At 42.3% G+C, this 111579-nt stretch overlaps 2 protein-coding genes across 2 annotated transcripts; one reads left to right on the forward strand and one right to left on the reverse strand.

The window, feature by feature from the left end:
- Positions 1-34762: 34762 nt before the first annotated feature.
- Positions 34763-61614, reverse strand: slc9a8 (solute carrier family 9 member 8). The gene is made up of 16 exons (XM_049580032.1): positions 61277-61614; positions 60262-60443; positions 58434-58514; positions 57260-57318; positions 50850-50933; positions 50118-50219; positions 49836-49870; positions 47699-47842; positions 44333-44474; positions 44127-44232; positions 43929-44045; positions 43761-43843; positions 43535-43646; positions 39310-39530; positions 38486-38632; positions 34763-36156 (listed from the first exon to the last, which is right to left on the reverse strand). Exons 1-16 carry the CDS (start codon positions 61513-61515, stop codon positions 36043-36045), a joined length of 1968 nt encoding a protein of 655 aa, XP_049435989.1. The 5' UTR covers positions 61516-61614; the 3' UTR covers positions 34763-36042.
- Positions 61615-64195: 2581 nt separating this feature from the next.
- b4galt5 (UDP-Gal:betaGlcNAc beta 1,4- galactosyltransferase, polypeptide 5) lies at positions 64196-102349 on the forward strand. Its single transcript, XM_049580033.1, has 9 exons — positions 64196-64813; positions 90350-90469; positions 92329-92442; positions 94010-94137; positions 95375-95491; positions 95940-96127; positions 96217-96339; positions 96730-96831; positions 97855-102349. The coding sequence occupies exons 1-9, from the start codon at positions 64708-64710 to the stop codon at positions 98000-98002; spliced, it is 1146 nt and encodes a 381-aa protein (XP_049435990.1). The 5' UTR covers positions 64196-64707; the 3' UTR covers positions 98003-102349.
- Positions 102350-111579: the final 9230 nt, after the last annotated feature.

The following is a 111579-nucleotide window of genomic DNA, read 5'->3' on the forward strand; positions in this document are numbered from 1 at the left end:
TGACAACACATTTATGCTCACATCAAAACTAAACAGAGCATAAACACATAGGTTACATGCTTCTTGTGCACTACCAAGCTAACCATTGCTTGAAAACAAAACAAAAATGAAGACATTTGCACAAACACCTGGCAGACCTTCAGCACAGGCTCATTCTCAAATCACAGCAACAGGTGACTGAACAAGCAGTACATGACAGGGATGCACTGGATTTTCTATTATTTGCCTATATCCGAAATGCCAACAAGGGTGGCACAGTGGTGTGGTGGTTAGCACTCTCGCCTCACAGTAAGAGGGTTGCCGGTTCGATCCCGGGCGTGGGAGCCCTTCTGTGCGGAGTTTGCATGTTCTCTCCAGGCACTCCGGCTTCCTCCCACAGTCCAAAGACATGCAGATTGGGGACTAGGTTAATTTAGGTTCTAGGTTTTAACTTACTGATAACTCTAAATTGTCCGTAGGTGTGAATGTGAGTGTGAATGGTTGTTTGTCTCTATGTGTCAGCCCTGCGATAGTCTGGCGACCTGTCCAGGGTGTATCCTGCCTCTCGCCCGATGTCAGCTGGGATAGGCTCCAGCCCCCCCGCGACCCTCAAGAGGATGAAGCGGTTAGAAGATGAATGAATGAAATGCCAACAATTATTTTCACTCTTTTCTCCACATAATTATTATCAGGTCTCCTCTGTAGTGGAATTAACATCATACTATGCATGGAGACTCTTAACATGATGGCCTACCAGTAGATGGAGACATGAAATACAAAGCTTTTCAATATATGTAATATTCATTAATTGTGCAAAATAAGAAAAAGCATGTTGGCTGATTCTGATACGTGAGCAAATGTCTGCCGATATCTTGGAGCCCGTGGCCTCGTGCCTACGACCGAATCACAGCCGTGACAATATACAGTTCAACATCATTCCCTCTCATGTGATATTGCTTAAATAATTCTGTAGGCCTATAGAATTTCAAATTTCAAATTTCAGTTTTTCCCTAACTTTTTCTCCCAATTTTTAAAAAAATGATTTTCTAAATCTATTATTTTTTGCAATTCGTGGGGACATTTCTTATCCAGTTGCTCATTGCTTTTTTCCCCATGTTTTTGAAAGAAACTGCACCAATTTTTTTTCACAATTCAAAGGTTTAAATACTTGCAAAAGGCGTCTGAAAGCAGCACAAGAAAAGCGATGTTGCTCCAGGTCTCAAAGGGTTAAAGCAAATATCTGCCAATACCGATAATGTGCCGATATTATCGTGCATCCCTAGTAAATGCATAATGTGGGGAATTCCACCTTAGTCAAAGCCAGGCAGGGTGTGTCCCTGCAACTATGCAGACAGCACACTATGACAGAACAGCACAGCAAGGAGTTAGGCACAAACAGCCACAGCAGGACCTTTAACCATCAGGAAAGCAAACCAGACAGATCTGTCTCAGTTTATATTAACCAGGGAAGTCTTAACCACACTCTGACACACCACGGCGGGCGAAACAAGCATCATTAAGCCACATACATTAGATGGCTGCAGCCATAGACACACACTGTCTATGTGAACACTGTGAATAAGTGTATAGTACTCACCTATCTTGAACCTAGTGTATAGTACTCACCTATCTTGAACCTAGTGTATAGTACTCACCTATCTTGAACCTAGTGTATAGTACTCACCTATCTTGAAGTCATGCTGCTAAGTCCTTCACAATCTCCTCCAAGATCATCTTGTCAGCTCGGTCATTCTCAAAGCATAAAATCCCAGTCCACTCTGCCTCTGCGTACCAATATAACCAGTCCACTCAGCTTCTGTGTCCCACTGCGCTCCTAAAAGTTTTCCAAAAAGTTTTAGGTAGGTTAAAGTCCCTCTGTGAGCAATCCCAGCGTTAGCATGTTAGCTAAACACGGCGCCACCTGTTGGTCAATCACCGTCTAAGGTGCGTTTGATTTGTGTCACCTAGCTTTCTGCCGGGCGGTGAATTAAAGGGCTTCTCTGCCGATTTAAAACCAGATTTGTAACAAACAACTTTGGGTATTACCTGTAAATAAATTATGGTAAACTCTACCAGTGCCCAGATCTCCCTGCTCATCTCTCAGTTTAAATCTGGCGGATTTTCGGATGGCTCCGGCCGTTAGTCCAACTACAGATTATACTTCCGCATTTTCATGCGCCACCCGCCTCAACGGTTACAAAGAGTAAAGAAGCGGATCAAGAGAGAGACCCGCCCCCCTCTTGCGCCTTCTCACTCAAACGCACCCAAACTCAGACCAAATGGTAAAACCAGACAGTGCTAATCAAATATAAACCAAGAAAATGTAACTGTGTTGCTCATATCTCACCTAAATATGTTCAGAAACATGTTTTAGCGAACTGTTTGACTGTAATACAAGAATTTGTGAACAGGAAGTGGGCGCCATACTGTTTCCTGTAGTCCACTACATAGTGAGTTCGCCATTTTGTAGTGCTGTCCAACTGTATGGCTGAATCCAAATGTCCACCCTCTGGACTTGCAAATTGAGCCCTGTATTTCAGTTGTACATAGTGTGTATTTACCATCATCACATAAAGTCTGCGAGGGCAGAGACTGCAACCGACTGATAGACAGCCCACGAGACTGTTAACCCGTTGCTGTGGAAACATTCAACTATCACTGCTGTCATGTGTCATGTAAGTTGATGAACAGTGCCTACTCATCTGTCCCTGCAGATAACAAGATATAAATCCCATGTGTAACCTTTTTTTGTGACTAAACAAAATACACCTCTATATAACATACGGCTACACCCATTCAAAAACAGAAATGTTCGTAAATCAGGACAGGACTTTAACTCAATAAACTGGATATTACTTACATTAGAAGACTTTTTTTGTTGTTTTTTTTTACCAAATTTTTAGCCTATTTCACTGCACAACCTGATAGGCTGCAATAATAAAATGCATTTTCAGTCCCTCTACAGCCTATACTTATATATCTCTGTGAAGTCTGCACCGAAGTGGACTCTCTGGAAGTCTGCAGTGGACTGGATGACTTGTAGCTTTGGACAGCCCAAAGCACTCCTAGACATCCCGGGAATGCGCCCGCAAAGCCCGCAATTGACAGAAGAGAAACGCTAATGTAAGGCTAAACAAGCTACCTAACATCACCACCATAACAAGACTGTAAAGCCTTGCTCGGCTCGGCGCGGCATGATGATGTCCTGTAGTCTCATTTAGCTATTTGTAACCACCTTTTTTTTAAGACACATGGAAGCTTCAAAGAGTGGGTTATTTACTGAAGTACTTTATGTCGTAGCCCAAAACAGGGTGGCAGTAGCTCAGTCCATAGGGACTTGGGTTGGGAATCGGAGGGTCGCCTGTTCAAGTCCCTGTCCGGACCAAATATGGAGTGTGGACTGGTGGCTGGAGAGGTCCTAGTTCACCTCCTGGGCACTGCCGAGGTGCCCCTGAGCAAGGCTCCCTGCCCCCTCACTCTGACATCTCTCCACTTTGTGCATGTATAGGTCCTGTTTGTGCGTGTGTGTGTCTTTCGGACCTGTGTGTAATTGACAAGCAAGAGTGAAAATGCTGAATTTCCCCTCAGGAGATTAATAAAGTAAATAAACTTAAACTTAAAACATGAATGTCTCTTAAGCTTGTGTGAATCACAGACCTTATTTCAGCTGTCTAACCAAAAAACAATTAAAAAAGCCCCTTGACTTTGAGACTGAGGGAACCGTGAGTGGTGAAATGCTAACTCATTTCTGGGCGTTAGGACTCATTCCTCAGGCACTCTATTCACCTTATTTTCAAACACGGAAGTAATTTTCAAACCAACTTCCGTGGTTTTGTGCGTGACTTGCAGTCAGCTGCTTTCCCTTACCGGAGCTAACGGTGCAAGCTAATTTTTTTCAGTTTTCAATTGTTTATGTTAGTCAATCAGTTAGTTAGTTAGTCTGTGCATTTTATATAGATAACTGTGCCCACATTTCTGTTATCCAGTAATTGCCGGTAAAAATAATTCCCTCTGAATGTGAATAAATCGCATGTCAATCAAAAACTATGAACCAAAAAAGCACAATCTATCCTGAGTGAGACAAACTGCTTGATCCCCGTCTCCAGTGTACCAGCAGAGAACCTGCAGAACCGAATCAGCGAAAAAACACACCGGGCTAAGCCTCTCTACCTGAGCAGCTGAAGCTGCGGCTCGCACCCTCGACACACAGACGGTGCTTCTGCATGCCGGCCAAACGTGTGTGCAATTGTGAGAAATAAAATATGTGAGGTGTACGCTGCTTTTCTATCTTTTTTTTTTTCTTTCTGTCAGCGACACACACTCATAACACAGGACGAGTTGTTTTTATTGACTAAGTTGATTATTAAGCCATAGTGATGCGCGGATCGGCTCTGATAGCACCTGAATCAGCATGTACGCATCAACCATCCAGCCGTTACAACATGATTGAGCTAGCAAAGCAGTTTTGTGTTGCTATGTGTGGTCTTTATTCAGTTTTGGGAAATCACAATGTCTAGAAAGCATCAGTGACTGCAGCTGACAGGGACAGCTAACACTAGCAGCAAAGCTAACATCAGGATCGTCACCCGTTAAAAGCCTCCCGTTGTCGGATACGACATGAAACTACTCCAGTTAGCTCAATCATGTTGTAACTAAGACATTCGCTGGAAAACAATATTTTTTATTGAGTTATTACAGACACCGCTAACGGCTAATGGCTAACTGCTAACGGTTAGCCCAGCTAATCTACGATCACCATGTTATTAATGTTAATTACAAAACGTGCACACAGAAAGAGTAATGTTTGTTCAATCATTGTGTTTATAGACTTTACAAACATGAGATTAGTCTAAACGGTGATATAGTGACGTGAAAAATGTGAGATATATGTACATATATATATATATATATATGTGTGTGTGTGTGTGTGTGCGTGTACAACTAAACTCTGCTGGTTTTCTACCCGGAAGTATTTGTAAACAACAAGGCGATTCCCTCTTCCATTTACACAGTGGTCAAGAGTGCTGGACCGGAAGTGACGCACAAATAAATGGAAGCTGGCTGCGTTCTGTTTTGCCTCTGTGTTTCCGTGAAAAATAAGGTGAATTGGTCTTCTGTGTCGCAATGCATTCTGGTAGTTGTAGGTTTTCTACTTCCTAAGCAAAAGTGAATGCCACAGCCCTTTTCCCTCCATTTTCTCTGGTCATGTAGCAACAACTTCAGTAATTCAAGTATTTCTTCCGTCTACCACATAGACAACCTAGTTTTATGGAAGGACCATCTTCAGTGATTAATAAAGGCAACTTAACCATGCCAAGTTAGGCCTGCTTACCTTAACCATACACCGTAATGGCGTACTTAATATTTCTACTCTATTAAATTTCATAAAGAAATTGCTCTTTCTACTCTACTGTATTTATTTGACAGGTGTAAAGGAAAAATTATATGGGGAATATATAAAATACCGTGCATTGTTAAAGACAACCTGGGGTTACTAACCCAAAAAGCTATGATTTTTCTTTTGTATGTTTGTTTTTTTCCATGTAAAGTCATTTTTTCTCCTGCAGGGGTGTTTTCATGTGTCCTTGTAGCATGGCGTCACACAGTTGCAGTATAAAAGTCAAAGACCTCAATTCAGTCGAATATGGTTGTTTTTTGTGGCAGGATGATGAGGTTACTAATGATGTGCACTTCAGTGTGCGCCACATAACGGTAAGAAGAATACAACAGCTGCAGAAGTGGGTCCCTGATTTATTGATCTGAAAAAGAATAGCTTCATCTTCATCTCAGCTGTGAATATGACCATGAGGGCATGTGACACTGTGGCCTTCAGAGGAGGAACAAATCTCTCTCACACTCCGTTCCACTCTTTCAGTCGCATTTTATTTTTCTTTATTCCTCATCCTGTCACTCTTCATATTCCTCTCCTCACCACCTCTGCCTCCTACTGACTCAAATAGCTCTGCTGCAACCATAGCACTTTGTCATCGCGTTAGGTAAGGGCAATCTGTCGATGATGCAATTTCCAAGGTTACTTTACCTCGCCGGATTCACGTCTGAGGACGTTTAAAATACTCAGCTGGTACAATGATTTTGGAAAAAGCAAGGAATGCACATCTCTCTTAATTTATTTACATTCCAGCAATGCCACATACTGTATTTACTCACACATCCTGCTTTATGCTCTGAAAAGAAAGGTCGACATGCAATCCCCAGCACTGTGAAACACTACGTCAGGGGTAATTAAAGTTTAACATGTATTGCAAATGTGTTTGTATGCGTGATTACAAGTCCGTGCTTTGCCACACTCAGGGAGTTGCTGAAATTGTGATGCTTTATTTATCTGCAACCGTGTAAGCTTTGCAGCTTATAGCCATAGATAGGGGCTCCTGACCTTAGGAATGGCTATGCATGGCAATCATGGATAAAACTGCTGCTTAATCGATGTTTTACATGTCATGCTCTGTGCTCACACAAGGACACAGCAAGGGGTCACGACTGCAGGGTGGAGATTACGTGACAGCTGATTTGAAAATAGCGAACTGCTCATTGATCTCCGTCTGCCTTTATTGTTGATATGTTTACTGTGGATGGACATGAGCTCCCTACTTACAAACTGTTGATCAGCCTGTCATGGTTTGTTGTAAATGTTCCAGTCCAAAATCAGCAGATTCCATGCTACAGTTTCTGAACGTAAGAGTCAGAAACCCATGAAGGAGTCACCTAATGTGGCAACAGGGATTTCAAATAGAGATGTATTTCTATTTGTTAGATACATTAGAAATTAAACACATTAGAAACATCTGATCCATTCTATAGGCCTATACTCCACCTCGAGTTCACAGTGATGCCAAATTCAAAAGTACTGCATAATGAAATAAATATCACATGTTAGAACACAACAGCTTTTTGCAGATGATGTGGTTCTTTTGGCTTCATCACACTGTGCCCTCCAGCATGCACTGGGGCAGTTTGCAGCTGAGTGTGAAGCGGTTGATGATGAGAGTCAGCACCTCCAAATCTGAGGCCATGGTTCTCGGGGAATCAGTGGATTGCCCCATCTGGGTTGGGGGACAATTACTGCCTCAAGCGAGGGAGTTCAATCATCTCGGGTCTTGTTCAGGAGTGAGGGTAGAGTGGAGCATGAGATGGATTGGCGGTTTGGTGAGGCTCCTGCAGTGATGTGGGCGCTGTGCCGGACCATTGTGGTGAAGAAAGAGGTGAGCTGGAAGGCTTTCTATGTCCCAACCCTCACCTATGGTTATGAGCTCTGGGTAGTGACCGAAAGAATGAGGTTGTGCCAAAATGAGTTTCTTCCATGGGTTGGCTGGGCTCAGCCTTAGAGATCAAGAGGGAGCTCGGTGTAGAGCCGCTGCTCCTTCACGTCGAAAGGGGTCAGTTGAGGTGGTGCAGTCATCTGATCAGGATGCCTCCTTGGTGCCTCCCGTTCGAGGTGTTCTGGTACGTCCCACTGGTAGGAGGCCCCATGGCAGACCCAGAACACTCTGGAGGGATTACATATCTCATCTGGCCTGGGAACACCTTGGGGTCCCCCAGGAGGAGCTGGAGAGCGTTGCTGGGGAGAGAGACGTCTGGGGTGCTTTGCTTAGCCTGCTGCCCTCGGAGCTGGCAAACATTTTAGGGTCCAGATCCATAAAACATTTAGCTGTGACATTTTCCTAATTTTTCTGATTGCTGTTTTTCAGTTGTAGCTTGTAGCCATGTGAGTATGTTGTGTAATCATCACCTCTCTATACAGTACAGGCCAAAAGTTTGGACACATCTTCTCATTCAATGCGTTTTCTTTATTTTCATGACTATTTACATTGTAGATTCTCACTGAAGGCATCAAAACTATGAATGAACACATGTGGAGTTATGTACTTAACAAAAAAAGGTGAAATAACTGAAAACATGTTTTATATTCTAGTTTCTTCAAAATAGCCACCCTTTGCTCTGATTACTGCTTTGCACACTCTTGGCATTCTCTCCATGAGCTTCAAGAGGTAGTCACCTGAAATGGTTTTCCAACAGTCTTGAAGGAGTTCCCAGAGGTGTTTAGCACTTGTTGGCCCCTTTGCCTTCACTCTGCGGTCCAGCTCACCCAAACCATCTCGATTGGGTTCAGGTCCGGTGACTGTGGAGGCCAGGTCATCTGCCGCAGCACTCCATCACTCTCCTTCTTGGTCAAATAGCCCTTACACAGCCTGGAGGTGTGTTTGGGGTCATTGTCCTGTTGAAAAATAAATGATCGTCGATCTAAACGCAAACCGGATGGGATGGCATGTCGCTGCAGGATGCTGTGGTAGCCATGCTGGTTCAGTGTGCCTTCAATTTTGAATAAATCCCCAACAGTGTCACCAGCAAAACACCCCCACACCATCACACCTCCTCCTCCATGCTTCACAGTGGGAACCAGGCATGTGGAATCCATCCGTTCACCTTTTCTGCGTCTCACAAAGACACGGCGGTTGGAACCAAAGATCTCAAATTTGGACTCATCAGACCAAAGCACAGATTTCCACTGGTCTAATGTCCATTCCTTGTGTTTCTTGGCCCAAACAAATCTCTTCTGCTTGTTGCCTCTCCTTAGCAGTGGTTTCCTAGCAGCTATTTGACCATGAAGGCCTGATTCACGCAGTCTCCTCTTAACAGTTGTTCTAGAGATGGGTCTGCTGCTAGAACTCTGTGTGGCATTCATCTGGTCTCTGATCTGAGCTGCTGTTAACTTGCGATTTCTGAGGCTGGTGACTCGGATGAACTTATCCTCAGAAGCAGAGGTGACTCTTTGTCTTCCTTTCCTGGGTCGGTCCTCATGTGTGCCAGTTTCGTTGTAGCGCTTGATGGTTTTTGCGACTCACTTGGGGACACATTTAAAGTTTTTGCAATTTTCCGGACTGACTGACCTTCATTTCTTAAAGTAATGATGGCCACTCGTTTTTCTTTAGTTAGCTGATTGGTTCTTGCCATAATATGAATTTTAACAGTTGTCCAATAGGGCTGTCTGCTGTGTATTAACCTGACTTCTGCACAACACAACTGATGGTCCCAACCCCATTGATAAAGCAAGAAATTCCACTAATTAACCCTGATAAGGCACACCTGTGAAGTGGAAACCATTTCAGGTGACTACCTCTTGAAGCTCATGGAGAGAATGCCAAGAGTGTGCAAAGCAGTAATCAGAGCAAAGGGTGGCTATTTTGAAGAAACTAGAATATAAAACATGTTTTCAGTTATTTCACCTTTTTTTGTTAAGTACATAACTCCACATGTGTTCATTCATAGTTTTGATGCCTTCAGTGAGAATCTACAATGTAAATAGTCATGAAAATAAAGAAAACGCATTGAATGAAAAGGTGTGTCCAAACTTTTGGCCTGTACTGTAAATTCCTGTAAATACAAAATACTGTCATCATACATAATATATGACTGAGTATCAATGTGCTACAGTATATAGTCTGTCAATATATAGTGACACTGACAGACAAGGGTTAGCTGGCTAGCAGTGTGGTAGATGTTTTGAGAGACTTGAGATGTCTGGCATGAAATGTGTTTCTGTTTTCCTACATTATATTATCCTTACTGCACATTGATGTTTTTTAACAAACATGTGGGATTGTTTTTCTTTAGTATGTAATGAATAGAGCTCCCACAAGCATGCTGCCAAGACCTGACAGAAGCTGCAGTTGGACTGCAGTAAGCACTTCAGCTCGCTACACTGACACATGAATAGGGAATTGTGTGGTGTGTTCAATGTCAGTTGGTTATTGTCTTTGTATAAATACCCGCAAACAATATGCAGAGATACAATATACAGAGATGTAGCTGGGAGAGAAGCCACGAAGAGCCTTAAAAGTAATCAGTAAAATCCTAAAATTTATTCTAAAACATACTAGGAGTCAGTGTGAAGAGGCTAAAACAGGAGTGATGTGTTAATGTCTCTTGGCTCTGGTTAAAAGCCTGGCAGCTGTACATTCTGGAGTGATCAGTAGGTTTGTGGTTCAGGCAAACAAAGAGGCTGTTGCAGTAATCCAGGTGTGATGAGATGATTTTATCCGTGATTAGCATGCGTAGGTGTTTCTGTGTGCCTGTGACCCCTCTTGCAAATATTAAAGATAAAGACTGTAATTCATTCTTTTTCTCAGGCTGTGTTGTTTATGACCAGTGTGATGCTGTGAGTGGAGAATGTGTCCTAACTCATATCTAAGTGGGCCTGCACCTAATAAAAACACTACATTCTCATTTATATTTATCCTTTCTATTTGAATTGATATTTGACTAAAGTGGGTATTCCATCACACGCCCCGCTCTCTTCATCCGTTTTTCACTCCGTGTCTCACCAGTAGACCTGTAACTACATGCATGCAAGTAACGTACATGAGGAGAACATAGCAGAAAGTGGTTCCTTAGTTACTACAAGAGTTGGCATAGCAACCACTAAAGCACAGAAAACCATGCCAGTAATCATTTAGATTACCCTAGAATATATTAGTGTGAGAGTTTGAAATCAGACCACTAGGACAGAAATACTCGCAGTAGTAAAATAGCTGTTACATGGCGTGATTCGTGTAGTCGAATCAGTGAATCCCATCAGTTTAATGGGAGGTGTGTTCATTACAGTCTAAAGCAGAGATACTTAACTAGTTTTGTCCAGGGGCCAATTCTGCAAAATTACAGGAGGCCAGAGGCCAGTTAATAAATGAGCACTGATAATATTCATCAGTAGATATAATAAGGTCGGGTGCACACAGGGGTGTCTGAAGGACATTCGGGGCATAGGAGGATTCCTGGACCTCCTGACAAAGGTTTGTGGTTCCTGAAATCGACAGGTAGAGGGTACCTGCTGTAGCTCTGGTTGAGAGTGACAGTCTAGCCCTTTTTAGATAGGAATTGTGCAAATTTGCAGGAAAGCCCAATCAGTCTTTTTTCAGCATTGGCAGTATAAAAACAAAATCGGGAAGTGCAGCGAAATGCCTCCTGCCTACTTTTGTTTATACAGAATGTGCCTTTTTCAGGGCAATGGGGGGCGTGAGCAAGTAACAAAACGTGTAGCTCAGTGTGTGGCGTGAACAGTGACGTGGGAGGGAAGCTGCGGCTGGTCGGTCCTTTGGCGATTCTCTTGTAAGTTGGCCCGTTCTTCACCGTCCCTGTCATCTGACGGTTAATGGCCTCTTCGTCTGTGAGGGCAAGGAGAGCGCGCAATTCCTTGTCTCTTCAGCTGCTCATCTTCACAGTGTCTGTCAAGTTTGCGTTTCCCTCTTGCTTCTAGCTGCTCGCTAATTCCTGCTATCAGCTGTTTCCTGTTTATCCACCGCCAGTGGGGTCGCACGTGCAGTGTCATCAACAGGTCCTCCCACAAGTCTTCAACAGCCCCTCCCGTTGCAGAAGGCCGCTTCGGTCTGTTTAAAAGGGTTCCGCCAATATAACTACCCTACGAGGCGGAAAATTGGGCACCTCAGATCAGCTTGCCAATCCAGCTCTGTGTGTCTAAACGCTCGCAGCTTGCCGGCAAAACGGCCCAACATTTGCGGAAAATCTGGCAGTGTAAAAGAGGGTTCTGTCAGCAAATAGTTTGTTGGTCACAGGGAAACAGAGATCTGTGTGGGCACATGAGACCCTAAAAAGACAGTGGATCATGGGGAGTACCACCAGTTGGTCCAGGAGTTTCGCCTCTATGATGGCTGTTTTCCAGACATATCTTAGGATGACTCAGAGACAGTTTGACAACCTGCTGTCTATTGTTGGGCTGTATAGCTCTGGGTATCAGCAACCACTATCACCAGTTCAGAGTGCTGTGGCAAAAACGCCAGGTGCCTAGAGCGCAGAAATGGGAGGCTCGTCGCAATGCTAAAACAGCGAGCAAAACGCTTCCTTCTCATTAAGAACAATTACAAAAAGGTGCCTTTCTGTGCGATCAGGGCCTCACACTGGTCGAGAGTCTGCAGTGCCTTTGTAGAAGTGAAAATCAGGGCCTGGAAGTGGGCCAGGTGGCTCCCAACCTCGTCTTCTACTTCTCCTGCAAATCGTCCTCTGAGTTGAATTAGTACCTTAGGTTCAGCTGACTGACACTTAGAGAAACACTGGAGTCCAGTAGAATCAGGTGCAATCGAGTTTAATGTGTTCACAAGCTTTAACACATACAACTCTTTGAGTCAGGCTCCGGAGCATGACTGAAGTGTCGCTCTCTGCGTTCTCCCTTTTATGCTGGTGAAGATTCGAGAGAATCTCCACCCTTTTTCCTTTAATCCTTCCCACCTGAACCCAAATCTACTGGTGGCAGACCTTGTCCAAACATGACCTCTGGGCCTGGAAGTCCCCAAATTCTCCCACCATTAGATTCGAGCCTGGTTTCACTTTATTTTTTAAAAATATATGAAACCTGGGGACTTTCTCTATACAGTCCCCTGTGCTTTCATGTAATGTGAGCTTTCTGAGCGTGTGTCATGCAATACAAACAATAAAGAGTGTCTGTGTGCTATTATTAAACAGTGCATAGTGTGGTATATGTGTGCTCTTCAATGTGAATACATAACTTTGTGTTGTGAATACATAAACTTGTATAACACTGTTTTATCACACATAGATGCATAACAAACAGTTTTATAGGACCTTATACATAAAACATGGTTATATGACTTTTACTCTTAATCAACTGCAGTACATCATCTTCACCTGCTTAGAGATTAAATCTTACACTACACCTTTATGTTTCTGTTCTTGTTTGCTCTCTGTCCAAACTATATAGCCTCAAGGTATTCCAAGTCAAGTTCCATAAAAGGGTCAGTAATAGGTGAAATATGGACAAGTTGGAATTACACATCTGAAAAAAATCTCTGATCAAAAATGAAAAAAAAGTAGATTTGACAACAAATTTTATAAATTTCAAACACGACTACCTGAAAATTTTAATCATTACAACTGACAGTATGTCATATTACTTACAACAGATTACTTATGGACAAACCACAACAAAAACTTTTTGATATGACACAATAAAATATGTAACAACACCACTTACTCAAAAATAACTTCATATCACTCTATCTAGCACTATCTTTAAAAACTCAAGAAATACTTTTTTGTATGGTCACTGGATTGCAGGATCAGAGTGTACAGATGTAACTCCAACCTAAAGCTTTCCTTAATACCATTGTGTCATGTTGAATTACTGTGGCTAACCATCCTCTAGGTCTTTTAGTGTGCTGTGCAACATTGCTACTAGTTGTCCATTCTGCCTGTGTGAGCCCACTGCATTTGTGATGGATGTGAGAAAGAGCTGTTTGTTAAGCCACAAGATTCAGCAAGTTAAACCAGTCTTTGTTCTTCAATTTTTTTTTCTTCTACAAGCAAAGCAAAACGAAATAGCTTCAGGTGCTCTGTGGTTCAACCGACCGCATCAGACAAAGATGTCTTCTGTTTATTTCTGCTGCTTTATTTATTATGCAGACCAAGACTCCAGGGTATCTGAGAGCCACACTGGAGTCTGTTCTGTTCTTATATCATTCTGCCATTAAAAGTGAACATTATATTATACGTTAATGCTGCCATTTCTCCGTCGCTGCTGTGGAATGAATAAGCAGCAACCTGACAACAGACACCTCCTTAACTTGTTATGGAGAGCTAATGTGGCTTAAATGTCCAGTGTGTAGGAATTAGTAAGATTAGAGAGTAACATTAAGATTAAAGCCCCGTTTCCACCGAGCAGCACAGTACGGTACAGTTCAGTTTGGTACACTTATTTTTCTGTTTCCACTGTGAAAAGTTGTGGATGGTACCATGGAGATGGATCCCTCCCCAGACGACTTCACACCCATTCACCCCTGATTCCCACCCGACCCCAACGACTCACATGGTGGCCAGGTGGGTCAACGACTCACATTGTGACCTTAATGACTCTGAAACAAAGAGCTCACATGACCCCTACGACTCTGCAAGGGTTCCCACCCACACAGGGTTTATAGCCTGCAACTTTGTACCAGTCATTTACAACTAAAGAAGCTTCTTGGATGGGAGGCGAAACGTCTTCGAGAAACACAAGCTAGTCCAGTTGCCTACGATATAGCACTTACGATTACCATGACCTAGATGACTGAGAATCTTCCCAACATTTAAGAGTACTGTTTGCGGTGGAAACGCCAAGGTCTAGGTACCATGTCTGAAGGGTTACTTTTGGTTCCAAAGGTACCATACCTTAAGTGTTTGGTGGAAACAGGTGTTGAAATCAAGCCCACACTCTTGCTAGCGCTAATTAGCATATGTAAGCATGCTAACAGGCTAAGGTGATTGACACAGTAACACTATGCCTGCTTAGCATCAGCATGTTAGCATTGTCATTCTGAGCATGTTAGCATGCTAATGGTAGCATCTAACTTAAAGAACAGCCGTGCCTCAGTACAGCGTCACAGAAGCAGTAGCGTAGCTGCAGACTCTTATTGGCCTTGTTGCATCATCAAGAAAATACGCCTCATAATAACATCCAATGATCAGACCTCAAAAAGCAATGCTTCATCTCAGGAAAATGGAGGTTATGGATACTGTTAGTGATCTGGGGTGAGACAGCAAAGACGTATGTGTTTCAGTCCAGTACACAATACACCAGCTCCAGCTATTGGTGTTCCATATGGATGGATGTCCAATGACATGGCAGTGTGGTTAGCCACCATAAGCCTCTTAATCCTAACATCTAATTACCACCAAAACGTTCATCATCAGTCTGTACTGTTTATTATTGATCACTCTCATTGCCACTATTGACTTTATGGTTCTTTCTGCTGAGTGGTCAGTTCAACCCACTCACATTCACTCCATGTTCTCCCTCTCCAGTGTGCGTTAGTTTATCTAGTGGGCACACATGCACACACACATGAACACATGTGCAAACACGCCCACAGTAACACACATTACAGCCTGTGGGACGTATTGGAAAAGTGACAACACACATTCACACGACACACAAGTGTCACCTTCAAGCGCAGGGCAATTACAGTCTCACCCAGCAGTCTCCTCACAGCTTGTGTGAGATCGCCATCTTACAGTAATGCAGTCGGCCTACATGTGTGTAACAGGACATGTATTTGTCCCCAGTTACAACTGAACATTTGGTTTGATGCAGAACTTGTTTCCATTAAACCTGCCATGTCAATCCATAAATTCACATGTACAAGTTTCAGCTTTGGCAGTGTATTGATGGTTGTCTGTTAGCTATATGATGTTAGTCAGGTTGGCACAGCATGTTTAGCCACATAGCATCATCAACAGGACTTGAATAAGAAGCAGGAGCTGGAGAATCCTCCTACTGACACAGTTGGTGTGACCATTAGCCAAAACCTGCTTCATTTTGGGGACAGATAATGGTCTCTGTGTTTTGTTTTTTTTATCATACAGCACTTTGGTCAGTTGTTTGAAATGTGCTTTATACATAAATTTGGAAAGGAAGACATACCACCAGTCCTTTCAGCACATTTTGATTTTAAAATAATAACCACATGTCTACAGGATAATATCCTCCCGAGACCCTGGGTCCTCATATGAGGACATCACATTTCGGGTTTACTTGACCTTATACTTCATCCATGTAGAACAAGATGGCAGCCATCTCTGTAAAGTCAGCCTGCAGCCGATCAGATTTTATGGTTGAAACTTGTTTATTTCTGATTAAAAATGTTTGTAGTTTGTTGACCAATTTTAGCGACAGTAACAGGCTAACACACTATAAATTAGGAAGTACTCATTTGAGGACATTGGGACTTTATTGTCGATGACAGTGTTTCATTTTTTTTTACTTACTGGGTCTTTCTAATCCCAAATTGCTAGGAGAAATTAAAAACGCATACCAAACAAAAGTTCTGGTCTTAGGAGGATAGGGAGGATAATAAAATTATACTAACATTAAAGGGATAATTCAGATTTTTTGAAGCAGAGTTGATGTTATCACATGTCTCTGGTACTAAATTACCTTGTTACTTTGTTTTGAAAGGTAATGTATAAATACATCCCAGCTGACGTTGGGCGAGAGGCGGGGTACACCCTGGACAGGTCGCCAGACTGTCGCAGGGCTGACACATAGAGTCAGACAACCATTCACACTCACATTCACACCTACGGACAATTTAGAGTCACCAATTAACCTGCATGTCTTTGGACTGTGGGAGGAAGCTGGAGTACCCGGAGAAAACCCACGCTGACACGGGGAGAACATGCAGACTCTGCACGGAGGGGCTCCCACACCCAGGATCAAACCGGGAACCCTCTTGCTGTGAGGTGACAGTGCTAACCACCATCCCACCGTGCCGCCCGCCACTGGAAATCGTTGACAAAAACAATAATTTTACCTCACAGAACACAGGAGCTGTTGGTCTACCGCTGCCTTCATTGGTTAGTGTTGTTTAATACAGACAGAACTGGATGCAAAAGCGTGACTCAGACAGCTATTCAGTTTGAATTGGATTATTTTCAATAAGGCAGGAAGGGGTGTCTTGGGTTGATCCAGGGCACTCGGGGGAAACCAGTTGACAGGCTAGAGTGGAAGACAAACTGGTGACCGATGAGCATGGATCTGAGGCACAGAGACACAAAGGCAAAAAAAATCCAAGAGATAAAAAAGCAATAAGCAACAAATAGGCCGTAGTTAACACCACATGGTAGACTGGATGATTTGGTGGAGACTGGACTGCAGAGCCGGGGTATTTGTACTGCTAGGGTTGATTAGTGGATGGCTTCCAAGTGAGCTGGCTGATTGGCAGCAGCACTGGTGAGAGCTACACCCAGACTCACAGACACAGAGAGACACAAGCAAGGAACCTTAAGAAACAAAGGGGAGGGGGAGGCACAGACTATGACAGTTAGTTTGCTTGCATTATAGCTAGAGATAGATTTGAACTCTTTTAAAAAATGACAATCATATAATAACACAAACAAAATAACCAATCGAGGCAGTGGTAGACCAGCTCCAGCTCTTGTGTTCTGTGACGTAAAATTACTGTTTTTGTCAATGAAGTCTGGTGGCAATGACAAGATATAGCCCCCGTCACACTTCATAAGAGGTCAGACTGAGCATTTAAAATGCAGGTATTACAGCTAAACTTGCCTTTCCACCAGTCTGTGTGTTCTGATCATTAAAGTTCAATGACTTCGTTCGCTGTGGTCTGGTCTATAACTTGCATTTATTACATCACATCATAGAATCATTCCTGAGAACGTTCTGTTCAGACGCGGTATCTTAATCTTTTCTGAACTGTTAAATAAGAGATTAATGGAAGATCTAATCAGGTGAAGAAACTATGTGGGTTTAACAAGCATGCATCTCTCTACAGATTAAAGGCAGTAAGAGAGAACCACTGTGATTAATTTGTCAGACATCTGGATCATATGTCCTGAACATTGGATATATAGACCTAGTTTCTCAAAACTTTACATGCATACATAATAAAATGTAAATTTATGTGTGAAGAAATTGTACATTATTTGATGTTTTCAGTTCGATTCTATGAGCAATGACGGTCAGTATCCCCAGAGCAGTAAATGCAGCTACAGCATCAACCTGCTGTCAGTCAGTATATTACTCATTTTCAACTTAGTGTTTTGAAATGTGGCGCTTTTGTACCGTTCAGTCTGTACCCTGGGGCTACTGTAAGACTGTGTTTGTGTTTTAATCCAAATCTCTTGCTCCAAATCTCCAGGGCTCCATTGCCATTCGAGCAACACAGGGGTTCTGCTTTGGTCATCCCAGCTCCCTCGCTGTGCAGCAAGGCCCCCTGCAGATCCTCTCAGGGCTTTCACTCAGCACTCCTCTACTACAAAACCTCAGCCTCCACAGCTGTGATTATACGGGGTACTTGCACTTGTAACCAATGCATGACTTTGGGAATAAACTGTGTGTCTCAAAGCTGGCATTAAACACCACTAAATCCCTGCTGCCCAGCACCCACCCAAGAAATATATGTAATATTGTACTCTCCCTTGAGTCAGAAGTCCCTTTTACACTGCTATTGTTGCCTAAACCCAACCATGTGTGTTTGCTGTTGAAGGAAAAAAAAAAAAAAAAAATTGCAGCGTTGTACTAAAAACAGAGGTATATCTTGAAAGAAGACAATGCATGTAACAGGCAGAACTTGACATAGTGTCCCAGAACATTAACAACCAACACACCCAGGGTACCTTGCACGTTGTATGTGGACATGAAAACTCCATGATCAAACGTAAATATGTGACGAGGTCTGAGTGAGAATGTATTGATTTTTTTTTTTACATTTTTACCTGTGGTTTTATTGCTTTTTACTTGTTGCAAATTTTATGTAAGTTTCTCTTTGGGTTTTTTCTGTGCCCTATTTAAACTGCTCTGGCCTGCCTACTGTTGCTGCTTCCTCTGCAAGCCACTTTGCAACCCGCCTCCACCCCAGGTCCTCCTTTTCATGCTGTGTCTGACTTATCAATGTCATTTCTGTTTGTCACTGATGCTGCTCTGCTCTGTTCTGGGGGGTCTTTGCTGCTGCTCTCCCTACCTTAGGCTGTCCATGTAGGCGCATGGAAGGGCAGGAAGGTGTGCTCTCTCTGCCTCATGCTTTCCACGTAGGTACATGGAAGGGCAGACAGGTGTGCTCTCTCTCTACCTTAAGGCTTTCCATGTAGGTGCATGGAAGGGCAGACAGGTGTGTTCTCTCTCTACATTAAGGCTTTCCATGTAGGCACATGGAAGGGCAGACAGGTGTGCTCTCTCTGCCTTATGCTTTCCATGTAGGCATGTGAAGGAGGCTTTCTGTTCAGGCCCAAGGAAAGGCAGAGAGGCCCCAGAACAGAGCCATACCTCCAAATATAATACTGCAAATTGAACTAAAGTTTTCTTTGACTAAAGTGTTCCTGACTGAATATTGTTTTCCTCCACTTCATTGTAAATGAGGTCTCTCCCTCAATGTATTTCCGAATTAAAATGAAGGTTGAATGAATGAGATGCTCACACACCAATCAGGAGCACTTTGGGGTTGAGTATCTTGCCCAAGGATACCTGGACATGCGGACTGGAGGAGCCGAGGATTGAACCACTGATCTTCCAATTAGTGGATGACCCACTCAGTCTATTGAGCCATAGCCGCCCATTTCGTGTCATCCGGGCATTGTGTTATGTGATAAAACTGCACATTTTAGAGTGGCCTTTTATTGTGATCAGCCCAGACACATCTGTGTAACAATCAGATCAGCATCTTGACTTGCCACAACGGTCAGGTGGATGGATTATGGACTATGTTGGTAATGTGCTCATTAACATGGAATCAAACAAATCTGTCAACAAAATGAAAGAGAACTAAAACATGTATTTCAATTCATGAAAAATAGGCGCAAAAGCAAAAGGGTTTATACTTTTATTCATAATATTTGATATCGTTGGAAACTTTGGTATCTCCATGATGATTTGCAGCAGAGCTCTGAGGGTTCAAGCAAAGTTTGGCTGCACAAAATGAGTTTGTGGTGACTGACCAACCGACAGTGGGGTTTTCAGAGGGTATAAAGTATAACAAGTTTAGTAAGTAGAGGGGATTAAATACATAAATTTGAAATAATCTAGGCAGATACAGGCTTTAGGCTAATTGAAATCCCACCATTGTGCCATTGATTTAAACACAAAGGACACCAGGCGGATAGCTCCTCTATCAGGATGAGCTTCATCTTCTTTTATGAATTTCACTGACAGCAACTCTCACTTCAGGGTACCATCAGCAAAACATTTTCAAACAACTCTCCAAACAAGACACTGCGCTGAAATCCTCCCGAGCCTCAAGAGGAGGTGGCTGTCCACAATATCCCACTCAAAGAATGTATCACTGACCTGAAGTCAGTTCCCATGACAACCTATTGGACTTAAATCAGAGAAAGTGAAGTCTTTCACATCTCCAGTGTCCGCTGCCTGCTAGATATATAACACCCCGCATCTGTCTGCGGACATGGGGAGTTCAGCTCGGGGCTCGCATGCATATGCTTAAGTGCTGCCGAGTACATAGATATGTCCCAACTTCATTCAGTTATGGTTTGATGTTCAGGCCTCTGAATCTCCGCACAAATGTTTGATTTGTTCAGTGATTCATGGAGAATGAATTAAGTGACAATTCAATCTGATATCAATATGTGACTACTCTTACGGTTGATGATTACAAGTTCTGGTCTTTTTATGTCGTTTGAGCTGTCGCCTTATAGTCTAGTGCTTAATGTACTGGCCACACACACACACACACACTCTCACAATGGACACAAATTATTGTAAGTGTAAAGGGTTGGAAAAAAAAAAAAAAAAAAAAAAGCCATTGTAACAATTGACAGAAAAACTGACCCCCCTCTATTATTTTTTTTTCATGTATTTGGACATATAAATGATTTCTTTATTAATTAGTTAATCAGAGACATGAGTCAGTCCCTCTTAATATTTAGGATAAATGTTGCTGTTTTCTTGCGACAGTAGGTGTCGCTATAAGACCAGGCACAGTAGGGGACAGACAACTCGAGCCCGTGTGGTCATGTGATGGGCAGAATAAACATGGCGCTCGAGTTGATCGCAGATGAATAATTTGTCTCTGTTCCTTACTGCTTCACAGCTTCACAGACCTCCCAGGACTGTGTGGCGAAAATAGCTACTGGCCCAGGTACCCCCTAGGCCTGAGGCCGGTAACATTTGGGGGCTCGTCCGGGATCACACCAGCTGCTGACTTCACCGGAACTGCAACTGTGACATCCTGTCTCCAGAGCTTCAGGGAAGGCTGCCCACCACAGCGCCATCCAGAGAGCCATGGCTTCAGGGGAACCAGGCAGAATGGCGACTTCAGAGCGTCGGCTGTTGATCTGGAAGTTACAGAAGAAATTACCAGGTATGGACTTTGATCAACTACAGACTGTGGCAAGTGAAATCAGCAAGGTCCAAGAAGAAAAGGCGGTAGATACATCCACCCTCACCGAACCAGAACTGTTTGATGCCATTGTTGACTTTCTGAAGAGTGATGATCTCAAGGACATGGAAGATGAAGGCATGTCTTGCCTGTTGTTTCTTCTGGATCTGGTTGAGGACATGTTAGCTGCTCCAGACATTGCTCCCGCAGTGTTGGAAGATAAAGACCGTGACACCAAGGGTGATGCCTCATCACCCTCACCTACTACGACACTAACCAACGGCAAAGATGTTGACGAGGCCCAGTCAGCTCCAGAGGCGGTCGTCCCAGCCCAGGCTATGGCTCCAGTCAGGGACCCTGTGAAGGGCGGTAGAGTCAGTACAGCTTCATATGTTTCTGATCAGGTGGTTAGACTTACTGATGTGGCAAACCTGTTACCACGTAGGGAGTTTAAAATTCACGGTGGTCAATTATCTGATTCAGGATCTGAAATCTCCTACAACAGCATCTGTAAACAAATAGATCAAGGTCTAATGGAAGGTTTCAGTGAGGCTGAGATTATTAGAACCGTGATTAAGGTAACTAAGCCAGGTAACTTCAGAGAAATGCTAGCCAACAAAGATGACCTCACGGTACACGAATTAAAACGGTTCCTCAGGTCTCACATAAGAGAGAAAAGCAGCACAGAACTCTTTCATGAGTTGAGTAATGCTAAGCAGCAGGAGAAAGAGACCCCGCAGCAGTTCATGTATAGGATTATGGGTCTCAAGCAGCGTGTTCTGTCAGCCTCTCAACAATGTGATACTGAGTTCAGTTATGACAAAAGGCTGGTACAGGGTACATTCCTCCATACATTATACCAAGGTTTGAGTGAGAAAAATAGCTTCATACGGAGTGATCTTAAACCTTCCCTCAGAGACTTGCAGGTGACTGATGACTTTTTGTTGGAGCAAATCACCAAGTCAGCTAATGAGGAGGCAGACAGACTCAAACGCATTGGTGCTACAACCAGACCCAAATCAGTGACTGTTAGCTCAGTTCAGCAGGATGACAGTCAACCAGTTGACCAAGTAAAACTGACTGAAGTTAACCGTGACATACAGGCTAATCAGACTGCTATCATGGAATTGACTGCGCAGTTGTCCACTTTGACAAAACACTTGAATAAACTTACCACTAAAACAGAGAATGAGAATCCCAAAGCTCCATGGCAGCCCCAGGCATGTGTCCAGACTGGGAGGACTGATACCAAAGGCCGTTGTCCTCAATGTGTACAACAAGGAAATAATTCATGCTCACACTGCTTCCGCTGTGGCCAGGCTGGACACCGGGCTGTTGGCTGTCTGAACAGGCAGCGGTCGGGAAACGGAGTGCAGTCACTGGAGAGGGGCAGCCAGTGACTGAGGTAACTGCGTCGTCCCCAGTGAAGATCAAGTTAGATCAAACAGAGAAACCCGTGGCCGCTAATGTGCAGTCTAAAACAAAGAAAAAACTTGTAGCACAACTAATTGGGAAAAGATGTATGGTTTCTTGTGCCATCAATGGGGTACCACTGCAGATGCTTTTCGACTCAGGAGCCCAGGTAACTACAGTTGCAAGAGATTGGGTAGAGAAAGAGTTACCTAATGTCAAGATCCAACCCCTTGAACTGTTACTTGATGATGGTCCACTGGAGGTAGCTGCGGCCAATGGTACTGATGTGCCATTTGATGGCTGGATAAATGTAACACTAGAAATAGTGAGTGTAAACTATGGAACTGTAGCAGTGCAGGTTCCCATGCTAGTGGGCCAAAGTTGTGTCACTTCTCCACTGTTAGGCTCAAATGTTATTGCAGAGATAATCAAGGGGAATGAGCAGACAGACGGCACAGATATTCAGCTACTGTTAAAGGAAGCTTTGAATGTCAGTGAGAATACGGTCAAGACCATAGTGTCTATTCTCAGTGCAGCCATATCAGAGGAAGATTTTCCTCAATGTGATGTCAGGGTGGGGAAGAAGGGGCTCACCATCTCTGCAGGTGAATTAGGAGAGGTACGGTGCAGAGTTCGAGACTGGCCAGAGGGGGGGGCAATGTTATTCGAGCCAGCTTTAGACAGTAACTGTCCTGAAGGTCTAGAGCTCTTCCCTGCTCTAGTTAATGTACCCAGTGGATCATCCAAAATCGTTAGGATCCCCATCCAGAATGTGACCAAACATGATATTTTTCTCTCAGGGAGGACAGTACTTGGCTCTCTTCAGGAAGTTAAGGAAGTGAAGCCAGTCACCTGCCCCGTGCAAGATGATAAACCAGTCAAAGGCTCCGTGAAGGCTGCAGCCTGCTCTGCTCAACTGAGCTGTGAGAAACAAAGTCAAGAGGTGAATGACCAACCAAATTTGTCAGTATATGATAAGTGGCACCCACCTGTAGATTTGTCACATTTGGAGGAAACTGAGCAGGAAGCAGCCAGAAAGATGCTGTATGAGGAGTCAGATGTTTTTGCTAAAAATGATGATGATATTGGCTGCATCAAAGATCTAAAACTCAAAATCAGTCTGAAGGATGAAATACCTGTTCAAAAGTCCTACAATGCCATCCCAAAGCCCTTGTACACTGAAGTAAAACAATATGTGCGAAATCTCCTGAATCAGGGATGGATAAAGAAATCCAACTCACCATACGCATCACCTGTTGTCTGTGCGCGAAAAAAAGATGGCAGCTTGCGATTGTGCGTTGACTACAGAGAGCTGAATCGTAAAACAGTCCCTGACCGACACCCCTTGCCACGTATCCAACATCTACTGGACAACCTGGCAGGCTACACCTGGTTTTCAATACTTGACCAAGGGAGCGCCTACCACCAGGGCTTTGTGGAGGAAAGTTCACAGAATGTCACTGCATTCAACACTCCGTGGGGTTTGTATGAATGGGTGCGGCTACCATTTGGCCTCACAAATGCTCCTGCCGCATTTCAAAGGTGCATGGAGGAAGTCTTAGAAGGACTAAGAGATGAGTGTTGTTCTCCCTACTTAGACGACGTGCTGTGCTATTCAACCACTTTTGACAGCCACCTTCAAGTATTGAGACAGGTGTTTGGCAGAATGAGAGAGCATGGCATTAAACTACGGCCAAAGAAATGTGAACTTTTTAAACGGCAGGTGAGATACATCGGTCGTTTAGTGTCAAACGAAGGAGTTCAAATAGACCCCAAGGACTTAGAAGCGGTACTACAGCTGAAAGAGAGAGAGCCCAAAACAGTTGGAGAAGTTAGAGCTTTGTTAGGGTTCTTAAGCTATTACCGCTCCTTTATCCAGGACTTTGCGAGACTAGCCCGACCCCTTTTTGAGCTCGTGCAGGGTCAGAATGAGTCTAATCCCACTGTTCCATCCAAGACTTCCAAGGGGAGCACCAAAAGAAAGAACAATGGCCAGCTATCCTCTAAGACACCTGTTAGGTGGACTCGTGAGCATAGTGCCATTGTCTCTGGCTTTGTAGACAGGTTAACTAGCTCGCCTATCCTTGGCTATCCCGACTGTGATTTGCCTTTCATCCTGCATACAGATGCTTCAAACGAAGGGTTAGGAGCTGTTCTCTATCAACAGCAGGGAGGTAAACTGCATGTCATAGGATATGGCTCTCGAGCGCTCACTTCAGCAGAGAAAAACTACCATTTACACTCAGGCAAACTGGAGTTTCTCGCTCTGAAGTGGGCGATTTGTGACAAATTCAGAGACTATCTTTACTATGCTCCTACCTTTACTGTATATACTGACAACAATCCACTGACTTACATTTTGAGTACAGCCAAACTCAATGCTGTGGGCCATCGCTGGGTGGGTGAGTTGGCAGATTTTCATTTTGACATTAAGTACAGGCCAGGAAGGATGAATGCAGACGCTGACACACTCTCGCGTTATCCCATTCAGCTCCAGGAGCACACAAGTGAGTACACCGAATCTGTGCCTACAGATGTAGTTGCAGCTTGCTGGCAAGGTGACAAGGTGGTGCAAAAAGAGGAGGTGCCATGGGCTGCTGCATTGGTCCTCACCTCAACACCTGATGACTCACAACCCGGTATCGGACCCGTTTTCACTTCGGAGGACATCCAAATTGCACAACAAAATGACCCCTCAATAAATGAGGTGATAACACTGAAAAAGAGAGGATGGATCCCAAACAACAAGGATAAAAAACAAATGTCACGTGAGACAATGAGACTTGTCCGTGAGTGGAATAAACTGAAATTAGATGAAGGAATCCTCTATAGGTATGCTAGTCAGAGGAAACAGTTGGTCCTTCCCTCTGAGCTGAAACAAACAGTGTTTGAGAATCTGCATGATAACATGGGGCATGTGGGTGCTGACAAAGTCATCCACCTGGCAAGAGAGAGGTTCTTTTGGCCTTTTATGCAGAAAGAAATAGAGGATTACGTAATCAGAAGGTGTGCTTGTATTAAACAAAAGAGACCATGCTTTCCAGACAAAGCGCCCATGGGTTCCATTATATCCAGTGCCCCATTTGAGTTGGTCTCAGTCGATTATCTCCACCTTGAGCCTAGCAAGGGAGGCTATGAGTATATACTTGTTCTAGTGGACCATTTCACCCGCTTTGCCCAAGCGTATCCCACTAAAAATAAGTCGGGGAAGACGGCAGCAGAAAAAATATTTCAGGATTTCATCCCAAGGTTTGGCTACCCTGAAAAATTGCATCACGATCAGGGGCGGGAGTTTGAGAACACACTGTTCCAGAGGCTTCAACAGTTATCAGGCATATCTCACTCTCGCACTACCCCCTACCACCCACAGGGGAATCCTGTGGAAAGACTCAATAGAACACTGCTCCAGATGCTTCGGACCCTGCGAGAGGAGAAAAAGTCCCATTGGAAGGACCATCTGCAGCACATTGTTCATGCATAGAACTGCACTACTCATGAAGCTACGGGATACTCACCATTCTTTCTTTTGTATGGAAGAGCCCCACGCTTACCAATTGACTTGCTCTTTGACCTGAAACCCGAACAAGGTACCCCAGACAGACAACTGTTTGCGCAGAAATGGGCTACCAGGATGCGAGAAGCCTATAAGATTGCTTCAGAAAATAGTCAGAAATCCTCAGCAAAAGGAAAAAGGCAGTATGACAAAGGCATTAAGGGTGCCACACTCCAACCAGGTGACAGAGTGCTTGTGCGGAACCTCTCAGAGAGAGGTGGCCCTGGCAAACTACGTGCCTACTGGGAGGAGAGAGTACACCGTGTCATTGAGAGAGTGGGTGAAGGGCCTGTGTATAAAATACAAGCTGAGTCTGGAAACAAAGTTATTCGGGTACTTCATCGAAATCTCTTGCTGCCAGTGAATGCCTTACCTTTGGAAGAGACTGAGATGGAACAAGTAAAAAGGGACAAAAAAGCACTAAAGAAAATCAACAGTGCAATGTCAGAGCAGGACTCTGTTGGTACAAATGAGGAAGAGGACTCATATGGCCCTGGGTCCATACCAGTTTTCAGGATGACTCCTGTCCGGTCTCGTGCTCCTCTCTCACAGCACCTACTGAACCCCTCTGCTCATGAGTTCCACTCAGTGGGAAATATATCGACCGGTAAAGAGTCAGTTGCCAGTAATGAAACACCTCACCTGCCAGACCAACAAATGCCCCCAGAGTTGCAAAGTGTGGAAGATATGGACACAAATCAGTATGGAAATGATGATGTTGACACGGAGCACTGTGTAGTAGAGGAGGGACCTGAACTGGAGCCACTAGGTGAGCAAAGTGTAAGGAGATCTTCACGTGTACCACGTCCTAAGGAAATATTCACCTACAGCCGTTTAGGGCAACCCTCATATCAGCCTGTGATGCCTGGGGTCAACTCTCTGTTCCAGTGTGTACCTTACCTCATGCCACAGGCTGGGATGCCCAGTATTGTCGTCCCAAACACTAACTATGTCCCTAGGCCAGTAGTCTGGACCTACTAGCCTGTGATCACAAACCTTACTGATGATGGCCTGCACATTTAACAGACTTGACATTGATGATTTCTTTTGAATTTGACTCTTGACTGTGAGGTGATTTCTTATTGCGGGTGTCATGGATGTCGGGAGACATCTTAAATAGTGGGGGAGAATGTAAAGGGTTGGAAAAAAAAAAAAAAAGCCATTGTAACAATTGACAGAAAAACTGACCCCCCTCTATTATTTTTTTCATGTATTTGGACATATAAATGATTTCTTTATTAATTAGTTAATCAGAGACATGAGTCAGTCCCTCTTAATATTTAGGATAAATGTTGCTGTTTTCTTGCGACAGTAGGTGTCGCTATAAGACCAGGCACAGTAGGGGACAGACAACTCGAGCCCGTGTGGTCATGTGATGGGCAGAATAAACATGGCGCTCGAGTTGATCGCAGATGAATAATTTGTCTCTGTTCCTTACTGCTTCACAGCTTCACAGACCTCCCAGGACTGTGTGGCGAAAATAGCTACTGGCCCAGGTACCCCCTAGGCCTGAGGCCGGTAACATAAGCACTAATTGTAAATGCTAATGGTGTCTTCCTCGGCTGAGCTGTAATGTTGGTTAGCTCAGCGGTGCTAAGTGAGTTAGCAGTAGATGCTCGCTTCCATCTGAATGTGATATGATTGGTGGGTGTAGTTCGATAAAAAGTTCCTACATGAAACTGCTCACAACAAAGTGTTTGGATTATTTTGAGTAATCAAGTCATGATTTCTGGAAAAAGACAATTCTGTAGAGTTTTTCAATTTTTTTTCCAATAAGGTTATTTCTTTTTGGTGCTTTGAGCTCCACAAGTCGAGTGCCTTCTAGTCCCATTATATTCAATAGAAAGCAGACATCTCTATGGCCAACATCCTGCAACTCATACGAAACAATTTACATACATAGTGCTACAATTGAGAGGATAATTGTGTATTTTGTTTTTAAGTATGTGGATATCATTCTAGTCAGATAATCCTCCATCTGTCAGATACAAACTTTGAACTAACTAAATGTGTTTATTGCAGCACTTCCTTTAAAGGAAACAGTTCATCTGACATTTTTGGAAATATTATCGTATTTCAAGAGGAATTGGTTTACCCAGCTAAGCACAAATATGAAACAAAACAAGAAATAGTTTGATACACAACACCAGTAAAATGGCAAATTGTCATTTTTACACTTCGGTTTTTGGTGCAGATTGAACAAAGAAGATAAAGCGTGTTGACCGGTGGTTAAAAAAGTTGTCTCAGTGCTTGGCAGGAGACTGGACCCACTAAGAACTGTGGTGGACGCAGTGAGAAGGCACACTGAACAAACTGAAAGCTAATATGGACAATAGCAGACACCTTCTCCACAGCCTCCTGGAGCGACAGAGGAGCAGCAGCTGCAGCAGTCGGCCGCAGAATGGAGCATTTCAGGAGATCCTTGGTCCCCATGGCAATAAGACTGTTTAACACCTCCTGAATCCAGTAACACACACACACACACACACTCACACACATCACCTCAGACACAACTGGACTGGACTGTGGAATGGACAATATTAAATTTCTATTTATGCACTTAGTGTGGTTGTTGATTTTTTATGAGTTTCTGGACTGAATTTCACTTTGGAGATGAATAAAGGTCTGTCTATCTATCTATCTATCTATCTATCTATCTATCTATCTAGTGAGCTTTAAAGGGTCTGGTTGAGGATTTTGTTACCTTTGGAGAGAGCTAGGCTAGCCATTTTCTCTCTGTTTCTGGTCTTTGTGCTAAGCTAAGCTAAGTTAACCAGCTGCTCGTGGTAGCTTCGTATTTACCTCAAAAACATGAAAGTGGTATTAATATTTTGATCCGTAAATGTGTCCAAAATGTCAAACTCTTCGTTTTAGGGGGTGATCACACAGAAATGAGACGCTAGAGATGCGGACACCTCAAAGACGCTTGAAAAGCTGGAAGCGCTTATTAAATGCGCGCTAGCTACTGCCGTCTGACGCTCAAAAAGTTGAAAATATTTTAACTTTTCAGCGTCTACGCGCCTTTTAAAAAGAAGCGTCTACAAAAATGCGTGTCTAAAAAGACGCTTGAATGCCAGTCAGACGTGTTGTATCATATGAAAAAAAATGGTTTTACTGGCATCGTGTTTCTAGCGTTTCATCTCGGTGTGATCGTTCACACACAAACGCAGAAAAACACTTTACTTTTTGATTGAATATTTGCAGGTCATCTGCCACACTGTGAATCTGTAGGTGTGCTTTTGTAGCTGTAAAGTACATTCATGAGTTGTGGTTGTCCGCTGACCCTCACAGCTGTCCTGCTGGACACCTACAGTGAACAGAGTGTGTTTTCTTTCTTGAGATTTCACAGGGTTGAGGTGCAGAACTACTACGGTAACTTCATGTATGACAACAAAAACGAAGCTAAATCAGTTCTTGCCTGTAGGGATGAAGACCAGTGTGCGGAGAGTCTACAGGTGTTCCTTTCAAGAGATCAATAGCTTCTGATTTCACAGAGGACTCACTTCTCTCAGATACAAGACATGTTAATCAGTGAAGCCCCCCCGCTGGAGCACATGCCTGATGTTAACTGTGAAATCCATCACACATGCACGTTTGCATGCATACACAAGTAGATGTATATCATCAGAAGCTCTCAGCGGGAGATATTAATTCATCACCTGTGCAAACAAGAATGGTAATTACATTGTCTCATTTATTCAAGCAACACATTTTCATTTGCTATTTGGCAGAGGATCGGGCTGGATTCACTCACTGTGTGCGTCTTAATCTTCCATCTAATCTCTAAAAAGGATGTCGTAAATTGCAAAACAAGCAATGGTATCTTGAGCTGTGATGCTCCTCTCATCCATATTTAGAAAATTTGGCTCAGGTGAAGGATGGTAGATAGATCATAGTTTAGAAATTGAGGACTGGAAGAATTACAAAAACAGCATGTATCCTGGAAACATGATAACAAATCTATACCGCTGAAGGCTCTTGGCACTGATGTGTCTCACGTGTGAGTCCTCGCTGCAGGGCGTATATTTTACACACATTTTTCTTCCATTTACAGAGTGAACACATTTTTTTATGACTCTTAAGAGAGGAAGATGGTAAATGAGCATTCCCAGTTGATGTTAGCAGGGATGAAGCACAGTTTAGCAGTGAAGAGGATAAGTTGCTAGAAACCCAGCAACATAACAAATAGTGGCAACATACAGGATGCTAGGAAACACACACCAGGGCACTGAAAACAAGCATTTAAACGTGAAGCAAATAATCAAACAATGAAATATAACTCACTATCTTGTTTTGAGGAGGGTCATGATGGTTTGGTTTGATAAAGTGTTGATGTAAAGTTTGCTGAAATATGCTTACACTCTTTTACACATTCATTCCTGAAGGCCAGCAATACAAATATGGCCCCTGATAGGGTGCTGGGTGGTCCCCCAAAACCATGTGCTAATTCAGTCTGAGTGCACTGGCTAAACTGGGAACGAAAGCTTTAATGTGCCTGGCACCGCTCACTCAGAACAGCCATTAAAAAGACTTGAAACTAAGAGAACTGTTCTCTCTGCCTGATTGTACAGCATTTATACAGTGGCCACTTGCTAGTACCAGGTTGGATCCCTTTTGCATTCAGAACTGCCTTAATTCTTTGTGTCATAGATTCAACAAGGTGCTGGAAACATTCCTCAGAGATTTTGGTCCATATTAACTTGATAGCATCGCACAGTTGCCCATGACACGATTCTCCCATTCCACCACATCCCAAAGGTGCTCTACTGGATTGAGATCTGGTGACTGTGGAGGCCATTGGAGTGCAGTGAACTCATTGTCATGTTCAAGAAACCAGTTTGAGATGATGTGAGCTTTGTGACGTGGTGCGTTATCCTGCTGGAAGTAGCCATCAGAAGATGGGCACACTGTGGTCATAAAGGGATGGACACGCTCAGCAACAATACTCAGGTAGGCTGTGGTGTTTAAACCATGCTCAGTTGGTACTAAGGAGCCCAAAGTGTGCCAAGAAAATATCCCCCACACCATTACACCACCACCAGCAGCCTGAACCGTTGATACAAGGCAGGATGGATCCATGCATCATGTTGTTTACACCAAATTCTGACCCTGCCATCTGAATGTGGCAGCAGAAATCAAGACTCATCAGACCAGGCAACATTTTTCCAATCTTCTATTGTCCAGTTTTGGTGAGCCTGTGTGAACTGTAGCCTCAGTTTCCTGTTGTTAGCTGACAGGAGTGGCACCTGGTGTGGTCTTCTGCTGCTGTAGCCCATCTGCTTCAAGGTTGGACGTGTTGTTGGTTCAGAGATGGTCTTCTGCAGACCTTGGTTGTAATGAGTGATTATTTGAGTTACTGTTGCCTTTCCATCATCTTGAACCAGTCCGCCCATTCTCCTCTGACCTCTGGCATCAACAAGGCATTTTCTCACTGGATATTTTCTCTTTTTGGGACCATCCTCTGTAAACCCTAGAGATGGTTGTGTGTGAAAATCCCAGTAGATCAGCAGTTTCTGAAATACTCAGACCAGCCCCTCTGGCACCAACAACCATGCCACGTTCAAAGTCACTTAAATCATCTTTCTTCCTCATTCTGATGCTCAATTTGAACTTCAGCAGGTCGTCTTGACCATGTCTAATTGCTGCCATGTGATTAGCTAATTAGTTATTTGTGCTGACAAGCAGTTAAATAGGTGTACCTAATAAAGTGGCCAGTGAGTGTAAGCATTATGGGGAATGAACTGGTTGGTGCTTGTCACTGTGTGTAGGTATTTTACATTTTTTTGACACATGGTGTGTATCTTTGTTGTTTATTTTTGTGGTTATTGGTGTTTATACTTTTTATGTTGCTGCCTTGTTCATGTCTTCCTTGTTTATGTGTGTGACTTGCCTGGTTGAATATGGGTTGAATAAATAACTAAAAAAAATCCTCTTGTGTACTATTATGTGCATTTAAACCAGTGGAATTATACATAACGTGCAGTGGAAGAGTTTTATTTCGGATAAATGGGTAATAAAAAGTAAATAATGTGGCACTGTCATCTGCTGCTGTGTGGGATTCATGTTTCATGGAGCAATGCTGTGGATTTAGGCGCCCTCTACTGGCTGTACAGTCTAATTGCAGAAAACATCAGACAAATGCATATAGTCTAATCAAATCATTACAAATATCTAACACTTGGCACAAAGTGTGTCACAAAAACAAAATAATAATTGAAGTACTGGCCTCTGCATGCACTCAGTCAGCTGTAACCATAATTACTCTACCAACTCTGACGCTGAGATATGATTTCTTCCTCAAGTTCAGCCCTGTCTTCCTCCTCATCTATGTGCCTAATGAGATCCCATGAGACGCTTCAAGGGTACGTCAGTCTAGTGGTCCTCAGGGTTGGACATGAGAGCTTTGCCTGTAGGTTACAGGATACTGTCCCCAGCATGACCACACATTAACCTTTTTACGTATTCTAATTGCTCTAAGGAGTGGTCTGGCTTCCTGCCTTAGACATTATAATCTGCCACTTTGCAATGTATGGACTAATTAGCACATGCTGCTTATGAAATGAGCAGGAACTCCAGTGGCATCGTGACATTATCACTGAAACTCACACTGAAATACTGAAGTGATCGAAACATCTTCTAAAGTCATGAATATGAAACACACACGAGGTGTTATGATGGTGAAGTTTGTTTTTTCATAACTCATATATCTTATTATGTTTTAATATATCTTATATTTCACATTTTTCTCCTTATACTTTAAGTGCTTTTATGGACAACATCCAATTTTAGTTTGGCAGACTTTGACATATTTACTTTTACATGATGAGTTGACTTGTTCAGGTGATTTACGGTTCCTGTTTTTTATTCAATATTCCAGTACTCTTCTAAATTAGCTAAGCTTTGTTTATCAAAAAATGTCTTACAGTAATGTCTGTATTGATTTAAAGTCCATCTTGAGTTCTTAAAAATCCAGTGTGTAAGATTTAGGGGGATATACTGGCAGAAATTGATTTTTTTTTTTTTGATTATTGGTGAATTATTGTGACAATATTGTGGCACATATACATACAAGGGGAATGCGGCAAATGCAACTGAAAGACAGACAGACAATAACATAAAGCAATTGTGATGATGTACACTCACCGGCCGGTTTATTAGGTACACCTTTTCAACTGCTCATTAACACAAAAAGCTAATCAGCCAATCACGTGGCAGCAACTCAATGCATTTAGACTTGTAGACATGGTGAAGACAACCTGCTGAAGTTCAAATTGAGCATCAGAATGAGGAAGAAAGGTGTTTTAAGTGACTTTGAACGTGGCATGGTTTTTGGTGCCAGATGGGCTGGCCTGTCAGAAACTGCTGATCTACTGGGATTTTCACACACAACCATCTCTAGGGTTCACCAAGGATGGTCCCAAAAAGAGAAAATATCCAGTGAGCAGCAGATCTCTGAGTGAAAAGGATGCCAGAGGTCAAAGGAGAATGGCCAGACTGGTTCAAGATGATAGAAAGGCAACAGTAACTCAAATTGTTACAACCAACCTTGAAGCAGGTGGGCTACAGCAGCAGAAGACCACACCAGGTGCCACTCCTGTCAGCTAACAACAGGAAACTGAGGCTACAGTTCACACAGGCTCACCAAAACTGGACAATAGAAGATTGGAAAAATGTTGCCTGGTCTGATGAGTCTGGATTTCTGCTGCCACATTCAGATGGTAGGATCAGAATTTGGCATAAACAACATGAAAGCATGGATCCATCCTGCCTTGTATCAACGGTTCAGGCTGCTGGTGGTGGTGTAATGGTGTGGGGGATATTTTCTTGGCACACTTTGGGCCCCTTAGTACCAACTGAGCATGGTTTAAACACCACAGCCTACCTGAGTGTTGTTGCTGACCGTGTCCATCCCTGTATGATCACAGTGTACCCATCTTCTGATGGCTACTTCCAGCAGGATAACGCACCACGTCACAAAGCTCACATCATCTCAAACTGGTTTCTTGAACATGACAATGAGTTCACTGTACTCCAATGGCCTCCACAGTCACCAGATCTCAATCCAATAGAGCACCTTTGGGATGTGGTGGAACAGGAGATTCACATCATGGGCAACTGTGCGATGCTATCATGTTAATATGGACCAAAATCTCTGAGGAATGTTTCCAGCACCTTGTTGAACCTATGCCACCGAGAATTAAGAAAGTTTTAAAGACAAAAGTCAGAATGTGTAGGTGTGGGGGTCACTCCCTAACCGCCCCTCTGGCGATGTGTGGGCTAGTGCAGCTGAGCAGCTTGGGAGAAACAGTAACGTGAAACTGCTTTAGTCAGTGTTTTTATTGTTTTTAATCACTTGGGTCTCATTTATAAACATTGTGCCACTTCCCACACAAAAGCTGTGATCTTTAAAAACAGACTTGATGGGAGAAACTTTGACTCATGCTTAAAAACATTTTGGAGACAGGATATGGCAATGCAGGTGGTGAGGTGAAAGCCTGATTGTAGAAACTTGAATATTTTTTGGTACACGCCACTTTTGCACGCCATACGTCCATTTTCAGTATGGATCCTACACATTGTTTTATAAATGAGACCCCTGGTTTGTTCGGACAATTCAGCTCCCTGTAAAAACCTCCTGAAGAATAAACACAGAAGGAATCCTCACCAGGAGTTGATGCTTGGCACATGGGAGAAGTTTCAGCTGGTTGCAATCTTCAATCCTCACCACTAGATGTCACTAAATCCTACATACTGCTCTCTTAATAAGCACTTTTATGTTGAAACTGCATTATAAAGCCTGCAGGACACAGATCATAAACACAGTCAATACCTCTGTCTCCTTCAGGTATCTTGAAAGTGCTAAACTTTCAAAAGAAAAAGACAAACTTCAAGGACATGTAGTGCTTCTTCTATGAAATTAACATTCGATACAGCACACAGGATGTCAATGTTTTATTACAGATTTTTTTTTATAATTCTGCAGCGCTCATAGAGCTTGTATAAAAGCCTTTATCCCAAAACACATAAACATTTGATAAATAAATAGAAAAAAATAGATCAACATTCACAAGACATTCCCAGTTACCCGCACATTCATCGGTGCCTGTCTGCATTATGAATCCATAGTGGAAAAATCACAAAAGCAACATTTCAAGTTGTTCTTTATACACGACGTAGTGGCATGAGCCTCCCCACAGATTTATCATAAACACAGGAAAGTTGATTTAGGCAGAAGTAATTTCCAATTTTCTGGAGCATAATTATTCTCCTGTGAGCTAGGTGTTTACCGTTTAGAAAGTTATTAGTTTAATCATTAGTTTTAACTCTCTCCTGCGTTTCTCCTTGTTTGCTTCATCGCCAAAGGGTGTGAGCAAAAGCTCGTGCGTCACCTCTGGTATTTTATCTTCATTACTTATGTATGAATATATGTGTTAACTCAGGAGTCATTAATGCATACAAATGTGGAGACCCGGAGAGAATTTAAATCTAGTTCAACAGGAAGCCATTTAAAGCACCAACTTGTGGCGTGTTGCGAATCCCACTTTAGAAATTGAGCCTGTAGCGACAACATGTTGCATCCTTCCGCTGACACAAAGTAAAACTTCCAGCAGACCTTAAATAAGCTCGTGCCACATGGAGAAGAACGATTCAAAAGTGAGGAGGAAAAAGTGAAAAGGTGCTCTAGTATTGCTTTACATAGAAAATGTCCCTCTCGGCTTCCCTGCCGTGTTTCCTTCAGACCTTTATGAAACAATCACCTGGAAAAAGATTCTCAGGATCAACAGAACGTCCCATGTGCTGTTCTGCTGATCAGCGAACTGTAGCACACACACACAATCAGATATCCTGTAGGTTTCTTTAGCAAGTAACAGTATGGCGTTCATACGAGGATATCATTTTCACAGATTTTTTTTTTTTTTGCTTCATTCAGTGTTACAGTTTTCAGATCCAGTTTTACTGGAGCAACACTGTGATATGACACATTCCAGCCCACTCTGCTCCATGCATCAAAAACGCACCGTGGGCACTGACAAGACCTCTCTGTCACATATAGTTGGCGGCAGGTGAACAAACAAGAAGTGCATGTGACCGACACTGAAAAGAGGGCTTGTCCACACACACACACACACACACACACACACACACACACACACAAATGCACACTCCTTCAGCCCAGGACACACAATGTCCATTCATTGTTTTCTCATGAACTGAAAGTGTTTGTTCAGCTCACAGGAGTTCAGCTTCGTCCTCGTCATCCTCAGAGCCTGAGGGTCCCTGACGAACTTCTTCATACCACTTGTTGGTCAGCGTCTTCATCTGGATCCGGCCATGTAACAAGTCCTGTCAGACACACGTTACACACACAAATTAGCACATGCATGAATACTAGGGGTGTGCCATGTCATCTTGTTCACGATAATAACGGTATCATTTTTAGTATGATCTGAAAAATTCATATCGTGATACTCGCGATATTTCAACTTGTTGACATTGACGTCATACTGCCACCCATGGCAACAACAAGCATGGCTGAAAGCAGAATTATTACGGACTCGGCAGTGGTTCCAAAAAGAGGAGCAGCTTCAGTAGCGTGGTAAAAACTGTGGCGTCCTGAATGTTTTATGAACAGCCCCGGACTTCTCAGACTCTTTTAGCGAGTTACCGCTCAGAGGGAACTCATTCAGTGGCTCATCCGGCAGCAGCACAGCGTCTCTCCCTCTCCTCTCTCGCCATGCGCACACGTGAGACAGTGTCGTCAAGGGATTTTGTCATAAAACTTTGGTAATGTAAACCTACGTGATGCACGTGGCTCAACAAAATACTACATATATGTGAATGTGCGATAATTGTGGTATCATAACAGCCTGTCACAGGTTACAGCGTGATGATTAGAGGAGAAATGGCAGAGCATAAAGGTCCAGGTGGAAACAAAACAACTCAGTCATTTAGGATTTTACTAAATGAAGGAAATCACCTGTTGATTTATATGTATATAGATCCCAGGGGACTTTTTTTTGTATTTGGGAGCTGTTTAAATGTGTAATTTGTGGTAGATTTTATGTTGTTGAACGATTAATATTGTATACAGAATCTGTATCTCACTCTGAGTTACTGTTGTTGTTCACAAACTAAAGAAATTAGATCATTTTAGTTTTTACTGCATATTTGAAGGCAAACTGTAAAACTGTATCACTTATTTTGTTGCAATTCTATGTTCTTCATAATAAAAAATATATTTTACTTATTTGTCATAATGTCAAGAATATTGTTATCGCAAAAATACCCTGAAATATCAAAATATTATTTTAGGGCCATATCGTCCACCCCAAATGTATACATAGACAAAAAGAGTCACATAAACAGACCGAGGTGCACACAAAATAACACATCTTAGAATAAAGTAGCCCTGCAGCAAAATCCAGTCTGGGGAAGCTCTTAATGTTCTGTTTTGTTAATACTGTGAGAGGTTTTGGATTTACATTAATTATTAGGGGGTTTTTCTGGGGGGGGGGTTTAAACATTTTTCCTCTTGCCAAAGGGCCTAATTTTGTAATTTAGGTAATTACAAAGCTGCTACACAAGTATGTAATGTCAAACTAATTACCACTGGTATGCACTATGCAGAGATTTGACAATTGCTATTTGTACAGGAGAATTTTTGAAGGCAAAAATAGGACATGAACAGATGTGCCTACTAGATATTGCTAAATATGCAAAACAACACAAAATGTGGAATATTTCCTTAGCACAATGCTTTAATTGTAAAGAAGTCATAAGAAATACAGTGTGCTTGTCATTAGCAGGGCAACTCTTCGATAGAAACAGGTCTAATCAAACCAGATATGGACGTACCTGGTTTTTTTTTTTTTTTTAAAGATATTTTTTGGGCATTTTTACCCTTTATTTGACAGGACAGACAAGCGTGAAGGGGGGAGAGAGAGAGAGGGAGTGACATGCAGCAAAGGGCCACAGGCTGGATTCAAACCCAGGCCGCTGCAGCAACAGCCTTGTACATGGGGCGCCTGCTCCACCACTAAGCCACCGACACCCCAAGATGTACCTGTTTTTAATTTTCCAGGGAGGAATAGTACAAACAGAATCAGTGAGCTGAAAAAAGGCTGCAGGAAACAGGCTCTTACTGTGATTTGTCACCAGCGCACTTCCAGCATGTCATCACAGTAAACAACTTTACTCTGCCTTGTGGTGCAGCACGGCTCGTCTGTTTGTACCCGCTCGCAGCGCGGCTTGACGCGACTGAGATTTGACGTAGACTTTACAGCTGCTTTTCCCAGACAATACATCTCAGGTGCAGTGTCCTCTGCCTTGGTGGTCAGCCAGCAGAGCTAAATTTGGTGCAGCTATTTTAGATATTGACATTGCGTCCTCACATATTCTGTGCTTTGAAAATGGAAGTAACAGCAAAGTCTGTGACCTGTGCAAAACCTCGACGCAATCGTTTAGTCCTTGTGCGCCTAAAAAGGGGCCACAAATGCAAAAAAGTATGAGCTTCATCAAATTGGTATTTACTGTGAAGCATTTCTATTTATGGGGCGTTAAACACAACGGCTGAAAGCAAACCAGCGTGACTAAAAACAATAAAATATGTTTAGGTGCACAACATTGTTCAGCCTCCCAGGTGACTTTCAGGATTCCTGTCTCGCCCACTTACCTCTTGGGTGAGCCTGCGAGTGAAGAAGGGGTTAAGGTACTTAGCATCAAGCCACATAAAGCCCTTCAGATCTTGTCTCTGGTAGATATGAGCCTCGTACTCCTCCTCCGTCAGCTCTGATAGGTGCTCCGACTCTATGGTATTACCCTGGTGAGAGGGGAGGAGCAGAGAGAAGTCAGGAGCGGAGTGGACAGAAAGAAATGAGAAGAGTTCAACAAATGAGGCAGCTGTGACAGAGATGGAGGAGAGGACGGTGAGTGCAGGGGAAAGTCAAAATGACAGGAGAGTGGTGAGGGTGATGGAGTCTAGATCACACAGAGGAGGACCATAGATGAGGAAGTGAAGAAAGGGAATTACATCAAAGAGGTCAACAGAGCAGTAAGGAAAATTGGAGGGCTGATAGGTGTAGTTGGAAGACATCAAATACTGCACACAAAAGTCATGCAAACACACCACCAACAACCAAAGTGGTGGGGATGTACTTCAAAAGAATGATCCATTATCTAGAGTTAGAGCTAACAGAGTCAACTGAAATATTAAACACAATGGCTTGTATTCTGGTGTGTCTGGGAAATTGTATTAATAATGATTTATTTGTGCTCGTCAGAGTTTTGCTTTTTCTAAGTGAGTGTCTCTGTGATGAATGAGGGTTGCTCCCCGCTGATTCAGTCTCCTTGACACAAAGCACAATCAAGCCTTTGATGTTTCTCTCTCTGAAGAGAACAGTAATGGTCTGATGGCAGATGAGAGGGTGGCACAGCCAGTATCAATCAGTCAACAATCTGAGTGTGTCCGTGCACAGATTGAAGTGCTTCATCCATTACCATTTTCTCTGTCTTGCTGAGATTGACATCTTTCTTGTTCTTACGCCGTGACTGGCTCTCCTCAATGTCCATGATGCGAATAAGCGGCATGGTCCCGCCCCCCAGGAGGAGGATGGTAAAGAGAACGATGATGATGGTGGTGGTGCCAATCAGTTGCCGTTTCTCTATGGGCTCCAGGCCCAGGTGAAGGCTCAGTGCGTAGGGGATAGCACCTCGCAAACCTATCAAGGAAAGAAAAAGACAAAGGAACGAGACAGTGACTGTGTTTACAAGGTCTTTAGTATCCCGGTTTTGATCATATCCGGGATATGATGTTTACATGGAACACAGAGAAACCCGGTTATTCATATCCCTGTATACATGATAAATACCAGTAACCCGTTTTCTGATCACTGCATCCTATCTGCGCAGGCGTGTGTTACATCTTTTACGTCTTTTGTTTACAACAGATTGAGCGGGAAATGTGATATATTTATTATATTTAGAAGTAAGACAAAAATGACACCTCTGTGGCTTCTGGCGGGCTTAGCATTAGTAAACACTCACGTTGCATTACAGCTATGGCTCATCCACTTCATCTTCAGCAATGGGAGGAGAGAGCGACAACAAATATTGAATACGTCACCAACTTTGATAGGTATTTGGTAGAGCTTAGATCGGGCCCAAAAAATCCAGCCCGTTATGCACGTTGTGCACGTTATGTCCGGGACCGGACCGGCCCGTCCAATTAACTGTAATTATGGACCCGAGCCCGATTTAAACCCGACATTTTTCAATAAGTTGGCTGTTATAATTAAGAATATTAAACCACAAGTCTTGTTATTTAAATGACAGAAACATAGGATCTTAATGAATGGCGCAACACGGAAGCATGATTATGTAATAAAACAGGTTTTTATTTTAGGATCCAGGTGGTGAAGGGCTGTGAATAAATATTGTAAAAAAAATTGGACATTTCTATGCAAATGAGCCTCATTGATAAACAAGGTCTAATTCACTAACACCAGCGCTATAGCCACACGCAGTTTAAGTGAAGTAAATGACGTCACAGAAAGCTGGTGCAAACTGGGCGCTCCTCTGTGGAAGCCTCTCGCCCAGACTTTCCAGTGATCGTGGCAGCAGTGATCGTCTGTTAAATCAGTCTGTAAATAATATTTTGACATTATTAGGCCGGGCTCGGGCTCGCGCAGAGAATCTCAAGCTCTAGTATTCGGCTGTCACTGCCACCACGCAGTGCAAGGCAACAGTGGATGAAAATACGTAGTTGTGACTGGTGGGATAGGATCGTTCTCATGGAGTTTACAGTTTCAGAGTAGAGAGAAAACTTTAGAATGAGTAGGGCATCCTTCAGCTGGCTGTGTGACGTAGTTGAACCATTCATGAAACCGGGATAAGGCGTGTACATGCTCCAGTATCCCGGCTTCTATCGGAGTACTCCAGGTGGCAAAACCGGGTTTCTTGAAACCGGGAAAAGGGCATAACCCCGTTTCTGAATTCGGGATATGGTGTTTACATGCACAAACACAAAAATGGGATACTTAAAAAACCCAATCAAAACCGGGATACTAAAGACCTTGTAAACACAGTCAGTGAAACATGAGAACACATCTTCAGAAACATTGTCAATATTGTTATTATAATATATACAGTGGAAACCACTTATAGTCGTCGTCGCATGTCAAATTGTTAACTAAAAGCGGATGATTATTATAACTGTTTCTTTTTTTAAAAAATAACAGTCTCTTTATTAGTCATGGAAATTACTTGTAAATTGCCATCTGTATATCTATTACATGAATATTAAATACTGAAATGGACAGATTTGCCATTTACTGATGTTTTAAAATACAGTGCAGCTGTTTCATAACGTGGGCATTATGTGATCAGGCATTATCAATTCCCATGACGAGGGCGGCTCCAAACACAAGTGCTTTCCTCGTAAGCATCCTTTTTTTTCTCTTCCCATCACTAGCAGCCATAAGCTTCAAGGAGACTACACTTTTCATCAAGAGAAAATGACTTCTCTTTCCCATCATAATTTTAATGTGCGTGCAGCACCAGCCTCAGGTAGCCAGCTGGGGGTACACAGGTCAAGCAGCCAAGTAAGCCGAGAAATTAAAGCAATGTGGAAGTGCCAAAAACTGCAGTTCATCAAATGGCCACTTGAGGCTGCCTCCCAAACAGAGTAAATCCCCACAGACACCTATGTTGAAATGCCCAAATTTACAGCATGAATGACCGCTATAAAAACAGTTTTGGTCTCTATAGCTAACAACATTATTGACAACTGTGCAGGGGGTGATTGTTTTTTTCATAACTCACCTGTTTACATATAGTTAAGGCCCAAAGTTACGCATATTGAAAGGTTGATTTACAGGCTGTGAGGCGCTGCTACCGGTTGCTGCAGACTGTGAGCCAGATCCACCCCTCGCTCCTCCAGAGCACCAACCTCTCATCCAAATATGGTCACTTCTGGCTCCAAATAAACCCCAAGATAGTGACAGCCGAAATGCTAAACTCAAGGCTTCAAAACTGCAGTCCATAAACCAATAGTCGACGACACGGTAGCTAGGTACATCGATTATTTATACAGTCTATGAGACAGGCTACTATGAGACAAAGTATCATGAGAATAAAGTAATAAAATAAAATAAAATTACCATAGATTGAAGTTTTTTTCCATGTTTCATGTGTAAAAAGACCCAAAATGAACACTGTAAGTAGATTTTGTGATTACTAGATGCAGATTATTTAAACAGCATTTGTAGAGGAAAGATTCTTCCCCGAGCTTTCTGCTCCATACAAGCAGTTGATCACTGCAGCTGTGTTCACCATAAGTGATTAACTGTATAACTGTACACATAATAACTAAAATCTGGAAATGAGTATACCTGATATATTACAATTGTTTCATTTGTTTGTTTGTTTTATTAGGGAAATTAGGCAAATTAAGGATGGGCAACACAAGCAAAAACACTTCGAAAATCATGGCAACTATTCAACGATTTTTCGAATAACGCCCCCCCCCCCCCAAAACGGTTGTTTACCGTTTGCCGAGCCGAAAGGCTGCATGTAGGCTGCATGAAATGTTAAAGCATTTATCACCTAAGTTATTACATATATTTGAGTTATCTACAAGTTTACTGTACTGTTTGTCATCTACTCACTTTCAAATGTCCGCCACGGACATTTACACAATGTCACGTATAAACATGGGTAAATGCATAAAAAAAAGTCACAACATATCACCTCTGATAATGGTTTATTCATTTAAAAACACACCGTGCACGTTTAGCACACTATTTCATGTAGTTTTTATCTGCTGGAGGGTCGTGTAGGGGAGCGTAGCGCAACAAAAATAGAAGAGCAGCTTAAAATAGAGAGTTGTCGCGCGACAGACGGGGGTTGTCACGCTGCTCCCGTTGCCGTTGGAGCCGCTGTAACTGATTAACAGGGGGGCGAGCTGCTACGGGACTCGCGCTGCAGACGTGTCGCGCCGCTGAGCCCGGCCGTACGTTCCCTCGCCGCCTCCTGCGCGCCTCGCTCTCAAATGACTGCATACTTGATGTGGACTTGTGATACGCAAGCTTTGCCTCACAGAGTTTGCACTGCACCTCATTTTCGTTTATTTTGTCGAAGTTGTTCCACACAGAACTTTTTGATGACAGTAGTAGTCACTGCATGTTTCTCCTGTTTGTAGAAGAGCATCAAACTAGCTGGTAGCCCATCTCACACCGCTGTAGCAATCCTATACTGCCCTCGTGCGGTTAGGAGCTGAATTGCATGTCAAATAAAGGGGGGGAAATAAGACGGCGAATAGTAATAGTCGCATTAAAAAAAAAACGATTTTTCAAAATAAAACGACTATTCGAAAATTTGAAAATCGTGACCCATCCCTACTACAAATAGCGACTATTTTCATTAGTGTTTTCTATTAATCTGCTGATTGTCTTGTCTATTGATTGATGAATCATTAGTTCATAAGATGTTAGAAAATAATAAAGACTGTCCATTTTCCAGCGTACATCGGTTTACTATCATATGACACCAAAAGCAGCAAGTTTTCACATTTGAGAAGCTGGAATCTGAGAATGTTTGCTTGCAAAATGACAAAAAATAAATAGTTGCAGATTAATTTCCCACAGATCGACTTATCAATTAATCAACCGCTTGTTTCAGTTCTAGTTGCTTGCTGCTACTACTTTCATTCACTGTATCAACTCACCACTGAACCACATGATGAACATCATTTTGGGTGTGATCTTGTGGTCTCTGAAAAAGTTCAGCAGGAATGACAGTGGGAAGATGTTCACTGCTCGCCCAAGAAGAACCAGGACCTTCAGGGGGGGAACAACAGCTGTCACACGATGATCACAGGAATGAACAGAAAAACCAGGACTTAAATCGACATCAACACTCAGATAACACTTAAAAAAATGCAGAGCACTTACTATGCACCAGATAACGAATGATATTTCAAAGTTATGAGGAAAGCTGAAGATGGAGAGGCCAAGGAAGGCAAACACACATGTCTCTGGAGAGAAAAATAACAGTATTGAGAACTTATTGTAGAATGAAAATAAAGGAGGGATTTTGGGGTAAAGACAGAATTCACTGACCACACATGAAGGCCACTGTGCGCAGTGTCTGCTGCATGAGGATCTGGGTGACAGGAGACAGGTTGTGATGGGTGTAGTGAGACATCACGATTCCAGCAAATAGGATGGACATTATTCCTATAGATGGAGAGAAAGCGAAGCATTAAAAAAGCTACAAAGTCAATCTTCTTTGGCATGTATGCATGTGTGTGTACCCACCAGACAGTTTGATGCCTTCTGCCAGGCCATAGGGAAGGTACGCAAAGATTATCATCATACCAAACTCCAGTGAAGGAGTCTTCCTCAGATCAAAGTGTTTCAGAAACTAATCAGTGAGTTAAGGAATTTAAATCAGATGAAAACACACACACAGAAGTTCAAAGTTCTCTCACACACATGCTCACACACTAAATGAGTCTGGATACAAGAGCTGAGATGAGTCCAGTGAGCGTTCCCAGGGCTGCAGAGCCAAAAAACATTTTCAGGAAATAACCCAACGCTTGCAAAAAAGTCTCCCAGCCTGTGACCATGGAGTTGTCTGAACGGGAAAAGAACCCCTCCGCTGTGCTGAAAGACAAAACAGACGAATGACACCACAACACTACAGAGGGGTATTCCAGGTAGGAGGTTCAACAAACTCTGAGTCTATCCCTGAACTCTGAGTTGACTTACTCTGAGATGGGAAACTCTGAGTATCTGGTTCCAGAACAGCTGATTTGAGTTAGTTCAGTCAACTCTGAGTATGTTCACTCTGAGTTAAACCGACAATAAAAAGCCATCATCAATGGAGCTCCGACTCCACGATTCACCATGGCAACAGGTAAATAAACGACAGCGCCTCCATTTTAATCCAGTGGACGTAGAGATACTAATGCATGTGTAGCAGACGGTGCACGCTTATCTTTAAAAGAAGAGCCTGAGTCAGAGTGAGGAAAGTGTAAATAAGTTAACCATAAAGTTAATAAAAAAGTTTTATTCAGTGTTGTCCGTTTATTCATCATTTATCAGACTTACATTTCCTTAATGAAGATAAAGGGATGGAATCTGACTGTGTATCAGGCTGTAGATACATTACATTATATTAATAATATATAATAATATATTTGTTTAGATTTAATCTGATGGGGAAAAACACAGGAGGCAGCAACTGAAAAATAGGGAGATTTAAAACATATAGTCTAGGCTATAGATCAAAGACATAAAGACATGACTGTAAACTCACAGTCTGACCCAGTAATAATATGTTTGGTGATTTGCACTTGAAAAGACGTTGAGGTTAAAATACAGTAGATTTTAAAATGTTGCACATCTATTTGTATCTTGACTCAACAGCATTCAGTGACCTTATTTCAGCTACAAATGTAGTAAATTTAAAGACACTGAAATGCTGCACCATTGCTCACTCAGAAATATTAACATATAATCCCCAATATTAGGCTATAGGAATTATGTTCCATCAGTGCGACCAATGACATCAGTGATAGAGATCATTAGTCATTGATACTACGTGTCTATACCGTTTTTTAAAATTTAAATAATTAGATATGTACATTATGTGCAATAAACATTTGGGAGCTGCTCTAACAGACTGACAGTCTGATCCTTGTGCACAGTGTTATAAAAAATAATAGGCCTACATATAAAAAGGACAGAGGTTTGATTCTGAGCTGAGGGTGAATTCTCGCTGTGTAATATTTGAATGTAAAAACAAAAACCGATGTCCAAAGAAATGATTGATGTGCATAAATTCAGTAACTTAAGACAGTCCTGAGAAACAAACTAATATCCAGCAGGATTTAGACTGTGACAGACGGTAAATCTCTGCTAATTAATGCGCTTCGATACAAGCTTTGACACGGACTGAATGAATGAGGAAATGAGGGAGGAGACAGAGAAAAACTCAGGGTTTATTGAAGAAAACCTGTCAGCGAGCAGGTTATGTTCACAGAGTCTGTTACCATGGTGACTGACTCAGAGTTTCAGTTACCTCTCTTTCTGGAACGGATAACTCAGAGTTTCCCTCATCTCAGGGTTAACTTACTCTGAGTTTTCACATAACCCGCTTTCTGGAATACCCTTTAGCTGCACATCCTGTGTTGTAGTAATACCTTTATCTGACCCTAGAGGGCAGAAAAACTCCACCATTAAAACCTACTAACTCACAGCATGTGAGAGATATGGTGTGTGAGATTAGAGTGTGTGCAGAGTTTATAATCCTGCCTTCATCACAATCCTGTTTGTGAAACAGAGGTCAGATACACTTTATCACCCCGGTGACTTCACAGGAATAGTAACATAAAGGAATTTACTGCATATATTTGGATACTATTTCAGCAAATTGTTTTTTAATGTCAAATGTACATTTCATTAGGTCTCATCGAATCGAAACACACTAATGCTAATTAAAAAAAGTATTCCTGATGTCTTATAGTTATTGATGTAGCGGGAATGCAGATAATCCATTTAACTGTACAACTTAAATCTTTTTTATAATAACAGTTATTCAGACAAACAGCCAGGCAACACAACATAATTAATAATCTCATGTTAATGCTTATTAACAAGCTCCAGGGCAAAAGCCGTAGCTGCATGGCTGTTAAAAAACGACTGGGCCAAACAGTAAAGTAGCTCTCTAAGAAAGCCAGTCCGTGAGGTGCTAACAACAAGCAAACTGCCAGGGCTGTTCAGCCTATCCATTATTCATGCATTCATTTACTCTACGGGGGCACACGGACACTTGAGATCACTTTGCACATTTAGCTGGTTGTTAGTAGGAGAGATAAGGCGGCAATAAAGTGAGTACAGAGACAGCAGATAGGAGGACGATGGGGATGCAGACAGACAAGGGAATCCTGCCAACTGGCCGTTTCCGTCAAACTAGTCTGTCAAGATTTCGTCTGTGTGTTGGTGTGTGTGAGGCCACGGTTTGTTTATACAGGACAAACAATTCTTAAAGAGTGCTACTTTAAATAGACTGTCCCCTATGACTACAGAGAGTTTCGTTGTACTTGTACTGGAGAGTACGGTCAGCAAAGGGACTTTTTTTCCCCCTCATCACTGGAAGTTTGTGGTGCAACAGGAAAACATTCCAACGACAATCCTTATCCGTGAATATCACAAGTGTTATTGTCATTTGTCAGTTCACCATTTTAAGCCCAAGCTTTTGGAAGTTACAGTTAGCAGATTCTGCTAAGCATACACCCACATCCTCTGCATGTGAAACCAGAGCTTTACCAAAAAGTGCACGCCTAGAGCAATAAATAGGTCACTGGTTCCCTTTTACGTCTCACTTCCTGTCATAGAGAAATCATCAGAGAGCAGGTGGAGATCAAAGGTTGGAAGATGCCTGAATACACTCCAGCTGACATTTACAGTTGAGGGTGTGTGTGAGATTTATTGTACTGGAGCAGATAACAAGATAATGAGGTAATGTTAAGTCCTCACAGCAGCAAGTGACAAAATACAGATAAAAAAATATTCTAAAAATACTGAAAACCATGACACTGAATTTTAAGAACTACAAAGTCTAATTCTCCAAAAGTACAATAGTGTTTGACAGATGGTTATATGTCTAAATGACATATAACCGTGATATCACAGTCAGAGTGTGTGTGTAGCAGTGATACTGTACGCCCAGGCCTTTCACAACATCTGCAGCTACATCGTCCTTTAGGCTTGCTGGTGGTGAAAGGCTGTGTAAACATCATGCATGGCCAAATCAACAGTAAACATGACCGTATTTTCCCCCTGAAAAATAGACAACCCCTGAGGGAGTGGACAGAAACTCTTACTTCGTGAGGACAATGGAGACAGCGTCGTTCAGGATGCTCTCTCCAAACACCAGCATGTTGAGGACCGGGTCCACATTGAGGGCGTTAAAAATGGCGATGGTAGCTACGGGGTCCACGGCTGAGATCAGTGAGCCAAAGGCAAAGCTACGACAAGGGAGTGAAAACGATGTTTACAGTCATCATAAGACACTTTAACAGGCATTAATATACAGTACTTAAAAAAGAACTAAGAAACAAACACACGTGGGCAGCAAGGTCAGACGGAGGCAGACAGGAAATGCATCACAAACAAGGAAGTACATGTGTTTGTGAAGACGGCACAATCCTGCACATTGTTATTTTAATAATTGACATGATATTAAGAGAATATATAAATTATGTCTCAGAATATTCGGGCTTTGTAGGCTGCACATCTCACCTAAACATGATTAAAATTACACAGTACATTCAATAGTTACAGCAGTCTGTGTCAAATTGGCCACAACTACAAGTGTTTGGTAAACAAATGACCTATGGCTAAGCCCCGCCCTCAAACACAATGAGCCAATCACAGTGCATATAGCCATTCCCATACACTTGGACATTCTCTGCCTGGACGTCCATTGAAATGCATTACAGAAAGTCAGTTTTGTTCGGTTTTATGAGCTTTTCGGTTTTATGAGCTTTTTCTGAGATTTGAAGTTTAAAAATGGTCAAACGGTGTGCATGGGGTACATGCAACTCCGACACAAGGTATCCTGAGAGGCTGGGTGACGAGGTGTATTTTTTACCCTTTGCTAAACCACATCTCAACCGAGAAAAGCGTCTCCTTTGGGTAAAGTTGGGTGGTAATGTTAGACACAACATCAACTCAACGTGAATAAGATTAACAAGGATGTCTACATCTGTTTTAAGGTAAGTCAACATCGCGTTTGAGGCAACAAATTGTCACTTTGCTGGAAAGAAATATAAAGTTATCTTTAACATCTCTAGCTAACGTTAGCTAAAGTTAGCCTAATGTTAGCTCCTAGCTGCGTTGTTCATCATGTCACCTTGTTTGCTGGGAGTTCATTAGCCTATATCTGTAATCGCAGAGACAACAAAGGTTGGCAAATGTTATGCTGAATGATTCAATGTAAATACTGCAGCACCAAACTAACAGAGAGATGGTAAAAAGGCCGTTATCCTTTTCTCATATTCTGAGCCAAACACCTTAACTTCAGTGGCACTTTGATGCACTGAAATTTCCAGTTTCCAAAGGCTTGTTCACAAATAATTCACAGGCTGATATATACATTTTATTTCTGAATACATGGTTAAAATTGATTTCTCTATTACTGTTGTGTGTAGACTATTTTCTGACTTAAAGAGTGATAAAAGAGATAAACAAAGTTGAACCAGGCTTTATTAATATGTCTATGTCATCAATTGTCTCCTGCGAAATGCCGTGTACTGTGACACCTGCCATAGCGCCGGTCACTGAATGTTGAGATTTTGTCCGAGTGAGTGGAGGGGCGTGGCTTAGGCATAGGTGGATTCTAGGAAAGCGCTATGAAAGGTCATTGAAAAAACTCTTGTAATAAACTTTAATTTTATAAATATATATATATATATATATATATTTTTTTTTCCTTGAGATGTCTTTATATGGATAAAGTAGGTGGACAAAGATCACATAGCTGCATCTATTCTGGGACTTTCCTGTCTAAAATCTAATCACTTCTTTCTTGGCTCGTGTCCTGAATTCCCCCCAAATGTCATTAAGATCTGCTGAGCACTTTCCGAGATATCCTGCTAACAAACACAAACACAAAGACTAATGGGACTTGAAGCATATCCTCCTCCATGAAGGAAATGAACAGGCAAAAGCCCCCCTTCAACTCAAGACACATTCACACTCTGTTTGCACCAATATGGATACACACATGTGCACTGAGACAACCCCGACCTTCTCTTAAACACACATGGGTGTGGAGACGTATGCTCCACACACATGTGCTGCGTTCTTAAGGTAGAATGAAGGTGTCAGTGGGTGACGCTGTTATATCATATATATGGTGTGGTAAGCACAAAAGTTAAATCCCCAGAGGTTTCTCTTGTTATCCTGAAACAGGAATGCAAGACATATAATGCTACTAAGAGTGAAACACGAACTTACCTATCAGTCATGGACATCTTATAGATCACATCAGCCTGAGAAAAAAAACACAGACACGCCCATTGTTAAAAGCTGTGACAAGAAGATCTGGTTTTGCAAACATGACAAGAGCAAGATATATATTGTGAACAACGACGAGATAATAATGGCTACTTGCATCTACACTATTATTATAAGCTTTCACAGGAAAGTCAAGAGTGACAGTGGAGATATAACATGAAGACATGTAAACAACTTCACACTCTTTCTCTGGCACCGGCAGACTTGCTGACAGATCCTCACCTGCCCAAGGAAATAGATCCCACCTCCAACTATGAAGGCAGAGAATGCGGTGCCGATCACAGCGAAGAGAGTAATGGAGCCAATGTTCTGGAAGAAGTTTCCCTGCACATACATGGACACACGGCTTAAGTATTCATGGGGTTCAGTTGCATGACATTTTGAAGGTACATGGTGTTACATAACGTATAGCAAGTGTTAAAATGAAAAGTAGGGCATGGTACAGGTACTGAGGAAACAGGCATCGTTTCACTGTGAGCAATGGAGCAGGATGTGTCTATAAATAATCTAATCTGATAAATAATAAAACGTTATGAGCCACCTTTTGGCATTTGCCAGTCCTTTTTAAACCTCTGTTGTAATAATATATGACAATTGTGACAATACAGGAGCAACATAATGACAGAGAGCAGAGCTGCTTATGCTGTTATGCTTTCATGTCATAGCCAGCCTGAGGGGAAAGCAAAGAGCTTGCTGAGGCCCCTGTTCATTTCTGTCTTCATTTACTCTCAATTATATTGTGCTGTATTTTCAAAGTACAATAAAATAACCAAAAGGCATATTTGTATTTTTGTTGTTTTTACTGTGGCTATGACTCTTTCTCTGCATATGTGGGTATATATATGTAAATGTTGCGTTTACATGCATAAGCTGGTTTGCACTTTTAAGCACTTCACATTTGTAATGTGTCAAGTTTTATTTTACATCTTGAGCTGTGCACACACTGCGCCGTACCTTATGTAAAGAGTATCCAGACTCAAAAATGATGGGCGGCAGGAGCAAAAGGAAGAACATGTTGGGTCGGAACATTTCCTCCTCCTGTTACAGAAGGACAGAGACACAGAGAGTTACATACACACAGCCCACGGTACACAGACTTTGTATAGCGCCTTTATATTCTTCCGACCACTCAAAACGCTTTCACACTACAGAGCCACACATTCACACAGTGGTGACTGAAGCTAACATACAAGGTGCCACCTGCTCACCTGCCACCTAACATTCACACGTACTCAGTAGCAATTTGGGATTAAGTATCCTGTCCAATGATACCTCGCCGTGCGGACTGGAGGAGCCAGGGATCGAAATTGCTGATTTGTGCATTAGATAGTAAAAAAGTTGCAGTTACAGACGAGTCATTCTAAGCTTGGCATAAAGTTGCACGCTGAATAGTAGTAACAAATTATAGTGGTAAAGGGAAAATGCCAAATAGCTAAAACATTCAGAAATTGTTAACAGGAAGCATTTTAATTGTACAAACTAATTCTTTCCAAAAGGTTTGTCATTACAATGCTAATGTTAATCAGTACCGTTATATATGAGCTAATTATGTATGTATGACTGAGTGATAAAACACGTGCTTGTGGTCATTACGCAGTCCTCAGCAAAAATTCCAACTGCTCATCTGACTGATGAAGGCCGGTTCAGTGACCATCTGCTGACTTGATACTTAGTCATGGAAGAGGGGAAAGGGTGATGAGGGAGGCCATGCCTGAGCTGTTAGTAACAGTCCTTCATCTGACCAAACAAATTTAGATGTTGACTTCAGGATGACAAACACACACGCACACACTCATCAGGTGCTCATTCGGGGGAATGCCCGCCTGCCAGCCAATTCATGCATTCAAACACTCATACTGACATGCCTGTTTTTGCACACATGCTGCAAAAGGACACGTGAGTACCTATGTGGCTTTTATTAAATCTCTGAGTTTTTCTTACACACATACACTCAGTATCACAGTACAGAGTATCCCAGTAACCATAGCTCTCTGATTATTTCAGCGATATAATGGAATCATTGTTGCTTCTCAGCTAAATGGGCCAGCCTCCAAGATCAGGCGTAGGCATCATGTGCCCATGCATTACGCTCTGGCTGCCAATGTGTCTGTGCATGATGCGCCATGTGTTCTTGTATAAGCCAGTGAATGTGTGTGTGTGTGTGTGTGTGTGTGTGTGTGTGTTCTGTGCATAATCCATGTTGGTAATATAAAAGTCAATATATGGTATGCATTAGTGAATGTTCATAGGGTAGATCTATTTCTGGGCCGTGATTGAAACTGCAGTTGTGTCTGTCAGAAAGATGGAAGAGGGCAAGCGCAAACCCATATTTACTCTATCCAGTCAACAATCTCTCATTGTATTATGGGAGCCAGTTTTGACAGCTGGTAGAGTCTGACTCTCAACCCCAATAACCCCACAAGCAGACGACAAGTACTTCCTTAAAAGTATCTACTTCTGTAAAAACTGCAGAGACGTGATTTGCTAATAGTTCAGCAATGACAAACCGCTGAGAAGTGAGCCAGATAAAAGCATGATTTACTGTCTCTGACGTTTTACTCTACAATTACATGTTATTTGACATACAGTGCCAAAATCTGAACACAAAGCATGACTGGTGAAATTAACTGTTCAAAAAGGGCAGCAGTGGCAATTTATCAAACACATGATGACATGATTAGTTTCACAGTCCTCTGCATTTGTAATCTATTTCTCTCTATCTAGGCAATTATTCAGGGTTATGATCAGCAAATGAGATGGGGCAATACCACAGCACATTGTTAAATTAAAGACTGTGCACCAATTTTTGGCTGTCAAGTTGGTAACTTTGGCTCTGGCGATACATTTGACAACACCAATCATCATTATTGTGGCTACAAGCCCCTTAAAATAGGTCAGGCATGGAGGATAGCCTGTACAGGATGTATGATAGAATAAAAGGCTATGCTCCTGCTTACTTTGTCTTATTATGCATTCAAATTTCAGGAAAAGTAGGCTGACAAGGACTGCTCCCAGATTACCACTTTTTCTTGACATTTATGTCTACCCTTCAGGGTAGGTGAAAGGTCAGGAATGAATATTAACACCTGAGACACAAGAAAACATATCATGCATGCACTACAATTTGACAGCCACAGCTGTGCCCCTGCGTGTGTGCATGTTTCACTGCCACATAAAAGGATGTCTAAAGGAGCGGCTGAATGGGCACACACATACTTTGCATGTGCACACCTACACAGATTTAAATAAGAAGCTTGTACTTTTCAAATTGGTTGTTGTGTCAGGCAAACAGTTCACACCCTCAATATATTTAATTTACAATTTTAGAAAACAAACAAAAGCAGCAAATAATCGCATTTGAGAAGTTAAAATGAGCATTTGTTTGGAATTTTCACTTGATAAAATGACTCATGTGTTTGGTGGGGTCAGAATTCACTCCACTGACCTCATCCTGAAACCATGAGGACAGATGTGGCCTGAGAAGCCCTAATGAGATTTCAGAAACACTGATATTGATAGACAGCGGAAAGAGATATGCTGTAAGAGCAGGAGAGATGAAATGGATAAAACCAGAGAGCAGTGGATGGGCATACTCTAGGGAAGTGCTGAGACAGAGCTTGAACTAAATGAGAAAAGATGAATGCCAAAGATGAAGGGAGCGCAGTTAAAGGAGGGTCGAGAGATAACAAAGAAATACGAGCGGGAACGATGGAGAGACATTCGCTCAGAATACAGGCTCCCTGGAGGCTCGGCTTTGACACACAGTGACATCACCACATGGGAAAAAGGCCCCTGAAACCACAATTAAAACTGTTCTCCCTGTGTCACTCTCTCCACGGCGTGGGAGAGATCTATTAAAAGTATGTGCTGCCCTTTGGGGCTTAAAACACACCACTGCAGCCACTGAGGAAAAATGAGGCAACGTCATACAGTACAGACGCAAAACTGAATTATTATCTGGAGAACACCGTAGATGCAAATATATTCACCTATGTATCTCTCTATGTGATGTGCCAAGGAGACGAATTGCTGCTAGCGTGTTACTTCTTACAAGCATGCTATTTCTTCTTCAATCTGTGTCAGAGCACAGGGGAGAGATGGGCAGATGAGAGAAAGGGAAAGCAGTGAACAGTACCAGAAAAGCACATGAGGGAAAAGCCTCTCCTCACACGCTGGATCGTGGGGAGAAGACTGGAAATAGTAGGGGCTGGTAGCGGAAAGCAAAGAAAGCAGACTGAGGGTGAAAGGCGAGGTTAAAGCCAGTGATGACAGGATGCTGATGCCTGAGGGGTTAGTACACGCTCGGTGGTTTGTGAGGCAGTCCCGGAGACTTGCTAGATCCGCCAAGTGGGCTAGCTTTAGAAACATGTTAGTTAGAGAAGATGGTGCCAGCATTTAAGGTAGCTACAACTGTGAGGATGCTTCCAGTTCAAATCTGAAAAGGGAGCTGGGGATTGAAAACGGACAAATGCATTCCGCTGGCAGTGGTAGTAAAACACGGACCTGTTCGTAAGTGCACTGTACGCACAGTTTCAAAGGAGTTGCAGTTGGGAAAAAAAAGATGCTGACAGAACCACAGTTTGGCCACTGGCTGTATTACTCACTGAACAGGTTACATGGTGCATCCTGCTCTTAGGGGCTCTCTCAAAAACAAATAGGTCAGACATAATGGATTTGCATCATGGCCCGGGTCTTTTGAAGTCTCCAAAGGCCTACAAACCACTTAGCGTATCCATGCTCCTGCAAAGAAGCTGCTGCGCATCTCAGTGTAATTTTATTATGCTCTACTCAGACGGTTTTTATCAAGCTGTTTAGTGATAGCAGGTCATGAAGACACTGTCTACTATGCATGGACAGGTGAGCAGGCGAGCTGTAAGTTAAACACAAACACAGAGATAGCGGTCTAGAGATTCACAGGACAGGGGCAAAGGGGGGAAAAGGGGCTCCACGGGCTCTGGTTACTAGTGCCGATGACTCAGCAACACCCTGGGGCCCCCAGGCTAAAAAACAATGGGCCCCAGTGTGCAAGAAACATTGACACAACCTGTCCTCTTTTCTGCCCCTCCCCCCTCACTCTGCATCTCTCCCTCTCCATCTCTTGTTCGTTCGTTCTCTCACTCACTGGCAGAGAACAAGGAATGTTAATTAAAGGCTGTGAGAACCAAAAGAAAAAAAGGAGGGCTCATAGGGACACAGAGGGAGAGATAGCAAGTGGAGAATGGTGTGTGCAACTGTGGGTAGGTAACAGAGTGGAGATGGAGAGATGAGATTTGTGTCAAAAAACAGTGGCCAGGAAATGAATGACTGAGCAAAAAGAGCAGCACAGAGAGAGAGATGGAAATCTACAGCACAAGGACGACAGATGTTTATTGGGTTGGGGGTGGATAGGGAGTTCCCGGTGAATTTGCTGCAGGGTAAATTGCATCACATAGGAACTAGGAAAAGCAGTGATATACTCTAGGCTTGATGCATTATGTTTTCAATAAGCCAACACTTCGGCAATGCAGATGTTTGTCCCCCACCCTTCAAAATTGCACTTAATATCAAGAATGTAGAGGGTGTAACGCTTCAGTTTATGGGTCATTTGCAGCAGCCTTTTCATGCACTGCATATGTGTTTGTGTACTTTGTTTGTGGGTGAGTGGTGAGTAGAGGAATGCGGCTGTTTTGCCTATTCTGAATGATAAAATGCATAACCGTTGCTAAATTTACGCCCAACATCCACACTATTCCAGCGTTTTGGCAGCTCTAAAACAAAGACCTTTTGAAAATGCTGCTGCTGCCCTGTTTTAGTTTGAAAACCCTGGAGCTGTGTTTAAGTCTGGACAGGCGGGAACAGAGACTTTTGAAAATGATGACGCAGACAGCTATGTTGGCTTCCCGATAGGGTCTCATCATCCACGACGTGTCAAGACAAAACATTATAGTCAGGCCTATAGGGCTGCCCCCTAATAGTTAGTGGACAAGAGAGGTCATTAGTCAGCAAGATTTCATCAGTCACTTAGTCGCAGAAAAAAATTAAAAAACAAGCAAATGAGAAACTCTATTAGGAGCTGCACCATGTCAAAATAAATCAAATCTATATGACTGGACCATGGGAATTTAACTTGAAAGGACAGACACAGGAAGTGCCCACGCTCAGCAGTCAGGAGTCCATTAGGCCTACACATTTATAAACAGCGCCTGGAAGAACATCAGCATAAGCTATACAGTGCTTGTTAAGGTTCGTTAGCAACCTCAGATGCAACCTGCCGCTGCGCTCTTGACATCTGGCACAAAACAAAACAAAACACAAGAGTAGCACCCAGCGTCTGACCCCACGTTTTCCAGGCAGTTAAAGGCGCGGCATGTGTACGGCCCCTAATTTCCAGGGCTGGCACCTGCAGTTATTACACAGGCTGGTTAATAACATGTCGGGCAGGAAATCCAAAGTGTGGGATCATTTTGAGAAGGTGAAGGACGAACCCAAGGTGATATGTAAACTCATCTTCATTGGTCGACTACAAACATGACGTATCATCTGAAACATGGAAGTAGCTACATGCCCATTAGCCACTGAGCACAATCATTACTGCTTTGCTGACAGCGTCATTAACAGGCGGCTCGCTCAGTGTGTGACGTGCACTTGTAGATAAAATATAGGCCTATATTAATGAAGGCTCATTAGTACGGTTTTGTATTTCTCTGTAATGTAGCACAGTGTTAACAATGTTACTGATACTGTTCTTTCTCACATCTTGAACTCAAGCCATTGTGTTGCCCCGCCCAAAATATATAATTTAATAATTAAATTAATATTGTAAACATGCAGACGACTAGTCGACTAATGGCGCTAAATGACGACTATGGACCTACATACATTTTGTGCTGTATTTGATTTGCATTCACCCCCAATCTGTTTTCCGCTCCCTTGACCGTCTCATACTTGTCTTACTTTCGGTAGCAGTTCCACATTTTTGTAGGTCCAAGCAAAGAAACCATTGGTCTAATGTTTCAACCATTTCTGTAGAATTTTCTGACTGAGCAACAAACCACAGAGTAGACAATCTGCTTCCTCTTTACATGAGCAAGCTTATGTCAAGTATACGTGAATTGTCATGTGATATGCATTTTCAGACATTTAGTATAGACACAGATTAATTCTGAAACTTGCTAAAACACTCGTGTGTACGGAGAATGCTTTCATTTTAAAACAATGTTTTAAACTAAAAAAAAAACAACAACAACAACAAAAAAAAAAACAATATGTGTGACTGTGGCCTGAGCGCCATTAATTGTGTGTTAATTACGAGCAAGATCTGTAGCCAGTGCAGTGTGGACACAAAGAGCTGTTTAGCAGGGTGTGAACATGGAGTCAGACCATACCTTCCAGTTGGCCAGTTCCTGGAACTCAATGATCTTAATGAAGCCTCCCATTAGAATCCCTGGAGAGAGGAAGGAGACATGAAAAACAATACCACTGTTTAAATATTTTACGACTTCATATGAAAATTTCAACACAACCAGAACACAGATGGAGTGAAAACCTGAGGCAAAGTGCTATTTTTACGGTTTAAACAAATGGATGCCTGGCAAATGTCCACCGTGGTTCAGGGATAAATTAGATACGAAGAGTGTGAAAGGGCTATTGTCTTAGTTTTGTCTTTGAGAGAGACCCCTTGGGCCTTCAGCTCTCGTTACACAGCCCAGCAGAACGATAATTAAAAGGTCGAGGAAAACACAAAGACGTGAAAAGGGCAGAGAAAGAGAGAGAGATAAGATGGAAAAAGAAATTAAGTAGTAGCATCAAAGCACTGTGTAAGACCCAGATATACGGGCAGATGGAAGTGAATAGAGGAAAACACACAATGAGTAAGTGAGAGAGAGGAAGTGATGAGGAAGGAAGAGCAGTCCTTCCTGATCTGTAAGCATTGTGTTATCTCTCTTCAGCAGAGCCCCCTGCTCCAAACACTGAGACAAGCTGCGTCTCATGCGCAGCATGCAGGTCGGGCAAGAGGAAAAGGCCCTCGGGGTTAAGACAGATGTGTGTCACTGAGTTCGAGCGAGTGTAACAGCCCAAACACACAAAGAGAAGACAATGGAAGCCATTAGAGGAAGGAGAATTAACCTGAAGTGACCTCAAACAAAAAGCTAAATAAATCTTTTTACAACAGGGTAAGCCTTTGCTCATAAATGAAAAAGATTTTAATACTGTAGCCTCATGGAGGTCTAGATGTTTTATGCAATGCTGGACAAACACAAATTGGCAATAGTGTTGAGATATGAGTAAGAGAGAAAATAAGCAGAACAGCGGCTGGTGTGAAAGATGTAAATCATATTAACAGGCATCAACTTCAGTATTTATACCAGCTCTAAAAAAAGCAGAAGCAGAGTATCCTGTGAAACCTCCAGTCACTCTCAATATTAGTTTGCTACTGTACTCAAACTGTCCACGCCTTTTAAAAAAACAGGATTTCCTAGAGAGCTCTTCAACACAAAAACATTGTACATTCTCAGACCCAGCCTGTGCAGAGCAACACGTTACACAAGAGGTACTCACCAAGAGACACGACAGCCACGCTCTCTGGAAGGAAATGCAGTTTGAACTTGATAAGCAGGTGCACCAATATGATGCAGATACCTGGGGAGAGCAGAGAAGACTGAATGAATATTTAGGACAAATACATCCATGACCCAAACATCATGTCGCACAGACTCAGATCAGCACCAGAATAGCCCTCCACATCATATAGTGTTAGGATCTTTGCTCTGGCTGCTTTCCTTCACACAAACTACTGTAGACAGGGATAGAGATGTCTATGAAAAATCTTAAAGATCTCACTTTATTTCCTCTCACTTAATAGTCTAAATGGATACTTGAATTTCCTTCATACTAGTCTATGAAAACATTTGATGCAGATGAATTCAAATACACTTACTTGGCATAAATAACTACAAAGCTTGACATTTAAAATTATAGTTCTGAGACTGCACAGTAAAGATAATTGCCCCCAATTAAAACATAAAATTAGGTTGTGACAGTACGATAGGCAACCGTGTATATCAGTGTGATAATCAGTGAATATTAGCATAATTATGATGACAAACCCCGAGGCCACAATGAAGGAAAAGTAAACGGCATTTCATACATACAGCAGAAATGCAGGGCAGCAAATTAGATAGTCACAAGACACAGTGTAAGTGAAGCCAGCAGAGGTCGGTTCATCAAAGCTGTTTTGTCACGAGGGAGATGTTATATTGAAGCCTAATTAAAGCACATAAGGTACATACTGTTAATATGGTTTCCCAGAAGTGCTATACAGGACTAATGTGTGGTTTCTATATTATACTCTGTGGTGGCCTCTGATTTATTGATCTTTACCATCTCACACTGATGAGATAATTCACTTTAGAAGACAGATGACTGTGATTTTCTACATGTTGTGCCTCTCGCTAACAATCAAATGTTCGCTATGCTGAAACATCTAGTTCAAGAGTCTATAAAGTAAATGAATCTAACTGGTAACCTTGTGCATGATTTATGCCACTATCTTTGTACGTACCCTTTCAGTGGTGAGCATGTGACTTGACCTACAGTGAACTAAAGTGCATAATGGACAATTTGTGCCTAAAGAAGCCCTTCATGACTGGACACATTCTTTACTAATGTGTTACCACATCCACTTCCTTCATCCTGAGTCATCACCCACACATCTGATTTCATGAACCACTGCAGTGGCTGTACATGTATCCTATGAGGTCTAAGTTATGTATGTTGCGTGACCTACAATGACCACATCACTGCACCGAACAGGACCGCAAGGTCTTGAAAAGAGTGGTTCGTTCAGCTGAACATACTATAGGTACTGCTCTACCCATCCTTATGTATGTTTACAATTACAGATTCCAACCACCCTTATGATGGCCCTTTCTTCCTGTTGAGGTTGGGAAGAAGATACCCGTTACAACAAGCCCGCAGTGAGAGGCTCAGGAAGAGCTTTACCCCTCAGGCCACAAGAATTCTAAATGAAGACCCCACCTTTGATACCCCCCCCCCCATCCTCCAAATTGATGGAACTGACAGATTGCATCTCAATGAAATTGTATTCTCACGATTTCATGTGAAAAATGAATGTATTTACTGACTGACTGATTTCCTTCTTCCTTCCCATCTTATTTTTGCAATGCTTGCATTTCTTGTTTATTTCATTTTCTCTCAATATGTTTATGTTATGCACCAATACTCCTAAACAAATTATCAGTATGTGAAAATATACTTTGTACTTAACAGGACACTAGATTCCTCTTCAGATCACACCGCAAAATGAGACAGAAAAGACTTGAGTTAGACAGATACTCAGTGAAGCAGCGACAGATTGACTACCAACCAATAACCAGCAGGCTGAAGAATATAGTCAACCCGCTGGACTGCTCCTCTTCTTGGGCTTTGACTCCTGTCTGCACAGGCAGAATGGGCTTGACGGTTGGGGGTGCTGGCGTCGTCGGCTTGACAGCAGGCGTTGTAGAGTGGAGGGTCTCATTGTTGTAGCTATCAGTGTCATTGGACTTGCTGCAAAGAGACGGGAGAAAAAGCACATTAGTGTGATGCACTCAACAGATAGATAGGTAGATAGATAGAGTGTAATACTAAGAGAGCAGAGATACCTGATTGGAATCAGAATCCCTTAGTTTAACATCTAACCTATATAAATACTTTTTTATATTAAGGTGAAATTAGTCTAAACTACTAAATTTGGATGTTATAACTTCCTTTTGAACCTCCCTTACTTTAATCTCAAGGGTTATAACCATGGATGTAGATTTCAGGGGGGTCGTAGGAGACACATCCCCATCAATATTTGGAGCAAGATCATTTGCCCCCCGAAATTAAAACCTGATAGTAGCAGAGGACTATTAATTTGACAAATTTAAGAACATTTACACCATAAATTGATGCAAAAAGGGCACAAATTGGTGCATTTAATTCACCAGAATGCAGGATAGTAAGTGTTTTCTGGCAGAGGACCTCCAAAGCCCCCATTTAATATGTCCTCCCCAACGTTAAACAAAACCTACGCCCTTGGTTATTAACTCCTAACTAAACAGGAGTGACTCAAATGAAGGAGCCTTGATTTAGAGGTGACTAAATAAAAGGCAGATTTTTTCCTCTGTCATGCCAAGGTTGTACCCTAGACAGTATTTTTTGTACCACTCTTAGTACTGCTGTATGTTAATTTAGCAACGTGTCTTTTAGTGGTCTGTTAGCAAGGTTGCAGCACATTAGAAACCTGTTAAGTAACATAACGAACATTGTGAAGCTATTGCTAGCTAGCTAACGTTAGCTAGCAACATTGGGCTAACACACCACTACTACTACTACAACTGAAATGTGTTGCCTCGTACCTGACAGACTGTCCATCCTTCTGTGGGTCGACTGAATCGTGTCCATCTTCTTTGTCATGTTTTATTGATGCTTGCTGGTTTTCAACTGGAGTACCCTTATGGTTCACACCACCTCCCCCGTCGTCATCTCTCTCACGCAGGTCCAACGGCTGTTTGGTCTCGGCTCGCTGCGGTACGCACGTACTTACGAATAACAGCAAAAAGAGCAGCGACAAAATATTATGGTAAACGCCCCCCATCCTCAAACCTGAGCGCTTAAACACAAAAGCAACGTTTTTTAACAAAAGACACTGGAAGTTCCATGTCGACAACTACATGCTATCCTGTTGACATCACGACTCCACTTCCGGGTAGGTTTTTTTTCTCTTGTTGGGAGTTGTAGTCTTTGCCTTGAATCGACGACATGTCAGAAAAGGATAGAAACACACGGATGCAGTTTGGCGCAACTCTTGTCAAACAAACATATCTATGCCTTTTTGTCGCAGTGGATACATTCTACTGTCAATCGTATGAACAAAGAGTCAATGGTTCATAGTGATTTTATGTACTCAATTTCCCATAATGCATTGTAGTGAAGCGTCAGTCGTCCACCAGCTGTTTCATGGATACTGGAGTTTTACTGTTGGCTGCACTACCCGCAAATTGCCTGCAGATGTAGGAAAAACTAAAAGTGCCTGCCACCATGTAATGACTCATATTAGATGGGTGAAAAATGCAATGCATATGTATTTGAAATAAATAAGACATATTGATGGGAGAGTTTAAAAACGTGTAGCCTTTATTCTACATCTTTAGTGTTATAAAGACACGCATTAATGATAGGCTTATACTATGAAAACAGAGTCATACCCTTATATTCGTTGGCCAGATAACAGCTTTCATATTTTAAGTCCTCAGCTTAGTTTCAACATTATCTGGATCACATGGCTTTATAAATGCCCTATACAACATTACTATTGGATTTATAGCATATACTTGATGCAGGCACATACAATAGTCCTACTATAAATACTATATATGCTATAAATCCAATAAAAATGAAGGTTAGAGTTCTTTTTTTTACTGAAACTGTTTTAGAGATGTTGATTTAGCTTTACGGTTATTTTGGAGGCTGTAGATGAACTGGGGATGATAAAATATTAGAAACACCTCTCAGTATAACACACTAGTTCACCAGAACCACACACATACATACATAGGTGTAGACTTCAGGGGGGATGCAGGAGACATGTCAGACTTCTGACTTTTATTTGAACAAAATTAAAGGCATTAAGACCATAATTATGATGCAGAAAAGGCACAAATTGGTGTTCAAGAATCACCAGAATGCAAGAAATTAAGTGTTCAATGCTCCAAACTGTCTGCCTGAGGATGCACAAACTCTCTGTTTCATATGTGTGTCCCCCAGTGTTCAAATAAAAACCCATGCCCTTGCATACAAGAATAAAATAGTTTCAATAAAACTGTACCTTACAACCTTAATGCTGATTTCATGATCGTATTTGATAGTAACAGGGTTACATAATTAAACTAGAGAATGCAATTTCTGAAGAAACTGCAGGTGTGAATGCTGCATGCTCAATGCTGCATGCTCAATAGCTGACGCTATACTGCAATGCTCACTTTAAATGTTGAATCATACCATTAATGAATGAATAATGTGGAATATTTTAAGGTTATTTGAAAAGCTGACGCAACACTACAATGCAGGCTTAAGTGTGTAAGAGGACGGTGAAGTAGTAGGAATAGTTGGAAAAGTGTGAATAGGTTTAATTAGTATGAATGTAGTTGAAATTTGAATGATACTCATAATGTGGATATGGGAGTACATATCTCATCTGGCCTGGGAACACCTTGGGGACCCCCAGGAGGAGCTGGTAAGCGTTGCTGGGGAGAGGGACGCCTGGGGTGCTTTGTTTGGCCTGCTGCCCCTGGGACCTGGCCCAGGATAGGTGGATGAAAATGGATGGGTGTGGATTATTTCAAGGTTCTTGAAAAGCTGGCGCTACACTGCAATGCTGGCTCTAAATGTTGAATAATTACATTAATGTATAAAGAATGTGGAATATTTCAAGTTTGATTTTTTTTTAAAAATGCTTACGCTACACTGCAGTGCTTCAGTGTTACATAATTAAATTACATTAAATAAGTGTAATTGTAATCTGTTGTTGTTGTGGGTGCAGTTTATTGAATTTTTTCCATTTTTATGAACTTATAATGTAGTTATTATATCATGTTTTTGTGCAGAGATGATTGTTTTTTAAAATTTGTTTGTGGTAGGCCTATGCCATGGACCTTTCTCTGTGTCCTTTATAAAGTCATTATCATAATTATTAATATTGTTACAGTTACTGAGAGGAAAATATGTAATTGAGTTACAGTTACTTATGAAAATGTTGGCGATTAACAAAGGGTTTACATCCAAATATATATATATATATATATATATATATATATATATATATACAGCTTATAGAGTATAAAATTCATTTGGTTGCTTTGCATCTTTTCACAGTGCAGGAATTGCTCTTGGAAAAAGTAATCAAATGTAATAAGTAACATTGCTTTGATGAAGTAATTCAAATAGCCTAGTTACAGTTTTAACAGGGTAATTAGTCATCTGTGCCCTATTGCCTTCTCAAAATAACCTTCCCAACACTGAGCACTACTGCTACTGTTTGTTATTTATTAAACAAACAAGAACAACAAGATCAACAACAAAACAGGTTCCATTACATTTACACTGTAGCTAGTTATAGTGAAAGTGATACTTTACTTAGCCATAAATCAGACCCAATGTAATGTGACTCTGATCAATATAAGCTATATGATCATGCCATTATGACACGACGCTGTGACGACGTCGCGGCGGTTTGTCGAACTGTTACGTTCCTTCGAATCTTCGGTAGCCAGGTTACGTTGTTAACGTTGTGAGCACGTACTTGTTTTGCTGGGCACCGTTAACGCCCACTTTAGGTATTGCTCATTTTGCGGAACGGCAGCCCCATTCATAGGGCTAGTGGGCAGGCAGGCAAAGCGCAGGAGCGGCCAAACACCATCACCGACGTAGTGTGCGAGCCAAATGATGGTCTCTCACTGAACAACACCAGGCCAGGTTCGACTGCGCGATCGCTACCAGCCGCTGCGACATCGGACCAAGTCAAACCGAAACCATCGTGTCAGGAATGGGATTTGAATGTCTTGATTGAATACTGGAGGTCCTCTCCTGCGCTCTCGACCTGCCGCGGAAATAGAAAGACTTCCTAGTCGCCTGGATCCTCATCGCTGCCGCAAACCGGCCACTCTCCCTCGGCTCATTTAACCCAGGCTGTCCGCGGACCACTGGCTCTGGCATCTGGACACATCGGAACCGGTCTATCCGTCGTTGAAGATACGGAAACGTGCCTGTGTGTGCTTTTGCTGCCTGTATAATGCCGACACATTTGCGGATCCGGAGAAGGTCATTCCTTGGGCTTTTATTCCTTTTTTCACTGTCCACCTCCGCATTGTATTTCATCTACTCCGCCCCCGGAATCGGTAAGTGGAAACAAACCTGATGATGTTATTTCCAATACTTAAAGACGTTAGGATGAAGTGATGGTCGTGTGTATGGGCTGTTAGGTCATGTGTGACAGCTCGGATTGGGAGTGTAGACAAGCGGAGGAGCCATGCGCCTCTTCTGAGCCCTGATCTCGCCCAATCGATGATGAGACTCAGCTGGATGCTGGAACTCAATCCCATAATATCCATGTACCTGACCATGGTAATAATAGTGCTACTTAGGAGCATCACGGCCACCATAATCATGCTGATGTTAGTAGGCCTGACAGCTATGATTATCATGCTTATTGTGACGACTGGGACTATGGGCAAAATATGGTATTTTAGTTTTGATTTGGGGTTCATTGGCAGTCATTAAACAGTAATACTTAAACCATGTGTGTTTCACAACTCTCACCCTGCCTGACTGTTTGTAAGGGTGGGCAAAGGTCACATCATGAGTCATGGATTCAAAGGCCCTAAATAATATTAGTGAAGCCAACCTGAGCAGAGATCACTGACAACAAATCACTCCTTACTGCCTATATGTCACATGCAGTTGTGTAATATCACATATCCTGAATTCCTGAGTTCCTGTTCATCAATGTATCATCATCCCCTCCCTAATGTTTTTTTTTTCCATCACCTTTTGTCTCTTTCATTGAATGTGCACACACGTGTGTCACCAAGAATCTTGTTGAGTGTCTCAGTCTCATCTTTTCTTGGAGGCCTCCCCAGCCGAGGCTATGGTTCACTCTTCCTATCACCTACAGCCATTCATGCTTGCTATTTTGGTCATTATCACCCATGTGACGCCCAAACATCAGTCACTTTATTGTAGCTTAACAGGCACGGCTTATCTTGATGCATGGCTTTTATTGTAAAATTGGGACTTTCACCTGACTCTGTCCTTGACTCGGTGCCAGTCAGATTTGTGATAGCTTTTCACAGAGTGGGTGTAAAAAAACTAGATGAGCGTGCAAATGTGCAGCAGTATCATGCTCGCTAATGTTCTTCAATCGTGGGGAACATTCACGAGGAAATATGTGAGGAAACACAAGGTACAGTTAAAATTGGCCACTGGGAACTTTTTTTTATTTACTGCTTAAGCCACCATTGGTTGGATATCCTGTTGTGCTTGCTCAACAGGCATGCTTGGCAAGGTTGGGCTTCCCTGAGACATTGTTAAGTGGTATCTACTCCGTTTAAAATATTCCACTACATGGCATGAATCATCTATCAGAGCACAAATACAATAGACCAGTATTTGAGTTTACACAAGAAAGTAAAAACACATGTACAGTCAATGGGAGCGGGCTCGTCACTGTCAAAAATGAGAGCCTGTCATTTTTTGGAGTGACTGTGTGAGTGAAATAGTGTTTCTGTCATACTAGTGCAGCCTTTCTAAAACACCAAAGAGAGAGCTGGTCCTTCTTACTCATCAAAATGGGTATTGACCCATTCACGCTTTTTACTTGCTGTGGACAACTTAATCAATAATTAAATCAATTCTCATGTGGAGGACACATTACTGACAGGAATAGCCTGCGTAAGTCCCCGTAACAGAGAGCAATGATTCCTCTAAATGTGAAACAAATAAACAAATAAATCGTTGAGCAACCGGGATAAAAATAATCTGTCATTCACGTGTTCACTATTTTTCAAGTATTGATGGTGTCTGGTAACTGACTGAGAGCTGCTCTTGGCCGTGTCCATCCTCCTGGGTGTTGACTATTGTAGGGCTCTAATGGCCACGTGGTTTACTGGAGGGTTAGTTCAGAAACACAACAAGGACCAGCAGCACCAGTCCATTAATTATAGATGGTAACCAGGAGCAAGGCAGCTTCTGCTGCTGTTACTAAAAGCTACAGTTAAGTCTTTTACACTTGGGGTGCCTGGTAGAGAGCTAGCAGCAGGCCTAATCAGGAAAAGCAGGTGGGGGTTTGAGGATGGTGCTTAAAGGAAATAGTTTCAATTTTTTTGGCATGAGGTGGTATGATTTACTCACTGGCAGTGATATCGATGCATGGGCATTAGCTGGGGTTTCAGATCCTGTGGTCAGAGATGCACTAGTGAGCCACAGCTTGTCAGACAGAGACAAACAGCAGCAAATGCGGCCTGGTAACAAAAACATTTTGAACCACAGCACAGCATTAGCAGTGGATTTAACTATCCCCAACAGAATACATCAAGTTTATGTGCAGAAATAGCCCTCAGACCTCTCGGTAACACGGGCCTATTGGACAAGGAATAATCCAAGCATCAGACACATACAATGAAGTATTTTTTTGAGGGTGTTTGAAAAGTATTGGGTGCTGTGTTGGTCACCTGTTATTGAAAACAAACTACAGCCTAGCCAGGACATCTTCCACATGATCATAGCCTGAGCTAATGTCTGTAAATCAATATGATATACTTCCATTAGGTGACTTAAACTACAAAACTGCATGTCTGCCCTATAGAGGTCGTTGTCAGAGTGGGCTTCACTACCAGTGAGTGGATCCTTCACATCATTTTAAACCTTATAGTAATATAGGGCTGGATGATATGGAGAAGATCAAACATCACATTATTTTTTACCCAGTACAGTACCCTAAAAATTGATATTGTGACGATACTATAGGGCTGACTGTTGGTGCCTTCAAAAGACGATATCTAGTCTCATGTCGTGATATCGATATAATATGCTGCTCAGCCCTACTGTACTGTGCTGTAGCACCATAAATATCCTAGCAAGAGAATGATCATTCTAGTTTTCCCTGTTGCCATAAAGCATAAATTGTGAATTTGTTAAGTTAACAACAAAAATCTCCCATCATGGGTCTTTTCAGATCACATCAAACGAGGAGTTCTGGCCACAGATGTGTTAGATACAGCATTGTATGACGACAGCCACACTTTGAAGGTGACCAGATTCACTGAAGGAGATTATATAGGAGGGGACACTGGAAAGAATTAGTAGAATAATTCAGAGTAAAACAAAGTAATAGAAAGATGGAAAAGGGCAAGAGGCGGGGGGAAGCAGATAGGGAAGGATGAAAGAGATGAGCCTAGCTCCTTTCCTTCTGCTGGTTTGCACATCGGGGAACCCATCCAGAACACCTGAGCAGGGCTTCCTATGATACCCAGGTGGCTTTGGTGCAGAATGCCCCAATTTCACAGCTTAGTCCATTTCTCTCTCTCTCTCCTCCCGTCTGCTTACGTCTCTCTCTCGGTTTCTCTGTCTCCATGTACTCATATGCACTGACACCCCAGCCTCTATGTTGCCCCCGAGCATGGATGCTGACTGATGCAGGCTGGGGATGCAGGGCACAGCTGGGCCTGATTGCAGCAGTTTATTTAATTAAAACATGAGAGAATCCCACTGGAGCGAGGGCTAGGGAAGACACAGGCTCTATTTATAGGTTCGAACGCAGATACACACACACACACACACACACACACCCCTCCATATCCGGTGAGAGCAAGTAAGACAAGAAGCCAGGTGCTTCCCTTTGTCTCTGGAGACCAGGCTCATCCTCTCATCTGAATGGCTATATGTGTACGTGTGTGGATGTAAGGCTCTTGTATATCTATCTGTAATACTGTAAATGTCTCATATCGTACAACAGATTTCTTTCCAGGTGTGGCCTGCTGGCTGGCAGCCAGTACTGTCTGTCAGGTTGCTTCACGGTGTGCAGCAATGCAGACACATGGATAGGATGGAAGTTAGAGATCTAGTGCGGTTTTAAAATAGTTTCATGCGTACCGTACTTTGTCAAACAGTACAAAGGTGAGCTGAGGATATCCTTAGACAGTTGCCACCTCGACATGACAAGTTGCAACAAAACAGTTGCTAACAGCAATATAGACGTTTTTATGTGTTTAGTAAGTAGAAATTTGGCTTTGAGGCAACCTTACGTTACCTTTGTAGCTCTTTCTTCGTGTCTTGACAGCTACACATGCCTCGCCTACCTGTCATCCTTTCCTCAGAACCATAGTGAGGGCGCAGACTGCCAGTAAGTACATGTCTCAGAAGAAAATGATAGCCAAAGCCTTTGGATGTAAACACACCTCCTACTCTTACAGCGAGGAAATAATTGCATATCTGCAGGTGTCATGTCTTCGGGTTGGTCTGCCTCATCAGCAGGTATTACACGGAGAATAACTAATGATAAACACACTCTCTGCTGCCCTGTGCAATTTTGTGCGGCCCTTACTTTCAGGCTTTTGAGAATCTGCCTGCCATTTTGAATGCAGATTGATAAACCCAGTGTTAATTATGTGGTGTGCCGAGTATGTTAGCGTAAAACGAACATCATAAAATCTAAAAATGCTAACACATTGGATGGCTTACATAAGTAATACATAAACTACCTGTGACACCCATGTGGACATCAGCCTTTGACTGCCAGACATCCCACTGAAGTGTCCCTACCCTGCTTTTACAGCTTGCTATAACGCTGTTGTATTCTGGGGTATCTACAGCGTATGTCCTTTGCTTAAAACTGATGAAATATGCCCAGTGAAAACTTTAATAAACCTAAGTGTGGATCAGGGATGGGACAAATGATTTATATTGCAGTATATCTTGAATCAGTCTCTTGCGAGACACAACAGCACTGGCACCTGTGTAGCATTCTCTCAGAATAATAAGGCAGAGGTGTGTCCTTCCTTTGCTGAGGACATTTAAGCTCTGGGTCTGTTTTCTGTAGCTTCAGCCTATTGACAGCTTATGGCTCGTTGACATTTAAATGTTGTCATGTGTATACCTGTTGTACGTGTGCTCAAATTTCCTGTCATATAGTCTGATAATTAAATGCTGAATGCTCTCTCGATCTTCCTACCGTAAGGGATTACTTTGTGGAGAACAGCACAAGGACCGCACCTTTGATTTAAGCTCGTGCGGTGTTATCACTGTCATGACAGAGATATTCCAGGCCTGCTCTGTGCTCTCACTTTCTCAGTCCTAATGGCGCTGTTTTCTTTCCCTTCACTACTCCTGGCCATGCTGGCCTCCCCCCAGTGTTTTCCCAGAGCAGTTTTTTACATTTCCTCTGGTCACACCCACCACGCTGTGTGTCAGTGTGCACATACGTGATTGTCCGTCCGCTTTTATGTTGTTTGTGCAGCCACTTCCTGCAAAGCTGACTTTCCAATTTTACAAGTGACTGCCTTTCCCCAGGAACATTTGAATCCTAATTTGGGTAAAAACTGGCGCACGAGGTGGAGAGGTATTGAAGAAGGAAGGAGTTTGTCGAGATCAGAGAGATTATGTTTGGTGCTATGTAGTTTGGTGCTTTGCATTGATTACAAGGAAATGAAAAAGTCCACATGTGGCTAGCCTTAGCTTAGATTATCATGTGTTTGTGCCAGCATTGTTTGGATGCTAACCTGCTGCCCTGGCTGACTTAATGTGGGTAAATCATTAACTTTGTTAAGGGGTAAGACATGTAGGTTAATTTACTATACATAGGACTTGTAGATGGATTAAGCCTCTCTTAAGTCTCGTAAAGTTTATAGGCATTCAAATTTATAGCATTGTCTGAGGTAACCATAGTGCACAGAGTCGGCCCGACTGACACAGATCCACTCGCTGTGGTAATAGTGGTGTCTGTGTTCATGCAGCGCTGTGGTGAGAGGCTACGTTTGTATTTACAGTAGGTGTAGGAAAGTACAGGATGGTGTCTTGCATTAGAAGTGATCATGTGTGCGTAGTGCTCATGCTGCTTCCGTGCTGATGCCTCGCTTGTAGTAATGCAGAGCTTCTCTGGCACTCTTAAAGCCATCCATCTCTAGTCCCCACTGTAACGCTACCCCCGCCCCACGTCCCACCTCCCGCCCTCCTTCTGCTGCTTAATTGATCCATCCATTTAGCTCAAGCCAGCCAGCCTCTTAAGGCTAATTTTCCAGAGGCTGGGGATAGCCAGGGTAAAATATTAACTTGGTGCCAAGCTGCCTCAGATAGATTCCGTTGTGAATAAACAAGCATGCTACGTAGTGATACATTTTTCAGCCTCTCTATTTAACTTCAGTAACGCCATTTAAAGAATGGAACATCTCCAGGTTATTAGCCATAAATATAAAACTGTATGAACTCGGCATGAAAGGAAAACATGGCGAGCTGGATACACAGCAGTTCAATCACTGAAATTCCTCCGGCTGGAACACTTAAGGTCTGGTGTTTGACATTTTCACTGCAGTTGCCATGGTTCCCTGAGGGCTTGTTCCCATCCAGGACTGACTCCTTTTTATCGTCACGGCAACCACAGAAACATGCCATCCGTGTTCCCATGATGATCGGGGTGACAACAAATCCCCAAGGATACAGTCATTACAGTCATTTGGGACAAAGCCACGGACTGTCTCTTTGTCTGGGACATCTGTACACTGTAAAGGAGAGCCTTCAGTGAAAGTCATTAGGACGCGTGTAAATAACTTCAAACATTGTCAGATTTGTCGTGCTCTTTACCGCTGACAGGTCAGAACAACACATGCCCCATTATTTCAATAAACACGTCAAAATTGTCATTTCTGCTTCCTTCTAGACTTTTCATGCTTAAATCTGCCTGCCGGGGTAGTGTGCTACATTCCTGTGTTGTAAATGTGTGCGCACAGTCCAAGGACATGTGACTCTAAATACTCTATTAACAAAGGAATTTAGTTAAACATCAATAGAGTGGGAGTTCATTGCACCTTGTGAGTCAGTCAGAGGCATAAGCAATCCTCTTAAAGCCTTTCATTGACCGTGTGATACCCTACCTGCTATTCCCCATTACACACACACACACACACACACACACACACACGTACTGTAAACTCCAAATATGGTTTACTAGGATATGCAGGAACACTGAGCGTCACCCTGAAAGGGACCCGGATTACATAACCGTTTTGATTGTGGGGCTGTAAAATCTAAAACATTTTTTTCCCTATGATTGCAGAAGACAAAAGACACTAAGTCCTTGCTTTGGTCTGAGCACCTAGCTTACAGAGGAAATCACTTTACCCTGTGTTTTCAAGACAATTCAGTTTAGATTCGTGGATTTTCATAATTCTGCTGTAGTCAATAGCAGAAAACAAGAGATTAGTCTGTCCTACATGCTATGCACAGATCTACTGAGAATCAATTTTGAATAGATGGTTCGAGCCAGTCTCTGCTGAGGCATTGTAATATTTATTTTGATACAAAGAGGCAAACACTATAAGAATTTCCTGTTGAAGGTGAATAGATTTTTTTATTTGATCACCTTTACAAATAGTCACTGAACTCACTCAGTCAATGACACATTCTATAACTTGTGTGGGGTGAGTTGGTGAGTTACACCCAGCTTTTTTTTTTTTTTTTTATTTTTTTTTTTAAATACACATTTAAATAGTATTGATATAATTGATTTGGCCTTTGCCTTCAATAAAACAGCCACTCCTGTATGGGTAATTCTAGACATTGTGTACTCAGTGATCTATTCGCATCCAGTTATATAAGGTCGCGTTTGATAAAGGTGCGTCTAATGTTTTCCAGTGGTATAGTGTGTATAGTGAACAACAGAGGTTCTGTTTATATCTATATAGTTGATCCACTTCCCCTCTCCATTTAAATAAAATTGACATGATAATAAACTGTAATAGCAGTAATATATCTTCCCTGAAATATGAGAATTACAACTTAAACTAATTTATTTATTCTAATATTGATTGTTTATTTGTTGTTTAAATTTATTTTTCTCATACTACCTGTGCTGGACCACCTGTATTCACCTTCTGTCTGAGACACTCCTTTTTAGCGCCTGTATGCTGAAGCACCCAGCTCAGAAAAGCCCAGTCTGCTCTGATTGGTCAGCATTTTCAGGTCTTTCATATCTCAGCGTCTCTGCACAATCATTGCAACCGGGGGAATGACTGTAACAGAGTGTAGCTGCACTTTCTACTATGAAAAATCACCAATCAAAACTTCAGAACCTGACATGTTCCAGCAGGAAAATAATCTGAAACCAGGGAGAAAAATAGAACATCAGCAAACCAATATTAGTTGTTTCCCTGATGTTAGCATGTAGTTACATGTAGCAGTGTACTTGCTGACGGGGAATGAATGTAACGTAATATAGCAGCACTTTTTGTTGTGAAAGATCACCAGCAAAACTTATAAACCAAAATCTTCAAAACCAGGAATTCCAGCAGGAAAATGATCCAAAATTGGAGAGAAATATAGAACATCAGCAAACCAGGATTAACTGTTTCCCTGATGTTAGCATGTAGCTACATGTAGCAGCGTACTTGCAGCCAGCCTACAATAAAAATTCAACAGTAAAAGCTTATAAACCAAAATCTTCAAAACCAGAAGTTCCAGCATGAAAATTATCCAAAACTGGGGAGAAATTTAGAACATCAGCAAACCAGGATTACTTGTTTCCCTGATGTTAGCATGTAGCTACATGTTGCAGCATACTTGTAGCTGGGGAATGACTAACGTAATATAGCAGCACTTTCTGTCGTGAAAGATCACCAGTAGAAGCTTCTAAACCAAAATCTTCAAAATCAGATGTTCCAGCAGGAGAATGATCCAAAATCAATGAGAAATTAAAAACATAAGCAACCAGGATTAACTGTTTCTCTGATGTTAGCATGTAGCTATATGTAGCAGCGTACTTGCAGCCAGGGGACATTTCTGAAAGTTTCAAACCAAAATCTTTTCAACAGTTCCAGCAGGAATATGATCCAAAATCAGGAAGAGATGGCAAACCAAGAATACTTGTTTCCCTGATGTTAGCATTTAGCTAACAGATGACCAGATAAAGATAAAGCACCTTGTCTCGAAAGTTGAAAAAAAAAATGTAGTAAACAGAGTATTTAGAATGGAATGAAGCCTGAAATTTTTGCTCACAGGGATTACTTATACATACGTTTACCTTATTATTTGAGACTTTGGCCACGGTTAATACTATCCGATAGTGTAACAGTATTTGTATGTGACAGAAAATAAGGAAATTCATAATACATTCCAATTCATCTTCAACTGTAACTGTAGTTTCACACAGATTTTAGGCTTCCCCAATTTTCTGCTGGTATTGTACTTAAACACAGCTTCCTTCAACCTAACTTCCTGTTCCATAACTGTAGCTCTGTCTTTCTGTTTGGCAGACCTGTAGAATGACACAGCAAACAAAGAGGTGATCCCTACACATGTAGTAACCCTAGTCTCATCGTCTTATTCTGTTGTCTGTAAGATGACCCATGGCTGACAGTATGGATATTTGACCACAGACAGATGGTGGAGCTGAGTGAAGGGGAGGTGGGGGGGGGGGGGCTGGAAGTGTACCCCTGTTTCGATGGAGAGCTGCGAGTCATTTCAGAGGCAGACTGAAGGTCTTGTGTTGAGGCACTAATCATTTATGTAACCTAATCATCCTGAGGAGAATCCCAGTCTTTGTTGACCTGGTCTGGGCCTCCCTTTGTTGTTGAGACTGTTACCGTGGTTACTTTGGTCATGTGTTTTGAGGGCAGTCAAACTGCAACTTGTGATGAGCTGGTGTAAAGCAGCGATGATGCCAGTGAGGCATAATCCAAACACAAATGTTACTAACATTGTTGATGATGGTTGGAGTAGTGGGGGTGTTAGGGATAATGGATGTGATGACTGCACCTGTTTTTGAAGTTTGCCCACAATAAGCGTTTAATGAAGTTTACTCTGTCTAAACTTTACTTCTGGACAGGCACAGGCAAGTTGTTGTTTTTCATAAAGACCTCACACTCTAATATATTCCTTTTGAAGCACTTTTTAGATACGCTTAATTAAGGATGGGTGTCTTTAGTCAACCACATTTCCAACTTTAAGAAGTAATTATTTGTGAATCACCTTTGTGCCGACAGCCAGATATTGTATTTACTAGGGGTGGGAAATATAATACATTATCCTGCTAATCCTTGCTAAATTAATCCCCTTGCTACAGTGACTTAAATGTCATTGTTTTCCGAAGACTCAGTGATGCTGGAATAGATTCTCAATCAATAAAGTGCAAAAGAAATATAAAATAAGCCTGCGGTTATGTTCAGGATAGATTCCTGACACAATACTCTGCCCATATGAAGATTAAAATGGTTATGTATTGCTGTAATTGCTCTTCCTGTTCATACTGATCATGAAGAGATCCTGCCTTTCTCTGGAGAGTTATCACAGCAGCTTCGGTAGCACAATGCTACACAGAGCACAAGCTACTCCTGCAGTATGAGCTTGCACACGTTCCTATGGCTATCATACTGTAGCATGTTGCAGGATTTGCGCTTGTTACAGTTTGGGTCCGTGTTTTTTGGTTGAGGTAGCTTAAAGGCGCTGTATGTAAGAATGTGGCCAAAACAGTTACTGCACTCAAATTCAAAATACTGCCGCGAGTCGTGCAGATGCAAATATTCTGGCTGACTATTGTTGTCGGTGAGATCAGTATGTTATATGAACATTATTCCTTAGTCTCTGTGACATATTAGGAGGATTTTATGACAATTTGCTTTAGATTTCTTACATATAGCTCCTTTAAAGAGCGTGGAAGAAGAGTCGATACCCGCACTTGAATTTCCACAGTGCTTGTTGGTTATTACTAACATACTCATCAACCTAAACGAGCCCAGTTGAATGGCTGCTGTCTTATTTTACATAAACAAAACAGAGGCTGCACCCAAATTTCACACTTGAGTTGAGAGGCAACATGAAACAGGAGCTCAGCAGCAGGTGTCTGTTTGTAGCGAGAGCCCTGCCCATGAAGCACCATCAGTGAACTTGCATCTGTCATAAAAGTACATTTCACAATTTCAACTGTTACAAGCTGTGTCTTTAAGGCTGTGTGGTAGCAAGAATCTGGTGACGCAATATGTATCCTGATGCAGGAGTTACCATAAATATATTGCTAATTTTAAAAAAATCCAGATTTATGAAAAATTGTCTGTGGGAGTGGTCCGCCCTTTATGATCCTGCCTGTTTCATAAGCCTCTGTTCTTTGTGTTTACGCAAGCGGTATGTTAGTTTGGAATGGGAGAGTCAAGCGGCTGAAGATAAATTACAGCACTGAGGGATCTTGCAGTTGGGAGTTTAAACACAACCCACAATGAACCACTCCCAGAAATATTTGTTTTCAAAATTAAAAATCAGAAGTGATTTTGAGAATCGAAACATTATCTAGATACTCGAGTGTATTGATATTTTCTTACACCCCTGTGTCTTTTAGCAGACCCCTCTATGGCAGCATCCCCACCATGCCAATTAAGTGGTCCCTTTAGAATGACTAGGAGGCTACGTAATTTGATGCACCGCTATTGTCAGTGTGAACCTAACTGACAACATGGATATCCTGATGCCGCCTTCTAACACACACCTGCCTCATTCTCAGGTATCCAGATCAACACCTCAGGTTGGCCATGGCAGCAAACACAAACAATTAGCACAGAGCCTTTGTAGGAGCTTCATTATGAGGCTGCTCTAATAAAACCTCAGGAGGGCTGCTTGGTTGATTAACAAAGCATAGCTGTGGCCAAAGCTGATTTATATTCACAGTATGATAACAGTGCAAATTACCAGCTGCTTTTATGTTGTACTTTGGTGTGGCCACGAAGATTAGTAGTTGGTAAAGTGGCCAGATGAGACAACATTTATTAGACTTTGGTTGGTATACTAGATAAAAAAGTTCCACTACTGTCCTAAACTGTGTGTGAAAACCTGGCATCTCCTCTTTTCTTGTATGCACAGCAAATCCAGCTTCAGCAGACTCCAGCGCCTCGCCTGAAACGTGTTTTTCTATGGAGCATCAACAGAATCGGTGTCATGGCCTGGATTCATGTTGGCAGAAATTAATGGGTTTTGTAGCTTAAATCTGAAAGTCATTAATCAATTTACTACCACTTTGAGTTGTTTACATAACCCTCGGTGCATTAAAGCAACAGATCCGGTCTTCCTCCAATGAATACATACAAATATTTAATACATGAATTGTACTATTAACTATATCTTTATCTTTTCCCAAGGACAGTCTTGATAGCTTGTTTTAGTGAAGCAGAAAAATAGGAAATAGGAAAATAGAGTATGAGGCAGTATGGTGTGTGTGTGTGTGTGTGTGTGTGTGTGTGTGTGTGTGTGAGTGAGTGGAGGGAGTCATTAGGTACTCGTGTGTGTTTGCGTGCATGTGTGTACCTGTCCGTGTATGTCCTCTGTGGATGCTGTACACTGAGCGACTGCAATAACACAAGAATGTTCTGGGCAGCTGCCAAATATAAAAGCAAGCGGAAATGGGCTGGCAGAGGGGAGCGGCGGGGTACTGCAGGAATGAATTACTACTCCCTGGCCCGTTCCTAGCAACGCTGCAACTGTCTCACTTACTGTAAGTCCTGAGATTGAAACAGCACTTGATGTGCAATAGCATGTGCTTGCTGCAGGGTATTAAGGGGGATGTTAACCGGTTTCAACAAGATCATACATGCACAAGTTAAGATATATATGAAATAAAGCTGTGTTGCTATCACTTTGGATCGGAGATTACGAAAGGATGCAGTGCGGCTGAGTTGGGGCATGAGAGGTACTGATAAGCTGTGGTGAGACAGGTCTTGGAAAAGGGAACGTGGAGGGAAGACACTAAGATGAATCTTGAGTTGATTGAATGACCTGCAATATAGTTGCATTTGGCAGGAGCTGAGTTAAAGGGTGATGAAACCTGCTGTTTCAGTTTTTCTCAGCACACACACACAAAGGTTGGGGAAGGTTATCACCACCTAGAGGCACTCGGTACAGAAGCCAAGAGCGACTAGAAAACTTGTTTAAAAATAACTGTTTCTCATCGGCATCCCCGTGTGCGCACACGTCTATCTGCTCTGTAATTTTTTTAATGTCGAAGATTTGAATTTGTATTTATAACTCCTTCCTCCAGCAGCTGCGGATTATGCAAAAAGAAAGCAGAAAGCTATGACCTGCAGTAACTGATTTTTTCACCTGCAGCTTTGCTTTCAAAGTTGCCCAGTTGGGTAGAAAGCATAGAACTGGCAACCTGAATGTGACCACAGGAAACAGGAATGAATGATACATAGTCCCACAGACCGGTTTTAAATCTTTACAGCTTTAAAACAAGGTGTCCTTGAAAAAAAATCAAAGAAACATTAAATTATGATCACATTTGTCTTTATTCCAAAAAATGTGGTCCCTTGGGTGCAGGTGAAGCACCTGTGAACACAACATGACATATGACATATCACCTATTAAGCTGGTAAGACAAACTTATAAGTGAAGTTGCTAATTTCCACATTCAGCAGTTACTAAGCAACATTATTATTCCAGTAGTAAAATATTCAGTCTTGGACAGGTAGTGCACAGTAGAGTTGCACAGCTAATCAAAATATTATCAACTGCAATATTGCCAAGTGCAACATCCATCCATTTCCAAATGCTTATCTGAAGCTGGGGCATGAGGGCAGCTGGCTGGGCAAAGTGTTCCAGACGTCCCTCTCCACAGCAACGCTTTCCAGCTCCTCCTGGGAGACCCCAAGGTGTTCCCAGGCCAGATGAGATATGTAATCCATCCAGCATTTTCAGAGTCTACCCTAGGGCCTCCTACCAGTGGGGCATGCCCGAAACAGCTCCAGCAGGAGGTGCCCAGAAGGCATCCTGATCAGATGCCTCAACTGACTCCTTTCAACACAAAGGAGCAGTGGGTCTACTCCGAGCTCCCTCCAGATGTCAGAGCTCCTCACCCTATCTCTAAGGCTGAGCCCAGCCACCCAACAGAGGAAACTCATTTCAGCCGCTGGTATCTGTGACCTTATTCTTTCGGTCACTACCCAGAGCTCATGACCATAGGTGAGGGTTGGGACATAGATGGACCAGTAAATTGGAAGCTTTGCCTTGTGGCTTAGCTCTCGTTTCACCACAACAGTCCGGCAGACCAAACTGCTGATCCATCTCGTGCTCCATTCTGCCCTCACTTGTGAACAAGACCTTGAGATACTTGAACTCCCTCACTTGGGACAGTAACTTACTCCCACCCCAGAGGGGCCAATCCACCATTTTCAGGCAGAGAACCAAGGCCTCAGATTTGGAGGTGCTGACTCTCCTCCCGACCGCTTCACACTCGGCTGTAAACTGCCCCAGTGCATGCTGGAGGTCACGGTGTGATAAAGCCAACAGAACCACATCATCTGCAAAAATCAGAGATGCTTATCTGAAGTCAGCGATTACAAATGAAGCAGTGTGGTGCTACAGAAATGTCCGGCCTACAAATCATATTCCAGATATAAGTTTAGTAGTATAGTGAAAATGAAATGCAAAAATTACAATTCCCACTAAAATCGCAGCTTTTTTGGCATATTGTGCTGCCTTAGAGAACAGCAGCTGGCCTGGGCCCAAAGCAAATTGTTGAATAGTGTAAAGTTGAAGGCTGGACAGCTTAACAATGAGCTGAAACATGCTATAAAGCTCCATAAAGCCGATGGGTGCTGCATATTCAGGGGATAATTTACTTTCGGTTCATCACCACTCCTTTCATATTTTTGCATTTTTGTTATTGTAGAAATATTGAAAATAGTGGCTTTAATCTGTATTTTAATTCAGCACCTGCAACAGTTCAAAGGATGCATTTCTAAAGAGAGGCAGTTCATGGTGTGATTGTGTACTGTTGCAGATGACACCCTGCTGTCACCCAGATAACACCCCGCCCTGTTTGTTTCTTCTTCAGCCGCTTTAATATTTATCAGCTCATAGTTTTAAACTTGGTGCAAGACTTGGTGCAAGATAACAGAACTGCCTCACCACAGCTTCTCGTAAATATCTGTCTCTCTATCTTCCTCAACTAAAAGGTTCCTTCCTCAAATAGAGAACCCAACTATAATAGTGCTTTTTGCATATCCCCATCTACACATAGTATCCCTTTCAGACCAAAGCCAGGACACCTACCAAACTGGTATTTGCCACTGGCCTGAATGAGTCGACATCCCTTGGATTTCCACCTGCATATATTCTCTTATCCACCCAGAAAATAATACAGGCAGCAGAAGAACAGAGAAAAAGATGAGAGAGTGTTGAGTGTGTGCTAGGAAAAGAAAGTGTCTCTCTGGAGCTAACACACACATACACATACATATACACAATCTGTCTGTCTCCCACTCTCCATCTCTCACTTTTCCTCACTCAGATCTGTTTTCCAGCATTTGCCTTGCAGCAGACTGAAAACAAGGGGTCCTGGCACCACTGTGTCGTTTATGTAATTCTCCTCGCCGCGTCTGGTCCCTGTGTTTCTCTGCCATGTAGTGGCTCGGCAGACACAGTGACTCAGGGGAGGGTCACACATGCACGCAAACAGGCACACACATACACACACTTGGGACAGCAGAGCAGATGGAGGGGCAGAGCGACTAGTGCAAGACCAAAAATGAACTCAAACTAGACCCCATGCTGTCCCTGCTGGCATGTGTTAGTGTATGCTGAGTGTGACATGTTATTTTGGAGAGGTTATCTCTTACCATACATTTTCCATTACATGCAGTTTCCAATCACACTGCATGTATAAAAACGTAATCTAAATGTATGTTATCAGCTCCACTCCTTGTCCTTTATCTTTGGCATTTAGGTGCATCAGCGGGAAAAGTTCGTCGTTCCTTACAGTGACAAGTGCACTGCTGTGTTTATCAGCTCAGACAGCAGTGCTGTTTTCTCTCGGCCTGGAGGTTAATCAATCGATTAGTGTCATTGATTAACCAGGGTGGTTCACACAGCAGCCTTAAAGCTGAGAGGTGAAGGAGGAAGGAAATCTCTGTGAGGCAGTCCAGTTTGACACGGTTTACTGTATACAGTACAGAACTGTGCATTCAGGTCCTTCCTTTTTTTGAAAGGGAAGTTGCTGTAGCCATAGCTAAGAATAAATAGATAACACTGAGGTAAGTATAATGCTGCTGAGAAGTGGCCACCAGTGAACAATAAATGCATGTCAGCCCTGAGGAGGGGAGTTAATTTTTATGCTCACACACCTTCCTGTGCTCACAAACAACGGTTGAGTATTTCACTTATCTTCTATGAATGTACATTATTTTACAGTAGACCTGATTTTAAAAAGTGGGTGTTTTCACCTCCATCTTTGAACTTTATAGACAGGGTTGAATCCAATATTCTAACATGTGCTCTTTCACATAGAAAATTGCCAGGTGCAGTTATCCAGGGGTAGTGACTGTTGGTAATTCAGACACAGGCCTCCGACGGAAAAAACCAAAACTGCCCTTATATCTGTTGCCACACCACAACACCTGGCACCAGTTTTTTCCTTTTGCATATCAGAGCTAGCACAACACATTCATTCACTCATTTTCCGTAATTGCTTATGCTGTTGGGGGGCTGGCGGGGTACACCCTGGACAGGTCGCCAGACTATCACAGGGCTGACACATAGAGACAGACAACCATTCACACTCACATTCACACCTACGGCCAGTTTAGAGTCACCGATTAACCTGCATGTCTTTGGACTGTGGGAAGAAGCTGGAGTACCTGGGGAAAACCCGCACTGATATGCAAACATGCCAACCCTGTTAGACAAGGAACTCTCTAGGTGTGAGGCGACAATGCTAACCACTGCACCACCATGTCGCCTAGCATGACATTGACATTGTCGTTGAAAATATTGTTGAGATCGTGGAGGCAAAGTGCAAATCTAAATCACGGGAGCTGCAAATTTTGTAAAAGGGTAAAAACTGCCACAACATGCCGTTCTAAAGAAAGCATTGTGGTGCTACAGAGGTGCCTTGGCCTACAAATCATATTCCAGGTATAAGGGAACGTGCTTGTTTGGTACAGACCCCTGCTAAAACCACAGCGTTATCATTTCAGTGAAAATAAAATGCAAAAATTCCCATTGTGAAAATAATCACAGTGTTATTTTTTCCCATATCATGTAGCCCTAGTCAGAGTCTATATACTGTATATGTGCAGGTGTGTCATTTTTTAAGCCTTCTGATGATATTGTCTCAATATTGACAAAGTTTTTCTTGCAGACATGCACCAACAGGTCTCCGTCACCGTTACACCTGCAGGCTCGTGCTCACACTTGACAGTGGAACAGTTGAAAAATATGACACTAGATATCCTTGCATGTAGATGAAATATGAAATAGCAGTGATCGAAATGTGTCAGGACAATATGGTGTCTGCATGTGTGTGTGTTTGCGGACGTGTGTTGGCAAAATTGCATTCACTTTCATTTGTGGATGGAGCAACAAGAAGCAGCGTGATGACGAGCTGCAGCTTACAGCAAGTTGAATGAGTCATTAAGACTTTTGGGAAAAGCCAAAATTTCTTAAGGCTGGTTCAAACTATGATTGGTTCAATCTGTTTCTCTCTTTACACAGGGGGATTTTAAGGAGGTGCCCTTGTTTTCACCCCTATTGTTAGTCACACAGGAAATTAATGGAAAGATTTGGCAGGAAGTACGAGAGTGAAAGTTTTGCTGACGTCCCATGGATGATTTTCCTGTCTGTGTTTCAAGAATAGTAAATCAAATAAAAGAGAATAGCATGGTGCATGAGCACTGCTAAAAACCTGTTTCCTTGAGGGTCACCTTTTGCTTTGGGATACTTCACAGGCAGGCGTTTAACCCCATACAGGGAGGGGAGGAGGCTACAGAGGCCAAGATTTGGGAGATGGATGACAATTGAATGAATGAAATTGACCGGACAAGAGGAAGTGGGAGGCTGGGAGAGAGGGAATGGGAGCATGCTCTCAGGACGTGGGCAGGATGCCAGGGATTGCGATAAGTGCTGACGTCATCTCTGTTGCAGTAAATGCAGAGTACTCATCCTGTCAAAGAGACATCTGTTCCGAGAATCTTGTCTTTCGTGCTTTTCTTCGCTATCATGGGCTCAAGGTTTCTCTATATTCTGTCAGTCAGCCAATCTGTTCATGTCCTCCGGTCCGATGGAGAAATGGAGCTCTTGGGAATGTTTTTAAATTCCCATGCACATGACGAGAGTTCTGGTTAATGCTGTCGTGATGGTTTTCCTGCAATTGTAGTTCCACACAGTTATTTTCAGGCGCTCTGGGTGTGGTGTGAAAGGAGCTGTGTGTTTGTAGTGCAGCTGTGGGCTCCAAGGAAGCCTCATGATCCACTTATGACTGAGTACCATGTGACCACAACTAACACTGAAGTAATACTGTCCTCTTTATCAGCTGCAACTGCTTGTGCTCATGTGGGTATGCTTTTGTAAGTTAACATCATTTGCAGAGCAAGATAGCTTTTTTTTTTTTTTTTGCACAGATGGTCTTGTTCATGGCTGTTGTTGCTCAGACTCCCTTTGGCCAGTTTAGTTAGTACGTCACCACTAATACATCCATCCTCTGCCTTTGGCTGGCCTCTTACCTGTTCTTCTTCATTCCTGTGGAGAACTGAGGACCATGTCCAGGTCTCAACAGCTGAGAACAGACAGACAGAAAGGATTTCCATATAGTGTTAAAACTGCAGGCTATACTGTAGATGTACCAAATAAAGTGTAGAGTGGGTGGATGGCTGTTTGGGTGAACTAACAAATGCATATGCAGACATATACAATGAGTAATCGGCAGGTGGACAGAAGGGTCATGTGTATTAAGCCTTCTCTTTAAGAGTATCAGGCAAACACTGCTAAGCTTTGGGATTTGTGTTACAGCAACAAAACGGTTGTTATAACAATGTGCAGTAAATCTTTGATTAATGGTTAACGGAAAATGGACTGCACTTGACCACTCAAAGCACTGTAACACTACATGTCACATTCACCCATTCACACACACAGGCTACCGCACATGGTGCTATCTGCTACTCAGTAACCATTCACACACTTTCTGTCATGGGTCACTTCATGGAGGACCCAAATGCAAACCAACAGGCAGGTTGAAATTTCAGCAAAAGGTGAGCTTTATGTAGCCGATAGAAAACATCCAGTACAGGCTGACAACTCAAAGTCCAAATGAGAGCAGAATAAAAACTAAACGGAAAACCAACCCAGATAACATGATGAACTCAAATCCAAAATCCAAACGGAACATCAGGTAGGAAACAGAGCAGGGAACGACACCAGTAACAAAAGGAAAAGGAGGGAAATGGGGATTGGCTAACAACAACAGAGGAACACTCGGGTGGAGCAAACAAGACCAACAGGTGTGGAGGGAAGACTCTGGGAACAGGGAAGGACTAATGAAATGGGTATGACAGAAAACAGGTGGGAAAACATGCAAAGACAGGAGGTAAAACCAGACATGACACATGAGGAGAGAGAGTCTATTAATGATAGATGAAGTGTAAGAAAAGTAAAAATCAACAACATTTCTACGTGTTATGTTAAGAAATACTAGAATTTGGTTGCTATGTCATAAATTAAATAATGTTGTGTTTGATCTTTTTTGCCATAAATAACAAAAATGAATTAAAACTGTTTAAAGACTGTTTGCCTAGAAAACTAATAAATAAGTCATAAATAGACAGATGATTGTCATCCAGTTTAGATATGTTGAGGAGGAGGGGGTCACCAATTTTGACTAATTCTACATGAAAATTATACACGGTGTTAGAGTTGTGGCAAGTGTGTCCACTGGGGATGAATTGGTTACTAGTTTTAGAATAAGCCATGATAAAATTCCCTTTGTTTTAATTTTTAATAAACATTAAAACTGTATTTAAGCACCACTTTTTAAAAACCCACTGTTAAATACTGCCAGACATCAACCAAAGGTAGTAACCGTCTCACAGATTCATGGCCATATGGTGCCATCCATAATGTTAATGCATGTTTGACATGATTTCTATATATTTACATGAGGTATTAGCTATGTTATTATTGTTTTTGCAACCAAAAAGTGCAAAGTGCTGCTAATTTTATGTGTGGTTTTTAAATATAAGAATCGGGAAAATGTTTTCGGTATGTGTATAAGTGAGGGCTGCAATGATTAGTCAACTAATCGATGACTATTAAAATAATCGGTGACTATTTTAGTAGTCGACTAATCGGAGTCTTTTTTTCATATAAAAGTACTATAACAGTGCCCCAGAATACTCTTATTGCAGCTTCTTATGTTCAAATATTGGCAGCTTTACACACTCTCCCATGACGGTGAACTAAAACCCTTTGGTGTGTGTACGAAACAAGACATTAGATGACATAATTTTGGGGTTTGGGAGAGACAGACCGACATTTTTCAACATTTTAACACATTTTTCGATATAATGATTAGTCAACTAATCGGAGAAATAATCGACAGATTAGCCGACAATGGAAAATAATCGTTAGTTGCAGCCCTAGTATAAGTACTTACAATATAATACTGATAACTGATAATTTTGGTCACTATAATCATGATATTTAATTTTTTTACCGTTTTGTCTGTAGTGTGCACTTTGAGAATGGATAGTTTATCTGTTTTCTTCTCATCTTTTACTTTTTATCCTTTTCCTCTGAAGACTGTGGGCCTGGAGTAAAATTAAATGAATTGCATTGATTCTTTAGTAGCATTTAAATAATTTTAACTTAACAAATGTGAGCCTAATATGACAGTGTAAGAGCTTTGTGACTATTCAATCATGTCCAATTGCAGCATGCTTTTCACTTTGGTTACCCAAAGAGGATGCAGCCACATTATGCCCCTGCATATATGTGTCTGTCGAGGTGTGCACAGAATGGCCCCTTAGGAAAGCATTACACATTGCTGCTTACATAACCTTAAGTTACCCATAACAAGTGGAGTGGATGGAGGGGGTGGATGGAGCGAGATATAAGGAAGAGGAAGAGGGAAAGATAAATAAAGACAAGAGACAGTGAGTGAGACTGCGGACAGATAAGTGAAAACGGAAGTGAGAAATTCCTCTTTAGAGAGCAGCAGGGATTTTTTTCTCTCCATGAGATGGTGCAAGAGGAGACGAGTTGCACACTTTGTTTGATGTAGTTCCTTGTCTTCAACCTGAAATATGCGAGGAGGATGTATTTGCCAATGTGGTCAAAACAATAGTGGAAATGGCATCTAATCAGGAACTCAAATATTTAGAAATACCAGAGCTGTGCAGGTTTCCTGATGTGGCACAGACTTAGTGTGTTTGCAGTGGCACAACATCAGAGGAATCTGCTTAAAATAGTTTGGATTTCCACAGAACACCAGCTGTACTTTTTGTCAAAATACGCAGGAAGTTAGCCTCTCTGCAGAGAGGGTTGTATTCCCTGAGATCTGAACAGAGCACCTCCCTTAGACTTAGCTTATGAGCACAGCCTCTTGGATCACTGTCTGACTCTGAAATGGTCTACAACAACCCACAATACATTTCAGTAAAATGAGTCACACAAACACATCGTACGTGGAAACATAAGTGGGTTTTGAGAGTGGTTTTGACACAATGACGGAGGAGAACAAACAGGATGTGAGTTAAGTTATCTGCGTGTGTCTGTGTGACAGACTGAATGGTATGTCTTCTCTGGTGCAGGAAACACATTGTGAAAAAAAACAAATTTATCTCTGTGTCGATAATTTTAATTCTCATAGTTCTAAATTGGTAAAGAAGAAATATTTCCCTACATGGCTTTGCCCTGTGTGTTTGTGTTTGTGTATTGACCAAGGGGCCACTGTGTGTGTTGTATTGATCCATCATGGCCTCTGGGTTTCTCGGCATCACTTACAGAAGCTCAAAGGAGCCAATAACATGCTTGCCCCCTCAGATGAGATCCAATAATGGTTCAAAAAGAACACACGTGTTTTATGTGTTCAGAAAAAACAACCACCAATCAGAAATCTTCATCAGCGCTATGCCGATCCTCAGATGATCAATACACTCTGTTACAGTGGTTGTTCCTGCTAATTGTGAGGGATTTAGTGCTAATGTTCGGAGTAATCAGCTGTTTATTTTCCAATACTGTATTGAAACGGCTAATTTGGAGTGTTAGATTACTGATAGTGTCATTAATCCAGCTTCTACGTCGACAGAACACGCATTCAGCAACACAGAGGAATGATGCATGTGCGCCCAGAGTGCCCTGTGTCCTGGGTGTCTTTATACATGTGTGGATCTGTGGGTGTCACTGATACGCAGTGGCAGTAAAAATGACCCTTTCTGAGAGTGACAGCTTTAAACCCTGAAAGCCATGAGTGTATGTATGGTGTGTGTGAGCATGCAGGAACCATTTCTGCTGGGAGGAGAGAGAAAAAAACAGCCTTTCAGCTCTTATCAGGGAGCTACCAGAACGGGACCGATCACCTCCCACTGCTGAGCTATCAATGTGGAGTTAATTGCCTTTTCGGAGGCAAAGCGGGGCGGAGGGGGGAAGTTGTGCGTGCGTTTCCCTCTCTGCTTGTTTGCTGGCTTTCTCTTTTTCGATTAACCTACGTTACAGTACAATATGGTGCAGGGTCTGTGCCTGGAATTGTCCCCGTCAGCTTGCAATCCATCATTCAGATTATTTACTTAAACGTTAGGAACAAACGGACTTGACAGAAACGGATACAAACCACATTACACAGAGACAGCAGCACAGAGATGAAGAGGGAAGATAGAGGGAAGGAGAGATAAGTGGAGAGAGAGAGAGAGAGAGAGAGGTGGGCTGGGCTTGGCATGCGGACAGCGTGTTCTGTGAGAGCTATAGAGGACAAGGTCGTTCAAGGTCTCCTGTCATGCTTGACGGGTTACAGTGGGGGGTTTCTGATGCAGTGACAAGCAGTGGGGGGTGGGTTTGTGGGGGTCCTTCTGGTCTGCATGTGTATCATGTCGTTGTGCCTGCATGCATGCAATGCCCCTTGCCAGTGACACATCATAATGCAGTGTGTGTGTGTGTGTGTGTGTGTGTGTGCACGTGCATACCCTTGCTTACATGTCCAGCGCTAATGGCCTTGTGTTGTAGCTTACTATGTTCGCTTCCTCTAAACTCCAGGTCTCTCATGTCTAATTGCATTTGTCACAGTTTGTAGCCTTGAATACCCCTGCACTAACCATTACTCCAGTCTCTAGTGTGCACGTTTGTTGAGAGAGGAATGTTGTGCCAACTGCTTTGTGTAGAGTGGTGTTCACATTCTCCAATAGGGCTGGGTATTGATCTTTAATATCTGGCCCAGTAACAAGTATTGAAACTTCTCCAGTCAAAATGATACCTGCGTTCAATCCTTTTTTGAACCCAGAAGTAGAAAAAAAATGACTGCTGACATGGTTTTGTTCGCAGGCAGTCACAGCAAGCGTTCCTCAATTTGATGCAACATGTGATAGGCCCACAGGCAATACAGTCTGTGGTTTGAAACTTTGCAATGTATATCCAGAGTTGGTACTAAAGTATGGCTCAAGTATACCCTTGTTGTGTCTGGTGGCAATTTACGCAACTGAATGCTTCCAGTTACGTGATCGTACTGGCACTGTATTGATCTGTATCCAGTTTAAGGGTGCTGGTATTGCAGTTTTATAAACAATATCCAGGCTTAGAACGATTGTTTTTTTTTTTAAAGGGAACCAAAAATGTTTCAAGGAAGATAATTCATAGCAGAGATGAGAGTTTCTCATAGTTTGCTTTGCTCTGCAGGCTGAAGCTGCTCAGAGTGTGTGTATATGCACAGTGCATGTGTCCTGATTTGTCCGGGTAAATATAATGTATCTCCATATGTTTGGCCGGCATGAGGAGGAGATGCCAACATGTCAAAATATGTTGGTGCCTGCAGGACTGGATCAAACTCCACAAGCCTCTTAGCTGTTTTCCATCATATGGTGCCTCAGAGGGGCATCAGTGTGTGTGTGTGTGTGTGTGTGTGTGTTTTTGTGTGTGTGTGTGTGTGTGTGTGTGTGTGTGTGTGTGTGTGTGTGAGTGCATGTGCGTGCTCCACTTGTGTGTGTTACAGTGAGAGTGAAAAGGATCTAGTTTGTGTTCTTATTTTCCTTTTTATTATTTTCATCCTTTGCAGATTTGCCTCAGATGCGCTGTAACATTTGCGTGTTGCAGAGGTAAAATGAGAACATTGATTTTAGTTACCGCTTAGCCGCTAGTCTCTAGTCCTGCAAGCCAGGCAGTTTGTATAAAACAAAATGAATGTGATGGGAACTGTAACACAATTACTAATGACAAATCACACTCCCTGAATTTCGAGCTCAGCAGAATTACGCACGCGCACACCAACGCATGCACAGATACTTCCACAGGAGGATGTGGATCATATTGGGATTGCTTTAAGATAAATGCTGATTGGATTAATGGCGAAAGATTGTGCAGTTGGATACAGATTCACTGAGGGAGAGATCCGTCAGTTTGGCAGCATCAAGCTGGCGTGCTGCTCCAAATAAAGAAACAGGAGTAGCAGTCAGTTATACTGGAAGTTATTCCAGGAGTTTTGGATAAGCAGCCTTCTCCCTTGTTGACATCAGAAACAGGTGTGAGTCACTTTTGTAGTTAATCAGGAACACGCTATGTATTCTCACGCAAACGCACATGTGTGGTTGGAATGTAGGTGTGTGTATGAGGTGAGTTAGTGGGTTCAAGTAACATTTAGACCACATCCTCTGCTTTTGTTCCACTCTAGTGCCCTATTTGACAGGTTGACCGCTGTTGCTGTGTTATTTAGGTCAGCCCACACTGAGCGGAACAGGCACTAAGCTTCTGGTGAAGTTACCAACAGCAGCTATTAAGCAAATCCAATAATTTTTATAAAGAGATTTCCAATGTGTTATATGGATGCAGTGAGGTCTGGTGCTTAATTGAGGGCTGATGCTGGAGATGTACAACATGGCCGTTCTTGTGAAGGACTTTGTGGTTATTGTGGTGTGCAGGCAATCTAAAATAAAAGCAGAAACTCGGCACTTCCTTTTTACGTGAAGTCTGTGCTGTCTGCAATGCTTCCACACTGTTTGTGCCTTTTTTATTTGACAAACAAATGTATCAAAAAATTATAATGCAGTAGATAATGACTGAAAATGGTACAGCATAATAAGGCATAACAATAACATTGCAATTATTAATGCACAGAAGGCACGAACCAACCAATCATTTCTAATTTATTATCTCAGTTTCTTTCTCCTTTTTTAAATAAGTTGTATTTCTCTCCCTCCTCCTCCTCCTCCTCCTCCTCCTCCTCCTCCTCCCCCATTGTCATGGATTAACTCTCTAATAGTTGGCTTCTCTGGAATGAAGCCCCTTGATGTGTGGTTGGGAAATCCCACTCATTAAGTCACCAAGGCAGATAATCAGTTTGGGCCAGATCAGGTGGAAGAGTGCTTACACCAGAGCAGGCATTAACCTTCCTGCATTGCAAGTTTATCTTTCTGGAACATGGGCACTGTTATATATTGTTTTATAATGTTTCAGCTGGAATGAAGGGAGCAAGATGCTGGTCATGAGTTAAATATTTTGTGAAGATAAGGGCCTCTTCTAAATAGTTGTTTCTATTTTTTGCACTAACTTGGGTTGTTTTGCCTGAGGAGGTACTGTTTTGAGCTGCTGACCATCCCTGCTCTGGTACATTCTTACTAATATCTCTCCCAATCTGCTGGGTAGAAACACTTGTGCTCTCACAGCGTGCCCAAGAATAAAATGACCTAACGTTCTGTCTTTCTCCCCTCTGTCCACAGTGAATGAGTATGTGTTCATGGTCCAAGCCAGAGGGATCCAGATCAGAGAGAACGTGAAGAACATCGGGGCTCAGGTTCTGGAGCAGGTGGTGAGAGGAGCATACAGCATCAATGGCACAGGTAAAAACATACACAGTGATACACCAAGATGTTCCGGTAATGCTTAGCTGTATGTCAGTCAGGAGCACTTTAGTCAAAGAAAACTTTATTTCCATTTGCAGTATTATATTTGGTGGTATGGCTCTGTTCTGGGGCCTCTCTGCCTTTCCTAGGCCTACACAGAAAGCCTCTTCCACGTGCCTTTGCAGAAAGCCTAAGGTGGAGAGAGCACACCTATCTGCCCTTCCACACACCTACGTGGAGAGTCTTAAGGCAGAGAGAGAGCACACCTCTCTGCCCTTTCACATACAAACAAGGAAAACATTTGGGAGAGACAGCAAACCTCCCTGCCCTTCCATGCGCCTACATGGGCAGGGAGAGCAGCAGCAAAGACCCTCCGGTAACAGAACAGAGCAGCATCAATGACAAGCAGAAATGACACTGATAAGTCAGACACAACGTGAAAAGGAGGAGCTGGGGTGGAGGTGGGTTGCAAAGCGGCTTGCAGAGGAAGCAGCAACATTGTGTCCTGCCTGAACTAACACTATGCTCAATTTTTAACTGGACACAAATGCAGTCCCCACCCTGGGTAAACAAAGTAAAGAAAATGAGCTGTTGTAGTCTTACTGGAAGTGATGCATACATGTGTATAGAGCTCATGGCTTAGGCCAAGGTGAAAGAAGGAAGAAAGATAAAAAAAAACAGTTGCAAAACATAAACCACACAGCTAAGGGGTGCACCATGAAGCAACAGTAGTGGGTTAGTGAGCCAGATTTTTCTGTCCTACAAAGGTGTCTCCCCTTTATCCTGGCTAGATCATCATGGTAATGTACGTCACAGACCTAACCTTGTTCTGCATTTGGCTTGAAATCAGCTAAAATCTGCCTTTCACAGCCTTTTTGAGTGGCGTCACTTTATAGTAAATGTCAGTCTGTGAGTGATACAGGTTCCCAGCTGAGGGAGTACGTTATAAATGCACTTCATTCAGCTTTTTGAGCTGTAACCTTACATTAATGCCACTGAACGAAGCTGTGCAGTTACAGTAGCGCTTACTGTATGTGTCACATTGCGTTTTATTTTATTAACTAGGTTGTTGTTGCTCTCACTGAACCACTGAATATTTTTGTAGTGTTCTCTGGTACATTTGCCCTCGCTGGCTCTAAAAGAAGCCTCCTATAAGATCGCAGGTAGCATTATACATTAACAGTTTACCATATTACTAAAAACCAAACCATACCATAATGTTACCACTTTGTTTTCGTGCCTGCTTTACACTGCTGGTATATTAACGCTACAGCTTATACAACACCAATTAGAAAATCTTTTGGTATTCATCACAGATATCATTAAATCACATTAATTTCACTTCAAATTCAGCCAAGAAGAAAACTGATTTCCATCTCTTCTTCATTGTGGGATAGTGTCAGTACACATAAATGCAGTTTTTGAGTATTAAGTTTGCTGCATGATGTTTTAAGTTTAAGAGCTGTGGAATACGCAGCTGTCAGGTTAGAAATAAATGTATTGGTAGCCTAAATTAAGTTTATTAACTTCTGAATTCACAAGATAAGGAGGTTTCTGCCAGCATTCCTCTCACGCCTTCATTTATTTGTTTTTTTGGCAGAAGAAGGGAATGAATTGATTAATTTAACTCATTTTATGAGAACACACACGGAGCCTGAGGGAGAAAACCTGGGTTAACAGAGAAAGTTAATAATGAGCACCTTCGTGGTGCTCATTATCTCTGACTGAGGCCTCAGGGCTTTTTTTAACCTGCTAAGGCAAAGAAAGCCTAGCTTTGTCAAACTTGTTTCAGGGCACAGCCTTCTAGACTTAGTCAGATAAAGACTGGATTAAGTTTCTTCTGATTGTGATTCCAGATTATGCCTATGACTTCAACGTGAGCGAGAGTGATGCTCCTTCCGCCACATACCTCCCTGAGGGCTTCACCTACCTCCCCTCTCAGATTTGCCCTGAGAGGCTGCCCTCCATGAGTGAGTACACTGTTTATGTTCAGATGTCAGTAGCCTTAGATGACCTTAAGGTGAAACAGCTGTTCTTAAGGTTGTCTGAGCCTTTCAAAAGATGTCACCTTAAATGAACTTTCATTGTGCTTCTGTGCACATTTAATTCAATAGACAGGATATTAAGATGGATGACATGAAAGCCAAAACATCTGGGGCCGTATTCACAAAGATTCCTGGCACAAAGAGTTGCTCCTAGTCATGAAATTCTAAGAAAATTCTTATTATTGTGGTGTTTTCTTAAAATTTCCCTTAAAGTTAAGATTAGGTCCATGTAAAGATAAAAGTTGACCTTATATGTATAATATTCTCCAACCCCTGGATGACAGTGAGTGTATAAATGCCACAGATTACATTGTGCAGGGATGATATTTGTGATCGATCTCATTAGAGGTATGCACATATTTCCCACCTGACGCTATAACACTGTAACGCCAGAAATAAAATGATCTCAACACTAAGATATTTTGAAAACTGTAAAAATGCAACAGTGCAGCAGTGATGACTTGAGTCTGTCTCAACTTTCCATCAGCAAAGTGCTCACACTAGCAATGACAACACTTTCACAATCAGCAGTTCATTTCATTGGCAGGCTCACAATAGGGTGTGTCTGTGACAACCAATCACATTTTTAAAACAATGCATCATACCTAGCAATGGGGTCAACCACACACCATCACTAGAATAAAAGTTTCTGTCCCTTCCTTGCTCAGATTTGCTGTGAGAGTTGTTTACTAAAAAAAATTAGGCTAAGTTAGGGGCTCACTGGAAGTGTTCTCAGAATGTTTGTGAATACGGCCCCTGGATATCCCCCCTGGTGGCTGGTTTCAGTATAGGTCATAAGCCCCTCCCCCTTCATGTTGACAGATGAGACATTGGCCAAACTAAAAACTCAAAAGTACAAGTCAATAAAATTTTCCCCAAATGGTGTTTTTTGTGAATCTATGTAGCTCCTATCACGTTGATGTTTGTTCAAGTGTTAATGTTTGGTTTCAATTAGTTATCTGACGCTATTAAAAAGTGGTTTGACGGCATGATTGACAGCTGTCGATACTGCGGCTCCACTCCTCGATCCCTACTGTGCAGACTCTGGTTCCAGATGTCACCAGAGCAAGATGGCAAAGCCCATGTCCGGGATATTTTGGCTTCGTTTTTGCACAGTGGGAGGAAGTGGAGACTTGTCGTCCATATTTATATACAGTCTATTATTTGATCTAGTAATGAGTACTGAAATGGTCGAGACCACGTGTTTTCTGTCAGCTTTGATTGACGATGCATGCACATATGTTGTAATGGCACAGAGTAGCTTAACCCAGCAGTTTATGCCCCCAGATTAGGCAGCTGTTACAGGCTTTGATGAGTGTTGTTCTTTTTCCCCTCCTCCCTCCCTCTCTATACTTTTTCCCATTGTCCTCTATTTACTATTTCATCTTATTCACATGCACGACTCTCTCTCTGTCTTTTTTCCTCATGGCTTTTTCTGGCTTCCTGCAATCCGTGTCCTCTGTCTGTCCCTCTACCCCTCCCCCACACACAGAGGGCAGGTTACAGGTGAATATGAGTGAGGTGTCTTTGGAGGAGGTGGAGAGATCCTTGCTGGAGGAAGAGCCTAACATGGTCCCAGGAGGCTACTGGAAGCCCAAAGACTGTTTACCTCGCTGGAAGGTAAGTGCGGATGTGTGTGTGTGTGTGTGTGTGTGTTAGAAGGACTGTTGACTGAAAAGCACTGTTGAACACAGTTAAGCGGAGAAACATAATGCAGAAGATCCCATACGGTGCACAAGGGGCTCACTGAACGAGTTTAGTATGAAAATGATCTCTATCTCAACCCAACTGAACACCTACGGGAGATTTATGAGCAGTGTGTCAGACGCCAGTGCACATACAGTAACTGGCATGTCTGACACATGTCCCAGTATGTGCCACAAACATGCGTTTACATTAGTTGCCTCTTTGTTCTGTTGCTCACTGTGTGAAATCAGGATGATCCGGTTGTTCTGTCTGACATTCAGACGCATAAAGAAGCAGGCGAAACATGAATTCAGCCCGTTCAATGTGCTTTCCAGTTTCAGTTTGAACCAGCCTCCTCTACTATGTGCTCATTTTTATCACTCTTTTTTTTGGTCCAACAGAGCAATCTTGCCTGCCATCTGTGTGTCTGTCTCACATTCATTCGCCCTGAGGGACTGTGAATGCTCTGACAACCAAATCTCTCCCTCTTTCTCTCTCCCTCCCTCCCTCCCTCTCATTAGCCAGCAATCTCTCTCTCATCTACCTCTATAGTTTCTCTCGTAGCCATTGTTGTTTTCCATTTCGTCGCTTCCTGTGACAGTTTGCTTTTTAGCGAGCTTCAAAAGAAACTTAAAAAACGGGGATTGTCATAGCTACGGCTCTATGGGGAAAAATAAACACCTTTTACAGACATTTAGCACCTCAGTGCGTCTATGATTGATGCGTGCCAGATCTCATTTTGGAAATGAGATTTTAAGAACCTGACACACTTTTGTTGTGAGTCATGATAGTAATTGGTGTTTTTTGGTATCGTCTTCACCCACACTTTCACATTTACCTACCGCTGAGAGATCACAACTCTCGGAAACATTCACTTGTGCAAACAGTGCAGTGTACTTTGTTGTGCAGAATATGTCCCCATACATTTGCAAAAATCTCCATGTGTTTGCAAGTGCATGTCATTTCATACGAGACGGCTGTGGCCCAGGAGGTAGAGCTTGTCATCTACCAACCGGAAGGTGTCAAACCTCAAATTGTGTTGTGTGAATGTTAACTGCCATCAGTGTATGAATAGGTTGGCTTTGAGTGATCAGAAGACTAGAGAGGCACTATGTAACTGCAAGTCCATTTACTATGTCTGTTTTATTCTAATCCATTTTGTGTCCCTTAGGTGGCAATCCTAGTCCCGTTCAGAAACCGACATGAACACTTACCCATTCTCCTGAGACACCTGGTGCCAGTGCTGAAAAAACAGAGACTCCAGTTTGCCTTTTATGTCATAGAGCAGGTATGCACACACCTACTCACACAGTCATTGACATATTCCTCTGTGTAACATCAAAACAATTTGCAGACAGTGAGCTTACTTCACAGGTGGTGGCAATGTCTCTGTTTTACAGCAGAAAGTGGATTGACAGTTATTTTAATTGCAGATTAACATGTTGTCTATTTTCTCAATTAATCAATTAGTTGTTTGGTCAATAAAATGTCTCCTCTATTATGTTGATTTTTCAACAATGCAAAGATTTTTATTTTATATTGAAAGAGGAGTAAAGAAACCAGAAAATATCCACATGCTAGAAGCTGGAATCAGAAAATTGTTTATTTTTTTCTCAAACCAATTAATCAATTATCAAATTAGTTGGCATAATAGTTGATAACTAATCAATTAATTGAGTTGCAGCTCTAGTGAACATGACAAGCTTTTGCATAAACAACCTCTTTGTTTTCCACAGGGAGGCACGGAGCCATTTAACCGAGCCATGTTGTTCAACGTGGGCTACAAGGAGGCCATGAAGGACCTGGACTGGGACTGCCTGGTCTTCCACGACGTGGACCACCTCATGGAGAACGACAGGAACTATTACGGCTGCACAGACATGCCCCGACACTTTGCGGTCAAACTCGACAAGTACTCCTACATGTGAGTCCCGGTTCTGTCTCCGCGGGCGTATACTGTAAATGTATTCCTTACTTAATGTGAAGTTTAATATGTGTAATTGTCCCTCCAAGGCTTCCGTATAATGAGTTCTTTGGTGGTGTCAGTGGCCTGACGGTGAAGCAGTTCAAAAAGATTAATGGATTTCCTAATGCATTCTGGGGCTGGGGAGGAGAGGACGATGACCTCTGGAACAGGTGAGGAGAACACACACACACACACACACACACACACACACAGACACACGCAGACACACACTGCTGCAGCATGAGGCAGTCAGCATCGTTGACATTAGGCGTGCCAGAGAGATGGGTTCGGACAGTTGGCACATAACAAGCTTTTGTATTAGTTTTGTGTTATTTTCCTCCTTCCTTTGCCACACTGCATCGCCGCCACTCCCCCTCCCACGCAGCTCACAGGCAGCTGTACACACTCAGGGCTCAGTATACACTGCATACTCTGACTGATTGTTTCTGTGTGTAATGATCCCTTTTGTGTGTCGTTATTATAAAACCTTTCCCTCTTGTATTTTTACATTACACCACTGTGTACACTGTGGACTAATGAGCATTGTTATATTTGTGTAGGGTGCAGTTTGCCAATTACAGCGTAAGCAGACCACATGGAGAGCAGGGACGCTACATGTCAATTCCGCATCACCATCGCGGGGAGGTCCAGTTCCTGGGAAGGTTGGTGTCTGTGCATGCACACACACACACACACACGCACACGCACACGCACACGCACACACACACACACACACACACACGTTGGTTAAAAGCAGGAGCTGATGAACGAATCTCAGGCTCATGTGGTGTAAGCCAGTCACATGAAAAGCCAGAGCAGTGACTTTGAGAGAATTTCAACTCTTTTAAAGACTTTGCATGTGATTGGCTTGTGCGCTTCAGGGCTGAATTCCAATCGTGCTCCCTCCGCTCACATTCTGAGTGACTTAAATCAGTCCAGGGTTTAAAAGTTTCTTTCATTTGTTCATAAAAAACTTAAAGGAGCAGATGCTACAAATACTTCTCCAAAATAAAACTTGCCTTTATGATTCTTTTGTGAAAGTGTCAGGAGTAATCTAGTGCAGAGATCTGCTGAAAATTCATCTTGTGCTGTGCAGCGAACAGCTACAATAACACCGACAACAGCAGCACCTCATTTACCACATATAATTAAAGTGCTCTACATATCACAAGGTGCAGCATTCTCGCACACAGAGGTTCAGTTATTTTTGTTCACACTTTGTTTAACTGGTAGGAACAAACGATCTGCGAGCACAGCTGGTTCGGAGCGATAGCACCCTGCACTTTCTGTCTGATGATAAGAGCTCATATACATAAAATAGAGGATGTGGGCTAAATCTCTAATTAGCACTTGCCCCTCCCTCAACACTCAGGACTCATCGTCAAGCAGTCTTGCGGCTGTCGAGCAATCTTACAGTCACTGACAATGAAACATATTAGGCAATAGTGCAGGAAGTTAAAACCATGGAAATAAATGTCACTTTCTGTCTACAGCACAGACACTCTGTTTTACATGCCTGTATGATGATGAAACCTGTTCCTCTACATATTGCCTCATTATTTGTTAATGTTCAGGTGCCAGTTACTGTTAGTTGTCTAACTCGCTTGGTGTTGCACTGGGTGCAGAGCTGTTACCCACTGTTTTTATCTCTCCTTCACTGATTTATTGATTGCTTGTTCTGGCAGGTATAGTCTACTACGCCACTCAAAGGAGAGACAGAAAGTGGATGGCCTCAACAACCTAAACTACTCCCCCCTAGTGTCCAGGAGGCCTCTCTACACCAACATCACGGTCAGCTTGAGCAGAAAGCTTGCACCCATAGCTGACTACTGACGTAGGAACAGCTGGACTGCAAAAACACCTGGGAATCAAAGTCCTCTGGGACATCAGCCATATCTCACCAGTTGCAGCACTGCTTAGGACTTTTTAGTTGATTGATTCTTTGCTTTTTTTTCTTTTGTTTGTATGCAAAAAATATATATATACAGGAGACTCAAATAAGTATGTTGGATAAATCTTAAAAAAGAAATTAAGGATAAATGCTGCACTTGCTTGTGCCACAGTCCATCACTCCTCTCATCTGGGCTTATCTAGTCTTCAGTCTCCACATGCCTTTTGCACCATTTTGGCCTTCAGCATCCATTCATCCATCCATTTTCTTATTCAGTCAAAGATTAACTCAGCCCTACACAATTGTACTTGTTAATGAAAATAGGTCATGATACAAGAACACACGCACACACACATGCACACAACAGTTTGACTAACACGTGCTGACCTGGTCCCTGAGGCTTTGATTTACTTTTTTTTTTTTTTTTACTTTGCTCTTGCACTTCTTCTTTTCATAAATGCAGTAAGCCTGTGAAAACATTTGCATGCACACACACACACACACACGACCACACAACAACTTTTAACCGCATGGACTCTTGCAGCTGGTTCTGCAGAAGGTTTGCCAAATCTACAAGTGAAGAGAGCGAGAGAAAATGCTATGACGAGTGAGTGTTTTCAGTCATGTATACTGTATGTGAAATAGTCTATCCTAACCTTAGAGAATATTAATACCTTAATCATCTCTCACCGACTATATTTTGTCCTGTGAACATACCATTTTAAAGACTGTGATGTTTGTGTTTGCATAGTTGCATTGGATGTTCTGGCTGCCTGCATGTGGCTGTATGTTGGAGAGCAATGCTTCTCCTATTAGCAATAAGCTGTAATATCAGACAGCAGAACTTAGACCTGACTTCCTCACTATACAGATGCAATAGCACGGGTGCTAGCATACCCTGATTGGACGACAGAAAAGGAATGACTGCGTATGCAAACTTCACATTCAACATACCTTTGCCTAAGCAAACATGCCACCCGTTTTCAAACCCGTGTGTGTCTGCGTGCGTGTCTGTGTGTGTATATAAGTGAGGGAGAGCTATGCAAATGGCCTGTATGTATCCTGTTGTCAGTGTAAGGTCTTCAGGGTGACCTCCAGGAGACTTCACCCCTGAATCTGTGACCGACTGACCTCACTTTGTGTGCGGTGTGCAAGTCCAGGCCAGGGAGAGATAAACAGTTTTATTTTTTAGATCCCACATCCTTAATGTTTACTCACCTTCTTCTTCTTCTTCTTCTTCTTTTTTTTTTCCGGGAGAATTGGAGGTAGAGAATACTTGATTGCTGTCACCGTCACTTGTGTTTACAGAAGCTTTTGCTTTGTTATTTTTCAGATTGACTAGTGTTTGTAATACTGTTTGCCAGCCCTCCTCCACTGTGGGTGCTGTGAGAACTGTATCTCTACAACAACCAATCTAATGGCTGCCTTTATTTTTTTAACTGAAACTTCTTTACCTAGACGAGGATAGGACAAAATGCTTATCTTATACATCAGGTGTTAAACCACTGATTAGCTTTGTTGGCTTGTTGCCAGGCTTTGGCCAGTGAGGTTGTTTGTGTAAATCAGACTTCAGGATGTTGGTCTAAGTCGAGTTTCCGGTTCGGTGGCATGCAGTCTAACACTGTGCATTGACACAGACTGACAGCACTCTCGCAGTACACAGCAGTTGCTATAATGTTCCCTTCTCTGGTTTGTGTGTTTGACAGTGTTGATTTTGAGTAAAATATCCCAATACTGTAAATGTAGTTCCTTTTTAAAGAAACAAAAACATACAGACACTCTCTCCTCACTGTCTGTCCTCTAGTCATGCAGCTACTTCATTTCACACAAATCGCCTTGTATGCATTTCTTAAGATGTATCTTTTCGGGGGGAAACGTGGGTGGTTGACAAACTGTTGTGTTCCCACAATGAAATAAGAAGTAAAGAGGCTGGACCTCGTTTTATTTATTTGATCTTTTATGAATTATTTTCTGTAATTGTTCAGTTTTAATTTTTTTTTTCTTGCGGTTGATGTGATGATGTAGTAGGTGACATATGACAGACTGTGTTAGATGCACTGAAACTTGTAGTAATGTGTATTTATGTGGGATTGTGAGGTTCAGGTCTGTGTAAATGGGTAGGCGTTCCATTTCATTTCGATGAAACCGAACGCGACCTGTAGCCTGGTGTGTATTAATCTGCTGAACAGACACGTTGGAGGCGGCCATTTTGTGTGACAACCACAGGAAGAGCAAGACACCTAATCAGAAGAATGCTAGTGGCCATTTTCTTCCACCGGGCACCTCCTTTTATACTAATTGATAATCAATGGTGCTGACCTTCCAGAGCTCCCTGTGAGGGAGTCTCTACGTGCTTACTGGAAGCCAATCTCAACATCGTAAAGGCAAGTATTGACAGGCAAAACATCCCTCCAACCTGCACATAAGTGGCATAGATATCCAGTGATTTTTACATCCATACATTAAGGAAAAAAAAAAAAACAAAAAAAAACCTGCTGCCTTTTCATCCTGCCAGGTGAAGCTAATTTGTGTTTTTGTTGCTCTGGTTCATCACCACAAACAGAAGCACGTGTTTACCTCCTAGCCAATCACCCAGGAGGTGCCCGGTGGAAGTCGTGGTCAGTGGCGGCATTTGTGTTAAGTTTTCTTTTCCATGTGTGTTTGAGTGAAATGGCTAAACCTTACAGAGGTCTAACTGTCCTCCATCTAGACTTTGAGGTGTTTTTTTTTTAATTTGTTTTATTTTGTTTTCCAGCACTGATATGAAATGATTTATAGTGACCTGGTTGTGGAAAACACAACAGGTGTTTTTTCTAGTTCTTGACACTTACATGACACACTGTATATTATCCTTTCTTTTTTTTTCATTGCTTTAAATTAAAAGCTAGATGGACATATAGCAAAAGCCAAATGGTTTTAGTTTTTGAGTGTTCGGGTGAAGTTTCAGACCTGGAGTGACCTCTCAATATAGAGAGGCCCTCTGGATGACGTATATACTCTTAGAGTCAGTATTAGGCTCTATACTCCACAATATAGAACGAGCAGCTTCATCAGCCATAATCAACAAGATGGGTTTTCTGACTACTAGACAGGTTTGTCCACTCTGATGAAGTAACAGGAGCAAATCAGTCAGTGCTCTCTTGCTTTTTGTTTAAACCAGGAAATGGTTTTTCGGTTTGTGATGAGAGCATGCTGGCTCGTCTTGTCCCTGTTATATGTATATATACTGTACACGGTCTCGATCTAGACCAAGACCAAGCCTGCTGCTCACTAACGAGGCTTCATCGTACCATAATCTCACCTGCTCTGATCCATTCTGTACCAGTTTAAATGAAGGGACCATTTTTTGGGCATCTGACAAGACTGGCAGCCTTAAAGCTTCTTAATTTATTGCAGTGGGTTTTATTGTTTTGTTGTTTTTTTTCACACAAATTTTTTTCCTTTTTATAAGCAAAAATATTTAAATATGAAAAAAGTGCATATCAAGAAAAACGATCATTGTAAATATTGTGTGTAGTGTTTTAGAAATTCTATAAGGTCTTAAATCACTACAGATGCTAGCATAAAGAACAAGGCTTTTGGAGGGATTTGGCTGGGGGTTTATCCAGTGCCATTTAAATGCTAGTGAAGCTTACACAGCGACATCAATGTTTTTACATCACCGCTTCCCAGCACAGCCTTTTTGTTGAAATTAAAAATATATCCCATGAATCTTAGATTCCTCTCACAATCTCCGAGGTGTTCTGCATTCCAGAGGCCTCCCTATACTTAATATGCTGGAGCAGTAGAAGAGACATATCATGGCAGACATTGGCATCAATCTTCAGATGAAGTTCTGTGTCCTTGTTTCTGCGTGTGATGTCACTTTGATAGTGACAGCAGTTGGGGTAAGGTGTAGGTCAAAGGAAAGCACTGCGGGATAGCAATGTGTCAGCCAAAAACACCATATGCTTACAATGCAATGAAACACAGGCACCCAAACCAGCGACACAATCTACTCTAAAATCTACAGAGATTCATTTTTTTGTATGAAAGTTAATTATTAAAAAAACAAACAGATACAGATGACTAAATTTAAAATATTTCTTCTCTGATTGTAAGGAGAGCAGCTCTCCTTGAATTGAAGCCATTTGAAGCCACTTGTCAAAACTTGATGTCAGCCTTATGTGGATCTGTTTGTGTATCGGCATATTATCTTTTGATTATTGAAATTTGTATGATGGAGATTTTCTTTTATACCATCATTGTTATTGTCAGAGTACACCAATAAAACGAAACTTGTAAAGATACAGTACCCAGTCACTGTCTGTGTTTTTGTTCTGTGTTGACGTCCGTTTGCTTTCAGTGTGCTTGCCTGGAACCGCTGCCTCTGGCCCAGGCATTTCCTCAAAGCTTGGTCAGTGGCTGCATTTCAAATATTCAGAATAATAATGTGGTTATAGTGCACACTACAACTGCTGCACGGAAAGCAAGCTTGCACACACAGGCATGCTTCCTGTTAAGGGACATTTACTTTACACTTCATTACTTAAACAAAAGGCAGAGCACAAACTGGCCACAGTTACAGCATGAGCTGCCAGAGAAAGGACTCTACTGAGAGTATTATACTGTCCCTACCAACATCCAGTGACTACTGAATTGTATCTAGCAATAATTTTGATCAAAATGTATACAGTAAGGGACAGTGCATTTTATCTTTCAGTACCTTGGAGTTGAAATTAATGACCACCTAAGTTTCAAGAAAAAGAAGTCCAACGTATCCTCAAGATGTTCTGCAAATATGTCTTGAAGGGCATTCTGTCCTTTGGCTTGATCTACACCTTTGGGAATATGTTCAAGGTTACGCCAAACTCTAGGAGATGATCAAGGCAGTGAGTAGGATCATCAGCAGAAGAGCTGTACAATGACCTTATTCTTAGAAAGGCTAATCAGATTCTCAATGATCCCACCCGAGGGAGTAGCAGGTCAAACGGCAGAGTCCTGCAGCAGAAATTAGAACAACAAGGTCAAATCATCATCATCATACAACATGAGCTTGATCCTGTGGGAAAGCCTTCCATCCGCTTAAAGGGAAATTTCGGTTTATTTCAACCTGTATCCTATCATCCTAAATTTGTTTCAAGTGACTAGTGACATAGAAATAATAGTTAGCATGTTAGCTGTTAGCCTAGATACAGCTGGGGCGCATGGTAGCGTCAGACCTGTTAAAACGTAAGTGAACGGGCATACTTCAAGTGCAAAGTTAGTCCACTAAACAAGCTTTTTTTCCACAAAGACCGCCTCATATCGTTAGGATAAATGTCAGAGAACATATAGAAAACGACATGTAAAAGTGTTGTCTTACCTTACCGGTGTGGTGCCATGTTTGTTTAAAATATAGCTCTGCTTTCCAAAGCGCGGCCGAAATATCGCGAGAACAAGCAGCAACAGCTGGAAGGCAGAACCGGACAGTAGCCTGAAAAGTTCATTCATTTATTTTATGAAAGATTTATAGAATAATGGCTGACTTTTTGCCAGACTTCAACTTTGTGGAGGAGGAATTTGATCTTGCAGAGTTTGATGGCCGCCCTTACTTATTTGAGCCAGAATACACTGACGAAGAGCTTCATGAAATTGAAGAACGGAGGAGGAGAGAGAGAGAGGTGCAACAGGTAGAGGACGACAGAGGAGGAATGGCTGCTGCAAGGTTGCGTAGCTCTAGAGATTGGTGGTGTACCTGTGAATGCAGCCTTATTTTCAAGGTCTGGATGTGACCGAGGACGAGACACCTCCACCTGGAGTAGTATCCAGCTGGGCTTTATCTAGAGCTGGCAAGATTTCAGGCACGGTATGAGATCGCTGCTTGTTCTCGCGATATTTCGGCCGCGTTTTGGAAAGCAGAGCTAAATGGTAAACAAACATGGCAGCACACCAATAAGATAAGACAACACGTTTACATGTCGTTTTCTATATGTTCTCTGACATTTATCCTAATGATATGAGGCGGTCTTTGTGGAAAAAAAGCTTGTTTAGTGGACTAACTTTGCACTTGAAGTATGCCCGTTCACTTACATCTGACGCTACTATGCTCCCCGGCTGTATCTAGGCTAATGGCTAACATGCTAACTATTATTTTTATGTCACTAGTCACTTGAAACAAATTTAGGATGATAGGATACAGGTTGAAATAAACCGAAATTTCCCTTTAACCGCATCTCCTGTCTCAGATCCCTCTGGTATACCATACACACGCATGTTGTTTCGTCTCATGAAGTTTTCCAGGTTCTAACACCTTTCTTCCATCTGACGGTCTCACTGCATGAGATATCGGAGGAGCCGGTCTGCGCGGTCACCCCTGTCCTCCACCACGCCGACACAGTTCTAGGCCTCTGTCATTCTGTCTCCCAGGCCCCGAACCGTCGGCTCTAAATAGGATATTGTAGATTGTGTCCTCTCAAAGCCATCTTTCACCTCATTCCTGAAGTGTCGAATTTCCGCCCATACTGTATCTGCAAACTCTTGATCTGGCTGCACTGTTGGGTTAGCAAGTTTTTTCTTTTACAGAGACATTCCCAACTTAAATGATGAAGAAAAGGCATAAAATAGTGCATAAAAAAATCACCAGAATGCATGAAATGAAGTGTTTGATGCTCAGAATTTCCTGCTGGATGACCCCCATGACTGCCCACTTAGTGACAGTAGTAGGAGTGGGGGAAAAATTGATACAGCTTAGTATCACAATATTTTGCGTGACAATATTGTTCCATTACACGGATGCCAAGTATCAATCATTTAGTACATACATCATTCATTTTTGCAAATACACATTTTAATACATCTTTTGGTACTAGAGTAATGAAATCAATTGCTTTTTCAGTCCACTAGGTGGTGCTGATGTTTTTCTTCCTGGTGAGGTCAGCAGAGGGCTCAGTCAGCGGCATTTGGCAGGAAGTTCATCAAAACAAAGATGGATGCAGCGGAGAAAGAAATCTGAAATGTGCCGTTAGTGTTTGAATCAAACATCTGGACTTATTTTGGATTTTTTTAACACGGAAGGAAAGAAGGACTTGGATATGACACATGCAATTTGCAAGCAGTGTCATATGAGAATACTCCGCGAATACTACTAACATGAGGGCTCACCTTACCCTCAACCACCCAGAGATAGTGTTAAGGCCCATTTATGCTCAACGTTAAATATGGATCCGGATACGGACGGAGCCTTCTGTCCATGCTCCGCGTTCATTTCGCCCGTATTTCTGCACGTTTCCATAAAGCTTACGGATACGGGCCAAACGGAGCAGTACCACCGGGAACCGTGGGGGCAGTGTTATTGTCACTACCCGATATGTAGCTCTAGTGAGACACGAAGAAGAAATAACAATTCAATTTCTCTCATCGACAGTAAGAGAAAAGAATTCTCCGTCCTCCAGTCTTGATGTATTTAACGGCCTCACCGACCACCGCCTCCTACAACGCTGCCTCTGTTTTTGTCTTTTATGCAAGAGGTAAATTATCATTATCTCCTCCACAGTCGCCATGTTTGTTTTTGAGTTTGTTGTCGTCATAAACTTTTGTCTCTGGGCTGCCCCCTGGTGGATATATTGATTAACATCCATGCCAACATAAAGGATGCATGTAAGTATGTGGGCAGTGACGGTAACATCGTTTGAAACGGACGTATACATTTTTGTACGTAAAGGGATCATAAACGGGCCTTTAGCCGCTGACGGCCAAGCTAACGCTATATCAACTCTGCTGAAAAATCTGCCAACACTACACACTCTTGCGCTTGTGACAAAAGCTTGACAAAACTAACATCCAACTCTGAGAGAGCTATTAAATAACACAGTCCATTACCTATTTCATGTGCAACTAAATCGAAATATATTGTATTGCAATACTCAGCATATCGCAATAATGCAATAATATCGTATCGTGACCTAAATATCGTGATAATATAGTGTCATGAGTCCTCGACAATTTCCACCCCTAGACAATAGGTAAGTTTGATTGAGCATGTCTAAGAGGATCTACTATCAAATTTCAAAATATTTCTCACTTCAACGTCACATAATGACAGAAACTGTTTGAGAGCCCTGTAAAAATATCTTTATTCTGAAGACTTAACGCCTGCATGAGCTCTGAGGGGCTGAAAGCAGAACACTCTCGTCCAAACATAGGATTATTGTGTGTGTTTTTGGCGCTGACACCAAGCTGTGGCTCTGATGGTCCACAGTCACCAACAAGAGCCCTCTGTTTTACTACGCTTCTTTTAATAGCCCCACTTTCCACTCTTATCTCTCTGACAGCTTGTATGTGTGTATGTGAGCATGTACACATCCGGAGCCTGAGACAAAGATGACGCTTGTTGGGGATCGTCTGGCCTGTCAGCCAGAGACGGAAAAACACAGAGCAGAAGGAGATGCTTTGACGAGAGGTCACGTAAGATTCATTGAATCAGAGCAGCTCCAGCCCTGTGGCACTTAGCACATTAACTCCGCATCTCCGCTAGTTAACAGAAGTGACAGCTGATAATTTAATTATGCTCTCGGAAAGAGAAATGCTAAATGGCAGGGATGGGATATCTACATGTGACTTTAAATGCATTCCACAGAATTTGTGCATCACTTCCCACACTAAACGTAAGGGAAAAGACGGCCATGGCAGTAATTCATGCATTGTGCTGCATTTGAAAGTGTGCTCCTCCATTTATCCTCGCCGAAAATGCCCCTGCTTTCTCTCCTGCTGTGTAACAGTAGTTGCAGTGTGTGTGTGTGTGTGTAAGAGATGCTTGGCAGAAGCACAGAGCCCGGCTGGAGTAGCCACATCTTAATGGAGTCTGGGAAACACAAGGCTTTGGTATGCTAACACCAGTGTCACTTGGCTGTCAGACACACACACAGAGGGGGTTGCTCTTAAGATCTCAAGAGTCGTGTATAGAACACGCGCCGGCACACACATACACATCCGTTATTAATTCATCCACACGCAACCCCTTGAGTGTTGTGCCACTCAAAGGCTTTGATGTCATCCGTGGCGCCTTTGCCTTTGTATGCTGCCTGTGTGTCTGTGTCAGTGCACTTCTCCCCACAGAGTGTCTTAAACTGGAATCTGCATCAGGAAATAGCTGAATAACTAGATTTGTGGCTTTCAGTGGCACAGAATCATGTCGCACTCTTCATCCACACTTCCTCTGTGTTCCTATCTTTATGCGTGCGTGTGTGTGTGTGTGTGTGTGTGTGTGTGTGTGTGGGTGCCTTTTTTTACACACAGGCTCAGCACTGAGAAACAACCAGAGAGACATGCCCTTTAGCTCTCCACATTTTTCAGCTTTGTGTGTACCTTCTATATGATATATCTGCTGACATCATGCATTAAAGGGCCCGTGCCCTCATATCTGGTTAAATCAGATGTTTGAGTAATGGAGAACAACAGTGCCTTATGGGATGCTGCATGTGTGCATGTGCAAAAACAAGAAGCAGAGCAGGAGAAAAGTGTGTGGACGCCACATGAATCTGAAACATTACATAACTATTCGTCATGGTCTCAGGTATGAGCATTATCCAGCGTTACAGCACCCTCCTCTGTGATTCTGTTTGCTCTCGCCATATCTCCCCCTTCTGCTCCCCGGGTCGCCAATGAGACAGTCCTTTGTGTGATGCTGCGTCCCAAGGGACAGCAGAGCATCCAGCTGCTGCCGGGCCCTGGGGTTTAAGCTTGCACTGCTGCTGTTTGCCCGCTGCTTACTGTTTGTTACATGTGTGTCAGAGCAGGCGTGTGTTTTCTCCAGCCTCTGTTGTGACAGCCAAGGGACGAGGAGCTTGTAAACACGTTTGCTTCCCATTCTCACATTCTCCATCCTCCTTGACACTGTGATGCTCTCCCTCTCAGTGTCCATCGCTTGCTCTCCTGCCAGCCCCTGCCCTTGTCACATCCCTGTCTATCAGCTTGCGTATTCCTCTTCGGCTCGCCTCCTCCCTGCTCAGGCTGTCGCAGCCATCTCATTGTCTCGGCTCATTTCTACTCTCTGACGCCATCTCACTGTACTGTCTCTCTTTTTTTTTTTTTTAAAAAAAAACACCCTCATTACATCCTTCCTTCTTTATGCTTCCTGTCTCATGATCATCTCGCTAACATCCCTCTGCCAGCTCTGCTCTCTCAATATCCGTATTTGCCCATGACCTCCACCCTCTCCATTCGCTCTGCATCGGCCCTCCAACATTCATATTCAAATGTCTGGCCTCTGGTTTTCATTATACTATGATTGCTTCATCCTGTTCTGGTTACTAAGACATGTTGTCTTTAAAAACTATGTGCTGATGCTGCGCAGAAGTCCTGCTGACGGCGCTTCAGTGGTGCAAGGTCAACTAATTTTTACAGCTCATTTCACTCTGCGTTCATCCATTATCATTGGGTCTCACTGTAACCCCCTGACTCTACAAACACACTGATATCCTCCACGCTTTCACCTACTGACCTCCTCCTTATCATCTGACTGCTTCATGTCACTGCATTCTTGTGGGCTGGTGTGGTTGGAGCTCTAGTTTGATGTGCTCATGCTGTTCCAATTACACTTTTACCAAATGAGCACAGTTTTCTTTATGTATCAGTTTGGTAAAGTCAGGGGGTTTTGAACAAATTTCTCTAGAAGAACTGCTTACTCTGTGGAGTCACACCTCAACAGCCAATATGCTGCGCAGCATTTATTAATGATACATTTCTGGTCCCCATTACATGCTGACAGCCAGTTAATCAGTGAGAGATGTTGCTGTCTTAAACGATACGCTGATATTCTGTGAAACCTGCAGACAGTGCAACCTGACTACAAGCATAGTCGTAATTCAAAATCTGTTTGCTCTCCTGAATCTATGGTAACAGATATCGAGGGATATAAAGGTGATGCAGCTTTTTTTTTCCTATCAGAAGTTTATCTTTTTTTGTTTGCACACAAATTACTTACTGTCAAGGGTGGCCAGCGACGAGCTTTCTGTTCAATCTGTTGAGTTATTCTTGGTAGTTCTTCCACAGCCTGTTGATGAAGGACAGAAACAGTGTGGATAATCATTTTAAAATCTGTTCTAAGATTATTTGAGTGAAAAGCAGGGAGATCTTATTGAAATCAAGACGCATAGTCGACCCTCCGACCCCATCTTGGCAAGTGAATTTTAATCTCCGCCTTTAGCATGTTGAAATAATGCCTATAAAACAACAGTTATCACAATGTTACACTAAATTCTGTGAGCCATCAGATTCTCTAACCTCATTCTGTATTTCAGCCTGCCACTGCAGACATCTTTAATATACTTAATCACAAAGTATTTGGATAGCTGCTTACCAAACATGGTGCCTCCATTGTATTTAAATAGTTTTCTTAGATCTGGTGTGTTGAAATCTGTTGATGCCAAAAGAATAACTACACAAAGAAGGCTCAACCAGATATTGACAGGTGAGGTGTTAGTGAGGTGTCAGCAGACAAACTGACACATTACTGTCACAGCTTTCATTTGTGACTCTCTGTGTCAACATGGGGGTCAAATTTGTTTCTTTAACCGCTATCAGAATTTGCAGTCTTAAGTTCTTAAGAGGCACTATCTTTATGAGATAAAGTATGATAAGAATGTTTGAAGTGGCGATATGCTGTAGATTACATTTCTAACTGAGTCAGAAGGGTCACAGACTTTGGTGTTACACTACTTTACCTTCTCAGTTCTTCACTGATCTTTTTTATGCTTTTATAGAGCTTCATTACTTTGTGTGTTTTGAGATATTGTTGGATATTCATATTCATTTATCATTACATTTATTGGCAATTTCACATAATGTTTATGCTTAAAGCACTTGTTCGTTTTAGCCTCGTAATTAACAATGATTTTTTTTAATTCTAATTTTATTTCTTGAGTGGATTTGTTGTCACACAAGCAGTGGCACCCCCAGATTTTTTTCATAGGAGTGGCCAGATGGGGCCACTGTAAAGTTTGAGGCGGCAGACCAAAACCAAAGGCTAAACTGAATTTCCGTTATTTGATTATGCTGTATAGGCCAGTTAAAAACTATGTCAAAAAGAAAGTGAAGTAGTTGCATATTTATATACTTTGGTTTCTTATTTTACAGTTAATGTTATTAAGTATCATGTGTCAGATTCATTGTTCTTCCAAATAGACTGGTTGTCCTTTTCCTTAAAAAGAGAAATATACAGCTTTATTTTGAAGGACAACATGGATTGAAGGGAACAAATCATTGGTTAAAGAACATCAACCAGCAGAACCACACTGACCACAGCTGGGATACTGACAGTACCACATCTGCTGGCATTTTCCCTTATGAAATGCAGCACTCAGTAGGATGATCAGCATCAAGAAGAAGATGAATTTGTTGCATTCTGGTCCAAGATCCCACATGCATAACAAAGGCATGTGGAATTCATATGTGGATTATGAAATATTTCTACATCCTCTGCTCCTCTGATGCCAACCTCCTGACTCCACCACTCAGGACCAAGCACCAAACCTGGGGCGACAGAGCCTTCTCCATACCTTCCCAAACACAAGTTAAGGGGAGACTTGTGGGTACTTAGGACCCATTTTCATTCAGATATCTTGAAGTGAGAGTTCAAGGGACCCCTTTGAAAGTGACCATACCAGTTGTTCCCTCTCCAAAATTTAGCCGAAATTTGGCGCGTTATTTAGCCCCTTTCCCAACAAGCAGTGTTGACATGGTTGGTGCCGATGCATTCCTTAGGTTGTCTAGTTTCAAAAGATACCACTACACACCGTGCTAGTTTTAAAAAAATGGTGTGCTACAGTCTCATAAACACAGTAATGTCAGCCTGTTGGGGGGTGAGGTTGGTGGCAGTATTTGTAATTGTAGCAGGTGACCCGTGCCCTTCGCCCTGGCCCCTCCCTTCCCCCAGGGGGTGCCACTGTATACAATAAGTGAATGTGGGGAAACAGGAACATAAAGAAATGCGCTTTCTAACCAACTGCTCACCATCCAACATTAATAACTCCACAATAAGCCACATAATAACGCCACAGGTGAGCTGCAATCAATTCCCCTCACAGGGATTAATTAAACTGCGTTGATCTGAATTGAATGAGATGTTGTTTTCAGAGTAGGCACAATGACACACATGGATTTTTAAATAAAAAAAAAAGGAGGCCTACACTGCCTTCTGTGTTGTAGTACTCGGTTGTGGTCTCTGGAATGATCTCAAGACTGCTTTTTAGAGGTCTCGGTTTTATCTTGGACTTGGCTGGATTTTTACCAGGTCTTGTTTTGGTCCAGACAAAGAGGACTTGGGATTTTATATAAAGACCAATTAAGACCAGAACTGCAGGGTTACCACCAAATAAAAAAAAAGTTTGTGTTGAATAAAAATGGTTAGATTTATTTCATCTTCTTTGTTTTTGTTTGTATTTGTTTGCTCAGAGAAAACCAAGAAAAATTCCCATGCATAAAATTCACCTCTGCGATACTGTTTGATTATTTTATCAAGACATTTCTCATGGTTCACTTACACACACACACACACACACAC

Source organism: Epinephelus fuscoguttatus, linkage group LG7 (assembly GCF_011397635.1).
Source record: "Epinephelus fuscoguttatus linkage group LG7, E.fuscoguttatus.final_Chr_v1".
NCBI lineage: Eukaryota > Metazoa > Chordata > Actinopteri > Perciformes > Serranidae > Epinephelus > Epinephelus fuscoguttatus.

Bases quoted from the DNA above. Each gene is read 5' to 3' on its own strand.
- b4galt5 (XM_049580033.1), top strand. From the start codon at position 64,708: ATGCCGACACATTTGCGGATCCGGAGAAGGTCATTCCTTGGGCTTTTA. The intron at 90,470-92,328 runs GTAAAAACATAC...TTGTGATTCCAG, and splicing joins ATACAGCATCAATGGCACAG to ATTATGCCTATGACTTCAAC. The intron at 96,832-97,854 runs GTTGGTGTCTGT...TTGTTCTGGCAG, and splicing joins GAGGTCCAGTTCCTGGGAAG to GTATAGTCTACTACGCCACT.
- slc9a8 (XM_049580032.1), bottom strand. From the start codon at position 61,515: ATGGGGGGCGTTTACCATAATATTTTGTCGCTGCTCTTTTTGCTGTTA. The intron at 47,843-49,835 runs GTAAGTTCGTGT...CCCTTGTCGTAG, and splicing joins AAGATGTCCATGACTGATAG to CTTTGCCTTTGGCTCACTGA. The intron at 39,531-43,534 runs GTGAGTTGATAC...TTTCCTTGATAG, and splicing joins GTTCATCATGTGGTTCAGTG to GTTTGCGAGGTGCTATCCCC.